At 45.7% G+C, this 144,179-nt stretch overlaps 2 protein-coding genes across 5 annotated transcripts in view; both read right to left on the bottom strand.

The window, feature by feature from the left end:
* Positions 1 to 47,910, bottom strand: part of PPIE (peptidylprolyl isomerase E) — a 50,434-nt gene extending 2,524 nt beyond the window's left edge. The window contains exons 1-9 of the mRNA XM_068120504.2: positions 47,830 to 47,910; positions 45,377 to 45,475; positions 43,321 to 43,364; positions 24,058 to 24,084; positions 23,797 to 23,878; positions 23,459 to 23,565; positions 17,864 to 17,987; positions 7,915 to 8,100; positions 6,435 to 6,577 (exon numbers count right to left, since the gene is read on the bottom strand). Of these exons, the coding sequence (XP_067976605.1) occupies positions 6,435 to 6,577; positions 7,915 to 8,100; positions 17,864 to 17,987; positions 23,459 to 23,565; positions 23,797 to 23,878; positions 24,058 to 24,084; positions 43,321 to 43,364; positions 45,377 to 45,475; positions 47,830 to 47,860 (843 nt within the window). The 5' untranslated portion in view covers positions 47,861 to 47,910. The remainder of the gene's footprint in view (positions 1 to 6,434; positions 6,578 to 7,914; positions 8,101 to 17,863; positions 17,988 to 23,458; positions 23,566 to 23,796; positions 23,879 to 24,057; positions 24,085 to 43,320; positions 43,365 to 45,376; positions 45,476 to 47,829) is intronic.
* Positions 47,911 to 59,867: 11,957 nt separating this feature from the next.
* On the bottom strand, positions 59,868 to 128,336 carry ATP6V1C1 (ATPase H+ transporting V1 subunit C1). 4 transcript variants are annotated; one of them, XM_078780057.1, is made up of 13 exons: positions 127,966 to 128,336; positions 127,140 to 127,237; positions 121,226 to 121,293; positions 99,259 to 99,344; positions 91,946 to 92,040; positions 91,140 to 91,231; positions 90,774 to 90,872; positions 90,472 to 90,540; positions 86,842 to 86,934; positions 80,844 to 80,937; positions 63,532 to 63,629; positions 62,938 to 63,064; positions 59,868 to 60,348 (listed from the first exon to the last, which is right to left on the bottom strand). In XM_078780057.1, the coding sequence occupies exons 1-13, from the start codon at positions 128,024 to 128,026 to the stop codon at positions 60,253 to 60,255; spliced, it is 1,176 nt and encodes a 391-aa protein (XP_078636183.1). In that variant the 5' UTR covers positions 128,027 to 128,336; the 3' UTR covers positions 59,868 to 60,252. The 4 variants fall into 4 exon arrangements, with proteins under 4 accessions (XP_078636183.1, XP_078636184.1, XP_078636185.1 ...); XM_078780058.1 differs by having other exon boundaries at positions 128,212 to 128,336; XM_078780059.1 differs by lacking the exon at positions 127,966 to 128,336 and adding an exon at positions 127,377 to 127,496.
* Positions 128,337 to 144,179: the final 15,843 nt, after the last annotated feature.

The raw sequence follows: 144,179 nt of genomic DNA, 5'->3' as shown, positions 1-144,179 counted from the left end.
TGCGCCACGAGACCGGGCCGTTGGCCATTTTGAATCGCGCAGGACGTGCACTTCGCTCACGGTTTCGTGTCGTTTCGACCATTTTCACCGCCTTCAGACGTCGATCTGGGGTGTGTGTGTGTGACGTGGCTTTTGAGTGGAAAGTCTGCGTGTCGCCGACTGAGCTGTGGAACGTCCATACCCGAGGGTGTGATCTCTCAGTCGCCTGGAGGGCGCCTTTGGACTTCCCAGTCGTCTTGAGGGCACCTTTGCCCCGCTTTGGCAGCGGGACTGCTCTTGCCATCCGAACGGGATTCTGGTCTCGATTGGACATCGTTCTGGCGATCGCTGGAGCGAACAACTTTGTCTTGAAGCCGGGAATAAGAGGCATTGGGGATGTTCTTGTTTCACTCACTTGGAGCACAGTGAGTTACATATTACAAAACTGATGGTACCATCATAGGACATATTGATTGTACTTTTGAATACTATTATTGTTGTACTGTTATTCTTGTGTGATCTTAATACAATATTTGTTTGTGAGTAAGAATTGGGGTGGCTTCTCCATTGATCTTTGACATATAGAATAACACATTTTTCTGCCGTGACTCCTCTCGGGGCTCGGAGGTACACCGTGACCAGGGTGTCGGGGAGGAGCACGGAACAATACTCACTTATGAGCTGTCGAGCCTGGGTTTGAGTCTCGGTCCAGCTAAAAACTGTCATGCTGGTGCTTTTCATGCAGGGTGAGATATGAATGTATGCGATGCGACGTCCCTCTGAGACGTTCAGCGAGGTGTCCCGCGAGGTGTCCCGTCTACTGACATTAGTTAGTGGACGATAAAGATGCCATCGTGTCTTTTAAGAAGAGGCAGGTTATCGCTGGCACGGTATTTTTTTTATATATACAAGATCAAGGCTCGTGTAAGAGCTAACATTAATGACAAAAATAAAACAAACGAACACATCAGACAGAACAAAGGGAGAGGGAGACAAGATGGGGAGAGAGGGGGAAGCACAAAAGTACAACATTTGAGAGCAGGGACATCGGGAGATCTGTGGGAGGGAGAGGGCTTGGGTGAAGGAGGCGTGGGAAGGGGGTTGGGGGGGACGGGAGAGGTAAAAAACACATGGACACAGCTAGGACTTCCAGGAAAGAAGTCGGTATTTCAGAAAAGTGGATCTGGGGTGAATTAATGGGGGGTATAAAAGATCAAGGTTTTGGATGGAGGAAGATAAGAGATGGTGGTTACCAGCTGTTTTAAAGACGTGGAGGGAGGAGTGGGACTGAAGAGCGTGAGGGAGTTTGTTCCAGAGGCGGGAGTAAAGAGAAATGAAAGAGTGAAGGTGAACAGAGAGTGTTGATTTTGGCAGTTTCACCAGGAGAGGGTTGCTGGTAGATCTTGTGCGACCTGTAGGAGTATTTGCGGGACAGAGCACCGACAGGGCTGGGGGGGCTAGGCTGGATAGGAGTCGGTAGAAGACAGAAAGACCACCAACCTGCCTGCGGTGAGTGAGTGAAAGGCCCTCTGAGTTAGCTTCATCGCGGGAGATTCCAATGATTCTGGAAGCTTTGGTTTCAACAGCGCGAAGTCGAGCTAGGTGTGAGACAGGAGCACCAGCCCAGAGGGGAGAACTGTATTCCATTGAGCTGCGGATGAAAGCCTTGTATGTGGTGAGGAGCTCAGGTGTGCCAAGGAAGGACTTCGCACAACGAAGGATGCCCAGTCGGCGACTGGCTTTGGAGGCCAGCTTGGAAATGTGGTTTTCCCAGGAAAGATCATGGCAGATTGTGAGACCCAAGCGCTTGAGTGACAGAACTTCTTGGAGAAGATTGTTGAGAAAGTAGATGGGAGGGTTGTCCAGACGGTCTTTGCGGAGAGACATCGTGATCGTGTGAGATTTGTCAGGATTGAAAGACATGTTCCACTTGTTTTACCAGGCTGTGATTTTGTCCAGGTCTGCAGAGAGTGAGGAGGCTGAAGACTGCCGATCTGCGGGATGAGGAATGGAGCGGCAGAGAGTGGAGTAATCAGCAAAGAGACAGAGAGGATTTTCCAGGGAGTCGGAGAGATCATTGATGTAGACCAGAAAAAGCACAGGGCCCAGAACACTTCCTTGGGAAACTCCAGCCTGAACAGAAAGGGGAGATGAGAGAAATCCATTCAGGGCCACACGATGACTACAACCAGAGATGAAGTCCGCAAGCCATGCGTGGAGATTTCCATGGATACCATAGGAGGAGAGTTGGGTGACCAGAGCGGGGTGACAGACCGTGTCGAAGGCACGTGATATGTCAAGGGAGACAGCTCTAATTTCCTGTTTGGCATTAAGGACCTCCATCCATTGTTGAGACAGCAGAAGCAGCATGTCCAGAGTAGGGTGACCTGGTCTGAATCCAAATTGATGATCAGAGATCAAGCCATTGGAGAAGAGGAAGGATTTGATATCTGAAGCAATGATGGATTCCATGACTTTGCTGACAATTGGGAGCAGGCTGATTGGTCTGTAGTTACAAAGATCTGTTTTTGAAGCTTTTTGAGTGAAGCGGTAATGTTGGCTGATTTCCAAGCTGATGGCAGATGACCTTGAGCAAAAGAGAGGGTGAAGAGAACAGAGAGAGGGTGTGAAAGATCGGCAGAGCAGGATTCTAGGACCCGTGGGCTGATGCCGTCTGGTCCAGTTGCAGAATCAGAGTCGAGGATGGACAGAAGCTTCTCCACCTTGTCAGGAGAGAAGGACACAGAGTCCAGGAGCAGCTGGGTACGACTGGGTACGGTGGGTATGGAGAGATACGGGTTTGGGACACAAGATTTTGAAGCAAACACAGAGCTGAGCGATTCAGCTTTTCACGTGCGGAGTCAGCTGTGCAGCCGTTTGAGGTAAGGGAGGGATGGAGGGGGAACAAACACCAGAAACAGATTTGACAAGACGCCACCAGGATTTGGAAGAGGGAGACAGGTTTGCAAGTTCACTCTTGACAGGAGAGATATTGTTTCCTATCTCTCCTGAGCGTAGACACACACTTGTTCCAGGCTTTGTGAAAGGAAATGAGATTGCCTTCCGTTGGATTTGCCTTCCAGAAGGCGAAGGCAATTTGTTCCAGGGCAACTACCTCACCACGAGATTCCGTGTACCATGGACGGGAGGAAGGGTATGACAAATGAAGACGGGATGGGATAAATCTGTGCATGGGAGAGAGCAATTTACTTTGGAAGAATTCCCAGGATGAGTTGATGTCAGAGGCAGTAGAGATGGGAGACCAGTCCAGATGATTTATGGCTGCTTGAAGACCGTGCGAGTTGGCCCGAGTGAAATTCCAGACTCATCGACGCTGAGGAGGCTCTCTGAGAATGGCCAGAGAGATGTCACTTTAACAAGCACATGATCAGATGAGCCGATTGGAGCAAAAGAAGAGCAGCAGACATTTGCAGGCAAGTTTGTCATAACCAAGTCTAGAAGAGAAGATGCTCCGTTGACTGATATCCGGGTCGGGAAATTGACAGATTGTGTCAGTCCCATTTGGTCGCAGAAGTCCTTTGCTGAGGTGCCATGGCTGGTGAGAGAGGTACCCACACCCAGCCAGCTGGCATGATGACAGTTAAAATCACCACCTATGAGGAAGAGAGAGTTGGGATGAGTAGATGGAAGTTGGTCCATGCTATCAGACAGCGAGATGTTGATGGAGTCATCACTGTTTGGTGGATGGTACAACACACATATGATCAAAAGGTGGGAGCGAAAGGGAAGCCGTGGCCAGCGGTACTTCTGGGAGTGAGGTGGAGAGAGGGCAGTGCAGGGAGAGTGAGGAAGAGAGTTTTTTTATAAAGATAGCAACCCCATCTCCAGGAATAGGCTCAGGTCTATCATACCGGGGGAGGGAGTAACCAGGGGGTAATATTAAGGAATCAGAGACATCTTGAAGGAGGAAAGTTTCTGTTAAGCAGATTAAGTCTGGTTTGTCAGAAACAACCTGTATGGAGAGATCAATCAGGTTTGAGCAAAGGCCCCGGATGTTTGAGGTCCATACCGTTAAGGAAGAGGAAGGGGGAGCATCGGATACAGGACAGGGGAGGGGTAGGGTAAGATGAGGAAGAGGAGGAGGAGATAGGGAGAGCTGTTGATAGTGTGTCAGAGATTTCAGAAGAGATAGGAGAAAGGGAAGGATGAGGAGGACAAAAGGATTGATGGTGATTGGATGAGGCACAGTGTGGTGTTGTTTGAGGGGGGTGGGGGGAGCAGAGCGAGGAAGAAGGTTGGAGGAGATGGAGGTAAGAGTTGGAAGGGAGTGGAAGCGGGGAGGACGCTTTGAGGAGGAGGGATGAGAGGGGAGAATTGGAGAAAAAAGGAGGGTGGGGAGATTTGCAGGGGAGGTGCGAGGAGGGAGTTTAGATGGGGAGGTGCGAGGTGGAGTTTAGGAGGGGATGGGAAAGGGGGGAGATTTGAAAGGGATGGGTGAGAGGGGAGTTTAGGAGGGGGGGGGGGGTGAGTTTGGATTTTAGAAAGTGTTGGACGATGAATGGAAAACGAACATTTATTGCAAAATGAGTGTCTTGTGATTTTCAAGTCAGAGATCTGTTTTAAAACGTTGGAGGAGGGGTGGAATGCAGGTGAGTTTAGGGAATGTAGGAAGGAAGAACTCTAAGAGATTGAATTTTTTTTTGAAATGAAGAGATTTGGTGAGCAAATCGAAAACAACCTTTTAAAGAAGAAGAAGAAAAGTGTGTCATAATATACAACAGAATACAACACTTCAGGGGAAAGTTTAAACATTTTTAACTTTCTGACTTTTTACTTTCTTTCTGACTTTCTTTTCTTTTCTTTGACTTTCTGACATTTTAACTGAGTCCATCTCCACCGCCACCCACTCTATCCTGACAAACTGCATCACTGAAATAAAATCCTGGCTTCAAATCAACTTCCTCAAACTTAACTGTGATAAATCTGAAATAATCATCATTGGCCCAAAAACACTCACCAAGTCCACCCATAACTTTGCCCTCAACATCGACGGTTTCCCAGTATCCACCTCCCCTCACATCCGGAATCTTGGCATCATCTTTGACCAAACCCTCTCCTTCGACAAATACACTAAACAGATCACAAAGACAGCCTTCTTTCACCTGAAAAACATCGCCCGTCTCCGTCCATCCCTCTCCTCCGTGGCTGCAGAAACCCTCATCCACGCCTTCATCACTTCCCGTCTGGACTACTGCAATAGCCTCCTTTATGGTTCACCCTCAACAATCACCAATAAACTCCAATACATTCAGAACTCCGCTGCCCGTCTACTCACCCATTCCCGGACCCGTGACCACATCACCCCCGTCCTTTACAAGCTTCACTGGCTCCCCATCTCCCAGAGAATCCAGTACAAAATCCTCCTCTTGACCTACAAAGCCCTCCATAACCTGGCCCCATCCTACCTGGCTGACCTCCTCTCCAGACACACTCCCACCTGCAACCTCCGCTCTGCTGGTACCAACCTCCTGACCCCCCCCCCCCCCCATCCGGACCAAATTTAGATCCTGGGGGGACAGGGCCTTCTCCATCGCTGCTCCCACCCTCTGGAACTCGCTACCTCACACCATCAGAGACTCCTCCTCACTCACCACATTCAAAACATCACTCAAGACCCACCTGTTCAACACTGCATTCAACATTTAACCCACAGCATCTAACCCCTGACTATCTCCTCTCCTTCTCCCTCCTTTGTGCTTTGAATATTTCCCTATTGATTCTTCTTTTTTTGCAATTGTTTTTATGTTTTGCTATGCATTATGTTTTGCACTCTGTCAAAGCGTCTTTGGGCTTCCTGAAAAGCGCTATATAAAATAAATGCATTATTATTATTTTTAAACTAAACCATGAAAACTATCTGGGGAAATTCCCTAAATGAGGACATGAAGGATTCCTAAGGGGGATTAAGGATTCCAGCAAGGGTTCAGAAGCAGGAAAAGAAGAATAGGAGATTGACAGCCAGGAGAGCAGAGAGCGAAGGAACCGGGAGGTGTATAGCAAATGTGTTAGTACGTGAGGAGAGGCCTACTTTTTAAATTATTCGTTAATATGTTTTTTTGAAGGTTCGGTGAAAGTGGATCAGAGGAAGAAGGATAAAGTTGAAGAAGTATGGTGAGAACTAGAATTGAAAAGGTGTCGGCTAGAGAGGATTGAGTTATGAAGGAAGGAGAGAAAAAAAAGACAGGGGAAACACATGGTCGAAGAACGAACGAACACGGGGAGAGAAGGAAACTTTTTCTTTTTTTTTGAATTAAGTATCATGACCCATTTACAGAATTTTGGTCTCAGTGGATATATTTATTTGTTTCAAAATGAAATTAAGAAGAAAAAAAAACAGTAAATCATTTTTTAACTGCTTTAGTGGTGTGTACAGCTGAACATGCATCTGAAGATCAAAAGGAAAAGGATGCACCACAAAGCGAGGGGATAATCACCTCCATTTGTGTGACGACCTCCATGCCTTCGATGACTTCACCAAAAACCACATGCTTCCCATCAAGCCAGTCGGTCTTGTCACACGTGATGAAGAACTGAGAACCATTTGTGTTTGGGCCCGAGTTGGCCATGGACAAGACGCCTGCCATCAGCACAGACAAGTGCAACAAGATTGCTCAGGTTAGCAGAAAGAAAATCACGTGATGAAGTAGAAAGTGCAACGCCATAGAGCGTGATTGCAATGCAGTAGAATCTCATTGGAATGAAAAGATACATTAGGCGGACTGGACGTGTGTGCAAAGGAACACACTGCAAACTGTGTGCGATATATAATAGTGCTGCCATGCTGCTTACATTGCCAGATTCCTAAACGTACATATACTCCAGGAAGCAAGCAGCATGATGCCCAGCGTACGTGCCACGGCAGTGCCATCTCGGTACAGCGCAAACTAGAATGCACTCAATGGAGGTGTTGACTCATGCCATTGTTTTATTTTAGTGCAAAACCACCATAAAGACCCCGGATTGGATCACTATAGTCCTGTACTAATTATCGTTTTATTTTTTCCACTTGCGAGCTTAAAGTTGAACTCGCTGGATGCATTCAAAATATGAAGATCTGTGCCGAATTGGCGATTCTAACTGCCCTTGTTGTTTAGTTATTCTGCCATGAAGCAAAACAAAAACAAACACATGCATGGACTGGATCATCACATTACTCACGTGCTCGGCCTACGGTCACGGTGTGAGTAAAAATGAGCGCAACAAACAATGCAGCCCAAGCCTCCAATTAAAGGTTATTTTTCTCTGTGCAGGACTTACATTAAACCAGCATTGGCAAGATTGAACTACAACAAGAAATATTTTGGAAGTAATAAAAATGGATTAAAATCCAACATTTATGAAGTTATAGAACCTCTGAAATCAGCCAGCTAGACTGGATTCCAAAACACATCAACACACAGGAATCTGAACAGCAAGCTGTGAAACTCAGGCTCGTTCAAGTTGGCAGTTGGAAAAGACATATTTTGTTCAGACGTTGTTCTTTATCCCATTAATGTGCATGTACCAATTCCCTAAAAAACCTGACTTGTGACAGTGCGTCCCCCCCTCCTGCACACTATGGGGAAGAGGAAGAAGCTCCGGCCCACTCATTCTGGTTCATTTATTGAAAGCCTTATCATTTGCACGAAAAGTACATCAGATCGTGCTTTGCATTTTCAAGAGTCGAGTTCAAAATCTTTGCATCAAGTTGCAGTACATATTTCCTTTACATTAAATGATCAAAAACAAAATTGGTGCACAAATTTTCCACTGCCTTCTTTCCGGTCTCACACCCACTCCAATTCCCGTGATGGGTCAACCTGCCCCCCCCCCCACCCCTCTCCACCACTTTGTCATCCAACTCTCACCCCCACACCAACCACCTCTACACACAACCACCATTCCCTCACCCCACCCATACCCGGGCAAGCATACCTGGCCCAGTGTGTTTCAAAATGAAATTTTCATCTTCAAACTTCTTGCCATAAATCGACTTTCCACCGGTGCCATTGTGGTTTGTGAAATCTCCTCCCTGGCACATAAACTGTGGAATGATGCGATGGATGCTGCTTCCCTTGTAGCCAAAGCCTTTCTCATGCGTGCACAGACAACGAAAATTTTCTGGGTGGGTTGGGGGAATGTGGGAAAGAGGGGACGAATTAGTAATCAAAACCAGGATTGAGGAATTGCTCATTCATCAGTCACATTTTCTTATTTGTTCATGTTGACAAACATTTTAGAACATCAGAAAAGAATGAGCATCACCAACCAGAACGGTCAGATTCATACAAGGAAGCATTTGAATGGTGTAAGGCGGATCTTGCACAAATGTATTTGCAAATAAACCATAACTCATGGCAAAATTGTGTTATGTGTATGGGGAAAGGAGAGGAGGGATGGGTCTGGAGTTCGTTTAAGGCCTTAACACAATATGTTTGGCATAGTTTTAGTACATTTTGAACACTGCATCAAGGTGAATGGCCCTTTTAGGGTGAATGGGGCAAGTCAGGTTATCATAGCTAGAGTAAATTTGTTTCATCCTGAGTCCCCAGCATCTGATTGGGTAGAAGAGAAAGGTTCCAGGCATCCCCTGTATAGACGCGACCGGCCAGCGGCTCATGTAATGTGCAACGGTACGCAACACCCTCCTCCACACAATTGGGAAGAGGAAGCTCCAGCCCCCTCACATTGATCAGGTGAACAGAGTACCCTGCAGAATGGCAGCAAACAAGGCAACACCCCCATTGGCATGGCTGCCTGGCGGACATCAATTGGCTGGGTCTGTTGTTATGAGCCAATGCGGAACGCCATTTGGCAGGCGCCGGCCAGGAGTTGGGATCAATGCCTTGAGGGCAGATAAGGGAGGCGACCAAGGTGGGTGTACTGCGACCACAATTTCTATACTTCACTTGCCCGCCAATCGCTGACATGGAGGTACGACAAGCCCCAAAGCTGTCCCATCGTGACCTTTGACACGTTCAGCATCATTCTCGGACAAGATCCCCCCCTTAAATAATCTCGCCCAGTTCAGTGCAAGTGTGTGTCTGTGTGTCTGTGTCTGTGTGTGTGTGTGTGTGTGTGTGTGTGTGTGTGTGTGTGTGTGTGTGTGTGTGTGTATGTATGTAATCTACAGAATATTTGGCAGCAGTATTTATCAACTAATTGGCATAGCTGTAACACTGCCAGCCATTCCAGTGCCATAGCCCTGGTAGACACAATTAACCTCAACATCTTCCAGGGACTTAGCATTATTTGGTCTGCCCTCTCTGAGATTGACGACGAATACCCTTCGTGGTGGCCGGAGGCATACTGTTTTCGGGTTGTCCGTCTGTCCGTACAGTTGCTAAACCTCGTTTTTCTCAGCAACCATATGTCCGATTGAGACTAAACTTTCAGGGCAGGAGTGACACACATGCAGAATGTTTCTATGATAATTGTGATGTCATTGGTCTCGTGGTATGGCAGCCACCTATAATTAAACGCAAATAATTAAAATATATATTTCTCAGAAACCGCTGAATGGAAAAATTTGAAACTTGGCACATTCTCAAGTACTCCCAATGGGGAACAAAAGCATGATAATGATGACATCATCGGTGAAGTGGTATACCAACCAAAAATGTTTTAATCGAATTCCTTATCCTAAAAATATGAAATTGCATGCACATGATATATGACCCATTTGTATTGAAATATTAAATTTATGACATCATAGGTCACATGCCATATGGTCATAGCCATATTGGATTTAACCTAAAACCATTTTTTTAAATCTCCAAAACCACCAAATTGATTGACTCGAAACTTTGTGCGTCATTGACTCGGCATGGTGATTAAAAGATGATCATGAAAACATCATTGGTCACATGGTGTGGCAGTCATATTGGATTGAAGGAAAATATTAAATAATTATATCTCTGAAACTACTTACCCTATTGATGTGAAATCTTACAAATATAATCTAACAGCACTGTTGCATATAGTTTGAAAATGATGATGCCGTAGGTCACATGGCTTGGCAGCCATATTGGATATAAAAACGAATCATATCCGATCAACACAAAACTTCACAAACGTGATCCCATACCCATACATATACATATGCAGAGTGTACATTTTTTAAGGTCATATGTCATGTGGTATGTATGGCAGCCATGTTAGCCTGAAAGCCGATTTTAAAAAATTACCTTCTCTGAAACTGCTTCACCGATCGATGTGAAACCTGTTATGGCTGGTAAAAATGGGATACTTGAAAACAGCTGAATGGATTTAAATCAAACTAGTCTATTTTTAGGACAGTGACAGAGGGCATCTACCCATTGTGGGACTTTGTGGAGTCATATTGGTGACACAGTTGCATTGTTCTCGTTCTATGTCTACAATTCTGGCCTAATCCATTCCTTACCGAATCACATCCATCTCAGCAGGAGCTGTGATTGATGTACAGTCACGTGAAAAAGTAAGTACACCCTATGTAAAGTTTTGACTTTTTCAACATATTTCAACATACAGCTATTTGATCTTCATTTCAACAATATTGATAGATAAAGGTGATATAATATAACAAATATCATGAAACATTTACATTTTGTAGTCCATTGTATAATTTAAATAAACATAAATGCAAATTTCACAAGTGGAAAAAGTAAGTACACCCCTACATTTATCACGACTTCAAATACCTAAAATTACAATCAGGTGCACCAGCTCAGGTGCAAATGATTAGAACATCGTTAGAGAGGATCTTGGAGGAACCTGTCTTATTTAAACCTCAGACATTTAGTTTGGTTTGCTCTTTGTTGTTGAAGTGTGCGGCGTCACCATGCCTAGATCAAAAGAGCTCTCTGAGGCCTTCAGAAAGAAGGTTATAGATGCCTATGAGTCTGGGAAGGGGTTTAAAAAGATCTCCAAACAATTTGAAATCAATAATTCGACTGTCCAGAAGATCATCGACAAGTGGAAAAGATTCCAAACAACTGCCAACTTGTTCAGTCCAGGCCGCCCCAGCAGGTTCAGCCCGAGAGCAGACCGCAAGATGCTGAAAGAAGTCTCTAAGGACCCCAGAATGTCATCACGTGACCTACAGGTATCTCTTGCCACTGTTGATGTCAAAGTGAACGAGTCTACCATTAGAAAGCGGTTGCACAAATTTGATCTACATGGGAGGTGTGCCAGGAGGAAACCTTTGCTGTCCAGAAAGAACATCAGGGCAAGACTAAAGTTTGCCAGTGAACACCTCGGCAAAGACCAGCACTTCTGGAACAATGTGCTCTGGACAGATAAGTCAAAGGTAGAGCTATTTGGCCACAGTACCAGAAGACATGTTTGGCGAAAACCAAAGACAGCATTTGACCACAAGAACCTGATACCAACTGGAAAGCATGGTGGTGGAAATATTATGGTTTGGGGCAGCTTTGCTGCATCAGGGCCTGGGCAGCTCACCATCATAGAATCCACTATGAATTCTTCATTGTACCAGAGGGTGCTTGAGGATAATGTGAGGCCATCTGTCGGAAAGTTGAAGCTCAACCGAAGGTGGACCTTGCAACATGACAATGACCCTAAACATACCAGTAAATCCACCAAGGCATGGCTGAAAAGAAAGAAATTGAGGGTTCTGGAATGGCCAAGTCAAAGCCCGGATCTAAATCCCATTGAGATGTTGTGGGGGTATTTTAAACGAGCTGTGCATGCAAGAAACCCCTCAAACATCGCACAGCTGAAAGAATTCTGCATGGAGGAGTGGGCAAAAATTTCTCCCAGTCGATGTCAGAGACTGGTAGACAGTTATAAGAAACGCCTACTTGAGGTTGTTTCTGCCAAAGGGGGCAATACCACCCAGTGGAGCCAAGGGTGTACTTACTTTTTCCACATGCGAAATTTGCATTTATGTTTATTTAAATTTTACAATGGACTACAAAATGTAAATGTTTCATGATATTTGTTATATTATATCACCTTCATCTATCAATATTGTTGAAATGAAGATCAAATAGCTGTATGTTGAAATATGTTGAAAAAGTCAAAACTTTACATGGGGTGTACTTACTTTTTCACGTGACTGTAGAAGAGTGCCACTAATCTTTCTTGTGCCAGTGCAAATGGCCCTTCCCATTCCACGTCTAGACCTGCATTAACTTTCATCACGTGCACTAGGCTTCACCATTGTATTTTCCTTCCTCATCTTCTTTCTACAAATGCTTTTTCTTCAGTCATGACATTTTGTATCGTTACCAAAACGGTTTATTTGAGTATTAATGCAACAGACAACACATTACTGAAAGGTTTGAGAAAGTGAGTGGAGGCAAAAAGTGAGGAAATAGTTGGAGGGTGTGAATATATATGGCCCTGCCATAATACTTGAGGCACCCTTAATGATCCGACAGGATGATGCAGTGCAAGTGCTATTACTTCTGAACTACATTGTCGGAGTTTGATTCTTGATCCAACTATGAGACTGTCAAACTGGTGTTTCGCATAAAAGCAGGGCATTGCATCTGAGTGCGTACTCCCTCTGCTAATCTGGGGACCTGGCTGCCTGTATCAATTGCTACTGGTGGATGGTAAATGTCACACAGTCTGTCGATAAGAATATGCATTGTCAACGACACCCGGAACAAATTGCAAATTCCTACCCTGATGAGGTTTGGTACTGCTAGGAATACAATGACAAACCACCCCAGCATAACCCTAGACCATGACATTTGGTCGGCAGTACAGACATTCTGTCAGATAGATGGATCTGAAGAATAACTTCAGCTTATTGACTGCCTGATTCAATTGCCATTATATGGGATCATCATTCATCATTTGGAAACGATCAATCATCGATGTAGCTAGGTGGCTAACACAAAAAACGTTCACATTGTGACACAAGCATGAAACTTGGCATTGATGTTCTTACGTAAAAAAAAAACCACCGTTTAGAGGCCATTTTTTCTTACGTAGATACTCTTAAATAGATATTTATCTTCATTAAGTAAAATGAAATTTTTTACTACCTCTTATAGATAATATGTAGTTCTGTGATTTTTTGTATTGATACTCGGACATCCTAAATTCAATATTAAACTTTGTGGCACATTTTTGCAATTTTGGCAGACATTTTTGAAAACAAAAAGAGGTTAACAAGGGTAGAAAAGATCATGGCTCTGGATTGGGGATGATCTGAGATGGTGGTGAGTGGCTGTCTTGAAGATCTGGAGGGAAGAATGAGATCGAAGAGAACATGGACGTTGGTTCCACAGGTGGGGGAAAAAAGAGAGGAACAAATGAGTGGAAATGAGCCATGATCATGGATTAAGGTAGTTACAGAAAGCGGGAGGGTTGAGCGTGGACCGTGTGTGCACTGCATAAAACTAGTGGGAGGGGGAGATAAAGCACAGAAAGAGCTGAGGCTGCAAGACCAGAAAGGATGCAATAGACGAATGAGAGACCACGGACTTGTCTGCAATGGGGAAGTGATAGGCCCATAGACTCAGCTTCATCGTGCTGGACATTCCAATGATCTTGAAGGCCTTGGTTTAAATGGCATCACGCTGAGCAAGATGCGAGGCAGGGGAGCCAGCCCAGAGAGGAGAGGAATACTCCATCAAGCTACAGATGAAAGCCTTGTAGCTGGATAGGAATTCAGGTTTGCCAAGGAAGGACTTTGAACGACGGAGGATGCACAGTCAGCAACTGGCTTTGGAGGCCAAATTTGAAATGAGGTTTGCCCAAGAAAGATCATGGCTGAGAGTGAGACCCAGCAGTCCGTTGAGTGCCACATGTTGGATACAAGAGTAGAGGAAGTCAATAAGCCACATGTGACATTGGCCTTGGATGCCATAGGCAGAGAGTTTGGAGAATAAGGCACGAAGCCAGACTATAAAAAGCATGAGAGATGGCTCTGATTTCATGTCTGACATTAAGGGCCTCCGTCCATTGTTGGGTGAGTATAAGCAGCATGCCCAAGGTGGAGTGACCAAGTGATTCAGGTATGAAACCAATTTGCTGATCTGAGATGAGGTTGATGGAGAAAAGGAAGGATCTGGTTGTGATGGCGGAAAGTGTGATGTAGGAAAGTGCGATGCAGGAAAGTGGGAGATACATGAATGGAACTGGCTAACATTTATATATTTCATGAGGTTTTCATGTGGAGTAAAAAGTCGACCACTGTATCAAAGTTATCAGCTAAGGTTCCTGCAATCTGGTGGTAACTGCCATTTATTAGAATGCAGTGTCTATTGTTGATAGGCAACACTACATCCATCGTAAGCAATTGTTCTTCACAAACTGTTCAATGAAGTGTTTTTTCCCATACCCCTGATGCAAGGAAGTGAGTGTTGTGTTACTAACACATTACAACAACAGGCATTTTAAGGCCATTTTCCCCACGAGAGCAGTTACTAACACATTATTAAATGCTATTGGCTGGCAGGGTAGCTTAGAGATATGTGCATTCGTCTTTGAGCTGTCTGGCTTGGGTTTGAATCTCGTCCCTGCTACAAAATGTCTCGCTGATGTTTCACATGTAGGGAGATGCACCAATAGACTTGGCTTGGAATCAAAGTTCATACATATGTGTACATATACATCTTGTCATGTCTGAGGCTCGCAAATGTGGTATGTCTGCACCGGGATATTTTGTCCCACGAATGGCTGAATGGTGTCTTGCTACTGCGTTCAATCAAATATCTCTAACTTTACCGTTCCCCAAAGTCGCCGAAAATAACCAAATTTGGCAGCGTATCACACAAAAAGCAAACAGTCGTGGCCAAAAATATTGGCATCCACGAACCTTTTTCAAATAATGCTCCATTTCTTCCAGAAAATTGTTGAAATTAAAAAAATGTTTCAGTATCCACATTTGTATTTCTTTGGTTTGCAGTGGAACAAAACAAAAAAAGCTGAAAAAAATTACCAGATCTTAGCTTATTCCACACAGAAATCCTAAATGAAGTTGTTAGAAATAATTAGATTTCAAGTAGGTGATTCGCCTTTACTTTGGAATGACCTGGTCATTGCTGTGCCTGCAATATATAAATCTCTGGTGCCTGCAATATAAAAATCACTCATTCAACCAGTTTGAATGGAGAAAAGGAGTCATTCTACTGTTTTGTGTCACTGTGTGTACTGCAGTGAGCATGGAGAAAAGAAAGAAAACCAGAGAATTGCCTGAGGAGGTCAGACACAAGATTGTAGCTAAGCATGGACAATCTCAAGGCTACAAAAGTCCATCTCCAGAGACCTTGATGTTCCTGTGTCCACTGTACACAATGTTATAAGGAAGTTTAAGGCCCATGACACTGTAGCCAACCTCCCTGGACGTAGCCGCAAGAGAAGACTTGATCGAAGATTGCAGCGAATGATTGTTTGAATGGTGGAGAAAGCATCTCGATAAACTGCCAAACAGATTCAAGCTGACCTTCAGACACAAGGTATGACAGTTTCAACTCGCACCATCCGTTGCCATCTCAATGAAAGGGGGTTCTATGGAGGACCCCCCACTGCTGAGAGAGAGACATAAGAAAGCCCGACTGGAATTTGCCAAAACACACCTGAACAAGGCAAAATCCTTCTGGGAGAATGTCCTGTGGACAGATGAGACCAAATTAGAGCTTTTTGGTAAAGCACATCATCTCTATGTTTACAGAAAACAAAATGAAGCCTTCAAAGAAAAAAACACATTCCCTACAGTCAAACATGGAAGAGGTTCAGTGATGTTTTCAGGTTGCTGTGCTGCCTCTGGCACTTGGTACCTTGAATGTGTGCATGGCATCATGAAATCAGGAGATTACCACAGGCATTTTGGAGCGCAATGTTCAACCCCAGTGTAAGAAAGCTGGGTCTCCGTCGAAGGTCACGGGTCTTGCAGCAGGACAATGACCCCAAACACACTTCAAAAAGTACCCATGAATGGTTCAAGACAAAATGCTGGACTGTTCTGAAGTGGCCAGCAATGAGTCCAGATCTAAATCCCATTGAACACCTGTGGGCAGATCTGAAAACAGCAGTTGAGAGAAGGTACCCTACAAATCTGGGAGAAGTGGAGCAGTTTGCACAAGAAGAGTGGGCCAAACTGCCAGTAGAGAGGTGTAGGAAGCTCATTCATGGCTATAGGAAGCTCTTGACTGCAGTTATTTTGTCCAAAGGTTGTGCTACCAAATATTAAGTCTCGGGTGTGAATAATTTTGTCAATGCCATTTCTTTTTATTTTCTGATTTAAAAGGATCTATTGAGTTCTGAATCAAAAACAAAGGTTCTGTAATATTAACAGTGAAATAAAGAATTGTGGAGACCAAATCCTGTTGTAAATTTCAACGTATTTTTAGAGAAAATGGTGTTGTTTAAAAAAAGTGCAAGGGTGTCAATATTTTTGTTCACGTCTGCATGACGTTTTCTTACCTTTTAGGGTTTATTTATAATGAACATGGGGAGAAAAGTGGACAGGACATGCAATTCAGAACAAACCATGCGAATCAACAGACCCAAAAAGGGACAAGGGAATATGCAACATTTGTACAGTGTTTAATTAAGAACAATTCCTCACCTAAAGCATCACAGTAAATTGAATCACTACAACGATGGTAATATGCAGGCGAGGGCTTCATTTTTTATGTGATAAGTTGTGTGTATGGTTATGATGCACCCCGTTATGGATGCAGGAGTGAAACAAAGATTGTAAGGCAGTGTCCATGTTTTCAGAGAGCCGTCCTCCCTGAGTAGTGATTCAGTTTTCCATGATCGAAACAGAGTGGGAGATGAAGAAAGCCAGTGATGAAGGGAGTCAGCAATGAATGTAGCCAAAGACGAGGAGCGCCAAAGATGAAGCCATAGAGGAAACGTGGAGGAGAGTGATCTTTGTCCCAAGGTTTCATTCTAACTCTGTACGTGCATGTGATACCCAGCTCTTGTGAATCTCTGTACTCTTACACAGACCGTCACATGACCCACCCTCCGTACTCCGAGACCACTTTTTCCAGCAGCGGACCCTGTCATAGGTTGCCTGCTGCTCGTGGTAGGTCCCATTCTCCGGGCCATCCCACCAACTGCACCCATATGAAAATAAAGTCTAAAACTCTTCCGGGGCTCCACAGCACACTATGCCACCATGACTTGTATACACCGGCCAGACAGATCGTGGCAGTCCTTTTGAAGCATGAAGCACTTTCCCATCCTCCGTGTGGATGTGTTTTGGCACTGAGGACAAGGGCAAGCAGGTCAACTCGTTCATCTCTCCTCTCACCATGCTCAGAGCGGGAAAGATGGTGTCGTGTGTTTCATTTATTTATTTCTTTATCCCATTTTTGTCAAACCACGGGATTGCTTGGCATTTATTATTTGCGAAGTTCCACATCAAAGGCGTTATTTTAAATGCCTGAAGATAATCATGTATTACTTTCTTTCCAAATGTCCCAATTAGCAAGCACCTTAACAGTGCCAGTAAGATGGAAAACACAGAATTGGTAATGAAGAATTAAACTCTTCATCCTCCCTGTTACACATATACATCACACACAGACACGCATGTTCCCTTTGAAAAACTAACAAATGGCATGAAAGCACGACCAGGATTGAAACCCTGTGTACAATGTGCTGTTAGACGGTTTGTGTAATGCTGGTGAATAGGTGTTAGGATGAAATTTGAGATAGCGTTGTGTGCAAGTTCAATGGCCATCCGTTCTGTACACCACAAGTTATATTTATTGTGACTGGGATCCAACCTTCCCTATTTTTGCATGTCTTTTTTAAATTTCCTCAACACAAACTCAACAATTTCATTTCATTTATTTTGCTTCATCAAAGGCATCGCATTAAAATTTCCTACCGACTAGATTTTTTCCTAATCCGTTATTGAACAAACAGTTTTTTTTGTAAGCATGTGCTACATTAAGGGAGGTACCTGCGGTCATAGGTACCACGTCTGCTCGAAGTAGGATTCGCAGGCGGCCCGCCAGCTTGTTACCAACTTTCACATCCATGTACACCTGAGGATTTCCACGGCTGCGTTTTGCTGGGGGTTGGCCCTGTGGTGCGGTGCATACATGTTAGACAGAGTGATAAAATAGTCAGTGCCAGAAATAATGTTTAAAAAATGGCGAAAAAGATCAGGCCCAGCAAGTTGAGAAATATGAACAATGCCAAGGAACACAATCTCCAACTACTAACTACAGATAGCCCACTGCATGCTAATACAACAACCATGGTATAATTTGAGGTGCGTGTGCAGTGTGCACGTGCATGTTTGCGTTCGATGCACTCTTGAAGTACTGGAGGGAATAAGTAGAAAACTTCTGGTTGTACTCGGGATGTGCACAGGAGGATTTCGAGTCATAAAATAAAATAAAAATTCAGTCGTGAGGTTCAGGGTGGGGAGAGGACCCCAATTCTCTAACTGTAAATATGTGTGGCATAGCACCCACCATAGGTTAGCCCAGGAGAGGCCGAGAAGTTCAAGGGACTGAACATGTTTCATTGGCTGACCAAGGAAATAAAGAGGAAGATTTGTTTGAAGATCCTGCTGAAAAAGCAGGGTGAGACTGAGATTTGCAAGTTTATTTAAGTTTATTCGAATTCACATTTAAATTTATTCTAATTCATATTTAAATTCAGCAAAAGAAGTTCCAATGCTTCAAAACGGATCCATAATGACTGTTGAGGCCCCCTGAGCTGCCTGTATCATGTGGTTCGGTACTGAAGTTATGCCTCTGAGGCCTACATGGTTCTGCCATGACCGACCTTCAGATAGTTTCAGTGCTGGCGATTTGCACCCTCTCTCCCCTGCCAGCATGGACTGCGTGCCCCTGTTCGTGAATGTGGTGGTCTCAGTGATGTCCGGGTTTGTGAACTTCCGCTCCTGCAGTGGCCAGGAGGTTTCTGGCGGTGGGTTTGATCGGCAGAGTTTTGAGCAAGGATTGTGATGGAAGAATGCCTGAAGACTTTGGAGTCGTGAGTGTGGCCATAGTGTCTTCTGGAGTGAGTGGTGAGTGGCTGTGCATTTTGCCCTCGTGCCCCTGCTCTCCTTGGACTGCTGGTTAGATGGAAACTCTTCTGGATTTTTTAAATATAGAGTCAAGACTTGTGTAAGAGCTAGCACATTACACACGAAAACATGCATGGACCCATAAAACATACAATAAATAAAGGAAGTGGAAGACAAGAGGGGGAGAGAGAGGAAAACATACAAGCACAACAACAGGAGAGAACAGGGACGTCGGTAGATCTGTGGAAGGGTGAGGTCCGGTGGGGGGGGGGGGGGCGGTGAGGAGCGGGGGAGGAAAGGGGTACACGGTATAAAGCAAATGAATATTACCAGGAATTTCAGGAAAGAAGTTGAAGAGTGAAGGACGTGGATTTGAGATGTTTTAATGGGGGTAGAAAAGATCAAGGTTTTGGATGGGGGGACATAAGAGATGGTGGTGAACAGCTGTTTTAAAGAGCTGGAGGGAGGAGAGGGATTTAAGAGAGTGTGGGAGTTTGTTCCAGAGGTGGGAGAAAAGAGGAATGAAAGAGTGAAGGTGAGCAGAGAGTCTTGATTTTGGCAGTTTCACCAGAAGAGGTTTACTGGCAGATCTTGTGCGTCCTGCAGGAATATTTGGGGGACAGAGCACAGAGAGAGCAGGGGGAGCTAGGCCGGAGAGGAGTCAGTAGAAGACAGAAAGCCCAACAAAAAAATATTTTATATGGACTTTGCTCTTGGCTGCACTTCTGGCTCTGTGATGCATGCTTCTCCTTGGGTTTGCAGATGACATTTGGGCCTGCCTTGGCGTCGCAGACTGGCAGTCCCTTCCTGCTATGGCTGCTTTCCCTCTGCTCATGACTTGATCTCCTCATCATCGGGCCCACCACCGTGCACGTTCCTGTGCCTTTCTGCCCTCTCTGCCCTCTGATTGTTTTGTGTGTGGACATTGGTGTTCTCTCTCCACCCTCATATTATTGTATTGATCCATATTTTTCATGTTATACAGGCCTGCATATGCACTTGTACTTTTTTTTAAAAAATAAGTGGTACTTTTAAATTCATTTGATTTATTTGTCCATGTTTTTACAGTCATTGCAATTTTTTTCATTATCTTGATTTTCATTGTACGTATATTATAAATCATTCACAATTCAGCTTCTGTCTGTGATGAATTGATGATAAAACCATGAATTGATTTGAATTGAATTGCAAGGATTGAAAGGCATGTTCCATTTATCAGACCAGCATTTAATCAATTCCAGATCAGCATTCAGCAGAAAGTGACAACAGCTGCTGTCTGCCCGTCAGGAAAAACAAAACAAAAAAAAACTCACGGCACGACTAACACTCAAGCTATGCCCCTTGATTCTGACACTGTTCATTCTGCTAAAAAAAAATATTCTGCACTTATTGTGTCGATGCCCTTCAATACCTCTTTCAAATCCCCTCAAAAGTCACCTACTTTATCATGTCAACTTGCTGTCTCCTTCGGCCATTCCTCATAACTTTGTCTAGCTAACTCGGGAATCAACAGAGTCTCTCTATGCTGAACTCTCTCAATGGCAGCTGTATGTCATTCCTTAGATGCCGTGAATAAAGTTGTACACTATGCTAGACGAGGTCTCACCAAATTCCTGTAGTGTTAACACTACCCGTTTTGATCGATTTATAATTTATCCCCTTACGAATACAACCTAAAACCCTATTAGCTTCACCAAAAGCCTGCCTGGCACTGTGCTGTCTCCTTACCTAACCCCTCTCCCCTCCCTCCCTCGTATATATATATATATATATATATATATATCTATATATATAAAGTAGAGTTGGCCTCTGTGTCTGTATCCTGATCTATGTATGATCTCTAAGATCTCGAGAACCCGTGGACGGATTTGCGAGCGGAAAGTACTGTTCGACTCGGGATGGTCCCAGGAATGTCACGGAGACATAAACATTTATAATCACTTGCTAGCGAATAAATAATAACGCATAAATACCTTTCAGCAGCGCGTAAAATAATCTTTCGTTTCAAGTCACTCTCACAAATAGCTTTCCGGAAATGACGGGTCGAAGTGGTCGAGCTGTTAGCATGACGCCTTATCTTTTCAGAGTCCGGGGTTCGAATCACCCCTCTGACATTTATTTTTCGCTTTTATCACGTCCTTTCCCGCACAATTTTTGGGACAGATCCCGTTGAGTGTTTTATTAAAGTTATTGTTTTGTCATTTTCTTATTGTTTTCATGTTTATTTGGCTTGAAACAAAAAAATTATGCCGCCGTTAGGCGTTATGACATCCGATCATAATGCAGCTAATTAGCTTCTAAAAACCAAGAGTCTGCCGTCTATCTATATATATAAAGTAGAGTTGGCCTCTGTGTCTGTATCCTGATCTATGTATGATCTCTAAGATCTCGAGAACCCGTGGACGGATTTGCGAGCGGAAAGTACTGTTCGACTCGGGATGGTCCCAGGAATGTCACGGAGACATAAACATTTAAAAAATTTCGGGTTTTAAAATTAGCGTATTATTAGCACTAGCAGAAGAGAGAGGGATTCGAAGGGAGGGAGCGCAGCGCTTCTAGCGCTTCTGACTACAGCACACCTTAAAATTAAAAAAACTTCGGGTCTACAATCTCTAAGATCTCGAGAACCCGTGGACGGATTTGCGAGCGGAAAGTACTGTTCGACTCGGGATGGTCCCAGGAATGTCACGGAGACATAAACATTTATAATCACTTGCTAGCGAATAAATAATAACGCATAAATACCTTTCAGCAGCGCGTAAAATAATCTTTCGTTTCAAGTCACTCTCACAAATAGCTTTCCGGAAATGACGGGTCGAAGTGGTCGAGCTGTTAGCATGACGCCTTATCTTTTCAGAGTCCGGGGTTCGAATCACCCCTCTGACATTTATTTTTCGCTTTTATCACGTCCTTTCCCGCACAATTTTTGGGACAGATCCCGTTGAGTGTTTTATTAAAGTTATTGTTTTGTCATTTTCTTATTGTTTTCATGTTTATTTGGCTTGAAACAAAAAAATTATGCCGCCGTTAGGCGTTATGACATCCGATCATAATGCAGCTAATTAGCTTCTAAAAACCAAGAGTCTGCCGTCTATCTATATATATAAAGTAGAGTTGGTCCTGATCTATGTATCTATGATCTCTAAGATCTCGAGAACCCGTGGACGGATTTGCGAGCGGAAAGTACTGTTCGACTCGGGATGGTCCCAGGAATGTCACGGAGACATAAACATTTAAAAAATTTCGGGTTTTAAAATTAGCGTATTATTAGCACTAGCAGAAGAGAGAGGGATTCGAAGGGAGGGAGCGCAGCGCTTCTAGCGCTTCTGACTACAGCACACCTTAAAATTAAAAAAAGTTCGGGTTTTAAAATTAGTGTGTTACGCGTAATTAGCGCTAGCAGAAGAGGGAGGGAATCTAAGGGAGGGAGCGCAGTGCTCCCTCCAGCGCTTCTGTTAGCGTAATTAGCGTATTTCGGAACGTTAATTTTTCAACTTCATTATTCGGAATCAGTACGTCCCAGAGAACCTTCGTAACGTTAATTTTTCAACTTCATCCGATTGACATGGGACCAACGGCATGTGACAAAGAGTGAAACATACAGGCTACATTTATTTGACGACAATGAGTTCCGACTTCCGACCTCGGTGGGATGACAGGCTGAGTCAACCCCCCTGGTGTGAAGGGGGAGGAGGAGGGGAGGGGGAGGAGGAGGGGAGGGGGAAGAGAAGGGGAGGGGAACGAGGGGGAAGGGGATGGGAGGGGGGGAGGGGGAGGGGGAAGGGGGAGGGGGAGGGGGAAGGGGGAGGGAAGGGGGGGAGGGGGGAAAGGGGGGGGAGGGGGAGGGGAGGGGCCCTTCTTCCCCTGGGCACCCCCGCACCCTTCCCTCCCCCCTTCCCCTCCCCCCCCTCCCCCCCTTCCCCCTCATTCCCCTCCCCTCCTCTTCCCCCTCCCCTCCTCCCCCGCTTCCCCCTCCCCCCTCCCCCCCCCCGCTTCCCCCTCCCCCCTCCCCCCCCGTTCCCCTCCCCTCCTCTTCCCCCTCCCCTCCTCCTCCCACTCCCGTGCAAAGCCGGGTACCTCTGCTAGTATATATATATATATATATATATATATATATACGTGTGTGTGTGTGTGTGTGTGTATATATATATATATATATGTATGTATATATATATATATATATATATATATATATATATATATATATATATATATATATATATATATATATCAACCCCCAAATCCTTCCTGTGTAACATGCTCCATGACTTCCCATTGCATAATTTAATGATCATGGTGTTACTTTCGATAACAGTTCAATCACATATTAAGTAAGACGATAAATTTTGTTTATCCACTTTCTACAACAAATGAAAGGCACATCTGACATCAAATATTTCCCATGGATACAGGAAATGTAATCACCAATATCATCATATACACAAAATAATCATTTCCTATTTTGAAATTTAAATGAAAGGAAAATAAGCAAAACAAGATTAAAGTGGAACTTGCTTCTTCTGTCGCTTCATCTTTGTTGCCAGTCGTCTCTGTCTGCCCTTCAGCTTGATTCTCTGTTGTCTTTCCAGCAAACTCCTTTAACCAGTTATCATCAGACCAGACTAGCGTTTGAAGGAAGAATAAGGGAGAGGAAGGGGTGGGGAGGGAGGGGGAGAAAGAGAGTAAATTAAACAAATTGGCTGAAATAAATGTTAAGAGGTAAACATTTAGGACACGGAAAACCATTTTGCATAATGGCCTCCATTCCTGGTAAATTGTGTTGACAATGGAAGTAACATCCAAGTAACAATAATGTCAACAATTTCCATCCCACGTGACAGTCCACCACGTACCTGGCCGCATTGAGCCTTCTTTAATCTTGAGTGGCTTTGCAAGGTTGACACGAATCGTTCGCCCAAACAGCTCGGACTCATTCTATGGATCAGAAACATGATCAAGAACCTTTGCCTTCGAGTCAGATGCTGTTTAGAAAACTTTGATATTCTTTATTATGATTAACATGTACACGCATGTCAGCAAAAGTCCTTCCTTGGTAGAATTTTGGTTTTCATTTCAAAAACAACACATGCAATCTTGACAATGAGAAACCGTACCATGTTATCAATTGCTGCTGCAGCATCCTGCAAAAGAAACAAAGAAGAAATAAATTAACCCTACTTTTCGCTTTGCGTGCGTGGGGTAAAATTGCTGTGGAAGAGCTTGAAGAAAATGGGAACATTTTATACATGACGAGTACATGGGTACTCGGCATTGCCGGTGTTGTTCTAATCCTGTTGGCATTTTGAAATACAGTCACGTGAAAAAGTAAGTACACCCCATGTAAAGTTTTGACTTTTTCAACATATTTCAACACACAGCTATTTGATCTTCATTTCAACAACATTGATAGATAAAGGTGATATAACATAACAAATATCATGAAACATTTACATTTTGTGGTCCATTGTATAATTTAAATGAACATAAATGCAAATTTCACATGTGGAAAAAGTAAGTACACCCCTACATTTATCACTACTTCAAATACCTAAAATTAGAATCAAGTGCACTAGTTAAGGTGCAAATGATTAGAACATCGTTAGAGAGGATCTTGGAGAAACCTGTCTTATTTAAACCTCAGACATTTCGTTTGGTTTGCTCTTTGTTGTTGAAGTGTGCGGCTTCACCATGCCTCGATCAAAAGAGCTCTCTGAGGCCTTCAGAAAGAAGGTTATAGATGCCTATGAGTCTGGGAAGGGATTTAAAAAGATCTCCAAACAATTTGAAATCAATCATTCTACTGTCCGGAAGATCATCTACAAGTGGAGAAGATTCCAAACAACTGCCAACTTGTTCAGGCCAGGCCGCCCCAGCAAGTTCAGCCCGAGAGCAGACCGCAAGATGCTGAAAGAAGTCTCTAAGAACCCCAGAATGTCATAATGGGACCTACAGGTAGCTCTTGCCACTGCTGATGTCAAAATGCACAAGTTTACCATAAGAAAGTGGCTGCACAAATTTTATCTACATGGGAGGTGTGCCAGGAGGAAACCTTTGCTGTCCAGAAAGAACATCAGGGCAAGGCTAAAGTTTGCCAATGAACACCGCGGCAAAGACCAGCACTTCTGGAACAATGTGCTCTGGACAGATGAGTCAAAGGTAGAGCTATTGGGCCACAGTACCAGAAGACATGTTTGGCAAAAACCAAAGACAGCATTTGACCACAATAACCTGATACCAACTGTAAAGCATGGTGGTGGAAATATTATGGTTTGGGGCAGCTTTGCTGCATCAGGTCCTGGGCAGCTCACCATCACCTAATACACTATGAATTCTTCATTGTACCAGAGGGTGCTTGAGGATAATGTGAGGCCATCTGTCAGAAAGTTGAAGCTCAACTGAAGGTGGACCTTGCAACATTACAATGAGCCTAAACATACTAGTAAATCCACCAAGGAATGGCTGAAAAGAAAGAAATTGAGGGTTCTGGAATGGCCAAGTCAAAGCCCGGATCTAAATTCCATCGAGATGTTGTGGGGGGATTTGAAATGAGCTGGGCATGAAAGAAACCCCTCAAACATCAACAACAACAACAACAACATGCATTTTAAGGCCATGTTCCCTGCTAGAGCGGGGGTTAGCCTTGCGGTCCCCATGACAATCTTCTCCATTTTGCCCTATTTTCTGCATCTCTCCTTGTTAACCCCCTTGCCCGCATTTCTTCTTCCACCATCTTTAGCCAAGTCTTTCTCGGTCTTCCCCGTCCTCTACTTCCTTCTACATTAACTTCCATCACTCTTCTCAACCAGTCACTTTCATCCTTCCTCAATACATGACCAAACCATCTCAACCTGTTCCTCTTCACAGCATCAATCACAGGCAATATTCCCATCATCTTTCGCAATTCATCATTTGTCTTCCTCTCTCTCAACGATACTCCGCACATCCATCGAACCATTCGCATTTCCACCCTTTCCAGCCTTCGTTGCTGCTCTACGTTCATTACCCATGTCTCGCTCCCATAAATCATAACACTTCTCACACATGCAGCATACACCTTTCCCTTCAGCTTCAGCGACACTCTCCTCCTCATCAGCATGCCACTCAGTTCCCGAAACTTCTTCCATGCACATCTCACTCGAGCAACCGTTGCCGAGTCTGATCCACCTTCTCCATTCAGCATGTCTCCGAGGTAGCAAAATGTTTTCACACCTTCCAGCTTCACGCCGTCTCCAAGATCCAACTCAACATTTCCTCCATCTGCAGCTCCCTCTGTGCACACCTTACATTTGAATGTAGCTGCCACACTGGTTAATGACCCTCTCAGACCACTACATTTTTGATGAACCCACTCAGCACACATTGTACATTGAATGGAGTTCACTCCGACACCCTTCCTGCACACAGCACACGGCCACTTCCCAGTTCTTTCCACCTCACCACATGCTTTACCACTTGCCATCACCTTTGTCTTTCCGATATTCACCTTCAGACCTTTTGTCTCCATACATTCCTTCCACTTGTTCATCTTTTCCTTCAGTCCATCCATACTTTCCGCAATCAACACCAGATCATCTGCATACAACAACTCCCACGGTAAACCCTCCTTTACGGTCTGAGCCAGCACCTCCATCACAGCTACAAATAGTAGTGGACTTAGTACCGACCCCTGATGCACTCCCACCTTCACCTCAAACTCACCACTGTTCCCGTCCTTCGTCCTTACAGCTGTGCGTGCTCTTTTGTACATTGCCATCACTACTCTGATCAACCATTCCTCCACTCCTAACTTCCTCAATGCCCATGTCAATACTTTGCGTGGAACCCTATCGAATGCTTTCTCCAGATCAACAAACCCAAAAAACAACTTCTTCCTCTTATCCATGTACTTCTCCTGCAACTGCCTCACAATGAAAAGCGCATCTGTCGTTCCTCTTCCTGGCATAAATCCAAACTGCATTTCGTCGATCTTCACTTTCTTCCTTATCCTCCTCTCCAACACCCTTTCCAATACCTTCATTCCATGCTCCAATAACTTTATCGCTCGGTACGAGCCACACTCCAGAGGGTCACCTTTCCCCTTGTATAGAGGGACGAGGGTACTCAGTTCCCAATCCACTGGAATGCGGCCTTCTTTCACCACCAGATTACAGATCTCTGTCATTCTCTTCACACCCCAACTTCCTGCTGCCTTCAACATATCTCCCACAACTCCCGTCGGCCCTCCCGCTTTTCCACTCTTCATTGCTTTTATCGCTTCCTCAACTTCCTTCTCAGTTATCTTCTCTGCCGGTCCTAAAACTGGGTTACTCTCTATTGTTGCGGATATGGGATTTGGCCTCCATCCATATCCGCTTGTAAATATTCCCCTATTTCCCCAATACTCCCCAATCCCCCATTCCCTAGTCCCATTGTCTGTAAACAACACTCTGTAGCCCCGACCTTCCCCTTTTTCCCCCATTAAATGTCGCACCCAGGTTCACCGCATCTCACGTAGACAACTATAGGACATCTTGCTAGTTATTCTTAGTCTATGTCAGTTAAGGACTCGTTTCCATTAATTCTGACTCTTCGTTGCACCAGAATGTGATTGTATGGCACCATTAGTAAGTTTAGGACCTCCCAATACCTCCCCGCATCTCTTCCTCATGGAACAACAACACCAACAACAACAGCGGCGGCGGCGGCGGCGCGGGGAGTGCGCGTCCTCACTCCGGCTTGGTTAGCCGCCATTGAACATGTGCTCCGACGGGGTTACCACGCAGGGGCTCACTGTCAGCTCCTCGTCAAGGGCGGAGCCCGGTAACCCCCCGCACCCAATAAGAAGCGGCGGACCGATTCCATCTGGGGCGGAGCTAACGATCCGAGGGCGTGTCACTCCCCGCTGGACATGCGCAGGAAGACGGAGGTGACGTCAGATGCGCCTCAGCTTGGAGAGAAAAGGACGCCACCTCCAGCGCGACGATACCTCCCCGTATCTCTGGACCGGACCGGGTCGATTCTGCCCCTGAGCCAAGGTGCACCTTGAGCTATCGACTGCCTGCCCTTCCTTGCCATCAATCCCTGTGTGAGTCAGTCTTGTCCCGTTTGTCTGTGGTCTGTCGGGATTAAGATAAGACTGTGTCTAAGTGCCCATCTTGCTGTGCTTTACCTCTTGCCGTGTAATCTAACCGTTCTGCATAACCAATAGTATATCCTCCTCCGGAGGTCTTGAGAACTGTACCCCTTGTGTCGTTGCCTTAATCCCAGCCGTTGTGTCCTTTCCTTCATTGATTTAGCATAGCGCGATTCGGCCAACGTTCGAGTGTAATCGGGTAACTTGTGCGAACACGGCGGCCATTCCGCTCGGTCAAGCAACATCTAAGTCGTGTCCGTAACAATTCATGCCTTCAACATATCTCCCACAACTCCCGTCGGCCCTCCCGCTTTTCCACTCTTCATTGCTTTTATCGCTTCCTCAACTTCCTTCTCAGTTATCTTCTCTGCCGGTCCTAAAACTGGGTTACTCTCTATGTTGCCATCCCATTCATTCTCTGTATTCAACAGCATTTCCATATATACACAAAGAATTAAGTTAAGCACCCCTACACAACGAATTAAGGTAAGCACCCCCTAATATATATTCTTTGTGTATATGTATACATTGGCATATATTCTAAGGTATGTGAGATCAAATAATGATTGGTATGACAATAACCTGCCACAGCAACGCATACGACGGCTTACAGGGTCTATGAGACGTAGGGTTGAGTCAGTGATCCGATCACGTGGGTCCTACACACGTTATTGACGCAAAGATCGCTAGAGGTCTTCTCAGAACAATGACTGTACGTTAGAAAACATAAACGTCATCCACACTGTCCGTGATGGACCTATAGCTCCATACTTAAATTGAGGTGAAAATATGCCTAAAATTCCCAAAAAATTTCACCTTAAATTATTCAGAATAAAATATTGAAAACGGCATGATTGTTATGTTTTTATGTGACCATAATATCACTTCTCCAGAAAATATAGCAATATCATGGGTATATTACACTGTTTTGACGACAACAAACTTGTAATGTGCGAGGTTGTAAAAAAACGGGGGGGTGCTTAACTTAATTCTTTGTGTATATCTTTTCCATCTTCCTTTAATTCCATCTGGGTCGACAACGATTTGTCCCACTTCATCCTTCAAGCAACTCACCCCCATCACATCACACCTCTCTTTCGCTATCTGCTTTGCAATCCTGAATACTGCTTTCTGACCCTCTTCCGAATCCAAGCGTTCTCCGAACATTTTCCTACATGCCTCCTGCGCCTCTGCTACCTCTTTCTTTGCAGCCTTCCTGGCTGCCTTATAACTTTCATGCTCTGCTGTTTCTGCTCCCGTACCCTTTGCCTTCTGCCACTCTTTGAACTTCTTCCTCTTCTCGTCAATCCTCTTTCCAACCTCAACATCCCACCACCATGTTTCCGAGTGCCTCGGTGGTCCTTTTGTCCATCCACATACCTCACCAACGGCTCCCAACAGACTAGCTTTCATTGACATCCAACCACTTTCAAGCTCAACCACATCATCCTCTACCCTACTCAGCCTCTCTTTTAATGCCTCCCTTACTGTCACCTCTTTCAACCTCCACACCTTCATTCTCGGTTGGTACTTCACCCGCCGAGCTCTCCTCGCACCTTTCACCCTTATGTCGCAGACAACCAAGTGGTGCTGTGAAACAGTCTCCTCCCCCGGGATCACCTTTGTGTCCCGGAGGTGCCCCCTATCTCGCCGACGCACCATCAGGTAGTCAACGGTTGTCGTCGACCCACCTGGCGTGTATGTAACAAGCTTATTGTCCTCTTTCTGGAACTGAGTATTACAAATCAACAAATCAGCTCCATCAGCAAACTCCAAAATCCTTTCACCTTCTCCATTTCTCACACCATATCCGTAACCCCCATGAACTCCCTCAAAACCATCCATACTCCTTCCCACATGTCCATTCAGGTCTCCTCCCACCACAACAACTTCCTCATCTTTCACGTTTTCCATCAGCTTCTCTATCGCACACCAGAACTTGTCCTTCTCTTCATCGCTTCGACCAACCTGCGGAGCATATCCCGAGATGACGTTCACCAAGAGCTTTCCAATCATCATTTTCACCATCATCAACCTATCACTCACTCTAGTCACACTCACCACACTGTCTACAAACTCCTCAGAAAACAGGACACCAACACCATTCACGCCCTCCGGGCACCCTTGCCACACAAACTTGTATTTCTGTCCCTGCCTACCCTTCACCATTCTCACACCACTTCCCTTCCATCTCGTCTCTTGCACACAACATATGTCCACTCTTCTTCTGACCAATACTTCCACCACTTCTCCTGATCTCCCTGTCATTGTCCCCACATTCCATGTCCCAAACCTCAGAAACCGATCTCCACTTCGGGCTGCACCCTGCCCATATGTACTTGTGATTGTCATGGTTCTCATCCCCCTCAAACCCCTCAAACATCGCACAGCTGAAATAATTCTGCATGGAGGAGTGGGCAAAAATTTCTCCCAGTCGATGTCAGAGACTGGTAGACAGTTATAAGAAACGCCTACTTGAGGTTGTTTCTGCCAAAGGGGGCAATACCACATATTGGAGCCAAGGGTGTCCTTACTTTTTCCACATGCGAAATTTGCATTTATGTTTATTTAAATTATACAATGGACTACAAAATGTAAATGTTTCTTGATATTTGTTATATTATATCACCTTTATCTATCAATATTGTTGAAATGAAGATCCAATAGCTGTATGTTGAAATATGTTGAAAAAGTCAAAACTTTACTTGGGGTGTACTTACTTTTTCACGTGACTGTAGAACAATGTGACAGTGTCGCCAATATTCCTCCGCAAAGTCCCACAACAGGTAGATGCCCTTGTTCACTGTCCTAAAAATAAACAAGTTTGATTTAAATCCCTTCGGATGTTTTCAAGTATCACATTTTCACCAGCCATGACAGGTTTCACATCGATCGGTGAAGCAGTTTCATAGAAGTTAATTTTTTATTATATTGGCTTTCAAGCTAATATGCCTGCCATACCACATGACATATGACCTTAAAAATGTGCACTCTGCATATGTATGGGTAGGGGATCACGTTTGTGAAGTTTTGTGTTGATCGGATAAGGTTCGTTTTTCTATCCAAGATGGCTGACAAACCACGTGACCTACGACATCATCATTTTCAAACTATATGCAACAGTGCTGTTAGATGATATTTGTAAAATTTCGCATCGATAAGGTGTACGGTTTCAGAGATATAATTATTTAATATTTTCCTTCAATCCAATATGGCTGCCACACCATGTGACCAATGATGTTTTCGTGAACATCTTTTAATCGCCATGCCGAGTCAATGACACACGTAAAGTTTCGAGTGAATAGATTTGGTGGTTTGGGAGAAGGTGTTTTTTTTTAGTTTTCGGTTTAATCCAATATGGCTGCCAAACCATGTGACCGATGATGTCATAGATCATGTGCATGCAATTTTAGAATTTTAGGATAAGGAATTTGATGAAAACATTTTTGGCTGGTATACCACTTCACCCATGATGTCATCATTATCATGATTTTGTTCCCCATTGAGAGTACTTGACAATATGCCAAGTTTCAAAATTTTCCATTCAGCGGTTTACAAGAAATATTTTTTAAATTATTTGCGTTTAATCCAAGATGGCTGCCATACCACATGACCTATGACATCACAATTATCATAGAAACATTCTGCATGTGTGTCACTCCCACCCTCAAAGTTTTGTCTCAATCAGACATATGATTGCTGAGAAAAATGAGGTTTAGCTCGTACGGACAGACGGACAACGCAAAAACATAATGCCTCCAGCCACCTTCGGGGGCGGAGGCATAAAAATCTAATTTTGTTTTTAATACCTCTGCCGAAGAAGGAGCTGGAGGCATTATGTTTGAGGGCTGTTTGTCCCTCCGTCCGTACAGGTTATACCTCGTTTTTCTCAGCAACCACATGTCCGATTGAGACTAAACTTTCAGGGTAGGAGTGACACACATGCAGAATGATTTTATGATAATTGTGATGTCAAAGGTCACGTGGTATGGCAGCCATCTTGGATTATAAGCAAATAATTAGGTTTACTCTCCATGAAATGAAATGGAGAGTAACCTATTATTAGTTCGATTTTTTCTTATTAGTCCCCTACCGGTGTACACCGGAGGGGACTATAGGTTTGCACGCCGTCCCTCCATCTGTCCGTCCATCCATCCATCAGTACATCACGCAAAGTACTGTTTTCCGGACCTTTTTTCTAAACTCCTAATGCTCATGATTTCAAACTTGGTACATGGTTTCCTCATGATAAGTTACAGATCAAGTTCGAACTTCACGACGTTTCGATCATTTTTGACAAAGTTATGGCACTTTGAACTTTGGGAATTCTGATCATTCTGATGATCCTTAACTCAGTGCCATTTTAAGTTATAATTTCCTTTAAAAAAGATTTTCTCTGCAACAATAAGACCGATTGAGATCAAATTTTCACCGTAGGGGGGACTCGGTCTGAAGAATATTTTAATGGTAATTATGACGTCACAGGTCACGTGGTTTGGCCGCCATATTGTTTTTCGTGAAAACACGAAAACCCCTTTTTCTCTGCAACGGCTGAACAGATCGAGGCCAAACCGCATACCCATAAAAAAAAAAAAAAGTCAGGGAGCATGACGTCATGTGTCGCATGGTTTCAGAATTATGACGTTTTTAAGCATGAACCTTTAAAACTGGGGTGGGGAACCTCCGGCCTCCGGGCCGTATACGGCCCGCGAGACCGTTTAATCCGGCCCGCGAGGCAATTCATCTATCTATAAATAAATAAAAAAAATTTTTTTTTTTTTTTTTTTTTGTATACAAGATCGAGGCTTGTGAAAGAGCGAACATTAATCACACAGAAAGACAAACCGACACATAAAACATATAACATCGGGAGCAGTAGACAAGATGGGGAGAGGGGGAAGGACACAAACACAACATTTGAGAGCAGGGACCGAGAGACATGGAGACATCGAGAGATCTGTGAGAGGGAAAGGGCGTTGGGGGGGGGGGGGGCATGGGAAGGGGGGGCATGGGAAGGGGGGTGGGAGAGGTATAAAACATATGGACACTGCCAGGACTTCCAGGAAAGAAGTTGGAATTTCAAACAAGGTGGATCTGGGGTGAATTAGCGGGGGTAGAAAAGATCAAGGTTTTGGATGGGGGAAGATAAGAGATGGTGGTGAACAACTGTTTTAAAGACCTGGAGGGAGGAGTGGGATTGAAGGGAGTGAGGGAGTTTGTTCCAGAGGTGGGGGAAAAGAGGAATGAAAGAGTGAAGGTGAGCAGACAGCCGAGATTTCGGCAGTTTAACCATCAGAGGGTTGCTGGCAGATCTTGTGCGACCTGTAGGAATATTTGGGGGACAGAGCACAGAGAGAGCTGGGGGTGCAAGGCCGGAGAGGAGTCGGAAGAAGACAGAAAGACCACCTACCTGCCTGCGGTGAGTGAGTGAAAGGCCCTCAGAGATAGCTTCATCGCGGGAGATTCCAATAATTCTGAAAGCTTTGGTTTCAACAGCGTGAAGCCGAGCTAGGTGTGAGGCAGGAGCACCGGCCCATAGGGGAGAGCAGTATTCCATTGAGCTGCGGATGAAAGCCTTGTATGTGGTGAGGAGCTCAGGTGTGCCGAGGAAGGACTTCGCACGACGGAGGATGCCCAGTCGGCGACTGGCTTTGGAGGCCAGCTTGGAAATGTGGTTTTCCCAAGAAAGATCATGGCAGATAGTGAGACCCAAAAGCTTGAGCGACAGAACTTCTTGGAGAGGATTGTTGAGAAAGTAGATGGGAGGGTTGTCCAGTCGATCTTTTCGGAGAGACATAGTAAGAGTGTGAGATTTGTCCTCCCTTTGCTCGAGTTCTACAAACTGTATGTACGTGCTGAGGATTTTCCCATTCTGAGGAGACATGCACTGAAGTTTGCATCACTGTTTGGGACGACCTACAGCTGTGAGCAGTTCTTTTCAAAACTGACTCTTGCAAAGACTCGGTTTCGCTCAAGACTGACTGACCCAAACCTGCAAAACCAGCTGCGAGTAGCATCATCATCACTACCACCTGACACCAAACGCCTCGCCAAAGAGAAACAGTTCCAGCCATCGCATTAGGTGAGTCCGATATATGTATTCAATAATTTAGCATGGCCCTCGAAGGATGTTCTAAAAATCGAAATGGCCCTCGACAGGAAAAAGGTTCCCCACCCCTGCTTTAAAACCTAGCTCCTCCCTCATTTTTGATCCAATCGAGGGGAAACTTCACAGATCTGTTCAGCATGTCAGTCTACTAAAATGTCATTTTGGAATTTGCGATAGGTCACGTGGTTTGGCAGATATCGTTAATTAAACGAAAATATTTTAAAAATGGATATCTCGAATCGCTTTATTGATCGACGTGAAACTTCATATTATAGTCGAAGTCATGAAGAGTAACAAGTATGCAAAATTTCAAGATGATTGGATGTACAGTCTGGAAGCTAGAAGTTGTTATTGCGTGAAGAAGAAGAGGCTTCGCGTCTGCAGATTTAATTGTTCATCACATGCACAGACTGAAGGGATCGTTGGGCACGATCTCTCGCGGTCATTTTAACCTCAAATAAAATTCTAATTGAAGATTTGTCAATAGCTGAGGTATATTAACAAACGATTAAAACAGATTTGGTCAAATTCTGACTTTTTTAAACTCGATCGCATTTGACACAGAGTTGTGAGAAGCTGAAGAAGAAGAAACCTCGCTTAGCTTCTCAGATAAAATAAATAATTCTGGCTCTGCAATTTCACGTTTATTTTCTTTTAAAAATCGCTTTTTCTGCAATCATTGCACGGATTGACATGAAATTTTCACCACAGGTGCGCCATATGATGTGTTTGTGTGTGTGTGTGTGTGTGTGTGTGTGTGTGTGTGTGTGTGTGTGTGTGTGTGTGTGTGTGTGTGTGTGTGTGTGTGTGTGTGTGTGTGTTTGTGTGTGTGTGTGAGTTTGTGTGTGTGTGTGTGTGTGTGTGTGTATCGGGGTTGTATCCAAGGGGGTTGTGTCAAAGCATGTCCAATGAAAGTGGGGTTGTATCAAAAGTGGGGTTGTATCAAAAGTGGGTGCGAGTAAACCGGTCATCACTGCCAGCAGTTTTAAAGTGGCAGTTCTAGTTAAAATATTATTTCTCGGAAACCGCTGAAAGGAAAAATTTTAAACTTGGCACATTGTCAGGTACTCCCAATGGGGAACAAAAGCATGATAATGATGACATCATCGGTGAAGTGGTATACCAGCCAAAAATGTTTTAATCAAATTCCTTATCCTAAAATTCTAAAATTGCATGCACATGATCTATGTCCCATTTGTATTGAAATATTAAATTTATGACATCATCGGTCACATGGTTTGGCAGTCATATTGGATAGAAAAACGAACCTTATCCGATAAACACGAAACGTCACAAACGTTATCCTCTACCCATACATATGCAGAGTGTATATTCGTTAAGGTCATATGTCATGAGGTCCAGCAGCCATATTAGCTTGAAAGCAGATAAAATAAAATAAAAACCACCTTTAGAGGCCATTTTTTCCCCGCAAGCGGGGGTTGGCCTTTTTCAGGAACTGTGGTTGTTGTTGTTTTTCGGTCCCCTTTTTGAAGCAATGTTTTACGGCCGGATGCCCTTCCTGACGCCAACCCTTTTTGCCGCCTTTAACGACAAGCAGGGAATTACCAGTGAACTGGTACTCAATTAGTCGACCTCGGAAGGATGACAGGCTGAGTCAACCCCCCTGGCGTTAATTCAGCGATTGACCGGGATTCGAACCCAGGATCCTAGGATCCTAAGCCGGCACCCTAGCCGCTAGCCCAACACCAGGGACTAAAAGCACTTGAAAGTCTTGAAAAGCACTTGAAAGCAGATAGTTAAAGAAAAAATCCTCCTCTGAAACTGCTTCATCGATCGATGTGAAACCTGGCATGGCTGGTAAAAATGTGATAATTGAAAACAGCTGAAGGGATTTAAATTCAAACTTGTTTATTTTTAGGACAGTGAACGATGGCATCTACCCATTGTGGGACTATGTGGAGGCATATTGGCGACAGTCGCATTGTAGTTTAGTTTATATTATTTTGTCGCAATGTAGTTTAGTTTATATTATTTTGCCTAAAACACTCCCCGACATTCACTGATGAACCTCAAAGTTTGACAAAGATTTATTTCGACATCTCTGACAAAAAATGGCAACACAGACCGACAGATAGGCAGACAAACAAACATCTCTCTTATTGTATAGATAAGACCAACGAGTGAAGGCACGCAGTGAAATGGCAGCAATTATTAAATAATTATGAATGTGATTATTTGTTAATACATTCCAGGTTTTTAATGTTGACATATTACTGACCCTGTTTTGCCTCAGTCAGGATGGAAGTTTCCTTGGGCCTTATTTGTTGTCATGGCAAACACTGGTTAACTTGGGAACTGCTGACGATGTAGTCAAAATGGTATTGTCATAATTTTTTGAAACAACTTAGATTATGTAATTACACAACAAATGGATCGTCAAAATAAACTTACCAAAAAAGACATCCACTTAATGAACGCCCAACGTATGGTTTAAAGTGTGAAGAAATTTGTGCCGACGCAGCAAGATGGCACAGAGCAGGACAACTCGATTTTAATGATGATGATGATAGTGACATTGTAACATAGAAAGTAGGCGTTGCCGGGCGGCGGGGGGGGGGGGGAGGGCGGAGGAGTAGGTGGAGGCAGGAGGGGGAGGGGAGGGGGAGGAGGAGTGGGAGGTGAGGGGAGAGGGAGGGGAAAAATATACTACATGTACATCTATTGGGGGGGGGGGGGGGGGTAGCTTTGACAGGCCCCTCCGTTTTGGTAGGGGGGAGGGGGGCAGAAGGGAAAGTGGAAAAATTTACCCGTGCAAAGAGTGCTTTTAACCCCTCAGCCAAAATTGGGCTAAGGGGTATTGTCGTCACGGGCGTCGTCCGGGCGTCCGTGAACTTTTGGTTTTCGTCAATTTCAAGGAGATCGGCTTGTCCGATTAAATCCATTTTTGCAGTGTGTGTTGGGGTTGAGTAGAGGAAGGTTCCTTTCGAAAATGGGCGCGCTGCGATTTTCAATATGGCCGCCACGACAGCCATCCGGGTGTCCGTCAACTTTTGGTTTCCATCAATTTCGAGCAGAACGGCTTCTTTTTTTTTTTGTATACAAGATCGAGGCTCGTGAGAGAGCTAACATGAATCACACAAAAAGTCAAACCGACACAAACCAACACATAAAACACAAAATAAGGGGAGCGGTAGACAAGATGGGGAGAGAGGGCGAAGGACACAAACACAACATTTGAGAGCAGGGACATCGAGAGAACTGTGGGAGGGAGAGGGCTTGGGGGGAGGTGGGAGAGGTATAAAACACATGGACACTGCAAGGACTTCCAGGAAAGAAGTTGGAATTTCGAAATAGTGTATCTGGGGTGAATTAGCGGGGGTAGAAAAGATCAAGGTTTTGGATATGGGAAGATAAGATATGGTGGTGAACAGCTGTTTTGAAGACCTGGAGGGAGGAGTGGGATTGAAGGGAGTGGGGGAGTTTGTTCCAGAGGAGGGGGAAAAGGGGAATAAAAGAGTGAAGGTGAGCAGAGAGCCTAGATTTTCGCAGTTTAACCATAACAGGGTTACTGGCAGATCTTGTGCGACCTGTAGGAATATTTGGAGGACAGAGCACAGAGAGAGCTGGGTGAGCAAGGCCGGAGAGGAGTCGGTAGAAGACAGAAAGACCACCAACCTGCCTGCGGTGAGTGAGTGAAAGGCCCTCGGAGTTAGCTTCATCGCAGGAGATTCCAATGATTCTGAAAGCTTTGGTTTCAACAGCGTGGAGTCGAGCTAGGTCTGAGGCAGGAGCACCGGCCCAGAGTATTCCATCGAGCTGCGGATGAAAGCCTTGTATGTGGTGAGGAGCTCAGGTGTGCCAAGGAAGGACTTCGCACGACGGAGGATGCCCAGTCGGCGACTGGCTTTGGAGGCCAGCTTGGAAATGTGGTTTTCCCAAGAAAGATCATGGCAGATAGTGAGACCCAAAAGCTTGAGCGACAGAACTTCTTGGAGAGGATTGTTGAGGAAGTAGATGGGAGGGTTTTCCATTCGGTCTTTTTGGAGAGACTTAGTAAGAGTGTGAGATTTGTCAGGATTGAAAGACATGTTCCACTTGTTTGACCAGTCTGTGATTTTGTCCAGGTCTGCAGAGAGTGAGGACTCGGAGGCTGCAGACTGCCGATCTGAGGGATGAGGAATGGAGCGGCAGAGAGTGGAGTCATCAGCAAAGAGACAGAGAGGCCTTTCCAGAGTCGGAGAGATCATTGATTAAAAAAACCACCTTTAGAGGCCATTTTTCCCCGCAAAGCGGGGGTTGGCCATTTTCGGGAACCGTGGTTGTTGTTGTTTTTTGGTCCCCTTTTTGAAGCAATGTTTTACGGCCGGATACCCTTCCTGACGCCAACCCTTTTTGCCGCCTTTAATGACAAACAGGGAATTACCAGTGAACTGGTACTCAATTAGCCAACCTCGGAAGGATGACAGGCTGAGTCAACCCCCCTGGCGTTAATTCAGCGATCGACCAGGATTCAAACCCAGGATCCTAGGATCCTAAGCTGGCACCCTAGCCCCTAGCCCAACACCAGGGGAGAGATCATTGATGAAGACCAGAAAAAGCACAGGGCCCAGAACACTACTTTGGGGAACTCCAGCCAGAACAGGCAGGGGCGATGAGAGAAATCTATTCAGGGCCGCACGTCGACTCGACCAGAGAAGAAGTCTGCAAGCCAAGCATGGAGATTTCCATGGATACCATAGGAGGAGAGTTTGTTAAGCAGAACTAGGTGCCAGACCATATCAAAGGCACGAAATATGTCAAGGGAGACAGCTCTGACTTCCTGTTTGGCATTTAGGAACTCCATCCATTGTTGAGACAGCAGAAGCAACATGTCCAGAGTAGAATGACCTGGTCCGAATCCAAATTGATGATCGGAGATCAATCCATTGGAGAAGAGGAAGGATTTGATATGCGAAGCAATGATGGATTCCATGACTTTGCTGATAATTGGGATCAGGCTGATTGGTCTGTAGTTGCTAGGATCTGTTTTTGCACCTTTTTTGTGTAAAGCGGTAATGTTTGCTGATTTCCAAGATGCTGGCAGATGACCTTGAGCAAAAGAGAGGGTGAAAAGAACAGAGAGGGTGAGATAGAGTGGCAGAGCAGGATTTTAGGACCCGTGGGATGATGCCGTCTGGTCCAGTTGAAGAATCAGAGTTGAGGTTTGACAAAAACTTCTCCACCTTGTCAGAAGAGAAGGACACAGAGTCCAGGAGCAGTTGGGTTCGACTGGGTGAGGTGGGAACAGAGAGAGATGGGTTTGGGAAACAAGTTTTGAGGCAAACACAGAGTTGAGGCATTCGGCTTTGTCACGTGCGGTGTCAACTGTGTAGCCATTTGAGGTGAGGGAGGGGATGGAGGGGGAACAAACACCAGAAACGGATTTGACCATACGCCACCAGGATTTGGAGGCAGGAGATAGGTTTGAGAGTTCATTCTTGCGTGTGGAGAGATAATGCTTCCTGGCACCCCTGAGGGTAGACACACACTTGTTCCGAGCTTGGTGGAAGGAACAGAGCTTGCCTTCAGTTGGATTTGCCTTCCAAGAGGCAAAGGCAAGTTGTTTCAGGGCAACTGCCTCACCACAAGATTCAGTGTACCATGGACGGGAGGAAGGGTAAGAACCTTCCTCTACCATGGACGGGAGGAATGGCTTGTCCGATTAAATCCATTTTTGCAGTGTGTGTTGGGGTTGAGTAGAGGAAGGTGCCTTTCTAAAATGGGCACGCTGCGGTTTTCAATAAGGCCGCCACGGCAGCCATCTTTAAATTGGTTTCCATCAATTTCGAGCAGAACGGCTTGTCCGATTAAATTCATTTTTTCAGTGTGTGTTGGGGTTGAGTCGAGGAAGGTTCATGGGCGAGCTGCGATTTTCAATATGGCCACCATGGCAGCAATCTTGAAATTGGTTTCCGTCAATTTCAAGCAGAACGGCTTGTCCGATTAAATCCATTTTTGCAGTGTGTGTTGGGGTTGAGTAGAGGAAGGTTCCTTTCGAAAATGGGCGCGCTGCGATTTTCAATATGGCCGCCACGGCAGCCATCTTGAAATTGGTTTCCACCATGCATGGGCTGAGGGGTTACGCCCGCTTTGCGGTGCTATTTATTAACCTCAGTGTTGTTGCCCAGGTAAAAAAGGAAAATGTTACACCTTTTGCTACCAATAGCAGATGGCGCTACACAGTACACATTTGCAGAGAATTTACGCCCCTCCCTGGCCCCCCCACACCCCTGCATGAGGCTGCAGCCACATAGCCTACGTTACCCCCTCCCCCCACATAAAGAAGAAATACTGTGAATAATAATAAATACCATAAATACTGTGCTTGTATTTTGACATTCTCCGTGTGGCAAATACTGTACTGTTGTCACCTTAGAAGTGGAATAAAATGCTTTTCGTTGAATATATGCTGGTGAATGTGCCGTTGATCACGTTTCTGAGTTAAGTTTGATGACGTTCAGGAAGAAGAAGACGTACCACCAACTTTGACCGCGTCCAGAATTGTTTGATTAAATCTGATTTGTTTGATCATTTGTGTTCACATGTTTGGTAATTGTTTTGTATTTTTTTTATGCGTATGTGTACTTGTATATTACTGTAATTAAAATATATAAGGTTTTGGCAATACAGAACGACCGCGACACACACACACACACACACACACACACACACACACACACACACACACACACACACACACACACACACACACACACACACACACACACACACACACACACACCTCTTATAGTATAGCTGTACCGTATATACTTTGGTGCTCCAAGATTATTATTATTACGAAATTAGTTGCTTCCAATACAGAGTTTTTGTGCAGCATTTACATGATGGATTTACATCACAAATTGCATGTTCCACATGACACACATGTGTCATATGTCACGGTACCGACTCAGCCTGCTGTAAGTGACCGAATTTCATCTTTTTATATAAATTTTATTTGACAACTAGAAGTTTTTGTTGTGATGTTACTTGTCGACCTTGATCATGTGAAAATAACTTTGCGTGTGCAAATGCAATGGGGTTAGTCAACATCGGCCGAATTTCTAAAATCCTCAATTTTCATCCGATTGACTTGAAATTTGAAGAGGATTTGCATATCTGGTCACTAAATTCAACCCCCCAACTATTTTGAGGTCAACATAGGCCAGATTTATAATATCTTTAATTTTCATCCAATTGACTTAAATTTTAAGAAGATTTGCATATCTGGACACTGAATTCAACCATCAAGTATTTTTGAGGTCAACATAGGCCAAAAGGTCAACATGAGCCAAATTTCTAAAATCTTAAATTTTCATCCAATTAACTTGAAATTTAAGAGGATTTGCATATCTGGACAGTAAATTCAACCACCAAGTATTTTTGAGGTCATAACAGACCAACAACTTATTTTAGGGATTTCACAAGTATTGTGCTATGCACGACATATTTCTTGTTTGTTTGATTTTTAATCGAGCTGTGACGTAACAAGTTGTTTGAGAATCAATATGCTACCATTGTTCATACGATTGTCAAATCTTTTTTTAACCTTTCAATATCAATCACCATCCTCCTCAAAAGCCGATAGTATATTGTTAAGTAAAATTATTGTGAAATCCAGTGCTCGTGTTACACTCAAAAGCATGCGATACAATAATGGCTGCTGATACACTGCACATTTTTATTTAATGAGTGTCAATTGCAATTTCTTGGGGAGACAGTATATGCCATGCTAGACATAATGAAAAAATGTCGAACTGTTGTGCCTGTCTTACAGACCGTATTATCTGCCAAGAGAGTTTAACCAAGTACACGTTTTCCTTGTGTATATTGCTCCAGATACGAATGTGAACGAGGCTGCTAGTTCGGTTTATGACGCAGTACAAACAATCGAGACTTCATTTCCAGACTCACCAAAAAATAATTACCAGAGATTTCAATCAATGCAGATTGGAAGATGTTCTACCCAATTACTCTAAGTGGGTTGATAGCGCCATCGAGGAAAGGAACATTTTGGACCGGTGTTATTGCTCTGTGAACTCGAGAGTTCAAAGAACACGATACTCCACACAATGTTCAAACACAGTATATGGAGTACTGTAATGTAGTTCAGTTTTAATAAAACAATGATTTTAACGATCGTAAGAAACAAAATCCAGAAGTTTTTTTTTTAACATTGGAGTACCGTAGTCTGGAAGCAATCCAGAAAACCACCCAAATAAACCTTATTTTAAAAATTGAAGCATAGTACTACAAAACTTGAGGTTATTCGAAGTATTATAACAGACAATTTGTGTTGTACAGTGTTCAAATATATAATTAAATTTGAATAAAATAAGGGTTTTTAAAATCGAATGAACAAAATAATTCTGGGTTTTACTGCCATTTTCTGCCTTGTCTATTAAATCACCTTATCTCACACATTACATTAGCTATTCGTGCCTGCTGGTTGTGTCCTTTATTCAGTGCCTTAAGAAAGTATTGACACCCCTTGACTTTTTTAACATTTCGTTGTTACAACCCGAATTTAAAATGGGTTAAATTGATATATTTTTTTCTCACTGATCTACACACAATGTCTGTATTAGCTTTGCACATCTGGATTTGGAGAGTTTCTCCCATTCTTCGTTGCAGATTTGCTCAAGCTCTGTCAAGTTGGATACACTGTACCAAATGCAACCATTGCAAGCGCTTTGAACGGCAATTCATTTAAAGAAAAAAGAACAAACGAGCATGTAGTGCATCAGCCATGCTAAAACTCCTCCTCATTTTGCTTCTTATGATCTACTCTGCAACAAGCTTCACATTATACAGGAGAAAATAGTTATTCTTAATAAATACATTTGGTGGACCAACCACGTCATATCAAAAATACATTCTGTTGGAATGGAATTCAAAAACGCCGCCCTCCCCCATCTCATCCCTCCATAACCACCAAATAAAATAAATGCCACCCAATGTGTTCAGAGCAATGTGAGCACGACATCAACTATATCACAATTCCTTCGTGGAAAAGCTGCAGGTGTGTGTGTGTGTGTGTGTGTGTGTGTGTGTGTGTGTGTGTGTGTGTGTGTGTGTGTGTGTGTTGAATTTGCATTTCATGTGCTCCAGGAATAGAGCAACAAAGCTCTAGCTATGTTCCGCAAAATGTCTTACCTCCGCACTTTCAAACTCGACAAATGCAAAACCCCGGTGTTTCTCTGAGGGACAGGGTGAAGCAGAAGAAGAAGAGGAAGAGGAAGAGGAAGAGGAAGAAAAAAAAAAGCAGGGTTGAAATGTATGATAACGTTAATTCGTAGAGAATCATCCTCACTCCCACGTGACACCATAGGAACAACATGCTGCATAAAAGTGAGATTGTACTTCAGTTTATGTGGAGAAGAGTCGATTGAGAAATACCGCAAAAGCTCAGATAACCACACAACAATTCACTGGATAAATTAATAAAGGAGCACAAGAAATCAGCAGAGGCATAAAAAAAAAAGCTATCAAGTGATGTTTATCCAAAATTAATGAATTCATGATAATAATAAGATATTATAACCGAATCATGACCAATATAAAACGCATGAAAAGAACAGCGATTAGAGCTCATTTGAGATAAAGTGGAACAACGGATTATTACGAAATTTATTGCAAACCAAAACATCAGAACTAGCTGAAATTTACACACGATTGGGTTCACAGTATAACGACGATTACAGTCAGGGCCATGTATACACTTGGTCCTCGATTCACACTTGTTCTATTTCCTTTCTTTGACTTAACACGTCAGACAAAGTACTGAACAATTTTCTATTTACGCCTCGTAATTTTTGATTCAATGGTTTTTTCACACAATTTTTTTTTGAATGGAGGCACAACGTACAGCACACCATTTCTCTTGCCCTCAGTCGCACGGTCTATACTGCACTCATGAGAGGTATTGCTGACCTTCATTCATAGTATTTTGTGCCAAACTCTCCCAAACCCCTTCATCATGAGTGGTAAATGACCTGTCAAGCGTGGGAAGTGTTTGGTGGACACCGTCCACACGCTCAGCCTTCCTCCCTCGTCTCCGAGGACAATTACTAGTCACGTCACCAAAATAAAGTTGAGTGCTTCATCATCTCAGGAGCCGCTCCACCCCACCTGCACCTCCCAGGCCTGGACACTCGCTTTGTGCCACAGGTTTTGGTGAGTACCGGATGGATTTACTTAAAACCGTCCATAATTTATTCATTTAAACATTTATTTACCTTCTTTATTAATTTAGTTATTAGGTATTTAGCATGTATTTGCAGGAACTGCATTTATACATATTTACTGTCTTTACTTGATAGGTTAAAGTTAGGTTAGGACCGGAAATTTCCCCACCAGCAAAACATCTTCAATCTATAACATTATGCCTTTGGGAAAACAGTCTCCTATCTACATTTTTTCGTTTTGCATTCAATTTTTTTTGCCTGGTGTTGGGCTAGCGGCTGGGGTGCCAGCTTAGGATCCTAGGATCCTGGGTTCGAATCCCGGTCGATCGCTGAATTAACGCCAGGGGGGTTGACTCAGCCTGTCATCCTTCCGAGGTCGGCAAATTGAGTACCAGTTCACTGGTAATTCCCTGTTTGTCGTAAAAGGCGACAAAAAGGGTTGGCGGCAGGAAGGGCATCCGGCCGTAAAACATTGCTTCAAAAAGGGGACCAACAAAAACAACAACAACCACGGTGCCCGAAAAAGGCCAACCCCCCGCTTTGCGGGGAAAAATGGCCTCTAAAGGTGTTTTTTTGTTTGTTTGTTTGTTTTTTTCAATTTTTTTAAGAACACATCTCGAGCATAAATAGAGTTATTTAAGGACGGACGTAAAAGTGTACAGAATTAATCACAAGCTGCATGCACAGGCCACCTTGATCAACGATACAAACACAACCTGTTCCACATGACTCTAGCCAAAATGACGTCATCAACTTTTATAATAACTTTCATCCAGAATCGATGTGGCAGGCAAAACTAAGTAGTTCTAAAACAAATAAGTTTTTAAAACACAAAAAAGGAGGTGGAGTCAAACGTAAGATGACGAAGCACAGGTGTCAACGACCTCCTCCTCCAAACAAGCACTCCACTGTTAACTCGTTAAAAAACTACATTCACCTCATAATGAGTTGAAAGGGAAAGGAGAGGACTGGTGAGCACCACCTCATCTGACGTGCGAGCGAGTTATATCACAAAGAAGAGTTACCTGTCTCATAATCAAGAGGTATCTGGATATCGACAACGTCTCCAAATGGGATGAATGCTGCATGCAAGACTTTCTCGTCGACCTCCTCTGCCAACCCTCCTGTGGCATAAAGCCAGTTTCATCAATAAACACGAAAAATGAAAACAGAGAAAACTTCATTGTGCCTTATTAAGTAATGTCTGTAAAGAACATAAAATAGAAGTGCACTTTACTCGATACAAGTGCTGAGCTATGGGGGAATAACCGATATATAGAGTACGCCATTGAAAAAGAGGGGAAGGTGTGACAAGAAAACATACAGTGGTTAAGAAAAAAAGGGAAGGGAATTGCTGAGGAGGGAATGGAAGAAAAGGGAAGACACTTTGTTGGAGATGAGGTAGGGAAGGGCAATGCAATGTAGGGGAAGGAGAAAGCCCCAGGGGTTAGTGGGGGCTTCCAGGGTGAATGTTGAATGATCCAATTTTATGCATACATCATTTATAGATATCAATGAGCGCAAAAATGATAGCCATCGCGTTTATGCTTTATTATTATTATCGCGGTTATGCCTGAAGGTGAACTCTCGGTAAAGGCATTATTATTATAAATTGTCTCATGTATTCCAGCGAACTCACATACTTTAGTGGGCTGACAGGATGGACTCGTGGTACCCACACTCGCTTCTAGGCTGTCTAACCTTGGTTCGAATCCCGCCCCAGCTACAAACTGTCACCCTGGCATTTCATAGGCACGGTGGTCATTCATCAATGTGTGCCTTCCTTCAGATGGACGTCAAACTGGCGTCCCATGTGCCAGTGTTTGGTGGTGGACGTTAAAGATGCCACGGTGTCCTTCGCAAAGTGTAGGCGAGCTATCACCAGCACCATTAACAAATTACAACTTCCTGCACAAACCAGCAGAAAGGAATGAATGGCAAAGGGGAAAGGATGAAGGAAGAGGAAAGGAGGAAAGAAGAAATTAAGGGAAGCGGACGAAGGAGGGAATAAAGGGGAAAGGAGGAAGAAAGCAATGAAGGGGGAAGAAGGAAGGAATCATGAGGGGAAAGACCGAAGGAAGCAATGAAGGGGAAGGAACGAAAGAGCCAATGAAGGGGAAAGAAGCATTGAAGGGGAAATAAGGAAGGCATCAATGAGGGGAAAGAACGAAGGAAACATTGAAGGGGAAAGAAAGAAGAAATAATGAGCAAGAACGAAGGAAGCAATGAAGGAGAAAAAGGAAGGAATCATGAGGGGAAAGAACGAAGGAATCAATGAAGGGGAAAAAAAGGAAGGAATCAATGAGGGGAAAGAACGAATGAAGCAATGAAGGGTAGAAGCATTGAAGGGGAAATAAGGAAGGCATCAATGAGGGGAAAGAACGAAGGAAACAATGAAGGGGAAAGAAGGAAGGAATAATGAGGAGCAAGAACGAAGGAAGCAATGAAGGAGAAAAAAGGAAGGAATAATGAGGGGAAAGAACGAAGGAAGCAATGAAGGGAAAGAAGCATTTAGGAGGAAATAAGGAAGGCATCAATGAGGGGAAAGAACGAATGAAGCAATGAAGGGTAGAAGCATTGAAGGGGAAATAAGGAAGGCATCAATGGGGGGAAAGAACGAAGGAAAGAACGAAGGAAACAATGAAGGGGAAAGAAGGAAGGAATAATGAGGAGCAAGAACGAAGGAAGCAATGAAGGAGAAAAAAGGAAGGAATCATGAGGGGAAAGAACGAAGGAAGCAATGAAGGGGCAAAAAGGAAGAAATCATGAGGGGAAAGAACGAAGGAAGCAATGAAGAGTAACTAAGGAAGGCATCAATGAGGGGAAAGAACGAAGGAAGCAATGAAGGGGAAAGAAGCAATGAAGGGGAAATAAGGAAGGAATCATTGAGGGGTAAAAACGAAGGAAGCAATAAAGGGGGGAAAAGGAAGGAAGCAATCAAGGGGAAATAAGGAAGGAATCAATGACAATGAGGGGTAAGAACGAAGGAAGCAATGAAAGGAAAAGAACAAAGGTAGCAATGAAGGGGAAAAAAGGAAGGATACAATGAAGGGGAAAAAAGGAAGGATACAATGAAGGGGAAAAAAGGAAGGACGAAGGATACAATGAAGGAAAAGGAAACAATGAAGGGAAAGATGGAATGCAGGAGGAAAGAAGAAAGGGGGGTAAAGGAAGAAGGAAGGTATTTGAAGGGACGGAATAATAAATGAATAAAAAGAGTTCATCTAGCCTTTATAAATGCATATTCGTGATTGCGGGCTAAAGGCCGATCATTTTATCAAAATTGGAATGGAATCTTCTACAACTGCATCTGATTCTGAAGAAAACTTGCATGTGGAACAAGTGAACTCTCCGCTAAAGAGAAAGGCACAGCCAGGGGACTCATTCGGAGACACAACATCATTAATCACACAAACGTTTTCTTGTTCATGCGTCAACAGAACGAGACCAAACCGGGTAAATGAACAATCCCGCTTACCAACGTAAACGACACGCTTGGGGACCGCCATGATGTCAAGCTTTGTGAGGCATGAAAATTGAAATTAAAAGAACATACACCGCCCAAAAATAGCTTTTCGGAATATTGCCATTAACTGCAATCCTATTAAAATATTTTAAATCCCCCTATTTATAACTGCTAATCTATTTTGGTTAAAGAATATTTAATGATAAAGGCCTTTTGACGCGATTACATCCGGGTAAGGTTTTTATTTTGGAACGTGCGAGTTCACTCGTGAAACATGATTTGTTGACATGTCCAGCGAATAAATTTTAAACGACGCCGTAATATTTAATGAATTTAGAATATAAATTAGCTGTGGCCTGTGCGGTGCTACGTCATCGTAAATTCCGGTTGTTGTTTTAGAGTTTAGACCGATGAGAACTGTTTACGTCATGCTACGTGCACTGCTAGGTGGCGCTGTTGGCTATTCCTCACCGGCGTGCCACACTGCCACTTGTCTTACAAGGAACTTTGGCGCAAGAAGAGGCCAATCGGCCCAACATGCATGTGCTGCACTCATCCTAATAATAATATCGTCACCCATGTGGATGCCATCCACAAACAAGCTCCTACCAACTACCATCCACATACAAGATCCTACCAACTACCATCCACATACAAGATCCTACCAACTACCATCCACATACAAGCTCCTACCAACTACCATCCACATACAAGATCCTACCAACTACCATCCACATACAAGATCCTACCAACTACCATCCACATACAAGCTCCTACCAACTACCATCCACATACAAGCTCCGACCAACTACCATCCACATACAAGATCCTACCAACTACCATCCACATACAAGATCCTACCAACTACCATCCACATACAAGATCCTACCAACTACCATCCACATACAAGCTCTTACCAACTATCATCCACATACAAGATCCTACCAACTACCATCCACATACAAGCTCTTACCAACTACCATCCACATACAAGATCCTACCAACTACCATCCACATACAAGCTCTTACCAACTACCATCCACATACAAGATCCTACCAACTACCATCCACATACAAGCTCCTCCAAACTACCATCCACATACAAGCTCCTCCCAACTACCATCCACATACAAGCTCCTACCAACTACCATCCACATACAAGATCCTACCAACTACCATCCACATACAAGATCCTACCAACTACCATCCACCATCCACATACAAGATCCTACCAACTACCATCCACATACAAGATCCTACCAACTACCATCCATATACAAGCTCTTACCAACTACCATCCACATACAAGCTCCTACCAACTACCATCCACATACAAGATCCTACCAACTACCATCCACATACAAGATCCTACCAACTACCATCCGCATACAAGATCCTACCAACTACCATCCGTATACAAGCTCCTACCAACTACCATCCACATACAAGCTCCTACCAACTACCATCCATATACAAGATCCTACCAACTACCATCCACATACAAGCTCTTACCAACTTCCATCCACATACAATCTCCTACCAACTACCATCCACATACAAGCTCTTACCAACTACCATCCACATACAAGCTCTTACCAACTACCATCCACATACAAGCTCCGACCAACTACCATCCACATACAAGCTCCGACCAACTACCATCCACATACAAGCTCTTACCAACTACCATCCACATACAAGCTCCGACCAACTACCATCCACATACAAGCTCCTACCAACTACCATCCACATACAAGATCTTACCAACTACCATCCACATACAAGCTCTTACCAACTACCATCCACATACAAGCTCTTACCAACTACCATCCACATACAAGCTCTTACCAACTACCATCCACATACAAGCTCCGACCAACTACCATCCACATACAAGCTCTTACCAACTACCATCCACATACAAGCTCCGACCAACTACCATCCACATACAAGCTCCTACCAACTACCATCCACAAAAGCCAATATCCAGACCCCATGTCCCTCTATACCAAATGCATCCAAGTATACCTATCTAAATCCGATTTAAACGTTTCTACCACGAGCTTTCCTGGGAGACCATTGCATGCATTGACTAAAACCACTCGGTAGAGAGCATACCTCCACCAGGCTGAACACCACGTTTTGTATCCCACTGATAGGTCGGATCTGCTGACCTGAACCAAAATCCAATCTCATAAAATCATCCACCAAGTTTTGTCGTCATCCACAACTTTTTGAAATATCATCCTCAATATCGTTTTTGGTCCCATTTCTCAAGTCTGATCGCTGTGAATCGCTTTTAAAAAGAAGAAAAAAAAAAAACTTGCATCCAGATCCAGATCTTCCCCAAAATCGAATCATTTCGTCCTTGTCACATACCCAACGTCTCCACAAAATGTAGTCCGAATCCGGCCACAACGTTTTGCGATATTCTGTTCACATAGACAGACAGACAAACAGACAAAGACAGACAGAGACAAAGACACAGACAGAGACAAAGACAAACAGACAGACAAGGGTGAAAACATAACCTCCATCCACCTTCGGTGATGGAAGTAATAACCACGATCCAACTGAAATACCCCTTGCCTTAAAACTGTCCAAACTCTCATCTTCTCCACCCTCAATCTATGGTCCCTTGTCGTAACACTGTCCACTCTGCTGAAAAACACAACTTCACACATCTTGTGCACCGCCTTCATTATTGCAAACATCTCTATCAGATCTCCTGGCAATCACCTCCTTTGCATTGCATAGGTCCTGCCTCCCTCAAACTCCCTCATAGCTTAGTCTACCGAAAGCCCTGGAATCAATCAGGTTGACCTACACTGTAACCTCTCTATGGCCGCTATATCCTTCCTCAGATGTGGGGACCATAACCGTGCCTGTACACAATATTCTAGTCTCTAGATGAGGACGCACATAATTCCTAGTGTTAACACTATACCTTTTGATTCACAATTTATCCCCCAACAAATAGGCTACAACCTAAAACCCTGTTAGCTTTACCTATAACTGCCTGGCATTGTCCTGACTCCTTACCCCAACATCTATTACCACCTACAGATCCTTCTGTGTGACGCACTCCAGGTCTGCCCCTCACATCATGTAATCTCTATTTCCATTGTTCTTACCCATCCCCAGCACCCTCCATTTCCTTCAATTAAATTGCATCTGCCAATCTTTTGCCCAATCTATTGAAGTATTATGTTTGTGGGGGGTAGGCAATACCTTAGTCCAGGTAGAATTGTATAGGTAGTGTGTGTGCTCTGACTGTCGTGAAGAAGAAGAAACCACATGTATCATAAGTAGGAAATTCGTTCAGACCGGATGTCGTGTAAGCGCGTAGTTTCGTTCCCATCACGAGGGGTGGGTTTATGTTAATTAGTTAGGGATTATGGGTAATTAATCGCCTGTATGTAATGGCCTCTGTTATTTTTCCTCTGTTCCTTATGACACCAGCAGCACATACACAAAGCAAGAAATCGCGCATTTATAGCACTAAATAAAAGCGACCGGAACCGGGACATTCAACTACCGCTGGCACTGCCAGCCACGACATCGCCACATCAAGCAGGCAGGGCCGTAAGGCCATGCTCCGAAGAAGAGTGATTGGTCCGGGATTGATTGGAGCAAGGACTGCTAAGATGGGACTATTGGATTGGTGGAGCAGGCACGGATGACGTCAGAGCCTTGAGTATAAAAGAATGCTCTCCACGACATTTTCTCCTCTTGGCTTGCTCTGATTTTCGGGATTCGACAACGAACAGTCGAAGTTCACGAGTATTCTTGCCCTCTTGGCTGTCTCTCATCTTCTGGCTTTGGTGGTGAGCGGTGACGATTTCATATCTCACTCTGCTTAGGGATTTCACGGCGAACGGTCGGAGTTCATAGTGCTCCTGTGTGAGGGGGATTCATTGACGAGCACGTGAACATTTTGTAGCGCTCTTGCGCCGGGAACATTGGAAATCTGGACAATCGGGAGGACGAGCGCTGCTGAGCGAACTAGGGCGCGCGGAGGCGTTTTTCCCGCCAAGGCCGGTGCAGCATCCGGATTGCGTGCTCGGGGCCTGGATGACTCCCGATGAGGTTCAAGAGCAGCGCGGAGCTAAGTGCCCACAAAAATAACATGCATTTATTTTCACCTTTATTTTTCCCATTGTGTGTATTCGAGTCTGTATGGGGACGTCCCATTTAGTAATCTTATTTTGCCGTGTTTTATTTTGTTACCGGCATTCTTTAATAACGCCGGTATTTTTGTACATTTTAATTCTGTGTCGGCTTGGAATTGATTATCCAGGTGCGAAGATGGCCAGTGGACCCGTGCAGGTAAGCGCTCGCGGCTCTTCCCCCACGCGTATAATGAAGGTCCGCCATTGGATTGAACGCGTCGGAGTTAAAGCACGTTTGGTCATAGGCTTACCTGCAGGTGTTCACTACAGGGTAGACACAACAGTATCAATACTATCCTGAATCTGATCACCTCCTTTTTCTGCTATCGACCTTACCTCCAAACTTTGTCTCATCTGAAAATTTAGAAAGCCGACTCTTAACCCAACCGCAAGGTAGTGGGGTAACATCGTTGGATTGTGACTGGGCTGCTCATCATTCTTTGAATCGTGTGCACAATGTGTGCAAAGTAAGAGAACCATACCATGGCTGCCCATCTCCCAGTGCACGGCATGTGTCAAACAATTCCATTAAATAGCAACTCTACAACAACATAAAACTGGAAACTTTTCAAACAAAAGTGGCAAGATTATGCAGTTATTACTCACCTCACACTCTCTCGGTGAAAACGGACTAAAGTCTTCTATTTTGATACCCCAGATGTTGAGAAAACTACAGTTTGAAATTTTTGGGCGTGTTTGCAATCACTGAGGTCATTGAGACTGACAAACCTTATCAATGCAACGAGAGCCCAAAAGATTCACACTGCTGCTAATCCCGAGTCAATACACGCAACTACTATGACAACTGTGTCGTCGCCATTCTGCGGGGAAGCATTGTTTTTGGCATTCCTTACTCCAACTACGAATCCGTGTTACTGAAAGAGCGACATCTTGTACTTAAAAAGTAAATAATCTGTAAAATTGGCGGAAAACATGGGTGTGTAGGAGCTGTGCTCCCACGTCAATCGGAAGAATGAACGCGACAAAAAGCTGGAATTCGTCCGAGTTTCTTTATTGTCACAAAACAACTCGGGTACTCTGAAAAGCCCGTTTATCGGGCGGCAATATATATACACACATTATCCTGGAGCGTTTGCCCGGGAAAGGCGAGAGGGGGCGTGGCCGGGCGTCCCGGCCGAGGCCTGGCAAGTTGAGCGTGGGCCTGCCCGGGCGTCCTGGACGAGCCCGGCATGGTGATCGCTCCTCGTCCTTGGTAGCTGCAAGGCGATTGTGTAAACCCAGCGGTAGCCGCTACACACGTCCCCCCAGAATCGACTTGCACCGGCAAGGTCAATTTGAGGGGGGTCCTGATGACCCAGCCGAAGCGACCCCTGGCAGGTCGGTCGTGGGGGCGGGGGGGGTCCGGTGTGGTGGTGGGCGGTCGAGTGGGTGGCACCGTGGACGGGGGACGATGTCCGGCTTGAGGCGGTCCACCGCAATCCGGTCCGACCTGCCGCCGATGTCGATGACGAACGACTTGTCGTCCCGTCACAGGACCCGGAAGGGCCCGTCGTACGGCGGCCGGAGTGGCCCCCGATGTGCGTCATGACGCACAAAAACGTACTCCGCTGTGCGAAGCGCTGGGGGGACGTAGGACTGGGGGGTCACCGTGGTGGGATGTTGGCACGGGGGCAAACCGTCGGGCGGCCTCCTGGAGGTCCGAGCGCTGGTGAGCTGCGGACCAGGGACTGGTAGCGTCGGGCACGAATTCGCCCGGGACGCGTAGCGCCTGGCCGTAGACAAGCTCGGCGGTGGATGCCCGGAGGTCCTCCTTGGGGGCCGTGCGGAGGCCCAAAAGGACCCACGGCAGCCGGTCGGCCCAACCGCCGTCTTGAAGGCCGGCCATGAGCGCGGCCTTCATGGAGCGGTGGAATCGCTCGCACAACCCGTTGGCTTGGGGGTGGTAGGCCGTAGTACGGTGGAGCTTGACCCCCAGGTTGCGGGCGACCGCGCCCCACAGCTCGGAGGTGAACTGCGGTCCGCGGTCTGACGAGATGTCCGCCGGTGCGCCGAAGCGGGCGACCCAGGTAGCGATGAAAGCCTGCGCCACGTCGGCGGTGGTGGTGGAGACGAGGGGAACGGCCTCCGGCCACCTGGTGGTCCTCTCCACCATGGTGAGCAGGTGTGTGAACCCCCGTGATGGGGGGAGGGGGCCCACCAGATCCACGTTGACGTGGTCGAAACGTCGTTCGGGCACGGTGAAAGGCGCCAGCGGGGCCTGGGTGTGTCGGTGGACCTTGGCCTGTTGGCAGGCTGTGCAGGTGCTGGTCCAATCGCAGACGTCCCGTCGAAGGCCGTGCCAGACGAATCGCGCCGACACCAGCTTCTGGGAAGCTTTCCGGCCTGGGTGGGAAAGGCCGTGGAGGGAGGCTAAAATGCGGCGTTGCCAGGTAATGGGCACGATGGGGCGAGGCTGGCCTTGGGAGACGTCGCAGAGCAGGACAGTGTCCGCGAAGGGGATGTCGGCCAGGCGGAGGCCCGTGTCCGCTGCCCGGAGGGCTTGCACTGTGGTGTCGGTGGTTTGGTCTGCCGCCATAAGCGCGAAGTCCACGCCGAGATGGACCGCGTTCGCGCTGGCCCGAGAAAGACAGTCGGCCACGGCGTTGTTTTTGCCGGCGACGTGCCGGATGTCCGTGGTAAACTCCGACACGGCGGAGAGGTGGCGCTGTTGGCGGGCCGACCACGGCTCCGTGACCTTGGCCATTGCGTAAACCAACGGCTTGTGGTCGACGAACGCCGTGAAGGGTCGGCCCTCCAGGAGGTGGCGGAAATGGTGAACGGCCAGGTGTAGACCGAGGAGCTCACGGTCAAACGTGCTGTATTTGAGCTCGTTCGGCCGGAGCTGCCGGCTGAAAAAAGCGAGTGGCTGCCAAACCCCGTTCACCCATTGCTCATGTACGGCGCCCACCGTGTAGTCGGAGGCATCCGTGGTGAGGGCGATGGGAGCGTTGAGCACCGGGTGAGCGAGCAGTGTTGCGTCGGCGACGGCCCGCTTTGAGCTTTGGAAGGCCGCGTCCATTGCTGCGGACCAGACGATGTCGTGCTTGGCCGGCTTGCCCCAGAGGGCTTCGTAGAGGTGCCGCATGAGTTGAGCAGCGCGGGGCACGAAGCGGTGATAGAAATTCACCATTCCCAGGAATTCCTGCAGGGCCTTTATGGAGCGGGGACGCGGAAACGTGGTGATGGCCTCGACCTTGGTTGGCAGCGGCACGGCCCCGTTCTTGGTGATGTGGTGGCCCAAAAAATCAACGGCCGTCGTGCCGAAGTGGCATTTCGCCGGGTTGACGATGAGGCCGTGCTCGCTGAGGCGCCCGAACAGTGTTCGGAGGTGGAGGAGGTGCTCGGCCCGGGACGTGCTGGCGACGAGGATGTCGTCCAGGTAAACGAAGAGGAACGGCAGGTCACGCAGCACGCCGTCCATCAAGCGCTGGAACGCCTGAGCCGCGTTCTTGAGGCCAAACGGCATCCGTAGGAATTCAAATAATCCGAACGGCGTGATGACAGCCGTTTTAGGGACGTCGGCCGCCCTGACAGGTACCTGGTGATATCCCCGTATGAGATCGATTTTTGAAAAAATGACCCGTCCTGCCAGACGGGCGGAGAAGTCTTGGATGTGCGGGATCGGATACCTGTCGGGGGTGGTAGCGTCGTTAAGGCGGCGGTAGTCGCCACATGGGCGCCAGCCGCCCCCTGGCTTTGGGACAATGTGTAGTGGCGAAGCCCACACGCTATCGGAGCGCCGCACGATGCCGAGGTGTTCCAAAGCGTCGAACCCGGCTTTGGCCACGGCGAGCTTGGCTGGGTCGAGGCGGCGGGCTCTGGCGTAGACCGGCGGGCCCGTGGTTGGTATGTGGTGCTCGATCCCATGTCGTACTGCGACGGCCGAAAACGTCGGCCGCCTGAGGGCCGGGAACTCCGTGAGCAGGCGAGCAAACTCGTTCGCCGCCGGGAGGGCGCATGCCAGCTCGGTCAGAGCGGAGCTGCTCAATGTGCCTACCAGGGAGCTGAAGGTCTCGGCGTTGATGAGGCGACGCCATTGGACGTCCACCAGCAGTCCGTGTGCGCAGAGGAAGTCGGCGCCTAGCAGAGCCATGGGCACGTTTGCGGTTACAAACGTCCAAGTAAAGTGTTGGCCGCCGAAGCAGAGGGTGACGTTGCGCGGGCCGAAGGTGCGGATGGCCGATCCGTTGGCCGCAACCAAGGAGGGGCCACAAACCGCGGACTGCCTGTCCTGATCAGAGGCGGGTATGACGCTCAGTTGGGCGCCGGTGTCGCACAGGAAGCGCCGTCCGGACGCTTTGTCCATGATGAAAAGTAAGTTGCCCGTGTGGCCGGCGCTCATGGCTGGTAATGAACGCCGGCCCGGCCGTTTCCCGGCCTGCCGAAGGTGCACGGGGGTCGGCACGTCCGGGCCTTCTGTCCGAACCTGGGATGATAGTAACACCACGCTTGGTCAGGTGGAGGACCCGGTCGTCGTGCTGGAGGTGGTCGGCTCGGCGTAGTGGCCGCCAATTGCGTCGGCAGTTCGGTCGTCGACCGTGCCGGGTGCTCGGGCGCCATGGGCGTTGCGTCGGACGGCGGAGGGCCCCAGGTCGCTGCTGCAATGCGTTGGCCTGCCGCGGAGATCTTGTCGGCTTCCCTGGCGAGGGCGCGGGGATCCGTGATCGTCGTGCTTGCCAGGGCGAGGCGTACCGGGCTAGGCAGCTGACGGAGGAGCAGCTCCCGGAACAGGAATGCCGGAGAGTGCTCGCCGAGCAGCGAAAGCATGTAGTCCATTCGCTCGGACGGGCGCGTGTCGCCGAGCTCGGGCAGGTCGAGCAGGCGCCGTGCGCGTTCCGCCGATGGGAGGGCGAAAGCGTCGAGGAGGAGCTTTTTAATCGCGCCGTATTTGTCAGCGGCTGGCGGGCTCTCGAGGAGGCTCAGGGCGCAGGCCGCGGTGGCTGAACCGAGCGCTGCTACCACATGGTGGAAGCGGGTGTCGTCAGCCGTGATGCCTCGCAGGGCGAACAGGGAGTCCGCCTGGGCGAACCAAACCGCCGCGTGAGCCTCCCAGAAGGTAGGCAGTTTAAGGGCAACTGCCGTGTCCATGTCGGTAGGTCACCAATGTAGGAGCTGTGCTCCCACGTCAATCGGAAGAATGGACGCGACAAAAAGCTGGAATTCGTCCGAGTTTCTTTATCGTCACAAAACAACTCGGGTACTCTGAAAAGCCCGTTTATCGGGCAGCAATATATATATACACACATTATCCCGGAGTGTTTGCCCGGGAAAGGCGAGAGGGGGCGTGGCCGGGCGTCCCGGACGCAGCCTGGCAAGTCGAGCGGGTGTGGCCGGGCGTGCCCAGGCGTCCCGGCCGAGGCCTGGCAAGTTGAGCGCGGGCCTGCCCGGGCGTCCTGGACGAGCCCGGCATGGTGATCGCTCCGCGTCCTTGGTCGGTGCAAGGCGATTGTGTAAACCCAACGGTAGCCGCTACAGGTGCACATTGCTATGATGGAAGACCCGATGTTCACTTAAGTAGTTAATGTCCGTATGCAGATCTGGCGTATCAGTGGGATACAAAATGTGAACTGTTCAGTCTGGCGGAGGTATTCACCAAATCTACCAAATACCGTCTTATAGTTATTGTTATGAATATACAGGTAGTGGACAAAGAATGGAAAAACCAATATAAAGTCACTTAATAGAGTGTTGGGCCACCACGTGCAGCCAGTATGGCAAAATCGATTCAATTAAATTAGGCCCATCAAAGCCCAACTTATGATTGATTGTCCTTGCTCTATCCTCCCATCCACTTTCTGAATAGTCCTCTCCAAGAAGTTCTGTCACTCAAGCTTTTGGGTCTCACTATCTGCCATGATCTTTCCTGGGAAAACCACATTTCAAATCTGGCCTCCAAAGCCAGTGGCCGACTGGGCATCCTCCGTCGTGCGAAGTCCTTCCTTGGCACACCTGAGCTCCTCACCACATACAAGGCTTTCATCCACAGCTCAATGGAATACTGCTCTCCCCTCTGGGTTGGTGCTCCTGCCTCACACCTAGCTTGTCTTCACGCTGTTGAAACCAAAGCATTCAGAATCATTGGAATCTCCCGCGATGAAGCTAACTCCAAGGGCCTCTCACTCACTCACCGCAGGCAGGTTGGTGGTCTTTCCGTCTTCCACCGACTCCTCTCTGGCCTTGCCCCCCCCCCCCCCCCCAGCTCTCTCTGGGCTCTGTCCCGCAAATATTCCTAAAGGTCGCACAAGATCTGCCTGCAACCCTGTTATGGTTAAACTGCCAAAATCAAGACTCTCTGCTCACCTTCACTCCTTCATTCCTCTTTTCTCCCAACTCTGGAACAAACTCCCTCACTCTCTTCAATCCCACTCCACCCTCCAGGTCTTTAAAACAGCTGTTCACCACCATCTCTTATCTTCCCCCATCCAAAACCTTGATCTTTTCTACCCCCGCTAATTTCACCACAATTCCACTTTTTTGAAATACCAACTTCTGTCCTGGAAGTCCTTGGTGTCCTTGTGTTTTCTACTTCTCCCACCCCCCCCCCCCTTCCCACACCTCATCCCCCCACACATCTCCCTGCTCTCAAATGTTGTGTGCTCTCAAGTGTTTGTGTGCTTCCCCTTCTCTCCCCATCTTGTCTTCCGCTCCCTCTTTTTATATATTTTGCTTGTCTGGTTGATTTGTTTGTGAAGTAAATGTCAGCTCTTTCACGAGCCTCGATTCAGTATACAAAAAAAAAAAAAAAATCCTTTTAAATGCTGAGGGTCAAGCAAGGAAGTAACACGCACCATATTTAGCTCAACTGGAATGAAGTTCAGGGGAGCTTATGCGATGGCACATTGTCTGTCTGTCAGACCGTCCGTCAGTCCGTAAACACTTGAAACTTCTTCTTCGAAACCACTGAAGGGAGTGTGACCAAACTTGGCACAAATTATATTTGTTGTGTTGTGACTAAAGTTTGTTCACGGCATTAAAAAGAATATCGGGGTCTAACGGGGCTTACCGGGGGTCAAAGTGGATCTAGGTTTGACCCCACCCCCCACCCCCCAAATGGCAATTTGCTTTTTCTTCTGAAACTACACACACTATTTCGATGAAACTTGACCACAACCTTCATCACCCGTGATGTACCGAAGAATGTTCACGGCATTAAGAAAATCGAAGTCTAAGGGGATTTACAGGGGGTCAAAGTGGTTCCAGGTTTGACTATCCAAAATAGGTATTTGCTTTCTTCTCTGAAACTACACATACAATTCCGATGAAACTTCACCACAACATTCTCCACCCGTGATGTACCAAAGTTTGTCCACAGCATAAAAAAAGAAAAATCTGACCCACTGGGCGCCTACGGGGGGGAGGGAAGGGGGGGTTGCCCCCCAAGCTACGCACGCAATTTCGATGAAACTTCCTCACAACCTTCATCACCCATGATGTACCAATGTTTGTTCAAGGCATTAGAAAAATTAGGGTCTAAGGAGGTATACGGGTTGGGTGATGGGGGGGGGGGGGTAGGGGGGAGGGAGGTTGCCCCCCAAAATACGTATTTTTTTTGGCTTTTTTTGTTTGTTTGTTTGAAGTCTTATGATTATGTTAGTATGATTCTACATGCTGCCCTGTCTTCTGGCTACCATTGAAATTGGTTTAAAATACCTTTAGTCAGTGCAGTATACTGTTTATTCTACCAGGTGAGCACCAGGGGTATTGCCCCTATGTTTAAAGTCTATGATATGACTTGTCAGGGTTTGAACCGCCGAACTTCCAGACTCAGAGTGGACAATTACGCCACAGAGGCTGGTTGTACAACTTACAAGCATGACAATATAACGTCTCCCACCACTTCAGGATGGGCAACGTTAATGAACAATATTGGAAACGAGATCATTTGTCTAGTGCAGTTTAATCAACATTAGCAGCACATAGACCAGGTGCAATACGGTTTCGTTACAGAGGGGAATGTTGAGAAATGATCACATCACCAATTGTACATCACACGAATCAGAGCATCTCCTCTAACCCTTACATCAAGAGGAACAATCACAGGCTTACACTGGACAGCACATTTACATCGAAAATACAAATAGGAATAGGATCAGCGAGGATCATACTTTGTTGGAGAGTAAAATTACATTTCAGGAAGATAGATGTTCAACCCATTAGAAGTTGGGAATTAACAGAGAAAATTATACAATGGTTTTGGGACAAGGGTGTGTGTGGAGCATCAAAAACAAAGGGGCCTTAATGTGACAGGGAGGTATGAATAGAATCACTTGTGTTCCAGCAGATTTAAATCAACTTTGTAAAATACATATGGGTAGTACTCCTGCTGGCTGAGGTTCAGTCCCGGGATGTCCATACTTGGCTGCACGCAGACACACACACATATTGTCTCTCCACATATTTAGTTCCCCCAAGAATTGTCCTTAATCATATATGCAGCTCTTTCATCAACTTTGTTTTTCATTTTACTTGAGTAAAAACTGAACCAACCATCCTTTTGGCCTTCAAAACAAATCCTGATTTACTTACAGTCACGTGAAAAAGTAAGTACACCCCATGTAAAGTTTTGACTTTTTCAACATATTTCAACATACAGCTATTTGATCTTCATTTTAACAATATTGAAAGATAAAGGTGATATAATATAACAAATATCATGAAACATTTACATTTTGTAGTCCATTGTATAATTTAAATAAACATAAATGCAAATTTCGCATGTGGAAAAAGTAAGTACACTAGGGTGGTCCAAAAAACATCGATCTCTCCGATTTTGATGCTCTACTGGATTATTGTTAGAAATGGTCTAAAACATTCACCCACCAAATATTTTCGCTCAATTCCATCTAGAAACTCATACACACTTCAATTGAAATATGGCGTTTTTCACCAAATTTGGCTAAATGAGAACAATCCAATATCAACCTAGGTGGAAAACGTACATGCACTATTGTACGAAGCCATTTTGTGGTTCATGACTTTTTGCATGCGCTTGCGCCTGTGAGTGTGAAATCATCATGGTCGAAACATGTTTGACAATGCTTGAAACATGTTTGAAACATGTTCATACATGTCTGACTCATGTTTCGACCATGAGGACTTCACAGGGGTATGTACCATCAATGACATTATTTAGGAAAAAAATATTTCTAAAGTCTTTGTAAGCCTCTCAACATGGACGATTTTCATTAAAATTGACCAAAATGACAAATTTATATGTTGAGTGTGTATGAGTTTATAGATGACTCAAATGCAAAATATTTTTTGGGTGAATGATTTAGACCATTTCTAACAATAATCCAATAGAGCATCAAAATCCAGATAAAAAAGTGATTTTTTTGCATTTTTGGACCACCCTAAAGTACACCCTTGGCTCTAATAGGTGGTATTGCCCCCTTTGCCAGAAACAACCTCAAGTAGGCGTTTCTTATAACTGTCTACCAGTCTCTGACATCGACTGGGAGAAAGTTTTGCCCACTCCTCCATGCAGAATTCTTTCAGCTGTGTGATGTTTGAGGGTTTTCTTGCAAGCACAGCTCGTTTCAAATCCCCCCACAACATCTCAATGGGATTTAGATCCGGGCTTTGACTTGGCCATTCCAGAACCCTCCATTTCTTTCTTTTCAGCCATTCCTTGGTGGATTTACTGGTATGTTTAGGTTCATTGTCATATTGCAAGGTCCACCTTCGGTTGAGCTTCAACTTTCCGACACATGGCCTCACATTATCCTCAAGCACCCTCTGGTTCAATGAAGAATTCAAAGTGGATTCTATGATGGTGAGATGCCCAGGCCCTGATGCAGCAAAGCTGCCCCAAACCATAATATTTCCACCACCATGCTTTACAGTTGGTATCAGGTTATTGTGGTCAAATGCTGTCTTTGGTTTTCGCCAAACATGTCTTCTGGTACTGTGGCCAAATAGCTCTACCTTTGACTCATCTGTCCAGAGCACCTTGTTCCAGAAGTGCTGGTCTTTGCCTAGGTGTTCATTGGCAAACTTTAGTCTTGCCCTGATGTTCTTTCTGGACAGCAATGGTTTCCTCCTGGCACACCTCCCATGTAGATCAAATTTGTGCAGCCTCTTTCTTATGGTAGACTCATGCACTTTGACATCAACAGTGGCAAGAGCTACATGTAGGTCCCGTGATGACATTCTGGGGTTCTTCGAGACTTCTTTCAGCATCTTGTGGTGTGCTCTCGGGCTGAACTTGCTGGGGCGGCCTGGCCTGAACAAGTTGGCAGTTGTTTGGAATCTTCGCCACTTGTAGATGATCTTCCGGACAGTTGAATGATTGATTTCAAATTGTTTGGAAATCTTTTTAAATCCCTTCCCAGACTCATAGGCATCTATAACCTTCTTTCTGAAGGCCTCAGAGAGCTCTTTTGATCTAGGCATGGTGACGCCGCACACTTCAACAACAAAGAGCAAACCAAACGAAATGTCTGAGGTTTAGATAAGACTGGTTCCTCCAAGATCCTCTCTTATGATGTTCTAATCATTTGACACCTGAGCTGGTGCACCTGATTCTAAATTTAGGTATTTGAAGTAGTGATAAATGTAGGGGTGTACTTACTTTTTCCACATGCGAAATTTGCATTTATGTTTATTTAAATTATACAATGGACGACAAAATGTAAATGTTTCATGATATTTGTTATATTATATCACCTTTATCTATCAATATTGTTGAAATGAAGATCAAATAGCTGCATGTTGAAATATGTTGAAAAAGTCAAAACTTTACATGGGGTGTACTTACTTTTTCAAGTGACTGTAGATGCAAAAATGTATCCTTCTCATCCAACACTACCAACACCATGGGTCATCAGGTAACCACCATAGACACCACGATGAGTGCCAAGCTCATGACTTCATCAGAACTATTAAACAAAATCGCAAAACAACAACATGTGTGCAATTGCGGAGAAGAGCAAGGAGAGCTATTTACATCAATGACGGCAGCGGCGCTGCTATCCAGGTGCCGATACAGAGAGTGAAGAACTTCCCGAAGCCGCTTCATGGATTTGCGGTTGGGCTGTAGCAGCATTGCCTGGAAATTTACGGGAAGTCCGTACCTTTAAATGGGGTGAGAAAGGATTTTTGCAGTGGTCAAACATTTCATTCCCTGCACGTATAATAGTTAGCGTTTCTCAAATAAACAGAACACGCTCAATAACGATCGGTATAAAAAGCCATACATCGGACAGGAATGTGCAGAAACATCTCACAGTATTTACCTCTGGACTGTCTAATGTGGTTTTGATTCGCAACCAAATTATAAATTGTCAGATTGGTACTTCACAGGAAAGATATTGCAACAATGAATGCACCATCCCTCCAATAGACGTTAAGCTGGGGACCATTTGCTAGCAGTAGTTGTTGGAGTCTTTTGACATAGATTCGGTGAATTGTCACCGACAGCAAGAACAAATTACAAATTCCTTCCTCGACTCATAGTTCTGGGAATCAGCAAAATGAAAGAAGGCAAAACATTATAAAGGTCATACAGGTAACAAAAATATCAGAAAGAATTCAGGACTACCTGAGTACAGACTCCACAAACACCCGCAGAGCCTTTACGTGCATCCAGGCAATGAAAGCCTCGCTGAAGTTCACCTTGAGCCAACGAACCAGAGGGCCCTGAGAGGTGGCAAATCAGACCATCAACAACCTGTTTATCATTTCAACAACTATAATGTCTGTTGTTATCATAATGACAATTACACAATGTCAAACAGAGCACGCAAGGAGGCAGTTCTCATATAATCTTCAATGCAACCAATTCTAAATTATGAACTTCCAGACAATAAAGACTCCTCGGCATAGTGACATGCTCTGTACAAAGGAAACTAGAAAGCATCTGAAAATGCAAAGCCCGTCCACATCTGCATTGTATTCAGACTTGTTCTTCTTCCGTATGCTGAACATGAAGAAAACAGGGAAAAAAAAAAAACACACATTTTCAGACGACCATGACCTTTTGACCTCAAACGCAATAGGCTTCTTTTTTTTTTCTTCTTTTTTTTGTACACAAGATCGAGGCTCGTGTAAGAGCTTACATTGATCACAAAAAGACAAACCGACACATAAAACATATGATAAATGGAGTGGGAGAACAAGATGGAGAGCAGGGACATCAGGAGATCTGTGGGAGGGAGAGGGCTTGGGGGGAGGGGCCATGGGAATGGATGGGTGGGGCCCAAATATGCAAGCCCTGCTCAAATTTCAAATCAATCAGATAGAAATTGAGGATTTTGTGACCCTGACCTTTGACCTAAAAACAATCGGCTTTAGCATTTTATTGGTGAACCACTTTAATGACCCAATATGCAAACCCTGTTCAATTTTCAAGTCAATCGGATGAAAATTTATGATTTTATGCGACCTTGACCTTTTGAGCTAAAAACCAATCGACTTCTAGCTTTTTCATTGGGGAACCAATTCAGTGACCCAATATGAAAATTATTTAATTTCAGATCAATTGGATGGAAATTTATGATTTGATGTGATGTTGATATTTGATCTTATTAATTTTGCTTCACCATGTTCTCATAAAAGCAGAGTTGCTTAGGTCCAATTTTCATTAAGTTCGTGTACTTTGTGACAAAAGCACCAAACTTGGCACAAACCTTCTTTGGGATGTGTAGAACAATTTCAGAAGGGGTGCCAAAAAATCCGACTAGCTTAATGACGTCATAGGCCACGCCCTCTTTTTAAACATATTTTGCCATATCGTCCATTTTTTTCTTCAAGTAAACATGAGTGCATTTTTGGGTTGCCGCAAAAACGTGTTTAGTTGCTAAATTAAATGCAAATAGAGCAAAAATGTCAGTACCAAGAGTGGATCACGGGTACGGATAGGCGCGAACAAATCTGAGATTGATTTCAATGATTGTGAAGATAGTTTTGACAATGCTGACTTGGTATTTTGGTGATTCAGGTGACATTACACGTAGTAAATAATAATGAGCGTAATCTGTTAAAATGAGAGATTTTCTGTCTGGTTTGCAAGACGAATGTGAGGCCTAAAAAACAAAACTCAGGCAGGCTACCAAATGCATTTTAGGGGTTTTTTTTTTTGGTTTTTTGTTTGTTTTTTGTGAAGAACATTAACAACATATATTATATTTATTAACTAAATTTTCGAAATTGCCACCTTTGGCCCGAGTAAACCAGATCATATCACATTTGAAATAATCAATACACTCTTTTCTACCCAGTACAAAATGGACTGGGAATCCTGTGTGATCTGCCAAGAAGGTACAGGCCCTTTGAAATGCCCTGCAGACAGCCTTCCAAGTAATGTCCAACTTCCAACAAGTCTACTCAACTTTTTAAAAGTTTGTTGAAGACTTCAGAGAAATTCAAGCCCTGCCTGTGGAGATTGATTTCAAGGGAGAAGGAACAGCTGAACAATTCTTTCAACCTATAGATACCCTCTGAAGAAAAAGAATACATTTTAAGTATCTTCATGGCAATGTACATGTCATGAGCTTTAATTTGATACCAAACTTGACATGTTTATATGAAATTATTATGATGACATAGTTACGTAATATACGAACTGGGAATCCTGTGTGATGTGATGGCAAAAAAGGGGCATGGTCTAAGTGACGTCATTAACATGTTCGGATTTTTGGGCACCCCTTCTAGGATTGTTAGTTTGACCACAAGGAAGGTTTGTGCCAAGTTTCATGCTTTTGTCAGAAAGTGCACAATAATTTTGCTTAGCCACCCTGCTATAATAAAGCTTTGTTGAAAATTTTATGACAAAAGCTGAAACAAGTACAGATACATTCAAAGTACACTGCCCCCATGCCAAATAATTAAATATCCTACAGCGCGGCATTGCCGGGGCGCCTCTGGCGCCCGGCAATACCGCAGTTCAGCTCATAGAGGCTGCATTGGGAGGGAGAGGTGTACGCTAATTGATTGATTAATTGTATCATTAAAATCAATAAAAGATGGTCACAAAATATTTTCTTAATCAATTGGCTAATAGCATAACTAAACCACTAGTGCTTCATCCGAAGATGTATCTTTTAGAAATTTAATTAAATATGTCATTAATAAAAAATTAAATAATTAATTGATTAATCAATAAATAACTAATCGATTAATCAATAAATAATTAATCGATTAAATGATTAATCAATAAATCAAAAATATTCTTGATAGCCACATCACTTGGTCACTGTCATGTCCAAATATTAGCTTCGCAGCTCAAAAGGTGCCTGAGATATTGGCCAAATGAGAAATAAAATAAATAAATGATTAATGAAAATAAATAAATAATAATCATTAAAAAATTAAATTATTAATCAATTCGGTCACAGAACACATAAACCACCACCATTTCATCAGAATCTGTAACTGAAAAAATAAAAATAATTTTAGTAATTAATCGAATAATTAAATAATTAATCGATTAATTGATTAATTCATCAATCAATAAATCAAAAATATCCTTGATAGCCACATCACTTGGTCACTCATGTCCAAATATTAGCTTCCGAGCTCAAAAGGTGCCTGATAGTGGGGCAACTTAGTATAACAATTGTGCATTTTGTGAGGAAAGCACCAAATTTGGCACACGAGTAGACTATCATATTATAAAAATATCTGGATATTGGGCCATCTCAGATTCAGAGATTCGATTTTTGCAAGATTTCGATTCGATTGGGATCAAAGAGAACACCTTCTTCGTCTTCTGTACAGTGAAGTTGCCAGCCCTGAATTCTCTGGCTACATCTGGGTGCTTCATTGGGAGTGCAACCATGTCCCTCAGGTGAACAGGGACCCACCTGGCATAGTGTGTGTGGTCTAAGGCATGGAACCATGGGACCAGTTCCGTCAGCGCATCAAGGTACATCGTGAATGAAGCCTGCCTCAGAGAACGCACGTAGACCAGTACCAACATCTCTAGTTCCAGCACAGTTGCCCAGTACTGAAATTGGGAATGTCTTCTCCTCTCTGGTGACACCAGTCTTCGAACTCAGGCAGGTCTTCTGCATCATCAGCATATGTCATACTGTGGCGTTCATACGCACGGTGTTGCAGGATGTGCAGTGCCGCTGCAGTGATTTGATGAGCTCTTCTTGTGCGGGTAACGTGGGCAGCTCGCAGGAAGGAGTCGGCCGTCCCTGGCGTTGCAATCTCAGCTTGCAAGTCTGCAAAATCTGCAAATCTTGCAAAAATCAAATCTCTGAATCTGAGATGGCCCAATATCCAGATCTTTTCATAATATGATAGTCTACGAGTGTGCCAAATTTGGTGCTTTCCTCACAAAATGCACAATTGTTATGCTTTATTTAGCTTAGCTGCCAGACTATGAGATATTGGCCAAATGAGAAAGAAAATAAATAAATGATTAATAATGAAAATAAAGAAATAATAATCATAAAAAAATTAAATTATTAATCAATTCGGTCAGAGAACACATAAACTTCCACCATTTCATCAGAATCTGTAACTTTAAAAAAAATAAATTTTTAGTCATTAATCAAATAATTAAATAATTAATCGATTAATTGATTAATTAATAAATCAAAAATAGCCTTTGCAGCCAAATCACCTGGTCATTGGCATGTTCAAATATCAGCTTCCTAACTCAAAAGGTGCCTGAGTTAATGGTCAGAGGAGAAATGAAATTTAATTAATTAAATAAGTACTTAATTAAACGCTAATAATTAAATAACTCCTCAATTTATTGATTATTCAAAAAACAAAAAATACAGTTTTTGACAAAGGACTTGCTCACTACTGTGCCGAAATTTCAGCTTCCTAGCTCAAAGGATGGCTGAGACATCGTCCGGACAAACAAACAAGAAAACAAGAAGAAAAAAACAAAAAAAACAAAACAAGTACAGATACATTCAAAGTACACCGCCCCGATGCCAAATAATTAAATATCCTACAGCGCGGCATTGCCGGGGCACCTCCGGCACCCGGCAATACCGCAGTGCACCTCATAGAGGCTGCATTGGGAGGGAGAGGTGGACGCTAATTGATTGATTAATTGTATAATTAAAATCAATAAAAGATTATCACAAAATATTTTCTTAATCAATTGGCTAATAGCATAACTAAACCACAAGTGCTTCATCCGAAGATGTATCTTTTAGGAATTTAATTAAATAAGTCATTAATAAAAAATTAAATAATTAATTAGTTAATCAATAATTAATCAATTAATCAATAAATAATTAATCGATTAAATGATTAATCAATAAATCAAAAATATCCTTGATAGCCACATCACTTGGTCACTGTCAGGTCCAAATATTAGCTTCCCAGCTCAAAAGGCACCTGAGATATTGGCCAAATGAGAAAGAAAATAAATAAATGATTAATAATGAAAATAAATAAATAATAATCATTAAAAAATAAAATTATTAATCAATTCGGTCACAGAACACATAAACCACCACCATTTCATCAGAATCTGCAACTGAATTTTTTTTTTTTTTTTAGTACTTGATTGAATAATTAAATAATTAATCGATTAATTGATTAATTGATTAATCAATAAATCAAAAATATCCTTGATAGCCACATCACTTGGTCACTCATGTCCAAATGTTAGCTTCCGAGCTCAAAAGGTGCCTGAGATATTGGCCAAGTGAGAAAGAAAATAAATAAATGATTAATAATAAATAAATAAAAATAATAATCATAAAAAATTAAATTATTAATCAATTCGGTCAGAGAACACATAAACCACCACCATTTCATCAGATTCTGTAACTAAAAAACAAAACAAAATTTTTTAGTCATTAATCGAATAATTAAATAATTAATCGATTAATTGATGAATTAATAAATCAAAAATAGCCTTTGCAGCCAAATCACCTGGTCATTGGCATGTCCAAATATCAGCTTCCTCACTCAAAATGTGCCTGAGTTAATGGTCAGAAGAGAAAGGAAATTTGATTAATTAAATAAGGACTTAATTAATCGCTAATAATTAAATAACTCCTCAATTAATTGATTAATCAACAAACAAAAAATACAGTTTTTGACAAAGCAATTGCTCACTATTGTGCCGAAATTTCAGCTTCCTTGCTCAAAGGATGGCTGAGATATCGCCCAGACAACCAAGAAAGCAAGAAAACAAACAAACAAACAACCAGGGTGAAAACTGAGTACTCCCTTTCAGCGTGCGTCACTGCCGAGCCCCCTTCGGTGCCCGGCAATGACGATTTGCAATGCCTGGAGATGGCATAGGAAAGGAGCGGTGTACAACAACCAGAGTGAAAACTGAGTACTCTCTTTCAGCGTGCGTGACTGCAGAGCCCCCTTCGGTGCCCGGCAATGACGATTTGCAATGCCTGGAGATGGCATAGGAAAGGTGCGGTGTACAACAAGAAAGAAAGAAAACAAACAAACAAACAGAGTGAAAACTGAGTACTCTCTTTCAGCGTGCGTCACTGCCGAGCCCCCTCCGGTGCCCAGCAATGACGATTTGCAATGCCTGGAGATGGCATAGGAAAGGTGCGGTGTACAACAGTAAAAACAAGACCAAAAGCCTAACATCGGCGTAGCCGGGCTTGTTTGATACTTTAGAGCCGTGGTTCTTAACGTGGTTTCGACCGAACCCCAGGGGTTCAGTGAGCCAGTCTCAGGGGTTCGGCGGAGGTCCTCCGAAACGCATTGCAATTTTTTTTTTGGTTGTTTTAAGTTTTGTATCAATTTTGAATCTATGTGTAATTACGCTTATCATTAATATTATTATTATTTTGCTATGTACGTTACGAACGAACGGAAATGTTATTTGTAATTGTATTCCCATCCCATTCATGGTTTCTCTGGTCTGTGTTTATGATAAGTTGTTTCACACTGACTGTAGTAAGTTGAATCAATGAGCAACTTCCTAATTATTCTGTTGATGGTGCTTACTTGCTTACTTACTTACTGGATTTTGGACTTTGCAGGTGTTCGGAAATTCCAGTGAATAGCCTTGATTAGCTTGCCGTGTGCCGTGTGTCATTGGTCGCACCTCACTTTGGAGTTACTGATTAATTGAAAAGTAAGTTGGAAATGTTTGTGGATATGCAGGGCGGGTTCAGAGTTATATCAAAGTCAAAAGTGGATGGTGATTATAAAATATGATTGAATTACTCAGACAATTAGGTGGAGGTGATATAACTCCTTTGGTCGCAATTCAAAACTAACACTTCGCAGTTTTCTATGTAATATTCTAATGGGATTTGAGGTGACAGAGTTGAGTAGATAATAAATCCCGTCATCGTAACTATAAGTTATGTTTTCTTCGTTAAAATTTCTCAGTTTTCAGAGGGGTACTGATTATATTTAAGCATGTTCCTGTTTTAATTTTTGACATATAATTATTAGCCCGAACTCAATTAAGGCCTCCAACCATTTGCCCGAACTGCTACAGGTACACCATTGTGCGCAAGATGTGGTAGTGCTTGGATGCCGGCCCTGTAGGAATATTTTGGATTGGTATGCAACCAATGCAGGATGTGTTTTTACATCTTCACAATTCATAATCTTTATGCCACTCAAATGCCCTTTGACTGGTACAAAGAGAAGAAAATCACAAATTGAAGAGTCTGGACTCCATATGGGATGGCTTAGAACTCTAATAAAATAGCAGGGGTCACTTTTGCCTACATGAGGGCAAGTGATACCGTGCAATGAAGTCTCCCTCGGGCTCTCCCCTCTCCCCTCTGGGCTGGTGCTCCTGCCTCACACCTAGCTCGTCTTCACGCTGTTGAAACCAAAGCATTCAGAATCATTGGAATCTCCCGTGATGAAGCTAACTCCAAGGGCCTCTCACTCACTCACCGCAGGCAGGTTGGTGGTCTTTCCGTCTTCTACCGCCTCCTCTCTGGCCTTGCCCCCCCTGCTCTCTCTGGGCTCTGTCCCGCAAATATTCCTACAGGTCGCACAAGATCTGCCTGCAACCCTCTTATGGTTAAACTGTCAAAATCAAGACTCTCTGCTCACCTTCACTCCTTCATTCCTCTTTTCTCCCGCCTCTGGAACAAACTCCCTCACTCTCTTCAATCCCACTCCACCCTCCAGGTCTTTAAAACAGCTGTTCACCACCATCTCTTATCTTCCCCCATCCAAAACCTTGATCTTTTCTACCCCCGCTAATTTCACCCCAATTCCACTTTTTTGAAATACCAACTTCTGTCCTGGAAGTCCTTGGTGTCCTTGGTGTCCTTGTGTTTTATACTTCTCCCACCCCCCCCCCCCCCCCTTCCCACGCCTCCTCCCTCCCACACATCTCCCTGCTCTCAAATGTTGTGTTTGTGTGCTTCCCCTTCTCTCCCCATCTTGTCTTCCGCTCCCTCTTTTTGTACACCACTCCTTTCCTCTGCCATCTCCAGGCATTGCAAAACGTCATTGCCGGGCACCGAAGGGGGCTCGGCAGTGACGCACGCTGAAAGGGAGTACTCAGTTTTCACTCTGGTTGTTTGTTGTACACCGCACCTTTCCTATGCCATCTCCAGGCATTGCAAATCGTCATTGCTGGGCACCGAAGGGGGCTCGGCAGTGACGCACGCTGAAAGGGAGTACTCAGTTTTCACTCTGTTTGTTTTCTTGGTTGTCCGGACGATATCTCAGCCATCCTTTGAGCTAGGAAGCTGAAATTTCGGCACAATAGTGAGCAAGTCCTTTGTCAAAAACGGTATTTTTTGTTTTTTGATTAATCAATAAATTGAGGAGTTATTTAATTATTAGCGATTAATGAAGTACTTATTTAATTAATCAAATTTCCTTTCTCTTCTGACCATTAACTCAGGCACCTTTTGAGTTAGGTAGCTGATATTTGGACATGCCAATGACCAGGTGATTTGGCTGCAAAGGATATTTTTGATTTATTAATTAATCAATTAATCGATTAATTATTTAATTATTCGATTAATGACAAAAAAAAATTATTTTTTTTTAGTTACAGATTCTGATGAAATAGTGGTAGTTTTTGTGTTCTCTGACCAAATTGATTAATAATTTAATTTTTTTATGATTATTATTTATTTATTTTCATTATTAATCATTTATTTCTCTTCTTTCTCATTTGGCCAATATCTCAGGCACCTTTTGAGCTGGGAAGCTAATATTTGGACATGAGTGACCAAGTGATGTGGCTATCAAGGATATTTTTGATTTATTGATCAATCAATTAATCGATTAATTATTTAATTATTCGATTAATTACTACAAAAAAAAAAATTCAGTTACAGATTCTGATGAAATGGTGGTGGTTTCTGTGTTCTGTGACCGAATTGATTAATAATTTAATTTTTTTATGATTATTATTTATTTATTTTCATTATTAATCATTTATTTATTTTCTTTCTCATTTGGCCAATATCTCAGGCACCTTTTGAGCTGGGAAGCTAATATTTGGACATGAGTGACCAAGTGATGTAGCTATCAAGGATATTTTTGATTTATTGATTAATCATTTCATCTATTAATTATTTATTGATTAATCGATTAATTATCGATTAATCAATCGATTAATTGACCTCACCCCTCCCCGCCAAGACGCCCCCTCGCCCCTCCCCTTCCAAATCCTGGCGAGATCTCGCGAGATCTTGGAGACGGCGGCAGGGATTTTCGAAGCTCCACACGGTCTCCACGTTTTTCGAAGTTAAGTCTGTTCACAATTGTATTTTGTCGAAACTGTATTTATCTTTCGGTGTGTGAAGTTATTGTGTGCAACTTTGGTTGTTTCTCGGTGTTTATCTTTCATAAATTGATCGTCTGTTTGCCGTGTCGCGAGCAAGGCCTTGAACAGTGTGCACTGTACAACCTTGAGGCTTTGTTTTTCTCTCAGTGGTCCGTCGTTTGTGATCCAATAACTTTCGTTCTCTGTATTCCCAGTCTTTTCACCCATAGCCTACTTCCTTGTGTAAATCTCAACTCAAAAAAAAAAAAAAAAAAAAAAAAAAAAAAAAAAATTTCCTTCTCTGTTCTCATTCGTTTATTCATTCTTATTCGTTGTTTCGTTCTTCGACCACGTGTTTCTCCCCCATTTCCCCAGATAGTTTTCACTCATTAACCTTCAATGTTTACACTTTCCCCTCAAGTTATGTATTCCGTCATATTTGATAACACCTTTTTCTTCTTCTTCTTTAAAAGGCTGCTTTCGACTTGCTCACCAAATCAATTCATCCCAAAAAAAATATCCATCTCCTATAGTGCCTTTTTTCTACATTCCCTAAACTCTCCTGCACTCCATCCTCCATCCAGCGTCCTTAAACGTATTTTTAACTCGAAGGTCACAAGAAACTCATTTTGCAATAAATGTTCGTTTCCCATAAATCGTACACTTTCAAAAATCCAATCTCACCCCTCCCCTCCAAATCTTCCCCATAACCCCTCCCCTCCAAATCTTCCCCATCACCCCTCCCCTCCAAATCTTCCCCATCACCCATCCCTTTCAAATCTCCCCCCTTGCCCCCTCCCTCCTAAACTACCCCCTCACCCCTCCCCGCCAAGACGCCCCCTCGCCCCTCCCCTCCTAGACTCCTGCCTCACCCCTCCCCTCCAAATCTCCCCCATATCCCATCCCTTTCAAATCCCTCCCCTTGTCCCTTCCCTCCCAAACTCCCCCTTCACCCCTCCCCTTCAAATCTCCCCACCCTCATTGCTTCTCAATTTCCCCCCGCTCACTCCCCCTCCTCAAAGCGTCCTCCCCGCTTCTTCCCCCTTCAAACTCTCACCTCCATCTCCCCCAACCTTCTGCCTCGCTCTTCCCCCTCCTCAAATAACACCTCATTGTGGCTCACCCAATCACCATCAAACCTTTTGTCCGCCCCATCCTTCCCTTTCTCCGAGCTATTCTGAAATCTCTGACACACCTTCAACAGCTCTCCCTACCTCTTCCACCTCTTCCACATCTTACCCTACCCCTCCTCCCCCCTGTTCTGTATCTGATGCTCCCCCTTCCTCTTCATTAACGGTATGGACCTCAAACATCCGGGGCCTTCGTTCAAACTTAACTGATCTCTCCATACAGGTTGCTTCTGTCAAACCAGACGTGATCTGCTTAACAGAAACTTTCCTCCTTTATGATGTCTCTGATTCCATAGTATCTCTCCCGGGCTACTCCCTCCTCCGGTATGATAGACCTGAGCCTCGTCCTGGAGGCGGGGTTGCTATCTTTATCAAAAACTCTCTTCCTCACTCGCCCTGCACTGCACTCTCTCCACCTCACCCCCAGGAATACCTCTGGCTACGGCTTCCCCTTCGCTCCCACCTCTTGTTCATATGTGTGTTGTACCGTCCACCAAACAGTGATGACTCCATCTACATCTCGCTGTCTGATGATATGGACCAACTTCTATCTACTCATCCCAACTCTCTCTTCCTCATATGTGGTGATTTCAACTGTCATCATGCCAGTTGGCTGGGTGTGGGTACCTCTCTCACCAGCCATGGCTCCTCAGCAAAGGACTTCTGCGACTCACTGGGACTGACACAATCTGTCAATTTCCCGACCCGGATCTCAGTCAACGGAGCATCTTCTCTTCTGGACTTGGTTATGACTAACTTCCCTGAAAATGTCTGCTGCTCTTCTTCTGCTCCGATCGGATCATCTGATCATGTCCTTGTTAAAGTGGACATCTCTCTGACCATCCTCAGGGAGCCTGCTCAGCATCGACGAGTCTGGCATTTCACTCAGGCCAACTGGCACGGTCTTCAAGCAGCCATCAATCATCTGGACTGGTCTCCCATCTCTACCACCTCTGACATCAACTCATCCTGGGAATTCTTCCAAAGTAAATTGCTCTCTCTCATGCACAGATTTATCCCATCTCGTCTTCAGTTGTCATACCCTTCCTCCCGTCCATGGTACACGGAATCTTGTGGTGAGGCTGTTGCCCAGAAACAACTTGCCTTCGTCTCCTGGAAAGCAAATCCAACGGAAGGAAATCTCATTTCCTTTCACAAAGCCCGAAACAAGTGTGTGTCCACCCTCAGGAGAGCCAGGAAACAATATCTCTCCGTTCTCAAGACCGAACTCTCTTATCTGTCTCCCTCTTCCAAATCCTGGTGGCGTCTGGTCAAATCCGTTTCTGGTGTCTGTTCCCCCTCCATCCCCTCCCTTACCTCAAACGGCTACACAGCTGACTCCGCACGTGAAAAAGCTGAATGCCTCAACTCTGTGTTTGCCTCTAAATCTTGTGTCCCAAACCCATCCCTCTCTGTACCCACCATACCCAGTCGTACCCTGCTGCTCCTGGACTCCGTGTCCTTTCCTCCTGACAAGGTGGAAAAGTTTCTGTCAACCCTCGACTCTGATTCTGCAACTGGACCCGACGGCATCAGCCCACGGGTCCTAAAATCCTGCTCTGCTGCTCTATCTCACCCTCTCTCTGTTCTCTTCACCTTCTCTTTTGCTCAAGGTCAACTGCCATCTGCTTGGAAATCAGCCAACATCACCGCTTTGCACAAAAAAGGTGCAAAAACAGATCCTAGCAACTACAGACCAATCAGCCTTCTCCCAATTATCAGCAAAGTCATGGAATCCATCATTGCTTCTGATATGAAATCTTTCCTCTTCTCCAATGGCTTGATCTCTGATCATCAATTTGGTTTCAGACCAGGTCACTCTACTCTGGACATGCTGCTTCTGCTGTCTCAACAATGGATGGAGGTCCTCAATGCCAAACAGGAAATTAGAGCTGTCTCCCTCGACATATCACGTGCCTTCGACACGGTCTGGCACCCCGCTCTGCTCACCAAACTCTCCTCCTTTGGTATCCATGGAAATCTCCACGCATGGCTGGTGGACTTCCTCTCTAGTCGTCGTCAACGTGTGGCCCTGAATGGGTTTCTCTCATCTCCTCTTCCTGTTCAGGCTGGAGTTCCCCAAGGCAGTGTTCTGGGCCCCGTGCTTTTTCTGGTCTTCATCAATGATCTCTCTGACTCTCTCGAAAATCCTCTCTATCTCTTTGCTGATGACTCCACTCTCTGCCGCTCCATTCCTCTTCCCTCAGATCGGCAGTCTGCTGCCTCCTCACTCTCTGAAGACCTGGACAAAATCACAGACTGGTCAAACAAGTGGAACATGTCTTTCAATCCTGACAAATCTCACACTCTTACTATGTCTCTCCGAAAAGATCGACTGGACAACCCTCCCATCTACTTTCTCAACAATCCTCTCCAAGAAGTTCTGTCGCTCAAGATTTTGGGTCTCACTATCTGCCATGATCTTTCTTGGGAAAACCACATTTCCAAGCTGGCCTCCAAAGCCAGTCGCCGACTGGGCATCCTCCGTCGTGCAAAGTCCTTCCTCGGCACACCTGAGCTCCTCACCACATACAAGGCTTTCATCCGCAGCTCAATGGAATACTGTTCTCCCCTATGGGCCGGTGCTCCTGCCTCACACCTAGCTCGGCTTCACGCTGTTGAAACCAAAGCTTTCAGAATTATTGGAATCTCCCGCGATGAAGCTATCTCTGAGGGCCTTTCACTCACTCACCGCAGGCAGGTAGGTGGTCTTTCTGTCTTCTACCGACTCCTCTCCGGCCTTGCACCCCCAGCTCTCTCTGTGCTCTGTCCCCCAAATATTCCTACAGGTCGCACAAGATCTGCCAGCAACCCTCTGATGGTTAAACTGCCGAAATCTCGGCTCTCCGCTCACCTTCACTCTTTCATTCCTCTTTTCTCCCGCCTCTGGAACAAACTCCCTCACTCCCTTCAATCCCACTCCTCCCTCCAGGTCTTTAAAACAGCTGTTCACCACCATCTCTTATCTTCCCCCATCCAAAACCTTGATCTTTTCTACCCCCGCTAATTCACCCCAGATCCACCTTGTTTGAAATTCCAACTTCTTTCCTGGAAGTCCTGGCAGTGTCCATATGTTTTATACCTCTCCCACTGCCCCCTTCCCACGCCCCCCCCCCCCCCCAAAGCCCTCGCCCTCTCTCAGATCTCTCGATGTCTCCATGTCTCTCGGTCCCTGCTCTCAAATGTTGTGTTTGTGTCCTTCCCCCTCTCTCCCCATCTTGTCTACCGCTCCCTATGTTATATGTTTTATGTGTCGGTTTGTCTTTCTGTGTGATTAATGTTCGCTCTTTCACGAGCCTCGATCTTGTATACAAAAATAAAATAAAAAAATAAAAAAAAAATTTTATTTATTGAGTAATCAATTAATTATTTAATTTTTTATAAATGACTTATTTAATTAAATTTCTAAAAGATACATCTTCGGATGAAGCACTAGTGGTTTAGTTATGCGATTAGCCAATTGATTATGAAAATATTTTGTGATAATCTTTTATTGATTTTAATTATACAATTAATCAATCAATTAGTGTACACCTCTCCCTCCCAATGCAGCCTCAATGAGCTGCACTGCGGTATTGCCGGGCGCCGGAGGCGCCCCTGCAATGCCGCGCTGCAGCATATTTAATTATTTGGCATGGGGCGGTGTACTTTGAATGTATTTGTACTTGTTTGTTTTCTTGTTTGTTTGTTTGTCTGGGCGATATCTCAGCCATCCTTTGAGCTAGGAAGCTGAAATTTCGGCACAACAGTGAGCAAGTCCTTTGTCAAAAACAGTATTTTTTGTTTTTTGATTAATCAATTAATTGAGGAGTTATTTAATTATGAGCGATTAATTAAGTACTTATTTAATTAATCAAATTTCCTTTCTCTTCTGACCATTAACTCAGGCACCTTTTGCGTTAGGAAGCTGATATTTGGACATGCCAATGACCAGGTGATTTGGCCGCAAAGGCTATTTTTGATTTATTAATTAATCAATTAATCGATTAATTATTTAATTATTCGATTAATGACTAAAAAAAATTTTTTTTTTTAGTTACACATTCTGATGAAATGGTGGTGGTTTATGTGTTCTCTGACCGAATTGATTAATAATTTAATTTTTTATGATTATTATTTATTTATTTTCATTATTAATCATTTATTTATTTTCTTTCTCATTTGGCCAATATCTCAGGCACCTTTTGAGCTGCGAAGCTAATATTTGGACATGACAGTGACCAAGTGATGTGGCTATCAAGGATATTTTTGATTTATTGATTAATCATTTAATCGATTAATTATTTATTGATTAATCGATTAACTATTTATTGATTAATCAATTAATTATTTAATTTTTATTAATGACTTATTTAATTAAATTTCTAAAAGATACATCTTCGGATGAAGCACTAGTGGTTTAGTTATGCTATTAGCCAATTGATTAAGAAAATATTTTGTGACAATCTTTTATTGATTTTAATGATACAATTAATCAATCAATTAGTGTACACCTCTCCCTCCCAATGCAGCCTCTATGAGCTGAACTGCGGTATTGCCGGGCGCCAGAGGCGCCCCGGCAATGCCACGCTGTAGGATATTTAATGATTTGGCATGGGGGCGGTGTACTTTGAATGTATCTGTACTTGTTATATATTTTGTTTGTCTGGTTGATTTGTTTGTGAAGTAAATGTTAGCTCTTTCACGAGCCTCGATTCAGTATACAAAAAAGTCACCCCCTGATTCAGAATCCCTGCCGATTGTCTGCAAATTTCTCATCTCAATTTGTTGTGCAATCAGTCACTGTATTTCTGTGCTCTAATGGTTTCCCCACAATCAAGAAGCTCCACATAAATTAAAACGTTAAAGTGTTAAGGTAATACAGTATTGCTAGAAGCTTTCCGGGTGATGGCTTAACCTCATCTTTTTGGTTGTTGGCCCCAATAATTTCTCATCTCCGTGCTGGCTTGCTTTGACACCGGCATGAAAACATGGACCTGGATCTCATCAACTTGTCACAATTTTCTTCGAGATATCATATCCTCCGTGTAGGTAGTGCTCTGCAAGTGCAGGAGCTCTGGTGCAAAGACCACTCAAGTTGCCCTTTGACGAAACAAGGTCCTTTAGGAACCACTTTATACCAACGGAACCTTGATTATTGTCGAGAGTGAATGCTTGTTTCGTCAATTCCAACACTGTCATTCAGTTTTTTTTTGTTTTGTTTTTTTGGTAGAGAGTCGAGGCTTGTGGAGGACCTAGAACATAGAAAGGAACAGAGAGATATTTGGAGGGATTAAGGGACATTGGCAAAAATAAGAGCAATGTGAGGAGATGGGGTGAACAAAATGAGTACACCTCCAAACTCTAAATCACAAAAGTGGAAGAAAAACTGGAAACCCGGAATGAGGAGGACTTGGTGGGGGTGGGGGGGGTGACCTGAGATGATGGTGAATAGCCATCTAGAAGCCCTGGAGGGAAGAATGAGATTGAAGAAACTGAGAAAGTTGGTTCCACAAGTGAGGGGAGGGGGCAGAGAAAGTAACAAACGAGTGGAGGTGAGCAGAGTCTGGATTTTGTGAGTTTCACCAGAAGGGAATTACAGGATGACTGTGTGCTCGGCAGAAGCCTTGGGAGGGGGTGGAAAGGGCAGAGTGTGCAAGACCAGAAAGGAGACAGTAGAAGACAGAGACCAACCACCTCACCTGTATGTGATGTGAAAGTGATAGGGCGAGAGAATCAGAAAGATCATTGATGAAGATTAGGAATAGGACAAGACCTAAAACATGGCATTGGGGCACTCCAGTTTTGACAGGAATTAGAGGACGTCAGTAAGCAAGGAGAGGAGGTGAACTTGGATGTCATAGGCAGAGAGCTTGGAGAGCAAGGCAGGGTGCCATACCATCACGAATACTCGAGATATATCCAGAGAGACGGCCCTTATCTCGTCTGAGATCGAGGGCCTCCAACCATTGTTGGGAGATCAGAATCAGCATATTCAGGGTTGAGTGATGAGGTCTGAATCCGAATTGATGATCTGAGATCAGGCCGTTTGAGAAAAGGAAGGATTTTATGTCAACTGTCATTCACCGCAATGACCTTGCTGATGATTGGAAGTAAGCAGATAGTAAGCTTATTGTTCATCTGCTTGAAAGTAATATGATTCCATAATCCTGCTGATGATAGGAAGCAAACTGATAGGTCTGCATTTAAGGGGATCGGGTTTTTCACATTGTTCATGAAATGCAATTATGTTTTCTGACTTCCAAGCAGATGGACAATACCTTGGGCAAATATTGGGGGACACAGAGCAGAAAGAGGATACGCAAGAGTAGCAGAATGGTTTTTAAACCACATGTCCTGATGCCATCCAGGCCATAACTCTTCTGCAATTTGAATATAGTAATCCACTATTTCTCCACATTTATCCATTTAGCAAGTTTAATGATTGCTTGAATGACAACATTTAGTTGGATGTGAGAATTATCAAGATCTCTCACCAATTAACTGGCTCTTTATTTTGCACTCACTTCATCACAAACTCAACTATGTGAAAAACGTCTGTGCCGACAGTCTTTTGTAAATTAATCACTACTTTGATGGTAATGATGCGTCATTACGATCCTTCACAAGCACCGTAATGACGCACCTCTGTTCCACAGCTCACATGACTGTGTCTGCTGCCATCTTTGTTTCACTCAGATTGCTTTGAACAGCGTCAATGCCACTTCAAGGGACATCAACATTACTTAGGGTAGACTGCCATGTCACAAAATCTCAGCATTGCACTGTTATTTTAACATGCTCACCAGCAAGAGGTTCATGCGAAATTTCAATTCACCTTTAGGATTCTTTTCTATTAATCGCTCTATCATGGGTGTGCGGAAGTGTGTCGGGACACCATTCCTTAGTGGGTGAGGGGGGAAAGTATTTTAGGCCCCCACAAAAAAAAATAGACCAGGCAATGCTGGGCACCCCTGCAAGTGGAAATATAATATGTACCGTAATATATAATCCACCCTCCTTTTAAAAAACAATTGCCCACAAACATTTCCAATTCAACCCCAAAACAACCGAGCATGCCCATCCCACACATACAAACTGCTTCTTCTTGTCAGACGCCAATCGGGATTTTGCGTCTTTGTCGGCTCTGAGCTCTTCCTCGTTGTAAAGGAAATCTCTCACCATAAACCTGGATGACAGATACAAAGTTGGTAGAAACTAAAGGGAAGGCCTGAGCACAAATAGATCAGAATATTTGAATTTATCCATCGAGTCAGCAATTGAACGCCTGAAATGTAAGCTGGGCTATGCTACATCTAGGCACCAATGAGAGAGGAGTGCACCAAAGCAATCTTTGATGGTCAAAACCTATTTGGTATTAATAGTAGTTCTGAACTAATTTCCTGAATGTGAGACCAATCCTGGTTATTCAGGAATTCAATGGGAACAATAACTTCAGGAAGCATTTTGCAATAACATGGATCAACCCAGTTAACTATACTCAGTCACAATTAATTAGTGAAGATGCAAATCAAACATCTTGCTATTCCATGCCAAATCACAATCAATGCTGCCGAAGAAGTTCCTGGGTTAGGGTTATACTGGGTGGTTTACATTGCTTTCCCAGCAGTAAGGGCAGGATGACCGAAAGGTACTCACACTCACCTCTAAGCTGTCTAGCCTGGGTTTGAATGGTTTTCAAAATATTCGGTCCAATAGCACCAAGTTCCTACCCTGCCTTGACCACAATACTCCTCCACTACCCTTTGTTCTCAGCCAACTATCTCCAATCTCCAACCAACCCCCCCCCCCCCCCATCCCCTCCACCCACTCCCCCCTCCTACACTACTTACTGATATCTCTCTTCACACACAATCCTCTAAAGGCTCCATGCGCGCACGCTTTCGAAGTTAAGTAACTTTTCACAATTGTGTTTTTGTCGAAACTGTATTTCTTTCAGTGTGTGTAACTATTGGTGTGTCTTTAATAGTATTCTTGGTGTTGGTTTTTCATACCTGTGTACAGAATCGTCGGTTAGTTCGTGTCGCGTATTCTGACACCGAGTGAAGTACTAGTAGGCTACCGTGTCTGACCTTGGCTGAGGCTTTGTTTCTGTCTCAGCGGTTTCTTCGCTTGCGCTCGCAATTACTTTCGGGCTCTATTTTTCACGTTTCACGTTCGGTCTCTGTCTCTGTTTTCATCTCAACTCAAAAAAATAATAATAATAAAAATTCCCTTCTCTGTTCTTATCCGTTGTTTGTTCTTATTTGTTCGTTCGTTCTTCGACCACGTTGTTCGTGATCACGTGTTCACGTCGTTAAAAAATGTTTCAACTGTCCCCTGAAGAACTGTATTCTGTCATATACTATAACACCTTTTTCTTCTTCTTCTATAAAAGGATGCTTTCGACTTGCTCACCAAATCTATTCATTCCAAAAAAAAATTTCTTCTCTTACAGTTACAGTACCTCTTTCATACATTCCCTAAACTCTCCAGAACTCCACCCATCCTTCAGCGTCCTCAAACGTATTTTTGACTCGAAGGTCTCAAGAAACTCATTTTGCAATAAACGTTCGTTTCCCATAAATCGTACATTTTTCAAAATCCAATCTCACCCCTCCCCTCCAAATCTTCCCCATCACCCCTTCCCTCCAAAACTTCCCCATCACCCCTCCCCTTCAAAACTTCCCTATCACCCCTCCCCTCCAAATCCACCCCATTGCCCCTCCCCTCCAAATCTTCCCCATCACCCATCTCTTTCAAATATTCCCCCTTGCCCCTCCCCTCCAAATATTCCCCATCACCCATCCCTTTCGAATCTTCCCCCTTGCCCCTCCCCTCCAAATCTTCCCCATCACCCCTTCCCTCCAAAACTTCCCCATCACCCCTCCCCTCTAAATCTACCCCCCTTGCCCCTCCCCTCCAAATCATCCCCATCACCCATCTCTTTCAAATCTTCCCCCTTGCCCCTCCCCTCCAAATCTTCCCCATCACCCATCCCTTTCAGATCTCCCCCCTTTCCCCTTCCCTCCGAAACTCCCCCCACACCCCTCCCCTCCGAGACTCTCCATCACTCCTCCCCTCCTAGACTCCCCTCTCACCCCTCCTCCTCAAAGCGTCCTCCCCGCTTCTTCCCCTTCCAACTTTCACCTTCATCTCCCTCAACCTTCTGCCTCACTCTTCCCCCTCCTCAAATAACACCTCACTGCGCCTCACCCAATCACCATCAAACCTTTTGTCCGCCCCATTCTTCCCTTTCTCCAAGCTATTCTGAAATCTCTGACACACCTTTAACAGCTCTCCCGACATCTTCCTCCTCTTCCACATCTTACCCAACCGCTCCCCCCCCCCCCCCCCCTGTTCTGTATCCGATGCTCCCCCTTCCTCTTCTTTAACAGTATGGACCTCAAACATCCGGGGCCTTCGCTCAAACTTGACTGATCTCTCCATACAGGTTGCTTCTGACAAACCAGACGTGATCTGCTTAACAGAAACTTTCCTCCTTCATGATGTCTCTGATTCCTTGGTATCTCTCCCAGGTTACACCCTCCTCCGGTATGATAGACCTGAGCCTCGTCCTGGAGGGGGGGTTGCTATCTTTATAAAAAACTCTCTTCCTCACTCGCCCTGCACTGCCCTCTCTCCACCTCACCCCCAGGAATACCTTTGGCTACGGCTTCCCCTTCGCTCCCACCTTTTGTTCATATGTGTGTTGTACCGTCCACCAAACAGTGATGACCATCTACATCTCGCTGTCTGATAATATGGACCAACTTCTATCTACCCATCCCAACTCTCTCTTCCTCATATGTGGTGATTTCAATTGTCACCATGCCAGTTGGCTGGGTGTGGGTACCTCTCTCACCAGCCATGGCTCTTCAGCAAAGGACTTCTGTGACTCACTGGGACTGACACAATCTGTCAATTTCCCGACCCGGATCTCAGTCAACGGAGCATCTTCTCTTCTGGACCTGGTTATGACTAACTTCCCTGAAAATGCCTGCTGCTCTTCTTCTGCTCCAATCGGCTCATCTGATCATGTGCTTGTTAAAGTGGACATCTCTCTGACCATTCTCAGAGCCTACTCAGCGTTGACGAGTCTGGCATTTCACTCAGGCCAACTGGCACGGTCTTCAAGCAGCCATCAATCATTTGGACTGGTCTGTGGTCTCCCATCTCTACCGCCTCTGACATCAACTCATCCTGGGAATTCTTCCAAAGTAAATTGCTCTCTCTCATGCACAGATTTATCCTATCTCGTCTTCAGTTGTCATACCCTTCCTCCCATCCATGGTACATGGAATCTTGTGGTGATGCTATTGCCCAGAAACAACTTGCTTTAGTCTCCTGGAAAGCAAATCCAATGGAAGGAAATCTCATTTCCTTCCAGAAAGCCCGAAACAAGTGTGTGCCCACCCTCAGGAGAGCCAGGAAACAATATCTCTCCGTTCTCAGGACAGAAATCTCTTATCTGTCTCCCTCTTCCAAATCCTGGTGGCGTCTGGTCAAATCTGTTTCTGGTGTTTGTTCCGTCTCCATCCCCTCCCTCACATCAAACGGCCACACGGCCGACTCCGCACGTGAAAAAGCTGAATGCCTCAACTCTGTGTTTGCCTCTAAATCTTGTGTCCAAAACCCATCCCTCTCTGTACCCACCGTACCCAGTCGTACCCAGCTGCTCCTGGACTCTGTGTCCTTTCCTCCTGACAAGGTGGAAAAGTTTCTGTCAACCCTCGACTCTGATTCTGCAACTGAACCTGACGGCATCAGCCCACGGGTCCTAAAATCCTGTTCTTCCGCTCTTTCACTCCCTCTCTCTGTTCTCTTCACCCTCTCTTTTGCTGAAGGTCATCTGCCATCTGCTTGGAAATCTGAAAACATCACCGCTTTGCACAAAAAAGGTGCAAAAACAGATCCCAGCAACTACAGACCAATCAGCCTTCTCCCAATTATCAGCAAAGTCATGGCATCCATCATTGCTTCAGATATGAAATCTTTCCTCTTCTCCAATGGCTTGATCTCTGATCATCAATTTGGTTTCAGACCTGGTCACTCTACTCTGGACATGCTGCTTCTGCTTTCTCAACAATGGATGGAGGTCCTCAATGCCAAACAGGAAATTAGAGCCGTCTCCCTTGACATATCACGTGCCTTCGATACGGTCTGGCACCCCCCTCTGGTCTCCAAACTCTCCTCTTTTGGTATCCATGGAAATCTCCACGCATGGATGGCGGACTTCCTCTCTAGTCGTAGTCAACGTGTGGCCCTGAATGTGTTTCCCTCATCTCCTCTTCCTGTTCAGGCTGGAGTTCCCCAAGGTAGTGTTCTGGGCCCTATGCTTTTTCTGGTCTTCATCAATGATCTCTCTGACTCTCTTGAAAATACTCTCTATCTCTTTGCTGATGACTACTCTCTGTCGCTCCATTCTTCATCCCTCAGATCGGCAGTCTGCAGCCTCCTCACTCTCTGCAGACCTGGACAAAATCATAGACTGGGCAAACAAGTGGAACATGTCTTTCAATCCTGACAAATCTCACACTCTTACGATGTCTCTCCGAAAAGACCGACTGGACAACCCTCCCATCCACTTTCTGAATCATCCTCTCCAAGAAGTTCTGTCACTCAAGCCTTTGGGTCTCACTATCTGCCATGATCTTTCCTGGGAAAACCACAATTCAAATCTGGCCTCCAAAGCCAGTCGCCGACTGGGCATCCTCCGTCGTGCGAAGTCCTTCCTTGGCACACCTGAGCTCCTCACCACATACAAGGCTTTCATCCGCAGCTCAATGGAATACTGCTCTCCCCTCTGGGCTGGTGCTCCTGCCTCACACCTAGCTCGTCTTCACACTGTTGAAACGAAAGCATTCAGAATCATTGGAATCTCCCGCGATGAAGCTAACTCCAAGGGCCTCTCACTCACTCACCGCAGGCAGGTTGGTGGTCTTTCCGTCTTCTACCGACTCCTCTCTGGCCTTGCCCCCCCCAGCTCTCTCTGGGCTCTGTCCCGCAAATATTCCTACAGGTCGCACAAGATCTGCCTGCAACCCTCTTATGGTTAAACTGCCAAAATCAAGACTCTCTGCTCACCTTCACTCCTTCATTCCTCTTTTCTCCCGCCTCTGGAACAAACTCCCTCACTCTCTTCAATCCCACTCCACCCTCCAGGTCTTTAAAACAGCTGTTCACCACCATCTCTTATCTTCCCCCATCCAAAACCTTGATCTTTTCTACCCCGCTAATTTCACCCCAATTCCACTTTTTTGAAATACCAACTTCTGTCCTGGAAGTCCTTGGTGTCCTTGTGTTTTATACTTCCCACCCCCCCCCCCCCCCTTCCCACGCCTCCTCCCCCCAAGCCCTCTCCCTCCCACACATCTCCCTGCTCTCAAATGTTGTGTGCTCTCAAGTGTTTGTGTGCTTCCCCTTCTCTCCCCATCTTGTATTCCGCTCCCTCTTTTCATATATTTTGTTTGTCTGGTTGATTTGTTTGTGAAGTAAATGTCAGCTCTTTCACGAGCCTCGATTCAGTGTACAAAAAAAAAAGAAAAAAAAAAGCCCACTATTGCCGCACCCTTTGATTGCTGAACTTCCTAGCTTGAATCATCGGTCTTGTTTTTGTTTTTTTTCACCTTTTCTGCCATTTTTTCACAAGGTTATTTGCCGTGTAATGTAAACATAAAGGTAAGGCGAATATGGTTCATTTAATTCCCACCCTCCCTCCCACAGTTTGAACTAAATTGGGTCAAACACACTTCCACTGTAAACATGGCACTAATAATCAAACTCTTAGATATCCCAAAACTGTTTGATCGAACAGGTTAACAAACTTAAATCCTTTAGCATTTTAAAAATGTAAAAAAACAAATACAGAAGGAAGCATTAGAGTAAAGATTTGCTGAAGAACAATTATTTACTATCCTTTAAGTTGTAAGATGTGACAATGAACAGGAAAAGAAAGTACACTGTTATTATTGTGAATGGAATAAAAATAAAAGGAATCCTCAAAAAAGACACGATTAGGAGTTTTCTAAAAATATTACTTCCCCAAACTCAACCCCTTAACCCATCACCTTTCTTTCATAGTTCTTCCTACCTGAGCTGTCTTGCGTTGTGTTTGAAGTCATCGACAGCACGGTGGAACAGCGTCACAGTGAACAGACCGGCCTCCTGGTCCTCAAATATTTTCCTGCAATAGGTCAAGAAAAATAAAAAGTTTCAATGAGAAGTGTGGAAGAAGGACAATGTGTGAACAAAATGTGCTGAAAGAAGGATAGGGCAGCGATAAACAAGAAGGAAATACGAGAAAGAAAGATCGATTATATATCGACATATTTGACAAAAAATATCATCCCCAAGGAGTAGTGTGCAGGTCAGCATTTGAAAGTTAGTATGTTGTGGAGGTGTATTTTGATTATTTAGTTCATCGTAAAAATAAGTGACATATGTTCACCATTGTTCTTGCCAAATTATGCTACTATTATTGTTGTTATTAATATTATTAATACTAATGAATATATGTTTTTTTTTTTTTTTTTTTTTTGTTTTTTTTTTTTTTTTTTTTTTTTTTTTTTTTTTTTTTTTTTTTTTTTTTTTTTTTTTTTTTTTTTTTTTTTTTTTTTGTTGTTGTTGTATACAATATCGAGGCTCGTGAAAGAGCGAACATTAATCACACAGAAAGACAAACCGACACATAAAACATATAACATAGGGAGCGGTAGACAAGATGGGGAGAGAGGGGGAAGGACACAAACACAACATTTGAGAGCAGGGACCGAGAGACATGGAGACATCGAGAGATCTGAGAGAGGGCGAGGGCTTTGGGGGGGGGGGGGCGTGGGAAGGGGGCAGTGGGAGAGGTATAAAACATATGGACACTGCCAGGACTTCCAGGAAAGAAGTTGGAATTTCAAACAAGGTGGATCTGGGGTGAATTAGCGGGGGTAGAAAAGATCAAGGTTTTGGATGGGGGAAGATAAGAAATGGTGGTGAACAGCTGTTTTAAAGACCTGGAGGGAGGAGTGGGATTGAAGGGAGTGAGGGAGTTTGTTCCAGAGGCGGGAGAAAAGAGGAATGAAAGAGTGAAGGTGAGCGGAGAGCCGAGATTTCGGCAGTTTAACCATCAGAGGGTTGCTGGCAGATCTTGTGCGACCTGTAGGAATATTTGGGGGACAGAGCACAGAGAGAGCTGGGGGTGCAAGGCCGGAGAGGAGTCGGTAGAAGACAGAAAGACCACCTACCTGCCTGCGGTGAGTGAGTGAAAGGCCCTCAGAGATAGCTTCATCGCGGGAGATTCCAATAATTCTGAAAGCTTTGGTTTCAACAGCGTGAAGCCGAGCTAGGTGTGAGGCAGGAGCACCGGCCCATAGGGGAGAACAGTATTCCATTGAGCTGCGGATGAAAGCCTTGTATGTGGTGAGGAGCTCAGGTGTGCCGAGGAAGGACTTCGCACGACGGAGGATGCCCAGTCGGCGACTGGCTTTGGAGGACGGTCTTTTTGTTATTTATTTATTTTATAATTGGAATGCCATGCTGGGGAAGGACCTATTAAGCAGCTCTATACACCTTATCATGGCGTGTGTTTAAAACATCAGAATTCTTCTGGATTCTTTGTCGATAATTAGCCTAATCAACTCAGGAGATCATGATGGCCATCTCAGTATATCACATTCCACATCAGAGAGCTCCAGTAGAACTCCACAAACATAGCGGCAATACCCCTGGTGCTCACCTGGTAGAATAAACCATATACTGCACTGACTAAAGGTATTTTAAACCAATTTCAAACATTGCTGGAAGACAGGGCAGCATGTAGAATCATACTAACATAATTGTAAGACTTTAAACAAACAAGCAAAAAATTCCTATTTTGGGGGGCAAACCCCGCCCTCCTCCACTCCCCCCTTGTGTACCTGCTCAGACCGCAATTTTTCCAATGCCTTAAACAAACATTGGTACATCACGGATGATGATTGTGGTGAAGTTTCATCGAAATTGTGTGTGTAGGTTCTGAGATTGTAGGTCCCTCCCCCACCCCCACCCCCTATAGATCCCAAAAGAGGCAGATTTTTTTATGCTCTCCTTCCTCTAAAAACGCTCTTTTACTGCTCTCCCCTCTCGGCTGGTGCTCCTGCCGCACACCTAGCCCGGCTTCACGCTGCTGAAACCAAAGCTTTCAGAATCATTGGAATCTCCCACGATGAAGCCGATTGTGAGAGCCTTTCACTCACTCACCGCAGGCCGGTAGGCGGTCTTTCTGTCTTCTATCGACTCCCCTCCGGCCTAGCTCCCCCAGTTCCATCTGTGCTCTGTCCCCCAAATATTCCTGCAGGTCGCACAAGATCTGCCAGCAACCCTCTTCTGGTGACATTGCCAAAATCAAGACTCTCTGCTCACCTTCACTCCTCTTTTCTCCCACCTCTGGAACAAACTCCCTCACACTCTTCAATCCCACTCCTCCCTCCAGGTCTTTAAAACGGCTCTTCACCACCATCTCTTATATTCCCCAATCCAAAGCCTTGATCTTTTCTACCCCTGTTAATTCACCCCCAGATCCACTTTTTGTGAAATACAAACTTCTTTCCTGGAAGTCCTAGTAGTGTCTGTGTTTTATACTTCTCCCACCTCCCCTCAAGCCCTCTCCCTTACACAGATCTCCCGATGTCCCTGTGCTTTACTGTTGTACTTGTGTGCTTCCCTCTCTCTCCCTATCTCGTCTCCCGCTCCCTTTATTGTATGCTTGTGTGTTTTTTTTGTGATTGCTGTTAGCTCTTACACGAGCCTCGATCTTGTATACAAAAACAAAACAAAAAAAACGTCGTTACATCACGGGTGATGAAGGTTGTGGTAAAGTTTCATCGAAATATGTGTGTAGTTTCAGAGAAGAAAGCAAATATCTAATTTTTTTTTGGGGGGGGGGGGGGGGGGGGATCAAACCTGGACCCACTTTGACCCCTGGTAGACCCCCTTCGACCTCGATTTTTTTTATGCCGTGAACAAACTTTAGTCAAAACACAACATATATCATTTGTGCCTAATTTGGTCACAATCCCATCAGCGGTTTCGGAGATGAAGTTTCAAGTGTTTACGGACTGACTATAGTAGATAAATAAATAACACCAAGAGGAGTGAAACAACAAATACAGTACGGGCAGTGTGCAGACCTTTTAGCTGTGGTCACTCCTCCCGCCTCGACTTAAATCCATTGCTTCATGATTCTTGGTGATTCGGAAAGTCAAATATAATAAATGTTTCACAAATTCTACAAATTGGACCAATTGATCATGCAAGGATTTGGAATTGGAACAGACAGAGTCAACTGCATAAAGTTGCATTCGATTATCAATTATACCCAAAATAGATTTCAGATTCAAACAGGAGATACAACTTCAAGAAGTCGAAAATGTTCCAGGGATGCTAAGTTGAATAACTTGACTGCACCTCATTCATATGACATTTACAGAGACCTCCTTTTCTATAAATGATGTTACCACCTCAAGCTACATTTTAGGACCATTGCGAACTCGAGCATACCTTTTACAAGAAAAATGTGCACTTTGCTCATGTCATGGTTGTGTGAACTAATAAATAGTCAAAGATGACAATAAATACGAGTATCACACAACTTTTCCATTATGTACTGATATAATCGGTTTAGAGTTTAAAACTTTGAGCCACTTTAAATGCATGTGCCAGATGCTGACATGTTTCATGGTGGGGGTTGTACTTGCTGGATCTTGGTACCACCATGTCCGATAAGGTCTCATAAGATTTCTCCCAGTCGGAATAACTTGCTCTACAAGGTGACAAAGTTCAACAAAACGGAAACGCAAGGCTCAGAATGGGTTGGTAAGAGATGAACAGTGCATTTACATAGGAAAGATGAGATAGATATCAGGAATGGAGAATCCACAAAATAAAGTCTCAAATTGAGGCACATTGCCACAAAGATGTCACTGTAACCACACAACACCAGCGTAATATTGCACAGGAAATCATATCGCACCACTGGATGTGCATAAAGCTCACTTTGGGATGACAATGAGCAATGTAACAAGGTATTCAGAGTCGAGGATGAAGTGCTCTTTCTTTACCACATCAGCCAGGCTCCTGGTCAAAAGGCTGCCGCTGAAGGAAGGAGCAACAGGTATCAAGAACAATGTTGGCCCACAGCACCTTGTTGTTGTAATCAGAACAAGGCCAGGCTGTGCTGAAATGCCAAAAAATATCTATTTCCTTTTTTTACAGTCCAACTGTATAACCCATACCCGAGAGATTTATTAAACAATATCTGCTCTTGCATCCATATTTCTCAACCAAATTGTACTGCCCCATCCATAGCCATCCATCCCTTCCACAAATTTAACATCACCCACACCCAGTCCAAATGCTCACGTGTTCTTTCTCTCCAGGCTCTGCAGGCTACCCTTTAGGTTGTTGTAAACAGAGGCCCGAGCTTTAAGATCGTTGTCAATTTGTGCAACTTGCTGTAAAGATTCATAAAGGTGTGGGAGGAGAAGGAAACAAAGAATGAAGAGGATTATAAGAAGCGAGCAAAAATTAAACCACTGAATTTAACCAACAAGTCTCAGGATAAGACGTTTAAAGAAGGGATGTTCCAGCATGCTCAACACTAACCAGGAAGAACCAACTGTGCAGACATTCTAACCTAAACACCACCTTAAGTGAGGCCCACAACAGACTGCAATGTGATTGTGACATTTGCTGTCACATCGACATAATTCAAGTCTCAGATACAAAAACAAATGTTACCAGGCACAATGTGACAGCACAACAGTTTGTGTGAAAATGGCGTTCGTATCGGCTATCGGCAAAAGTCTGTTCAAACTAAATCCCAAGTGAAAGTCACCAGTCTACAAACATCTATCCTCACACCGTGCACGTGTATCATTTCAGCTTCTGTTCTCACAAAAGTTCCCTTGCAGAGCAACACAGTCAACGATACACTCGTAGGTGGCCTATTGTTGGACACATCCGGCGTCACCGTGTCAAGGGAAACAGACATGCAAATGCATTATTCAAAGTATGAAGACAAATAAAACAATGACATTTCTATTGTTTGGTCTGTGCAATTCATGCATGTAGCACTGAACTCATTTTGACCAATGGTCACAGATACTACATCGAAAGTCGGGCAGGTGAACGAAAACAAGACAGAATAGCAAGAAAAAAGAAAGTACCTTTGAAATGATGTCTGAGATGTTTTTCAGTGACTGTTTGATGGGATACTTCGCCATGTCCCACTGATACCGAGTAACATAGGTCACTAGGTCAACTGAAGGATCAGTCACAAGGGTCAAGGATCAGATTAACATCAAGCTATATCATTCAAAATCGATTTGTTAGTCGTTTCACAAAGCAAGAGCAGCTGTGCAAGCCATCCTATGTAGCAATGCAAAAGGCTGGTTCATGTAACATATACAGGTGAGTCATGTCCTTCACTGCACCTAAGCTCCATCCTATATCCCCCAACCCTAAAGTAAAAATAATCCCCCATTACTAGCCCTTCATTAATATCACCTCAAATTACTAACTCTCATCAGCTCCCACTCCACCCCACATCACCATCCCGTCAAATCCGCAAACCAATTCAGCCACGCCAAAATCACCGGCCTTTCACTTAGTAATTTCAAGCCAATTCTATGATAAATCGGGGATCACGTTCACAATTGGTTGAGTTATTGTGCTTTGTGTGTACATGGCTAAATTATTGAGGTCAAAGCTTATCCTGAAGGTTGAATATGTCAATACGATGGACACTTTTAGTCTGGTCGTTTGATTGATGTACCGGGAAAAAATTGTTACCAAAGCATATATGGTATCAATCAAAGCGTATTTTTGTGCTCTTTAACATGGTGAAAACTCCTCTTCAATCCTCCTTGGGGAAAAAAAGTTATAGTCGTTTTAGTGAAGGACCCTTTTTCAGTCAAATTTCAATGGCTTCCCATGTCAGAAACCACAGACACGATATAAGTATACATGATTTGTGCCTAGATGCATTATCAAAGTTCTTTAATCCAACGCCTTTCATATATTTTAACAGTAGGTCATGTCATAACAGTAGGTCTCCCAGCGAAGAAAGCCTCGTCTTCAATGAAAACAGCTGTGTTATATGTCAAAATGGCTTCCAGGCACCGGGTGATCCGGTACAGGTCACTAGGGGTCTGCCAAATATGATCATCTTCAGTGAGGTACGTGGCCAACTTGATCTTCACGATTATCTTCACCAGCGAAGTAGCACTACACCTTGTGGAAAAGTTCTTGTTCATGGGGAATGCCAACACACCTTTGTTGACAAAAAGAGGTTGAAGCGCCCAAGTGAGGAAAAGGAAACATCGAGTCCAAAGAAACAAAACTTGCGATCCGGCAGAGAACCATTCCAGTGGAGGGAGAACTGTTTCTTTTGCAACAGTGAAGTGAAAGTTGATAAATGACACCCAGACCACGATGAATCTAGAGTTGTGCGCACGATTCCTTTTCGTGAAGAAATGCTTGCAAAATGTCAGAAAAGGCAAGACACTTGGGCTAAGGATGTGCGCATGCGCCTTCAGGACTGCATTGACCTTGTTGCAGCTGAGGCAGTGTATCACAAATCTTGCTACTCTCGATTTTACTCTGACAAAGACCAAGCCTCTCCCAAAGGAGCTTCGAAAGCTGCTGGCCGCCCTGAAAGCCAATACATGTTTGAGCAATTCAACAAGTTGTGTGAATGGCTTGAGAGAGAAGCTGAATTGTATACTCTTCCAGAACTGTATTCAAAAATGATCGAGATTGCTGGTGGCAGTGATGTGTATTCTGTAAAGAGAATAAAACAGAAATTGCAGGATCGATACAAGGACTTCATTTTCTTTGCTGAAGTTGATGGAAGAAAAAACGTTGTGTGCTTCCGGAATATGGCCAACTTCATCATTAACGAGAAGTGGTACAAAGAAAAAAGACTGAACATCGAGGACGAAGCAGACAGGATCGTTCTCGCTGCGGCAAAGATAATCAAGGCCCAAATCCGGGCAATGTCGTATTCCAAGGATAAGTATCCAACTACTGACGATATTCGAAACGGCCTAGAGTGGCTGCCACAAAGCCTGCGGATTTTTATGGAGAAAATTTTTTCTTCCGACACCAAGCAAGCTTCAATAGGACAGTGTATCGTCCATGTGGCAAGACCTCGCTCTATCATCCCCCCTTTGGTATTTGGCTTGGGTGTTGAGCTTGACCATGCATATGGTTCCAAATGGCTCATCAATGAACTAGCCAGATTAGGGTATTCAATATCCTATGATGAGGTGACGAGATTCAAGCAGTCAGTGGTTCATACTGAGAACTTCGATGATCTAATTCCTGCTTATCCTGGAAGTTTTACCCAGTGGGTTGGTGATAATATTGACCACAACGTTGCAATTCTGGACGGTCGTGGAACATTTCATGGAATGGGTGTGATTGCAGTGTCGACGTTTGACAGACCTGTTCCTCAAGTGACACCTCAGGCTATCGAGCGACGCAAGATAATGCAAGTTAAGACAGTTGTGGCAAACAAGGGAATTCCCATCCAATCGTATGATGAGCCAGACACTCCTGGCCTCTCTTCAACTGTCTACAAGCCTCTCATTGAGCTGCAATTCCCTTACGTTCTGCCACCTTCTGTAAACTCAGAATTGCTTTGGCACTCCGGTTGGTACTTTAGCAACTCCACAAGCCCACGGCCTAACTGGTCAGGATTCATGCAGGATGTCTCAACTGGTAGACATCCACCACAATCTCGTGTGCAGATGTTGCCAATAATCGACTTAAACCCTGCTGATGAAACCTGTATCTATTCTACATTGCTGTACATGCAGAGCCAAGCTGAGAAGTTGAACATTCCTACACCGTGCATCACGTTTGACCAGCCACTCTGGAGAAAAGCTGTCGAAATCAGATGCCAAGTCACTTTTTTTTTTCTTTTCTTTTTTTTGTATACAAGATCGAGGCTCGTGAAAGGAACATAGTCTGCAGGTTAGGAGGCTTTCATACCATGATGAGCTTTCTCGGCAGCATCGGCAACTTGATGGAAGGTTCAGGATTGTCGGACTTGCATGAAACTGTTTATGGTGTGAATGCTGTGACACACATGATGTCGGGGAAGGCTGTTTCAAGAGCTCTAAGAGGACACTTTTTAGTTGAAGCAGCACTTTTGGCCAGACTCATAGAAGCGGTGCTTCCGAGGAAATCATGCCAGGACAACGACGGACACTTTTTTGCAATGTTGCTTGGTAATGGCCTGACTATACGCCGGACGCATAATATTTTTTCCCCATGATGGTACAGGGCAATTATACTATACTATACTATACTATACTATATTTTAATGACAATTGCCCTGTACCATCATGGGGAAAAAATTCTCACCCCGGACACAAGGCTGTTACCATGCTGGATAAATCGTGCTGTAAAAAGTTTTCCCCAAAGAGGATAAAAGAGGAGTTTTCACCATCTTGTAGAGCATAAAATTGAGCTTCTTTTGATGCCATATATGCTTTGGTAACAATTTTTTCCCGGGACATCAATCAAACGACCAGACTATTCTGACATGGGAAGCCATTGAAATTTGACTGAAAAAGGGTCCTTCACTAAAACGACAATAACTTTTTTTTCCCCCAAGGAGGATTGAAGAGGAGTTTTCACCATGTTAAAGAGCACAAAAATACGCTTTGATTGATACCATATATGCTTTGGTAACAATTTTTTCCCGGTAGCCCATGATTTTGACTTCAAACGACCATACTATTTGTCTAGGGAGCGATATAATAACAATACAAGTTATAGGAACACATAGGCCCATATGAATTGCCGAATACAGCAAGGTCCAGAAGTGAGACAAACCTTCAACCATTGTAGATCCAGATTTAGTGAATTATCTTATGTTTACTAAAGTATATACAACCTGGAAAACATGAAAAACTGTGGATGCCGACAACTAGTTGAAGTCTGGGTGGATCAATGATGTGGCTGTTCTTGTGAAGAAGGCTATAACATTGTATGAGCAAAGGTAGGTCATATACAGTCACGTGAAAACAGTAAGTACACCCCATGTAAAGTTTTGACTTTTTCAACATATTTCAACATACAGCTATTTGATCTTCATTTCAACAATATTGATAGATAAAGGTGATATAATATAACAAATATCATGAAACATTTACATTTTGTAGTCCATTGTATAATTTAAATAAACATAAATGCAAATTTCGCATGTGGAAAAAGTAAGTACACACCCACATTTATCACTCCTTCAAATACCTAAAATTAGAATCAGGTACACCAGCTCAGGTGCAAATGATTAGAACATCGTTAGAGAGGATCTTGGAGGAACCTGTCTTATTTAAACCTCAGACATTTAGTTTGGTTTGCTCTTTGTTGTTGAAGTGTGCGGCGTCACCATGCCGAGATCAAAAGAGCTCTCTGAGGCCTTCAGAAAGAAGGTTATAGATGCGTACGAGTCTGGGAAGGGAATTAAAAAGATCTCCAAACAATTTGAAATCAATCATTCGACTGTCCGGAAGATCATCTACAAGTGGAGAAGATTCCAAACAACTGCCAACTTGTTCAGGCCAGGCCGCCCCAGCAAGTTCAACCTGAGAGCAGATCGCAAGATGCTGAAAGAAGTCTCTAAGAACCCCAGAATGTCATCACGGGACCTACAGGTAGCTCTTGCCACTGTTGATGTCAAAGTGCCCGAGTCTACCATTAGAAAGGGCTGCACAAATTTGATCTACATGGGAGGTGTGCCAGGAAGAAACCTTTGCTGTCCAGAAAGAACATCAGGGCAAGACTAAAGTTTGACCACAAAACCTAGGCAAAGACCAGCACTTCTGGAACAATGTGCTCTGGACAGATGAGTCAAAGGTAGAGCTATTTGGCCACAGTTCCAGAAGACATGTTTGGCGAAAACCAAAGACAGCATTTGACCACAAGAACCTGATACCAACTGTAAAGCATAGTGGTGGAAATATTATGGTTTGGGGCAGCTTTGCTGCATCAGGGCTTGGGCATCTCACCATCATAGAACCCAATATGAATTCTTCATTGTACCAGAGGGTGCTTGAGGATAATGTGAGGCCATCTGTCGGAAAGTTGATGCTCAAGCGAAGGTAGACCTTGCAACATGACAATGACCCTAAACATACCAGTAAATCCACCAAGGAATGGCTGAAAAGAAAGAAATGGAGGTTCTGGAATGGCCAAGTCAAAGCCCGGATCTAAATCCCATCAGGATATTGTGGGGGGAATTGAAACGAGCTGTGCATGCAAGAAACCCCTCAAACATCACACAGCTGAAAGAATTCTGCATGGAGGAGTGGGCAAAAATTTCTCCCAGTCGATGTCAGAGACTGGTAGACAGTTATAAGAAATGCCTACTTGAGGTTGTTTCTGCCAAAGGGGGCAATACCACCTATTAGAGCTAGGGGTGTACTTACTTTTTTCACATGCGAAATTTGCATTTATGTTTATTTAAATTATACAATTGAATACAAAATGTAAATACAACAAACAACAACAACAGGCATTTTAAGGCCATTTTCCCTGCAAGAGCGGGGGTTAGCCTTGCGGACCCCATGACAATGTTCTCCATTTTGCCCTATTTTCCGCATCTCCCCTTGTTAACACCCTTGCCCGCATTTCTTCTTTGACCATCTTTAGCCAAGTCTTTCTCGGTCTTCCCCATCCTCTACTTCCTTCTACATTCATTTCCATCACTCTTTTCAACCAGTCACTTTCATCCTTCCTCAACACATGACCAAACCATCTTAACCTCTTTCTCTTCACAGCATCCATCACAGGCTCTATTCCCATCATCTTTCGCAATTCATCATTTGTCTTCCTCTCTCTCAACGATACTCCACACATCCACCGAACCATTCGCATTTCCACCCTTTCCAGCCTTCTTTGCTGCTCTACGTTCATTACCCATGTCTCACTCCCATAAATCATAACACTTCTCACACATGCAGCATACGCCTTTCCCTTCAGCTTCAATGACACTCCCCTCCTCGTCAGCACGCCACTCAGTTCCCGAAACTTCTTCCATGCACATCTCACTCGAGCAACTGTTGCCGAGTCTGATCCACCTTCTCCATTCAGCATGTCTCCAAGGTAACAAAATGTTTTCACACCTTCCAGCTTCACGCCGTCTCCAAGATCCAACTCAACATTTCCTCCATCTGCAGCTCCCTCTGTGCACACCTTACACTTGAATGTAGCTGCCACACTGGTTAATGACCCTCTCAGACCACTACATTTTTGATGAACCCACTCAGCGCACATTGTACATTGAATGGAATTCACTCCGACACCCTTCCTGCACACAGCATATGGCCACTTCCCAGTTCTTTCCACCTCACCACATGCTTTACCACTTGCCATCACCTTCGTTTTTCCGATATTCACCTTCAGACCTTTTGTCTCCATACATTCCTTCCACTTGTTCATCTTCTCCTTCAGTCCATCCATACTTTCTGCAATCAACACCAGATCATCTGCATACAACAACTCCCACGGTAAACCCTCCTTTACGTTCTGAGCCAGCACCTCCATCACAGCTACAAATAGTAGTGGACTTAGTACCGACCCCTGATGCACTCCCACCTTCACCTCAAACTAAAAATGTAAATGTTTCATGATATTTGTTATATTATATCACTTTTATCTATCAATATTGTTGAAATGAAGATCAAATAGCTGTATGTTGAAATATGTTGAAAAAGTCAAAACTTTACATGGGGTGTACTTACTTTTTCACGTGACTAATACATCAATGACAAGGACTCGTGTTAGCAGAGTATATAAGCATGACATTATATATGTTAATATCACGCCTATCTGCTCTGCTATCTCCTTCAATACGATTGGATTTTATCCCTTCCCAAAGCTATATCTTCATTCGTCAACTCCAAGAAAGCCAATAAATGACAAACTAATGTCGGCAGACAAGATTCCCAGTTCAATGTCCATCCGAGAGACGACACAGACGTTGATGAACCACTCTGCCTGGTAAACACCGGGATGACAGATTATAGCTGGGTCAGGATTCAAATCCAGGCTTTACAGTTTAGCGGCAAGTGTGCGTACCTCCAGGCCATCCTGTCAACCCTTATCACATGGTGCTATATAAAATAAAATAAAATTAAACTTTATTATTTCTTAAAATACATAGTTTTGTCAAAAAATGGTGGTTGGTGACTAACCGATTTGACTTTTTATTGAAAGGGGATTCTGTTTTCTGACATTAAGTTTGTGTTTGAGTGTATTTAACTTTTTTATCATGGTAAAATGTGCGTATTTCATTTGTCACTCATTTTTTGGATTACAATGATTAGTGTCATGTTAAAACTTGTGATGTTAGATATGGCAATGACATCACAGCCGACATTTTTACAGGGCTCCGCCACCTCAAATATTGGCACTACACCGCTGGATATATCATATCATATTCTGTTTTTGATTGATCAACACTCACATCCATTTGCGAGCAGATTCTCTTGAACACGGTCCCGTGTATCTTCAAGCACATCTGCCATGTAGTGAGCAACCTTCTTCACCACTCTGGAAAATATAAACAACATTGATTTTCGTGACAAAACAAAACATTCCATCATCTTAGCATCCCGTTATAATAAGTGCTGCTGGACAGAGAGGTGGAATCTCAGAAAGCCAAAGGAAGCCAACAAAAGGTACAATAATCCAACAAATTCTCGCTTCAAAATAATACCGACCCAAAAGACATCTTCACAAGCACACTGTTGTGATAAAAAAAATGCGCTCAACCATGTTTTAGGATTTCAAAGAACATTTGACAATCTTGTTGCTTATTTCACGGACCTACTACCGGGGTGAAATAATTCACAGAAGTGGGTCACTTAATCAACGCAAGGTAGTCTTCCATTTGCACCCCAAAGTTATGAATGGTGTTGTGGGGTTTTCACTGCAACGTAAGTTACGCTATCACCAATATATATATATATATATATATATATATATATATATATATATACACATATCAAAAGTTTTTATACACACACACACACACACACACACACACACACACACACACACACACACACACACACACACACACACACACACACACACACACACACACACACACACACACACACACACACACACACACACACACACACACACACACACACACACACACACACACACACACAAAGGTTTTAGAACACCTCAATTTTTCCAGTTTTTATTGAAATTTCCGCAGTTTAATGTCTCAATGTACTCTGAAATTAAGCAGAGAAAAAATAAACAATTGGAGATAAAAAGAAATCATAGAATCATTTTGTTTAACAAAATTTAATTTAAATTTTTGACTCAGCAAAGTAGCCATCTTTTGCAGATCTCACCGCCGAACACACTCGTGGCATTCTTTCTACAATGGAAATCAAATATTGTTCGGGAAGTTCTTCCCAACACTGTTGCAGAAGTTCCCACAAATGTGTTGCACTTGTAGGTTTGCTTTGCTTTCACCCTTCTGTCCAGTTCATCCCAAACCAGCTCGATGGGGTTTAAGTCTGAAGACTGTGCTGGCCATTCCATGATTTGAAGCCTACCGTCTTGTTCTTTTCCTCGAAGGTAGTTTTGACATAGCCTGGAGGTGTGTTTAGGGTCATTATCTTGCTGTAGTATGGACCCCTGCCCAAACTAGGCGTATACCAGAGGGTATTGCATGGCGCTGCAAAATGCTGTAGTCGCCCTTTTGGTTCAGGGTGCCAGTCACTCTGTGCAAGTCGCCGACTCTGGGTCCAGCAAAAGAGCCCCAGACCATCACGCTTCCTCCTCCATGTTTGACAGTTGGTGTCACACACTGAGGAACCATCCTTTCGCCTCAGTTAGGGCATTTTATAATTTGTTTGAAAAATCTGTGAAAAAATTGCTTACCAATAGCTTTCTTCACCAATGTGTTCATGTAGGTGTCTACAAACACCTCTCAATTTATTCCTTCCCAAATCCTTGGGGAAAAGTCAAAATTCAAAATGGCATCCAAAATGGAAAAATTGTGGATAAAGTCATAGTTTGGCCAGAAATTTAATACTTAATATGGGGAAGAAACCACAAAAATATTGTTCTAGGACAATTGTGAACTCTTGCTAAGCATATTTGTATTATTATCTTGCTTTATATCCAAGATGGTGGCCAAAATGATGTCCAAAATGGCCGCTAAAATGTGAAAATTGTGGATAAAGTCATAGCTTTATATAGAAATAGAAATGTATCTCAATTGAAACCTCGGTTAGTCAGTTCTCTAGTTCACCCTACTCATCCTAATCCCCAGCATATCCCACACTCCTCTCGTCATCTGGCTGGTTGATGTTCTGGCAAGAGTTACCATGACAGTTGCCGCAAGCAGAAATACACTTGACTCCTTGCTTTTTACAGCAGCACCTGAGTGTGCTACATTCCCCCTCACAGTTGCAGCAGACAAACTTTAGAAGATAGTCCGGTGCGATAGGGTCTGTTGTAGGGACCGGCGCATAACCTTGGTCACCGAGTTTGCATCCGTAGTCCAGGACATCCAATGATGGAGTTTGCAGCAGCAGCCAATCTCTAGTCTGGAGATAAGCCCGGAGAGAGTGCTGTGCTGCAGCTTCTGTTGTCGGGGGCAGTTTCTCAGGTTTGATGCTCCCAGCAGCGGCCCGCTTGCTGAAGATGTCAAATCTCAAGTCCCCCAAGTCTTTGGATGGGTTCCCGCGGAACATGAGCTTGAATAGTTCACAGCCGGCTTTGATGATGTCATCTTTCTTGGCTCGGATGTCCAGAAACACGTCCATGGCCCTCTCTGCTTTGTCAGTCTTGCAGAGCTTGGTTAGCAAAGTTGATTTGCTAAACCCAGAAATCGCGGACACTGTATCGCAGCCGGAGAAGCTGTGCAAGAAGATCAGATACTTCCGGTATCTCTCTGGGAGGGCCTCCCGGATCTTTCCGACATCGTAAGATGTGTCTTTGGCTGTTGTGAGGAAGATCGGGTGGTCTGCAGCATGATGAATCAGCAAAACCATGATGTCGGTGTCCTCAGCCCTCACCTCAACAGGGGACTCTCTTGCCTCATCTAGAGCTGCCCGGACGATAGAGGTGTCTGCATCATCGGGGCATTCCTGTACACTGATCCCATTTCTACCGAATGTCTCAGCAAGTAGCCGAATGAGCTGGGTCTTGTTGCTCTTGTTGTCGAGGAACTTTTCTCTTGGAACGAGGCTTTTGATGTCTGGGCGAATCAGAATGTCGCAGCATGCGTTCTTTGTTCGTCTCAGGTGATCATGGTCCTTGGTGGAGCTGCCGTATCCATCAAAGACCACAGTGATCCTGAGGCAATGGCTCCCCATGGACTTCACAAACTGGAGGTAGCTCTCAGTGATGTCCTTCCAGGTTAGCTTAGCCTCCCATCTGACGTTGTGCAGGAGCCACCCACCATCAATCACCAGGCTCGTGCAGGGGTGTTGTTCAACGGGTTCCACAAATGCTTTCAGGACCCTTGCTAGGGCAGCCTTGTCTGGCTTTTGCAACTTCTGGTCTTTATCAAATAGAGACATCGGTGTTGGCGTCAACTCAAATCGCAGGGCTTGTTTGGTCTTGACTTCACGCTCACTGATGATGATGAGGCGGTTGAAGAGCTTGAGCGAGTCAATAACCAGCTTCTTCCCATTGACTTTGGGTCCACTTCTGAAGCTCTCTAATGATTTGACCTTGTGCTTAGTTTCCATTGTATCCAAAAAAGTTTTTCCATCCATCTTGGCCTGCATGGCTCTGCCAACCTCCTCTGCCTGATCAGCATTGACTGGGTCCTCGGGAGTGCTACTGAACCCCGTGGAGAAGGATACCAGGGTCTTCGAGTCCCGTGTTGCATCGAAGGGGTTAACCTCCTCCAACCATCCAACAATGGCGTTGACAGCATCATCGTCTTTCTTCATCTGGGCTCTTGTGACGTCTGTGTGGACAAGTACTCCACGTGTGTTCATACCTCCTTCCAGCTCCTGGTGAATGAACGAGAAGTGGTTTAGCGTCTGAACCCAAGACTTGTAAGCAGATTCATTCCGGAAACGTCCTCTGTTTAGACCGCCTGAGGACTTGGCATCACACATGAGTGTGGTTTCTATCGTGATGTCGGTCCATGTGCCTGACCACTCATGGTCTGATAACCTGACTGCATGGTTGCCATACACGGTGAATTTGGTTAAAGTTTCCTGGAACGCCGGACTGTCCTGTCGCTGCTGCATCAGCTGTACGTACAACCTTGCACCCTTCGCATACTGATGGTGGCCCGCTGCTGCGAAGGTGTTCAGCATTGCAATGATGCAGCTGAGGTGACCTGTGTGATCCGGGATACGCTCACACCTGATGAACACCTTGATGAGGTCGATTCTGCCGTGGTACCAGACCCAGAGTGCAGGTGTCCTTCCTCCCTCAGCCAAGGGCTTCAAACTCTCCTCCATCCTCTCCTTGAACACAGTGACTATCCTTGCTGCGTACGTTGTACCTGTTGAAAAATAAAAGTATGAAATTGATATTAATTATATAATATGAGAAATTTCATTTGGCACGGCAATTTGAGTATTCAGAGATAGTTGGAGATTTACAGATTGGGGAGATTGCAATTACCTGTTTTCTCATCTTTTGCATTCTTGATGAAGTCCTCCATGTCTTTGAACTCCTGCTCACTGAACACAACATCTCTCAACACGAACTTGGTAATTCCCACAGATGCAAGAAGGTGAAACCGGATGGACTTGGCATAAGCACCACCTGAGAGGATGTGTTCTGCAGTGCTGCTGCCTGGGTAAACCAGCTGTATCAGCTCTTGCAGTCCCGAGTCTGCCATGATTGCCCCGATGGACCCCAGGAAGCTTTTCAGGAGGTGAAACCCGCCTAATCTTGTGATGATGGGCAACTCAGACTGGAGGACTATCTGAGTTGCTTTCAACCATATTGGCAGGTCGAACGTGATGACAGCAGGAGACTGACTGCTGCGTAGGCACTCCATTAGAGTAGTGTAGATTGTGCTGTAGTTGTTCGGATCACCCTCGATGATTGGAAGAAACTCAATGAGAGACTTCTCCTTGCATTCAGATAGGTGTATTGACTTCATGAAACCATTCCAGTTGTGATGTTCAAACGCGGGGTTGTGATTCTTGATAGCCCATCCTGCCGCCCAAGCGATGTCCCCTGGTAGCAAAGCTGGAGGGTCTTGGCGGAGATCTGCTACCGGAACAAACTGAAAGTCTGCCAATCCTACTTTCTTTTTTGGCACAAAGGACAGAATTTTCACCTCTGCTGCATGGAGAGTTGCAGCAAGATAATAATACAAATATGCTTAGCAAGAGTTCATAATTGTCCTAGAACAATATTTTTGTGGTTTCTTCCCCATATTAAGTATTAAATTTCTGGCCAAACTATGACTTTATCCACAATTTTTCCATTTTGGATACCATTTTGAATTTTGACTTTTCCCCAAGGATTTGGGAAGAAATAAATTGAGAGGTGTTTGTAGACACCTACATGAACACATTGGTGAAGAAAGCTATTGGTAAGCAATTTTTTCACAGATTTTTCAAAAGAATTATAAAATGCCCGAACTGCTACTCGATGGCGTACAAAAACCCTGCGTGATGAAAAAGATTTCAAATTTTGATTCATCGGTCCATAAGACCTTCTTCCAGTCTTCAGTAGTCCACTGGCGGTGCTTCATGGCCCAGGCAAGCCTCTTTTTCTTATTTTGCCAGCTTAGCAATGGCTTTCTTACTGCCACTCGACCTGTTAAACCTGCAGCTCGAAGTCTTCTCACCACCGTTGAAACTGAGACTTGCTTACTTCGACCAGTGTTAAGCTGAGCTGAAATTTGTTGTCCTGTGAGCCGCCTATCACGCAAGCTGGTGACTCTCAGAAACTTGTCTTCTGATTCTGTTGTGGTTTTGGGTCTGCCAGACCTCTTCCTGTCAGAGTTTCCTCCAGTTTCCAATATACTACTTCCTGCAGTGCAATATTGTCCAAATAATGCTTCAGAGGGTGTAATAACAGTCTGTTCCAATACTGCTTTTATACAGACAGGGGGTTTGTAATCAAGTAATCAGCAGAGGTTGGGACACCTGTAAGAATTGTTTGCATCAACTTTCAAGGCTTAATTTACTTGCATTACTGCAGAACAGCTGTAAGTTGTTGACCCATTACTTGTTTCCTGAAGAAGGCCCTTTTTTACAATATAACTGTGCAATTTACATTATTTTCCCGTTTTTGCTAACCTAAACGTTTTTTTAACCTCGATCAGTTTACTGCTTACCTTTGTACCATTTCAGGTTATTCACTGGACATTAAACTGCATAAATTTCAATAAAAACTGGAAAAATTGAGGTGTTCTAAAACTTTTGACCGGTCGTGTATATAACTATATATATATATATATATATATATATATATATATATATATATATATATTGCTGCGGTTTTGAGATTTGCACATCGAAGGCATTAAAGGTAAAGGTTTGCCCCCCATAGTTAGTCACACGAGCAACATATAGGCCCATTTGTAGTATAGTTATGTCTTAGTATGTGTAAGAATAGGCCATTTCCCCTCTTAGTACCTGCGTTGTGTAAAGACAGGAGAATAGGCCCCAGGAGAATAGGCCCCTTGTAGTCCCCCTGTGCTGTCTTTCCCTCGTGGTCCCCCTGTACTGTCTTTCCCTCGCGGTCCCCCTGTGCTGTCTTTCCCTCGCGGTCCCCATGTACTGTCTTTCCCTCGTGGTCCCCCTGTACTGTCTTTCCCTCGTGGTCCCCCTGTACTGTCTTTCCCTCGCGGTCCCCCTGTGCTGTCTTTCCCTCGCGGTCCCCCTGTACTGTCTTTCCCTCGCAGTCCCCCTGTGCTGTCTTTCCCTCGCGGTCCCCCTGTACTGTCTTTCCCTCGTGGTCCCCCTGTGCTGTCTTTCCCTCGCGGTCCCCGTGTGCTGTCTTTCCCTCGTGGTCCCCCTGTGCTGTCTTTCCCTCGTGGTCCCCCTTTACTGTCTTTCCCTCGTGGTCCCCCTGTACTGTCTTTCCCTCGCGGTCCCCCTGTACTGTCTTTCCCTCAAGGTCCCCCTGTGCTGTCTTTCCCTCGTGGTCCCCCTGTGCTGTCTTTCCCTCGCGGTTGTCAGCTCTTTCACGAGCCTCGATTCAGTATACAAAAAAAATAAATATCATTTTGCGTCCACCCTCCAATTCTACCTCTATGGGCGTAATCCATCCTGTGCCCCCATTTGGCTGTCCCCTAGTCACGCTAACACGAGGTAGGCCTAAAAAGGTGGGGGCGGCGTTGAGGTCGGGAGCGGCAGAGGCGATGACAGTAAGAGCCACCAGCGAATCAGAGCTCTGGCGGCATGGCGTGAGAGGGCGTGGTGAAGCGCGTCTGGTGAGTTCCAGAAGGTTCGTGGGGCGGGTCTATATAAGCCCATATGAAAAGCCCTCGAAAGGACTTACAAGCAAGACTTGCGGAGAGGGAGCTTGATAAGAGGACTCGCGTGCACACGGCAGTGGCAAAAGGACTCGCGTGCATACGGCAGTGGCAAAAGGATTTGTTTGAGGACTTGCAGAGAGGGAGCTTGATAAGGAGAACTCGCATCACTCGCCATTGTTGAGCTTTGAACCGTACAAAGTACGCGGGCGCAGCCAGACGCGCCAGTAACACATATAGCGCTTTTCAGCCACGCGAGTAAGCGCGGCCATAGCCGCAAGTGAATAACCGCCAGCCGCGCCAAAGTCTGCTCCCTACCATTCGCCCCGTGATAACCCGCTCCGTTCAGACGACACGCGGCGAGCTCCTGCTTTCACCTACTTCCATCTCCGAGGGACGTGCCGGGGGCCGGAGAGAGCTGCACGGGAGCCATCCCTGGACGCGCTGGTGAACATCAACCTGCCCATCAGCAATCCCCATGTGAGTGTGTGTGTGTGAGACGGGCCCGTTTGTCCTGGGTATTAAGTATAAGACTGTTTTAAGGACTGCTCTGTGTCTTTGCTTCTTTTACCATTGTACATTGAAAATAATAATCATTAAACCTGTTATTCCTTTGCTTTCCAATTTGATCGCCTTTGTGATTTCTCCATTGACTAAGCGTGGTACGAATAAGAACCGCTTGAATCGGGTTCCACCATCTATAACGGCGCGGATCGCGTGTACGCAACCGCTTGGCGTATCACCAACACACGTGGTTCGTGCGGGGCTTATTTCCTCGCTTCCAGGGCAGCGCTAGTACTTAGGTAACAGCGAATTTGGTCCTGAAACCCTATTTATCGCTGTCCGGAAGGGACGTAATAGGTCCCGGGTCGCGCCAGGTCAGTCAAAGACAAGGAGACCTTGGTAAGGGGAGAAGGCCGGCGGCAGATCCACAACAACATATATATTGTTACAGATACGACTTTGATGGTATGGTGGGCCGAGCGGGATGGCCGCCGTATCCGTACAAGTTACCCCGATTGCACCCGGGGTTGACTAATCGCGCTATGCTGGCTCAATAAGAAAAAGAAGACACCCGGCTGGATTACAATCACACAATACGACACCAAGGGTTCAGTTCTCAAGACCTCCGGAGGAGATTATATTCGTACGGAAAGGTCAGATTACAGGGGCTAGAGTTATAATCACAGAAAGACAGGCACTTAGACACACTCTTATATTAACCCCGGACAGACTACAGACAAACGGGACAAAATGCTGACTCACACGGGGGTTGATGAAAAGGGGAGGCAGGTCGCGATGGCTCAGGTGCACCTGGCTCAGGGACAGAATCACGTACGGTGGTGTCCAGAGATGCGTGAAGGTATCACAGCGCTTGTGGGTCGCGACTTTGGTCTCAAGCTGGGGAGGTCGCTCAGCGCTCGGGAGGGTGGCGTCTTGTCCTTCCAAGCTCGGGGCGCATCTGACGTCACGTCCGGCGCGGGGCCGCGTATATCCGGCGGGGAGTCACGCCCTCGCTCGTTAGCTCCGCCCCATATGGCATCGGCCCATGGCTTCTCATTGGGTGCGGGGGTTACCGGCTCCGCCCTTGACGAGGGGCCGACAGGGAGCCCCCTTCTGGGTAACCCCGTCGAGCACATGTTCAATGGCGGCCAACCGAGCCGGAGTGAGGACGCAAAGCCGCTGTTGTTGTGGTTGTTGTTGGAGCTTGAGATGATGGGAAGAGATGCGGGGAGGTATGGGAAGGTCCTAAACTCCTACTGGTGCCATATCATCACATTCTGGTGCAACGAAGAGTCATAATTAATGGAAACAAGTCCTTAACTGACATAGATTAAGAATAACTAGCAAGATGTCCTATAATTGTCTACGTGTGGTGCGGGGGACCTGGGCACGACATTTAATGGGGGAATGAAGGGGAAGATCGGCTCTAATGGGTGTTGTTTACAGACAATGGGACTAGGGAATGGGGTAAGGGGAGAGTTGGGGAGTATCGGAGAAGATAGGGGAATATTTACAAGCGGATATGGAGGTCAAATTCCATATTCGCAACATTGCACCCTTCTCTACCCTCGGGGCGTCCCGACCCGATAAATTTTTACCTACTTTAGTGTGGCACGCAATGTAGTTCCCTCTACTATTAACTCTACCCTGAGTGCGACAGTTTTATAGATATTCACAAATGAGTAAATATGTCCCCCTGCGACGTTGCACCCTTCTCCTCTCAGAAACACACCCACAGGATAACCGAATCCGGAAAGAATCCTCAAACTAAACATACAGCCGGTAGGGAGCATTATTTACAAGACTACGCTGATATTTACACTACGATCCAGGACCTGTCTTTGGAGGAACACATGCAGATGTTATGCATAGAGAGAGCGCGCTTGCCAACATCGATACACCAACCCACGAGTGCTCTGTGGCCGACGGCCTTTAATAACGTGCAGAGCACCCTTTCCGAGCATCAACAGCACCACCCCACCACCAATCGGTGCAGTCACCATTGTTCAATGAAATAAAAATAAATTCGACAACCCCTAACCCTGCAGGTGTCTCTTGCTCTTCTTGTGGTGCACTTGGTGTTAATTATTAGTGGTTCACCTGTATGGCATAGGTGCCCCGTTGACCCATAGGTCCATCCCCGGGTGGTGCTTGGCCGCAAAAGAACTACGGTCCATTGTGGGTGGCCACCAACATTGCGGTCCATATGGTGTATCGATCCAGGCAACAAGCAGCGAAAGTGCAGGCCCACAACTGCGTAGCCAGCACCTCTCTCTCCTCTCTCTCTACCCCAAAGCCAGATCCTCGGAGGTGGGAGACAAAAGAAGCAGACAAGTGAGTAAGGTGGTAAGGGCGCAAAAGTGCACGCAATGTAAGGTAATGCACACTGGGGGCACATGGGAACCAGGTGAGACAGGTACGTTCCTATCGTACGCCCCCCCCCCACCAGGTAACCTACATGGCCCCTCCCTTACCCCTTACTGCATCCACACAACACAACACTACTCATAAACATCTACTTTACAAATCAACAAACATCCCTACTGTCTTCCCCGTTCCTCCCATATACCAAATTCGTCTTCTCTCCCTCCTAACCAATCAAATTTGCCATTTTCAACTCTCATCAAAATTTGCCATTTTCAACTCAACATCAAAATTTGCCATCACCAATTCATCATCAGTCCCTCCTAAGGAGGGAGAGATGGAATCACCCCAATGTCTCATCCACGTCGTGATGCGTCTCACCAATCCACACAGCAATTCTCATTTCCTGCAACAAAACAAAGAAAACACAGGTGTGGAGTCATCATCATCACCACAGGTAAGTGGCTGCGTATGGTGCGACAGGTTCATCAATCCTAACTATCTCCTAAATGACTTTAACAACTTTACACTACCCGGGGGCTTTCTCCGGCCAAACCATTGGCCCTCTTACACTATGGGTTCTAAAAACCAATTCCCATTGGCCAAACTGTGGTGCTCTTCAATTTGGGGTCTCACTCCCCCGATTCATCTCCCGGTGCCCTCGCACAATTTCTGGGCTGCGGCGTGTACCTCTCCCAGTGGGTCTACCCACCTGCACACCTCCACCACTGCAGTTGCCTCCGAGCTTACCTGCTCCTCACCCTAACCTAACTACCTGGGGAAGGCCCTCTGGCTCTCTCCCCACTCCGTGCCCTCTCTGGCACTGGGCTGCCCGATCCACACCCGGGATCCTCAGGCACCCACTCACAACTACCGGCTCCCAGAGCCCACCTGCGGCCTCACCTGGCCGACATCCTCACAGTGGTGGAGTGCCCAACCAACTACACACACTAACAGGCTACACGCCCAGCCATTTCCACAACACTAATGCACCCATTCACAACACCATTCTGCAACCGCACCACAAATGCCAATATCCAACCACAATTTACCTGCACCCTCTACCTAACACTTACACTACCCGCCCCGGGTGCTCGTGAAAGGGGTCCACTCTTCCCCCATCCACACCTTCGCACCATGCACACCACTCCATACCACTTACTCCAACTCTCTCCACACACCTGTACTTGCACCCTGTGCTCTCACACCTGGTGCCACCTGCACCCTTCTCTCCCCAAGCGCATTCGCGCTGATCCACAACACTCACTACTCATACACTGCTCCACACACCTGTCCAGTTGCACACCTGTGCAATCACACCTGTTCAATTCTCACAAACACGGCATCATCTCAGCTAACTACTCCCTTCTGAAACTTGCGCTTCCCAGTCGTCCCTTTAAACTATTGCGCTCCCTCGTCATTATCATCCATACTAATCTACCTGCGTCCCCACTACAGGTATCAGTCACTAACTAATCTTAACGTCACCTAATGTCATCTCCGCTAGATCCCTACAATATAACCTAACCCACCCGGGCTAGTTTTCACTGCCATACACCCCATAATCTAGTGCTCCTTTGCCCCCCACCTGTGAGGGATGGTGGATTTGCCATCCCACCACATCGGGGGTCTCTCACTACCAATTTTGCACATCAAATTTCAACAAATCAAAAATTTGCCAATCACTGCCCATCATCTGCCAATCACTACTGCCAATCCCTTGCCAATCATCAAATTTTGTTTTTCTCTAATTTTGGGTCCAAAACACTAACCTCATCACCCAGTCGACTCACTAATACCTCTCGGTGCGCCAATCCCTGTCCAAAGCCCGGCTTCGTAAAGCCAAGCAATGGGTGCTGGTTGTTTTGTGCCTGCGGCTGGATGCGTCCGGCATTCGGGGCAGGGACGGGGGCGTACCCGGGCCGAGATCCCACGCATCACCTCGGCGTGGAGCCATCCAATGTCCCGATCTCGACCTGCCGGCACGTCTCAACAAAACGTGGTCGCCATAACGACCCTTCCTATCGGGCTGCCAGCTCCGCCTAGTGGAGCCTGGACGCGGCCGTTCAAAGCGAGGCCCAGCACGCACCGAGGGCCCGATTCGACTATAAGTCGTTCTAAACTCTATCCCGTCTAACGTCGATGCTTCACCTGGACGCTTACACCCCGCAGCCCGTTCCTTGCTCACACATCCAGCCGTCTCCATGCTCCTCGTCGTACCTTTCCTTACACACCAAGGTACTCTCATTCCACTCACAGACTTGGTCACACACCTGACCACCGAACACTTTGGCACACATTCGTTCGTAGCACACCTCACCAAAACACCTCTTCGCGCCCCCTCCTCGGTCACCTCCTCTGTGACAATCACAGGTGTGCTCTCATTCGCACACCCAACCACGTGCCTCACCACCAACTCCAGCGTGCATTCCCACTCACGCTCTACCATTCCAGGTGTGCATCCTTCCATCCCAGGTGTACATCCTCGCTCACCTGTCACAACTAACTCACGCTCCATGTCACTCTCACTACTTTCACCTCCACTCGTGACAACGCACTCACCCTTACTCTTGACAGCGCACTCTTTCCTCATGCACCTGTCCGTCACACACCTTTCTCGCGCACACTCTCCCGTTACACCCTCTGTAACACTCAGCACAGGTGGACACTCTTCCTTACTTCTGACAGCGCACTCTTTCCTCATGCACCTGTCCGTCACACACCTTTCTCGCGCACACTCCTGCGCACACTCTCCCGTCACACCCTCTGCAACACTCACCACACCGCGCTTCCACGTGCTCCCTCGCACACACGCTACGACCGACTCACTCTCGCCAGCACACTCACTCCTTGGCACGCACTTTTTCCTCACACACCCCAGAGTCGGACTTTCTTGCACACCTCCTCTTTCGCACACCAGACCTGTCGCACACTTCACCAACGGCCTCTCACGAACACCCGGGTCTATCTCGACCTCCAAGCTTCTTAAATCCCCTGGCGCATCATACGCACGACCATATTGGTCACCACTTACACCGGGTCCTCTTCCTCTTCGCTTCTCCTCCATCACCTGCGAATCCCTCATCCGGTTAATGAGCACATCATCACGATCCAAACACAGACTTTGGACCAATTCTTTTATCTCCTCTTTTATCTCTTTCTTATCCCCTCTCCGTCGCTTCTTAATTTCGCTCATCCCTTCTTCCACTTCTTCTAATTTGTGCTTCACCTCTTTTATTCCCCGGTACGTCTCCTCAAGCTCATCCTCTAAGGCTACCTTGACCGTTTCCATGTGCGTCCTCACCTGCCGGTCCTTCGTCTCCATAACCTCTATCACCTCGTCCAGCCTCGTTGTCAGTCCCTCACGTACCATCTGACATTCCCTCTTCGTCGCTATCAAGTCGTTTTTTATGTCGTTTTGTGTCGCTTTTAAACCTCCTAATACCGCAGTGTTCCTTTGAACCTGCTCCACTAACTCCGTTTGTCCCACCGTCAGCTGCTCCACCTCCTGCGTCAGGTCCTCTATGCCCCCTTGTAACTTTACAGTCCCCTTTCTCACCTCCTTCTCCATGTGCTCCTTACAGTGCCTCACCTCCTCGCGCACTCCTCCGACCTCCTCACTCACTCCTCTTCTGATCTCCTCTCCCATCACTTGCATCTCCTGCCCAGATGCCACCCTCATCTGCTCCATTTCCTCCCTGTGAGCATCCAGTTTGGTTTCTACCCCCATTCTGACCCCCTCTATCTGCTGCTCCATTTGTTTAACTTCCCTTTCCGCTTGGTCCCTCATGTCCCTCAATTTGCCTTCCATCCTGTTTTCTAACCCCTCTAACCCTTTTTGCATCCCTTCCATTTGATTCTCTTGAGCGGCCATTCTGTTTTCTACCCCCATTAACCCATTTCTCACCTCTTTTATCCCGTTGTCTAACCCCTCAAAATTATTGTCTAACTTCCCAAATTTCTTGTCTAACTCCTCAAAATTATTGTCTAACTTCCCAAATTTCTTGTCTAACTCCTCAAAATTATTGTCTAACTTCCCAAATTTCTTGTCTAACCCCTCACCAGTACCCCTCGCTTCGTCCCTCATTACCCCCATTTGGCCCTCTAATCGCTCACCCTGAGCATCCATCCGGTTCCCCATTACCCCCATTTGGCCCTCTATTCGTTCCATAAGGGCCCTCATTTGCAACATAAAAAGGTTCGGATCCACCAGGGGCGCTGCCACGGTCACGGGCGCGGTGACCAGCGAGGCGCCATTTTGCGCGTCTGCTACCCTCGCTGCTTCGCTCTCCTCACGTCCCTCAATTTGGTCCTGGACCGACCCTGCCTCACTCTCCCCTACCGGACCCCAGCCGTCTTGATCCGCCATAGCGCGACTTGCAAAATTCGAGTTTCGTAAAACAAAACAAATTTCGGCCGCTCCAAATTTTGACCAAATTTTTTTTTTCCTCTATTCGTTTTTTTTTTTCAAAATTTGGTCGGGCCTCGAATCCCACTCCCGACACCAATTGTTACAGATACGACTTTGATGGTATGGTGGGCCGAGCGGGATGGCCGCCGTATCCGTACAAGTTACCCCGATTGCACCCGGGGTTGACTAATCGCGCTATGCTGGCTCAATAAGAAAAAGAAGACACCCGGCTGGATTACAATCACACAATACGACACCAAGGGTTCAGTTCTCAAGACCTCCGGAGGAGATTATATTCGTACGGAAAGGTCAGATTACAGGGGCTAGAGTTATAATCACAGAAAGACAGGCACTTAGACACACTCTTATATTAACCCCGGACAGACTACAGACAAACGGGACAAAATGCTGACTCACACGGGGGTTGATGAAAAGGGGAGGCAGGTCGCGATGGCTCAGGTGCACCTGGCTCAGGGACAGAATCACGTACGGTGGTGTCCAGAGATGCGTGAAGGTATCACAGCGCTTGTGGGTCGCGACTTTGGTCTCAAGCTGGGGAGGTCGCTCAGCGCTCGGGAGGGTGGCGTCTTGTCCTTCCAAGCTCGGGGCGCATCTGACGTCACGTCCGGCGCGGGGCCGCGTATATCCGGCGGGGAGTCACGCCCTCGCTCGTTAGCTCCGCCCCATATGGCATCGGCCCATGGCTTCTCATTGGGTGCGGGGGTTACCGGCTCCGCCCTTGACGAGGGGCCGACAGGGAGCCCCCTTCTGGGTAACCCCGTCGAGCACATGTTCAATGGCGGCCAACCGAGCCGGAGTGAGGACGCAAAGCCGCTGTTGTTGTGGTTGTTGTTGGAGCTTGAGATGATGGGAAGAGATGCGGGGAGGTATGGGAAGGTCCTAAACTCCTACTGGTGCCATATCATCACATTCTGGTGCAACGAAGAGTCATAATTAATGGAAACAAGTCCTTAACTGACATAGATTAAGAATAACTAGCAAGATGTCCTATAATTGTCTACGTGTGGTGCGGGGGACCTGGGCACGACATTTAATGGGGGAATGAAGGGGAAGATCGGCTCTAATGGGTGTTGTTTACAGACAATGGGACTAGGGAATGGGGTAAGGGGAGAGTTGGGGAGTATCGGAGAAGATAGGGGAATATTTACAAGCGGATATGGAGGTCAAATTCCATATTCGCAACAATATATATAATGTTGTCAGTAACAAAATATCATCATCGCATCATTCACTTGTACGTTTCAATGGAAGCAAAACAAAATGACGGATCTGGGGCAAACTTTTTTTGATTCGATTACCTCTGTTACACAATACCTTTGTCCATAGCTCAATGTAGTACTGCTCTGCTCTAGGCTGCTGTATCTGTTGCAGACCATTCACACCTGCCTACAGCAGGATCCATAATTCCTGGCATCATTAGCATCTCTCACATGGAAGCATGAGGAACTAGAACGACACTCAGTGGAGAGCATACTTCCGGCTGGTTGGCCATATCACTCAATGGTGAAGAATCACTTAAAAAATTATACTAGCCGGATCCAGGTCCACATCTTCACCAAAATTTAAGATTCTTCCTTGCCACACACACAACCTGTCCACAAAGTTTCGTCCATATCCGTCCATCACTTTTTGAGATATCCTGCTACGTATCGTTTTTAGCCCTATCTCTCAATGGTGAAGAATAACTTAAAAAATTATACTAACCTGATCTGAATCCGGATCTTCACCAAAATCTAATCATTTCGTCCATTCACATACGCTACATCTCTGCCAAATTTCGTCCGAATCCGTCCACAACTTTTTCAGATATTTTGTTCACAAACGGACAAACAGACAGGGGTGAAAACATAACCTCCATCCACCTTTGGTGGCGGAGATAACAAGGAGCAGGTTGCTCCCTCATTGTGGACAGCTTGGTTGCCTCAATTTTCTTTCAGCCGTCTTTTCATAACCTCTTATTAGTAATTCCATCAAATCCAGGTTTACTGCTCACCTTTACTTCCTTGCACCTTTTCCTATATGTGGAAATACCTGCCTGAATCGATACAATCAGATTTTTGCTTTTAGGGCTTCAAGATAGCAGTAAACCTCCATTGCATAATACCATGCATCCCTAAACCACAGTGAGTTTGGAAAAGGCCGACAACCCTCCCAAAACCTTGATCTTTCTCACTCTTTTCTCGTCTATAAATTATTTCTTCATTCACGTGCTTGCTGGTGTCAGGTTATTCCCACACTACTATGTTATCTCCCTTTCCTCCATCGGTTTGATTTTACTAGAGCCTGATTATAAAAAGAATTCAGATTGATCGTCCATATTTGACCTTCCATCTCTAATCCGATGTACCATACCCTAATACAAAGCATTGGTCCTTCTTCTTCTTCTTCTTATTTTGTGTGGTCCGATCGTCAGCCATTTAGTCCAGCGGATTAGCTCAACATATCAAACCAATTGCTCATTTTTTGATAAAAGCACCAAAATTGGCACAAGCATCGAATATTATATCTATCTATAATTCCATTAATCTCTGTGTGTATGTGTGTTTGTATGTATGTTTGTTTGTGACCGCTGTTTCTCGACAACCACGGGTCCGATATACTTTAAACTTGCCAGGTATATTGCTGGGGACCCGAGGATGTGCCTTTTCAAGGTTTCATATTAATCGGACAAGTACTTACCGAGCTATGTCCAAAAAACGATTCAACCAATCAGAGAGCAGCGAGCTATCGCGTGTGCCGAACGTGGCGAACACACTCTGCCTCGGACGGCACATTTGAGAGCGTATTCATTTATTTCACGTTGGCAAACTATGTTGCCGCTATGTTGGCGTTAAACTATGTTTTAAAACTAATTAAAACCATTTCATGTAAATAGAGGGGGGGGGGGGGGATTGTCACTGTACTCGCAAGCCGTTCGCCGTTCGCTTTGGCGTTGCGAATGAACCAAAACATTTCATGGACCAAACCATTTCATGTAAATAGAGGGGGGGGGGGATTGTCACCGTACTCGCACCCACGTACCCACGTACGGGCATTGCACCCACGTACGGGCATGCCCTAGTACTAAACAATTTCAGATATGGAGGCACTTGAAATTTTACCTCTTCGACACCAGAAACACTGGCTATTGCCCAGCTTCTGAAATATAACTGTGTCAAGCACAGGCGAACCCAGAAAAACACTACTCCATCAGTCAGACATGATACCTCCCAGGAAACACCTCTTCCAACATACATTGGGCTAATGCTGCATGCAAAAACCCGTAAGAAAGAACTGGTAGACAGGCTATTCAATCTCGGCCTCAGCATCTCATATGACCGCGTGCTGTGCCTCTCTGCTGAGATGGGGAACAATGTCTGCCAACGCTTTCGCATGGAGCAAGTGGTTTGTCCAACCACCATGTGTGGCAACATATTCACAACTGCTGCTGTGGACAATATTGACCACAATCCGAGTGCAACCACAGCCAAAGACTTATTCCATGGACCAGGAATCTCATTGCTGCAACATCCCACTTACGCAGATGCTGGAGTAGACCGCGGTATTGTCATAATTGGAGGCAATGTTGGCTCGAAGACGGTTGGTGATCTACCACATTTCTATGCTGATGTACAGCCTGTTACATCCAGCATCAAGGAATCTACTGTTCCGGCTACCCATGTCACCTCCCTGCGAAGGAGTAATTTCAAAACCCATACCGAACAACAGTACAGGTGGTTGGAAAACACGAGACATGTCCTTGATGATGACGAAGAGAAGGACTTTGAGAACATATCAAGGGCTGCATACCATGCAAGCCATCAAACCCCTGGTGATCGAATCATCACACCCACTGCCTTACTCCCCCTTTTCCAGGAGTGTGCCCACATTGTGGCTATGATTAAACACTTAATGGATGTAGTGAAGAATGCTATCGAACATCTGAACAGAGGCCAAACACCAGTGCTGACATTTGACCAGCCGCTATATGCTCTCGCCAAACAGATCCAGTGGAAGTGGCCTGAGAAATATGGAGAAGATCAATTTGTGGTGATGTTCGGTGGTCTCCACATCGAGATGGCAGCTCTGAAGACTGTGGGTGACTGGCTACGTGGAAGTGGATGGGTACAAGCACTGGTACAAGCAGAGATTACGACAGCAGGAACAGCAGACTCCTTGCTCCAGGCAGCACATGTTGCACGTACAAGAAGGGCACACCAAATCACAGCTGCTGCCTTATACATTCTGCAACATCGAGCCTATAACCACTATAGTGTTGCCAATACAGAAGATGGAGAGACCCCAGTGGACTTTGATGCCTGGTGTAATGACAAACAACAGAATTGCCCACAGTTTCAGTACTGGGCAACAACAATGGCACTGGAAATTTGCATTCTAATCTATGTGCACTCCATACGAGAAGCCAATTTTACTAAGTATCTGGATGCACTGACAGAACTGACTCTATGGTTCCTATGCACTATATCACACAAACTATGCACGCTGGATACCAGTGCATCTGAGAGATATGGCTCAACTGTAAGGCTAACCCTCGCTCTAGCAGGGAAAAATGGCCTTAAAACGTTCATTCATAAATATTCATTCATTTTGTCAAAGCAACACCCAGACGTTTACAGAGAATTTAGTGCTGGTCACTTTATGGTGCAGAAGACCAAACGGGTATTCTCAGCCATCACTATTGATCAAGCACATGAACAGAATAATGCTTGCATCAAGGGTGACGGAGGGGCAATTGGCCTCACAGAGAACCCAAGTGCTCTGCGGCGGTGGATGATTGCTGGCCCAGAGGTTGCCAGAGTTATTCAGGAATTCAAGAATGTGGAGCTTCACTGGGAAAAACGAGTAGGCTTATGTCACCATGATCAAACATCGAGTGTACAGAAATCCTTTGCAAAAGATGTTTGTTCACTTGTGAGTGTAATCGAGGAACTGGGCAACCCTTTTGATGAGGAGAGCCAAGACTTACTTGTCCTTGATACCAAAGAAATTGCAGACCCTTCAGTATTGAAGACAGTCCGTACTGCCAAGAACCTAGGCCAAGAACAGTTTGATCAATTCACAAAGGAACATCTCCTATACAGGACCAAGTCAATCGATGATGTACTTCACCGTAATAAGCTACCACTTTTAGGCACCCCTATAGACAAAGCACTTAAGGGAAAGCAACAGTTTCCCTCCCTGAAGAGTGACATGGAATTATTTTCTCGGTTGTATATCGGCTGTCAGACTCGGGATGGAAATCTTGATGAATTATTTTGACACGAGAACCAAGGATGCCCAACAGCACTCTCTGAGGCAGGGAGACTTCACCTAGGCACCAAGAGTGACTTGTTGACGTGTCTGGAAGGCCTTTCCAATGCGCAATCAGAAGCTCCTAGTATCACCAATATAGTATTAGATGGAGCAGCCATCATTCAAATGCTGAAGCCAGGAACTGCAAAGACATTTCTTGAATATGCCAGTCAGGTGTTCATCCCATACCTCTTAAGACAGCTTCAACATGCATCACGTCTAGATCTGGTCTGGGACAGCTATGTAATTCATTCTCCAAAAGCAACAGCCAGGGCAAAACGTGGAAAGGGGGTTCGCAGACGTGTTGATGAGTCTGCACCCATACCAAAAAACTGGCGTGACTTCTTGCGTGTGGATATCAATAAGACAGAACTGTTCAGTTTCCTGTCAAAAGTACTCATCCATTCATTCGATACTGAAAACAAGGAGCTGGTAATCACAGATGGGGACCGGGTACTCTGTGTGCCACCACAACAGGACATTGACTCACTTGCACCAAGAAACCATGAAGAGGCAGACAGTCGAATGTTGCTGCATGTAGCACATGCTGCAAAGCACGGACATCACCAGATACTAGTACGTACTGTTGACACCGATGTTGTGGTGTTGGCTGTGATGGTAGCTCATACACTACCAGATAAAGATGAACTGTGGCTAACTTTTAGAACAGGAAAGAGTTTTTGCTACATACCAACCCACAAAATTGCAGCCTGTCTGGGTCCAGAGAAATCACGTGCGCTTCCAATGTTTCATGCCCTAACAGGGTGTGATACGGTGTCAGCCTTTGTTGGACATGGACATGGAAAGAAAACTGCATTGACTACTTGGAACTCACTGCCGGAGCTCACTGATGCACTTTTGCGACTGGCACGTGCTCCCAGCGGGATCTCGGAACAAAGCATGAGTGTCATTGAGAGGTTCGTCATACTCCTCTTTGATCGAACAAGTACTTGCACTGATGTTAACAAGGCTAGGAAGAAGCTGTTTGCAAAGAATAACTCTATTAAGCGAATTCCACCAACACAGGCTGCTCTAGAACAACATGTCAAGAGGGCTGTTTTCCAGGGTGGCCATACCTGGAGCCAGACACTGCTTCCACAGCCTGCACTTCCTTCTCCATGTAGCTGGGGTTGGATAAAGACTGATGATGGCTTTATCAACCAAATTGGACGACACTTCCTGAAGCATCCAAGACCTGCTATGAGTTGATCTCCTGTGGCTGCAAAAGAGGATGCCGTAACTGCTGCAAGTGCAAAAAGGCTGCACTTAAATGCACAGCTCTCTGCTGGTGTGAAGGAGAATGTCCAAGAAACTAATATACCTAGCAGTACGTCAATTTTTACATAAGCTGAACTGTTTTAAAGCAATATGCTCAGATATGATCCCATTTTGTGAACATGGCGGCCATTTTGAAAAATGGCGCCCATAAATATTCAGGCCAGCACCTGGTTAATATTCTGGCATAAGATCATGAGCAATTGGCAGCTCTAAAACTGTGGCTATTAGACACAAAGACATCTGGTAGGCATTATCTATATCGCTAATGCAGCATGGTGGCCATATTGGAAAATGGCCGCTCTGGCCAACATCGGTACAATTTCAAGTGCCTCCATATCTGAAGTTGTTTACTATGTAATTATCTATGTCTGTGCCAATTTTGATGCTTTTATCAAAAAATGAACAATTGGTTTGCTAATCCGCTGGACTAATTCAAGATGTAAAACCAGTAGATCTCAACCAATCTCAGGCCTGCTGATCAAGTGTGAGTTCTGCTAAAGCAGTTTCTAGGCCAGGATCATGCTGCTTAGTTTACTATCCCTCTGCCAGCAGTAGTTAGAGCAGGTATTTGCAATTTGGTCAGGGTACTGGCGATAGCTCGCCTCCTCTTGGTCAAGGGAACCGTGGGCTCTTTATCATCCACCGATTAATTCCGGCAGACGGGACACCCAATTAACGTCCCTCCGAGGGATAGCACACACGTTAATGCCTGTGAAACACCGTGATCAAGTTTATGGCTGGGCCGGGATCCAAATCCAGGCTAGACGGCTCAGATGTGAGTGTGCGTACATCAAGGGATATCCTGCCAACCTGACCTTCCGTCTATCTCTCTCAATATATATTTTTAGAATTTGTCTGACAACTTAAGGTGTTGATCAAACATCAAGCTCGCTTTCAATGTCGGCGAGACAGCAATCACCACAACTGTAAGTGCCGACAGTGTTGTCACGAAACCACAAGGTTGTTTATCAAGGCAAGGCCGCAAGGCTAACCCCCGCTTTAGGGGGGGGAAATGGCCTCAAAACGATCATTCATTCATTCATTCAAACCAAATCCATTGCAGGTGAAAATGGCTGTTAGGACGATGCTAAGAAATAAAGAAAAAAAATACATTGCACTTACACTTCCACAAAGGTGTCCAGTTTTGCTAGCTCGTCGGAGAGACCCACAAGTACATCGAGTGTTCCTACCTGGGAAGCAAAAGCACACAATCATTAACACCACGTTTACAAAGCAAGTTTCATTGAGAAACCATCATTGACGTCGCACTTCACAGCTATCTTGAACAAATCAAATTTAAATCGAGTCGCTTTAGAACTAACTCAACGATGTGTCTAAACTTATTTTTTGCACATCATAGGATTTTTTTTAAAGATGTATACTCCGAAACGATGGTTATGGTTCCTCTTTGCAGCCGAACACGGCCCTTCACATATGACAGGTGGGCATCTGGGCACGTCAATTTGTTTATAGTGCAGAAACTCCTGCAGCAGGAATTTGTGATGTGTTCAGTGCCAGTGATAACTCGTTGAAATGTGCCGTGAGATTTTCAACATCCACCAGCTAACTATAAAAGACAGGACACCCAGCTCAAAGTCCGTCCAAGGGACGACGCAACACGTGGTGCAGCACTGCACGTGGTGCAGCACTGCACGCAACGCACCACTCCAACAGTTTAGCGTCGCGTAGGGAATCAAACCCAGTCTAGACAGCTAAAAGGTAGACGTGCCACCTCAGCGCCATCCTGTCCGATTCAAAACACTCATATTTGTAGATTAAACTGTTCTAACTGGAACGCTGGAATCTTCATTTCAAGTGAACATTCAACCAATGAGATCACAGTGCGACAGTATGGTGTGGTTGTAGTTTTCTGTTTATGAGCGCTGGTGTCATCGTACTGTGACCTCAGGTTCAGATTACAGAGATTGTCCATTTACGACAAGTGTCCTCGATGTTATTTTTATAATTATGTCCTTGGGGTTCATGAAGAAAACAAAAAGTACAGTAGGGCTGTCTCCTGGAGAAGTTCTCCTGTTCACCTCAGATGGTGTACAAAGAAAAAATAAAATACAAACAGATATGGAGGCAGACAGAAAGTGAAAGGGGAAGAAACTGAGGGAGTGGGTTGTAAAGAGGGAAAAGGAGCAAACAAATACATCGAGTTAGAAATATGTTATGTAAGCAGATGAGACAGACAGGTGAACAGGAGATAGGCACACAGGTGAACAGAAGATAGGCAGACAGGTGAACAGAAGATAGGCAGACAGGTGAACAGAAGATAGGCAGACAGGTGAACAGAAGATAGGCAGACAGGTGAACAGAAGTTAGGCAGACAGGTGAACAGGAGATAGACAGACAGGTGAACAGAAGATATACAGACAGGTGAACAGAAGATAGGCAGACAGGTGAACAGAAGTTAGGCAGACAGGTGAACAGGAGATAGACAGACAGGTGAACAGAAGATATACAGACAGGTGAACAGAAGTTAGGCAGACAGGTGAACAGGAGATAGACAGACAGGTGAACAGAAGATAGGCAGACAGGTGAACAGAAGATAGGCAGACAGGTGAACAGAAGATAGACAGACAGGTGATCAGAAGATAGGCAGACAGGTGATCAGAAGATAGGCAGACAGGTGAACAGAAGATAGGCAGACAGGTGAACAGAAGATAGGCAGACAGGTGAACAGAAGATAGGCAGACAGGTGAACAGAAGATAGACAGACAGCTGAACAGAAGATAGGCAGACAGGTGAACAGAAGATAGGCAGACAGGTGAACAGGAGATAGACAGACAGGTGAACAGAAGATAGGCAGACAGGTGAACAGAAGATAGGCCGACAGGTGAACAGAAGATAGACAGACAGGTGATCAGAAGATAGGCAGACAGCTGAACAGAAGATAGGCAGATAGGTGAACAGAAGATAGGCAGACAGGTGAACAGAAGATAGGCAGATAGGTGATCAGAAGATAGGCAGACAGGTGAACAGAAGATAGACAGACAGGTTAACAGAAGATAGGCAGACAGGTGAACAGAAGATAGGCACACAGGTGAACAAGAGAAAGGCAGACAGGTGAACAGAAGATAGGCAGACAGGTGAACAGAAGATAGGCAGACAGGTGAACAGAAGATAGGCAGACAGGTGAACAGAAGATAGGCACACAGGTGAACAGAAGATAGGCAGACAGGTGAACAGAAGATAGGCAGACAGGTGAACAGAAGATAGGCAGACAGGTGAACAGAAGATAGGCAGACAGGTGAACAGAAGATAGGCAGACAGGTGAACAGAAGATAGACAGACAGGTGAACAGAAGATAGGCAGACAGGTGAACAGAAGATAGGCAGACAGGTGAACAGAAGATAGACAGACAGGTGAACAGAAGATAGACAGACAGGTGAACAGAAGATAGACAGACAGACAGACAGACAGGTGAAGAGAAGAAAGCCAGAGAGATGAACATAAGATAGACAGGAAATGCTGTGCAGACAGAATTGCTGCGCAGACTAACACTAACAGACAGGTTAACAGAAGGCAGATAGACAGGTGAACAGAAGATAGACAGACAAGTGAACAGAAGATAGGCAGATAGGTGAACAGAAGATAGGCAGACAGGTGAACAGGAGATAGGCAGACAGGTGAACAGGAGATAGGCAGACAGGTGAACAGAAGATAGACAGACAGGTGAACAGAAGATAGACAGGTGAACAGAAGATAGACAGACAGACAGGTGAAGAGAAGAAAGCCAGAGAGATTAACATAAGATAGACAGATAGACAGGAAATGCTGTGCAGACAGAAATGCTGCACAGACTAACACTAACAGACAGGTTAACAGAAGGCAGATAGACAGGTGAACAGAAGATAGACAGACGAGTGAACAGAAGATAGGCAGATAGGTGAACAGAAGATAGGCAGACAGGTGAACAGAAGATAGGCAGACAGGTGAACAGAAGATAGGCAGACAGGTGAACAGAAGATAGGCAGACAGGTGAACAGAAGATAGGCAGACAGGTGAACAGAAGATAGGCAGACAGGTGAACAGAAGATAGGCAGACAGGTGAACAGAAGATAGACAGACAGGTGAACAGAAGATAGACAGACAGGTGAACAGAAGATAGACAGACAGGTGAACAGGAGATAGGCAGACAGGTGAACAGAAGATAGGCCGACAGGTGAACAGGAGATAGACAGACAGGTGATCAGAAGATAGGCAGACAGCTGAACAGAAGATAGGCAGATAGGTGAACAGAAGATAGGCAGACAGGTGAACAGAAGATAGGCAGATAGGTGATCAGAAGATAGGCAGACAGGTGAACAGAAGATAGACAGACAGGTTAACAGAAGATAGGCAGACAGGTGAACAGAAGATAGGCACACAGGTGAACAAGAGAAAGGCAGACAGGTGAACAGAAGATAGGCAGACAGGTGAACAGAAGATAGGCAGACAGGTGAACAGAAGATAGGCAGACAGGTGAACAGAAGATAGGCACACAGGTGAACAGAAGATAGGCAGACAGGTGAACAGAAGATAGGCAGACAGGTGAACAGAAGATAGGCAGACAGGTGAACAGAAGATAGGCAGACAGGTGAACAGAAGATAGGCAGACAGGTGAACAGAAGATAGACAGACAGGTGAACAGAAGATAGGCAGACAGGTGAACAGAAGATAGGCAGACAGGTGAACAGAAGATAGACAGACAGGTGAACAGAAGATAGACAGACAGGTGAACAGAAGATAGACAGACAGACAGACAGACAGGTGAAGAGAAGAAAGCCAGAGAGATGAACATAAGATAGACAGGAAATGCTGTGCAGACAGAATTGCTGCGCAGACTAACACTAACAGACAGGTTAACAGAAGGCAGATAGACAGGTGAACAGAAGATAGACAGACAAGTGAACAGAAGATAGGCAGATAGGTGAACAGAAGATAGGCAGACAGGTGAACAGGAGATAGGCAGACAGGTGAACAGGAGATAGGCAGACAGGTGAACAGAAGATAGACAGACAGGTGAACAGAAGATAGACAGGTGAACAGAAGATAGACAGACAGACAGGTGAAGAGAAGAAAGCCAGAGAGATTAACATAAGATAGACAGATAGACAGGAAATGCTGTGCAGACAGAAATGCTGCACAGACTAACACTAACAGACAGGTTAACAGAAGGCAGATAGACAGGTGAACAGAAGATAGACAGACGAGTGAACAGAAGATAGGCAGATAGGTGAACAGAAGATAGGCAGACAGGTGAACAGAAGATAGGCAGACAGGTGAACAGAAGATAGGCAGACAGGTGAACAGAAGATAGGCAGACAGGTGAACAGAAGATAGGCAGACAGGTGAACAGAAGATAGGCAGACAGGTGAACAGAAGATAGGCAGACAGGTGAACAGAAGATAGACAGACAGGTGAACAGAAGATAGACAGACAGGTGAACAGAAGATAGACAGACAGGTGAACAGGAGATAGGCAGACAGGTGAACAGAAGATAGGCAGACAGGTGAACAGAAGATAGGCAGATAGGTGAACAGAAAATAGGCAGACAGGTGAACAGAAGATAGACAGACAGGTGAACAGGAGATAGGCAGACAGGTGAACAGAAGATAGGCAGACAGGTGAACAGAAGATAGACAGACAGGTGAACAGAAGATGGGCAGACAGGTGAACAGAAGATAGGCAGAGAGGTGAACAGAAGATAGGCAGACAGGTGAACAGAAGATAGACAGACAGGTGAACAGAAGATAGACAGACAGGTGAACAGAAGATAGGCAGACAGGTGAACAGAAGATAGGCAGACAGGTGAACAGAAGATAGGCAGACAGGTGAGCAGAAGATAGGCAGACAGGTGAGCAGAAGATAGGCAGACAGGTGAACAGAAGATAGGCAGACAGGTGAACAGAAGATAGACAGACAGGTGAACAGAAGATAGACAGATAGGTGAACAGAAGATGGACAGGTGAACAGAAGATAGGCAGACAGGTGAACAGAAGATAGACAGACAGGTGAACAGAAGATAGACAGATAGGTGAACAGAAGATAGGCAGACAGGTGAACAGAAGATAGGCAGAGAGGTGAACAGAAGATAGGCAGACAGGTGAACAGAAGATAGACAGACAGGTGAACAGAAGATAGACAGACAGGTGAACAGAAGATAGGCAGACAGGTGAACAGAAGATAGGCAGACAGGTGAACAGAAGATAGGCAGACAGGTGAGCAGAAGATAGGCAGACAGGTGAGCAGAAGATAGGCAGACAGGTGAACAGAAGATAGGCAGACAGGTGAACAGAAGATAGACAGACAGGTGAACAGAAGATAGACAGATAGGTGAACAGAAGATAGGCAGACAGGTGAACAGAAGATAGGCAGACAGGTGAACAGAAGATAGACAGACAGGTGAACAGAAGATAGACAGATAGGTGAACAGAAGATAGGCAGACAGGTGAACAGAAGATAGGCAGACAGGTGAACAGAAGATAGACAGACACACACATGAACAGTAGACAGATAGACTGGAAATGCTGCGCAGACAGGTGAACATAAGCTACACAGACAGGCAAGTGAAAAGAAGAAAGACAGACAAGTGAACGGAAGATAGACATACAGGTGAACAGAAGATAGACAGCCAGGTGAACAGAAGATGGACAGCCAGGTGAACAGAAGAAAGACAGAGAGATGAACAGAAGACAGGCAGACAGGTGAACAGAAGAAAGACAGAGGGATGCACAGAAGATAGACAGACAGGTGAACAGAAGAAAGACAGAGGGATGCACAGAAGATAGACAGACAAAGAGACCGACAGACAGGTGAACAGAAGAAAGACAGAAAGATGAACATAAGATAGACAGAGAGACAGGAAATACTGTGCAGACAGAAACGCTGCGCAGACTAACACTAACGGACAGGATAACAGAAGGCAGATAGACAGGTGAACAGGTGAACAGAAAATAGACAGACACACAGGTGAACAGAAGATAGACAGATAGACAGGTAAATAGAAGACAGAATTTGAAATGCTGTGCAGATAAGACCAAGAGACCTTGAGGTCGGGAATATGAAATTTGTAGTTGGTCGACAGAGATGCCCGGGAGGTCTCGGCGTTCAGGTTTTCCCACGTTTGTTGGCAGGTCTTGTCCCCTGGGGCAGATACAAGCCAGAACTCAGACATGGCGACGACGGATATTGCATAAGACCTAGGCCACTGTACAAGCTGGAGATCGGATGACCTCGTCAGGCGTGAGACGTCCCACGTAGAGTCCCCCACACAGCCACCCACCCAGTAACGACCTTCGCCCGTTTGGGTGGTACTTTCAGGCCCTGGACTTGAAAAGACACCCACACCGTGACGTCACACGATTCAATAATTCAAGTGATTTCTCTTGTTGTTGTTGGTTATAGGTAACGTGGGTTCTCAGATCGCCGATCACATTTGTATTTCATAGATCGAGTTTGTTATGAAAGGCATTTATGAGCAGGATTTATGTTAGTACGGTACTTGGACATAATCCCATTTTATCACGATGCAGAGGCATTAAACGTGAACAAGACAATGCAAATAATACAAATGTCCCGCAAAACGTCGATAGTATAATCGATACATGACGCACCTCGTTAGGGGTTTTGTAATTTGAAAATAACTAAAATCAGTCACGAAGAAAAAAAAAACTTACGTGGAGAAATGACATAACGAGCTCGAAAATACATCCTCAATGGGCCTTTCGAAGTAATACAATTATTGCAAGTTACTTGCTAACAGATATATTAATACTTTTAGAAAGGAAATACTGTTATAAATAAATAAAACCGCTTAAATGTTCATGTTATTAAAATATCAGTTAATGACATAGTGGTGTGGAGATGCTAACACATGGTGGTGTAGTTGGTGGGTGGCTGCGCTGAGTCCGGAGGGACCGGCCATCGGGTCATACCAGTCTTTAATAATGGTACCTGCTGCTGTTTCTTTGCTTAATGCCCAGATTTTAAAAAGACTTAAGCATGGACCAACGACCTAAGGTTGGGCACAGGTTTTGATGAGCTAATGCCCTCCTGCGTTGAAGTTCCTTGTAAGGGAACAAATTATACGAGCAGAAGCTTACCCTTGTAGTGGTTACCTTATTCACTTTTCCGCATGTGACGGTTACCATTACGATGGGTTTGGTATAACCCACGCACACGGGCGTTTGGTTGTGCCGTCGTGACGCACGCGCGGCTGTTGGAGCCACGCCCTCCGAAGAGTGCTTGTTTTATATAAGCCGTTACGACTTCCCTTCGCTTTCGCTAGCAGTTGCTGGAGATTTCTGTACAATAAACTACCTTTTGTACCCAACGAAATGGCCTCTTATCGTCTTCGGCAACCGCTAAACCCTCCCCTTCGGTTGTATTTTGTTTGTGAATTTGCTGAATAAAGCAATAAAACCTGATGTATGTTTTTGTGGTGAGTGTTCTCGTGTGGCAAACCCTCTAGAGTCATCGAATAACATTGTTGAAATATCCATAATGCAAGGATGAGCACGGAAAGCGTAATCATCGTGTTTCTCCACAGTAACTTGTAATACCATTTCCGATCACCACCTGGCACCTGGTGGCGTAAATACGGTACTGTGGTGCTGCGCACACACGACTCGATTGCCAGAGAGGTAGGCCACAACGCGTTGGTATAACAAAGAGTCTTTATTCCAAGCTCGCACTTCAGCATTCGGCGGGCTCGAACTTAGAGCCCGCATATATATCCCGAGGCCACGCCTAGTCCCCGGGCGTGGCCGATCGGTCGATAGGCGGGGCATGCCCTACAGTTCCCCGCCTGGACGTTTGCGCCACCTGCTGGTGCGCTGAATTATTGTCCCTTGTGTCCGCCACACGCGCCCCCCCAGAATTCCCGCGCACCTGAAGGGTGAGTTTGCGGGGAAGCCGGATGACCCGGCCGAAGCGCCCCCTGGCGATGGGTGCCGGGCTGGGGGGTGGCGGGACGGCGGGGCTGGGGGGGTGCCGGGGGTCTGACCACCGGGGGGCGGCCTCGACGCGGAGGCAGAGCTGCTTGCGGCGGGTGGTCCGGACCGAGGTGGGCCGGCTTGAGGCGGTCCACGGAGATGCGATCCGGGGCACCGCCGATGTCGATAGTGAAATACTTGGCCCCGGTCTCCAGCACGTGGAAGGGCCCGTCGTACGGGGGCCATAGCGGTGCCCGGGGGGCGTCGTGCCGGACGAAGTCGTACTTCGCCGTGCGAAGCTCCGGGGCGACGTGGGAAGGCAGGCAACCGTGGTGTGCCGTCGGCACCGGGGCGAACCTCCGGGCGGTCTCCTGAAGGGCGGAGCGCTATTGCGCCGCGGACCAAGGAGCCGTGGAGTCGGGATAAATTCACCCGGTACCCGCAGTGGTTGCCCGAAGACCAGCTCTGCCAAGGACGTGCGCAAGTCGCCCTTGGGCGCCATCCTGAGGCCCAGCAGGACCCAGGGGAGTCTGGCGACCCAGCCGCCGTCGCGGAGCCTGGCCCGGAGCGTGGCCTTCATTGAGCGATGAAAGCGCTCGCACAGGCCATTGGCCTGTGGGTGGTAGGCCGTGGTGCGGTGTAGTTTCACCCCGAGCCCTTGCGCCACCACGGCCCAGAGCTCCGAGGTGAACTGGGGGCCGCGGTCGGACGAGATGTCCGAGGGGGCACCGAACCGGGCAACCCAAGTGGCGATGAAGGCTTGCGCCACATCAGCCGCAGACGTCGCCGCCAATGGGACGGCCTCCGGCCACCGTGTGGTGCGGTCCACCATGGTGAGGAGGTGGGTGAACCCCCACGAGGGGGGCAGAGGTCCCACCAGGTCGACGTGCACGTGGTCGAACCGACGCTCGGGCACCGCAAACGGGGCCAACGGGGCCTGGGTGTGGCGGTGGACCTTTGCGCGCTGATACGCGAGGCACGTCCTAGCCCAGTCGCGGACGTCCTTCCGGAGGCCATGCCAGACGAACTTCGCCGCGACGAGCTTCTGGGATGCCTTAGTGCCCGGGTGGGACAGGCCGTGGATGGCGTCGAAAACTGGGCGCCGCCAGCCAGCGGGCACGATGGGGCGAGGCCGGCCGAGGGAGACGTCGCATAGGAGGGCCGCGCCCACGGCGTCGAACGGCACCTCGGTGATGCGGAGGCCCATGACGGCGGTCCGCAAGGCCTGGTCGCCGGGGTCGGCGATCTGGTCCTCCGCCATCCGGGTATCGTCGACCCCGAGGTGGACCCCGTGCACGACGGACCGGGAAAGGCAATCCGCCACCGGGTTGTCTTTACCCGCCACGTGACGGATGTCCGTCATGTACTCGGGCACGGCAGAGAGGTGACGCTGCTGCCGTGCCGACCATGGCTCGGCGACCTTGGCCATCGCGAACACAAGGGGCTTGTGGTCGACGAAAGCCGTGAACGGGCGGCCCTCCAGCAGATGACGGAAGTGTCGGACTGCCAGGTGGAGCCCAAGCAGCTCGTGGTCGAAGGTGCTATAGCGGCGTTCGTGCGGGCGAAGCTGCCGGCTAAAAAACGCCAGCGTGTGCCAAGCAACACGCACCCACTGCTCGTGCACCGCGCCCACCGCGTAGTCCGACGCGTCGGTGGTGAGGGCGATCGGTGCATGTGGCGTCGGCTAGGGTCAGCTTTGCGCCCGCAAACGCCGCGGCCATCGGCTCCGACCAGGCGATGTCACCTTTGCTCGGCTTGCCCCGGAGGGCCTCGTGCAAGGGGCGGAGGAGCTGGGCGACGTGGGGCACGAAGCGGTGGTAAAAATTTACCATGCCCAGGAACTCCTGGAGCCCCTTGATCGTGCGGGGCCGCGGGAAATCCCTGACCGCCTCCACCTTGGCCGGTAAAGGGACGGCCCCGTGCCTGGTGATGCGGTGCCCCAAGAAGTCGATGGTGGCGACGCCGAAACTGCACTTGGCGGGGTTGATGATTAGGCCATGCTGGCCCAGGCGTTCAAAAAGCATGCGGAGGTGGAGCAGGTGCTCCTCCCGGGACGCGCTCGCGTCTCGGATGTCGTCCAGGTAGACAAAGAGGAAAGGTAAGTCGCGCAAGATGCTGTCCATAAGCCATTGGAACGCCTGGGCCGCATTCTTCAACCCGAAAGGCATTCTCAGGAACTCGAAGAGGCCGAAAGGGGTGATGACGGCCATCTTCGGGACATCGTCCGGTTGGACGGGGACGGATGAGGTCCACCTTGGAAAACACGGTCGTGTTTGCCAACCGGGCGGAAAAGTCCTGGATATGCGGGACCGGGTAGCGGTCGGGGGTGGTGGCATCATTGAGCCGGCGGTAGTCGCCGCACGGCCGCCATCTTCCGCCGGGCTTCGGCACAATGTGCAGAGGAGAAGCCCAAGCGCTGTTGGAGCGCCGTACGATCCCCAGCCGCTCCAGCGTGGCGAACTCCGCTTTCGCCACGGCGAGCTTCGTGGGTTCGAGTCAGCGTGCCCGGGCATAGACCGGCGGCCCGACCGTGGGTATATGGTGCTCCACCCCGTGTTTAACGGCCACCGCTGAGAAGGTGGGCCGCGTGAGGGCCGGGAAACTGGCGAGGAGGCGGGTAAAGTCGTCCGCTGCTGGAAGCGTGCAAACTAAATTCGCCGGGACGGAACCTTCCAGCAAGCCGCTTGGCAAGCCGCTCAGTGAGCCGCTCAACGAGCCGCTCAGCGAACAAGCGAGCGAGCTGAAGGTTTCGGCCTGGACGAGCCATCTGTGCTTCACGTCGACCAACAGCCCATTCGCACATAGGACGTCCGCACCGAGCAGTGGCATTGGCACGCTGGCGGTCACGAACGACCATTGAAAGCGCTGCCCTCCGAACCGCAGTGAGAGGCAACGCTTCCCGAATGTGCGGATGGGTGTACCGTTGGCGGCAAGCAAAGCGGGGCCCCGGCCCGCGGTTTGCTTGTCGGATGTGGAGGCGGGGAGGAGGCTTACCTGCGCTCCTGTGTCGCAAAGGAAACGGCGCCCGGACAAGGTGTCCGTGATGAAAAGGAGGCTGCCGGAATGGCCGACGCTCATGGCCGCAAGTGAGCGCCGGTCGTTTCCCGACCCGTCAAAAGAGCACAGCGGGCGAGACGTTTTAGCCTGCCGGCCGAACCTGGCATGGTAGTGGTGGTGGCGGCGGCGGTAGTGGACGGGGCGTAGCAGCGGCCACGAGGGAAGTCGGGAGCGCTGGAGACTCTGTGCTGGGATCCACTACGGTAGCACCGTACACCGACCGCGTGTCGCAGGCCGCAAAATACATGTCGGTCTCTCTAGCCAGGGCGCGGGGTTCCTTTATTTTGGAACCAGCCAGCGCGAGGCATACCTGTGCGGTTAGCTGGCGTAGGAAAAGCGCCCGGAATAAGAAACCCGGGGGCTGGTCTCCAAGCAGGGACAGCATGGAATCCATCTGGACGGATGGTCATGTGTCGCCGAGGGAGGGAAGGTCCAGGAGGCGGTCAGCCCGTTCGATCTCCGTGAGCCCGAACGTGGCAATGAGGAGACATTTGAGCGCCTCGTACTTGTTGTCGCCTGGCGGGCGCCGAAGGATGGACATGACTCGGGCGGCAGTGCCGGGCCCGAGGGCGGCGACCACGTGGTAGTACCGGGTCTCGTCCGCCGTTATGCCTCGGAGTTGGAATTGAGCTTCGGCTTGCAAAAACCAAACGTCGGCTTGCGCTTCGCAAAACTCCGGGAGTTTGACTGCGACGGCGTTGGTAGCCATGGCGCGTTCGGTGGTCAGCAACGGCTGAACCAATTGGGGTCACCAGTGTGGTGCTGCGCACACACGACTCGATTGCCAGAGAGTTAGGCCACAACGCGTTGGTATAACAAAGAATCTTTATTCCAAGCTCGCACTTCAGCACTCGGCGGGCTCGAGCTTAGAGCCCGCATATATATCCCGAGGCCACGCCTAATCCCCGGGCGTGGCCGATCGGTCGATAGGCAGGGCATGCCCTACAGTTCCCCGCCTGGACGTTCGCGCCACCTGCTGGTGCGCTGAATTCTTGTCCCTTGTGTCCGCCACAGTACACATCGCGGTTATGTTGAGGACAAACAGACAATGTGCTTCCATTTGACGGCTAGAAGACAAAGAGACCACCGACCTCTCCGCAATGGGGAAGACCGACGACAAATACTCAGCTTCATCGTATGAGATTCCCATAATCATGAAGGCCTTGGTTTCCATGGCATCAACCTGAGCACCATGTGAGGCAGAGGAGCTTTTTGTGTTGATGGAAGTTCAGGTGTGCCAAGGAAGGACTTTGTACGATGGATGATGCCCAGTCGGCGACTGGCTTTGGAGACCATCTTTGAAATGCTGTTTGCCCATGAAAGATTATGCCTGAAAGTGAGTTGCAGGAGTTTGAATGACTGAACTTCCTCAAGAGGATTGTCAAGAAAGTAGATAGGAGGGTTTCCCAGATGGTCCTTTCGGTTTGAGATAGTGAAAGTGTGAGATTTGTCACGATTGAAAGATACATTCCAAGTGTTTGACCAGATTGTGATTTTTGTCCCCCGTCGCACCGCGGAGCGAAAGGGGGACTATGGTTTTCCCCTCCATCCGCCCGTCCGTGCATGCGTGTGTGCGTGCGGACGTGCGTGCGTGCGTAAGCGAAGGATCGAATTCTAATTTGGTCTGTGGGTGCAACCAGGCATATGGAAGAACCCTATTGAAAATTGGGTCGCCACGTCAAAATCCAAGATGGCCGCCACCATATATATGTCTGAACCTTGTGAGCGAAATATCTTGGGAAAAAAACGAACTACTAACTTCTAATCTGGTGTGTGGGTGTATCTACGCATAAGGAAGACCGCTATTGCAAATTGGGGCGCCACGTCAAACTCCAAGATGGCCGCCTTGCGTCTTCCTTTTTGTCAAATCACTTCACCGACGGGGGACCTCGGCGTAACGCTTGTTTTTTCAAGGTCTGAAGAGAGGAAAGAGGCTGTAGCCTGCCTGAAGGATGATGGATGTCATGGCAGAGGGTGGAGTCATTAACAACGAGATAAAGAGGATTTTCCAGAGAGTCAGAGAGATCATTTTTGAAGATCAGAAATAGGATTGGGCCCAGAACACCACTTTGGGGCACTCCAGCCTTGACAGGTAGAGGAGATGAAATTATTCTGTTGAGAACCACTCGGTGGCTGCAAGAGCATAGGAAGTCAGTAAGCCATGCGTGGAATTGGCCTTTTTTTTTTTCTTTTCTTTTTTGTATACAAGATCGAGGCTCGTGAAAGAGCTAACATTAATCACACAAAAGACAAACCGACACACAAAACACAAAAAACAAGGGGAGCGGCAGACAAGATGGGGAGAGAGGGGGAAGGACACAAAAGAGAGGGGGAAGAGGGGGAAGGACACAAACACAACATTTGAGAGCAGGGACATCGGGAGGACTTGGGGGGAGGTGGGAGAGGAATAAAACATATGAACACTGCAAGGACTCTGGGGTGAATTACCGGGGGTAGAAAAGATCAAGGTTTTCGATGGGGGAAGATAAGAGATGGTGGTGAACAGCTGTTTTAAAGACCTGGAGGGAGGAGTGGGATTGAAGGGAGTGGGGGAGTTTGTTCCAGAGGCGGGAGAAAAGGGGAATGAAAGAGTGAAGGTGAGCAGAGAGCCTAGACTTTGGCAGTTTAACCATAAGAGGGTTGCAGGCAGATCTTGTGCGACCTGAAGGAATATTGGGGGGACAGAGCACAGAGAGAGCTGGGGGAGCAAGGCCGGAGAGGAGTCGGTAGAAGACAGAAAGACCACCAACCTGCCTGCGGTGAGTGAGTGAAAGGCCCTCGGTGTTGACTACATCGCAGGAGATTCCAATGATTCTGAAAGCTTTGGCCTCAACAGCGTGAAGCCGAGCAAGGTGTGAGGCAGGAGCACCAGCCCAGAGGGGGGAACAGTATTCCATTGAGCTGCGGATGAAAGCCTTGTATGTGGTGAGGAGCTCAGGTGTGCCAAGGAAGGACTTCGCACGATGGAGGATGCCCAGTCGGCGACTGGCTTTGGAGGCCAGCTTGGAAATGTGGTTTTCCCAAGAAAGATCATGGCAGATAGTGAGACCCAAAAGCTTGAGCGACAGAACTTCTTGGAGAGGATTGTTGAGAAAGTAGATGGGAGGGTTGTCCAGTCGGTCCTTTCGGAGAGACATTGTAAGAGTGTGAGATTTGTGAGACATGGCCTTGGATGCCATAGGCAGAGTTTGGAGATTAAGACACGATGCCAGATGGTATCAAAAGCATGATCTATGTCCAGAGAGACGGTGCTGATCCCATGTCTGATATTGAGGTCCTCCATCCATTAATTATTGGGTGAATACGAAGTAACATGTCCAATGTGGAGTGACCTGGTCTGAAACCAAATTGGTGATCTGAGATGAGGTTCGAAAAAAAGGAAATGATGCATATCAACTGCAATGATGGATTCCATGAGAGAATGCGATGAATAACCACCCCATTCTCTCTTTCTTTGTTCTAGCCAAGGGTAAAGCCCAAAACGTTAATTCTTCTTTTTATTCACGATGGATTATATGACCTTGCCGATGATTGGAAGTAAGCTGGTTTTTTTTGCAAGCAGGTTTTGCACCTTTTTGCAGTACAGTATTTAATGCAGTGATGTTGGTGGATTTCCAAGCAGATGGAGGATGACCGAGCACAAATGACCATGTGAAAAGGGCAGAGAGAGGATGTGGAAGAGCAGCTGAGCAGATTTTTGCAATGCACAGCATCGGGCAAGACCATCAATTCATTATGAGACGTGAGCTGATGCCGTCCAGTCCAGTAGCAGAGGCAGAGTCTAGGGTTGAAAGAAACTCATCCACCTTGTCAGGTCCAAAAGAAAAGAAACAGAGTCCAGGACCAGTTGGGAATTACAGCGAAGGATGTGAACTGAGAGTGAGGGTTGGAACACAAGATTTAAAAGCAAACACAGAATGAAGGCATTCAGCCTCTTCATGAGCGGATTTGGCTGTGAGGCCATTAAAGGGATGGAAGGGAGCATACCCCAGCGACAGACTTAACAAGATTCCACCAAGTTTTAGAGCAGGGAGATAAGTTTAAAAGTTCATTCTTGAGTTTGGACAGATGTTTTTTTCTGGCTTTCCTGAGAGGGACACAAACTTGTTGCGGACTTTTTGGAATGCACTGAGATTACCTTCCAGGAAGAGAAGGCAAGTTGTTTCAGAGCAACTGCTTCACCACAGCATTCAGTTTACCATGGAAGGGAAGAGGGTTAGGATGATTGAAGACGAGATGGGATGAATTTCTGCATGACAGAGCAGTTTTCTGTGGAAGAATTCCCAGGCTGAGTTAACATCAAGGGCAGTAGATATGGGACACGGGTCCTGAAGAGAGATGGCTGCTTACCTACCAATCTGCTTGAGTGAAATGCCAGATTCACCTGTGTCGTGAAAATCAAGCTCAGACACGACTTGACCTCTGGGTAGGTTTAATATCATTTAGATCTGAAGTACATCCTGTAAAAAATACATTCATGCAACAGGCATTAAAATCAGAGTATTTCATGAGCAATGGTCGATTCAATATGGCAATGGTCCAATAGAGAGGACAGTCAGCGCAGCATTTAGGGGCATACATACCATTCAAACTACAGGACTATGTCACAGTGAGTTCCGCTGGAGTGTCCGTGCGCCCCGGTTGTCCCGGGTCTTATAGACGCCCCTTTTGAAGCGAGCACACCCTGGGTTCACCTTGGTATAATTTCACTACAACCTGTATTGAAGCAGCATTCTGAGAAAAGCCTGAGTGATGTTGATTTTCACAAGTATATGATCAGATGAACCAATTGGAGCAGAGAAAGAGCAGGAGACATTTGTGGGAAAGTTGGTTATTACCAAGTCAGAAGGGAGGATTTGTCATTGGGAGAAATCCGGGTTGGAATGTTTACAGACTCAATCAGTTCCATGGAGTTACAGAAATCCTTTGCTGAAGTGCCTGGCTGGTGAGAGAGGTACCAATACGCTGCCAAGTTGCATTGTGACTATTGAAATCACTACATACGAGGAAGAGAGAGTTGAGATGAGTGATTAAAAGTTTGTCCATATTGTCTGAGAGAGATGTAGATGAAGTTATCACTGTTAGGAGGATCGTAGAACACACAGATGAACAAGTGGTGGGAGTGGAGGGGAAGTCACACCCAGAGGTACTCTTGGGGTTGGGAGGTGTCAGATCAGTACAAGGGCAATGAGAAATTGAGTTTGTGATGTAAAGTGCAACTCCTCCGCTGGGGTGTGGTTCAGGCCTATCAAATCGGAGGAGACAATAACCAAGGAAAGACACTATGGAGTCCTGTGGGAGGAAAGATTCTGTTAAACAAATGATGTCTTGTTTATTGGTAGCAGCCTGGGTGGAGAGATCCGTTAGATTAGAGTGGAGACCTCGGATGTTTGAGGTCCACACAGTTAGAGATAAGTGGAGGAAGCATTAGGAGGTGCAGGATGGGGCGGCTTTGTGGAGGAAAGGTGAGGCTTTGGGAGATGGGTGAGGTGCGGGGGTTGTTTGAGTGTGTGGGGTGCAGGGAAAAGCTTGAGGTCAGTGGCCTTTTTGTATTCTGCCACCTCCCTTTTGATCTTGCTCCATCTGCCCTCTCTTGGCACTGTCTCGCCAAGGTTTCTGCACATCACACATGACATGCCAGTAACCCTCTTCTGGTTAAACTCTCAAAATTCAGAATCAATGCTCACCTCCACTAATTTATTCCTCCATTTTCTTACCTGTGGAACCAACTTCCCCAATCTGTTCACTTCCATTCATTGCTCCAGGACTTCAAGAAAGATGTTCACCATACATCAGGGCATCCCCATCCATGCTCATGATCTCTTCAACCCAAAATGTCTCCAATCCCAAGCACTCCCTTTTTACATGCATTGTGATTTTCATGCCTTTCCGTCGCCTCTTTTCGTTAGTCATTTGTCGGTTAGTTTTTTCCTTTACTGTTTCATAGCCGCGCATTCCACTTCCTCTTCTTTCTATGTTTCATTATGCTTGTGTGTAGCTTGTTCTCCCCCATGTGCCCTTCTTTCCTTCCCCTTTTTTGAATACAAGATCGAGGCTCGTGAAAGAGCGAACATTAATCACATAAAAAAATCAAACACATACAAAACACATAATAAGGGGAGCAATAGACAAGATGGGGAGAGAGGGGGAAGCACACAAACACAACATTTGAGAGCAGGGACATCGGGAGATCTGTAGGAGTGAGAGGGCTTGGGGGGAGGAGGCATGGGAATGGGGGGAGGGGAGAAGTATAAAACACATGGACACTGCAAGGACTTCCAGGAAAGAAGTTGGTATTTAAAAAAAGTGGATCTGGGGTGAATTAGCGGGGGTAGAAAGATCAAGATTTTGGATGGGGGAAGACAAGAGATGGTGGTGAACAGCTGTTTTAAAGACCTGGAGGGAGGAGTGGGATCGAAGAGAGTGATCAGAGAGGGAGTTTGTTCCAGAAGTGGGAGAAAAGAGGAATGAAAGAGTGAAGGTGAGAAGAGAGCCGAGATTTCGGCAGTTTAACCATCAGAGGGTTGCTGGCAGATCTTGTGCAACCTGTAGGAATATTTGGGGGACAAAGCACAGAGAGAGCTGGGGGAGCAAGGCCGGAGAGAAGTCGGTCGAAGACAGAAAGACCACCTACCTGTCTGCGGTGAGTGAGTGAAAGGCCCTCGGAGCTAGCTTCTTCACGGGAGATTCCAATGATTCTGAAAGCTTTGGTTTCAACAGCGTGAAGCCGAGCTAGGTTTGAGGCAGGAGCACCGGCCCACTGTACCTGAGTTGCTGTTTTTCCATGGTTTACACCAATCATAATTCAAACAATCATAATGCACAAATGTATTTGTAATATACGTGATATCACATTTGATAAACAATTGAAGTTGAAAAATAAAATAATTCCCCAAAAACTTCCCCCCCAAAAAAATTTGAAAATTTTTCTTTAAAAAATACCCTTAGGATACACCGACGGGAGAGGTTGGTGCATACCAGAAGTTTGGTACGGTTTCACAAAAGTTTGAGGGAGTAGTTCAGTGACAAGACAACACAACAACACAGACACTGCACAGATATGTATATACAGTCCGTATCAAAAAAAAGGTAATCCGAATTCAAGGGGTTAATATGCAAAGGTTATTTAGTTTGACAATTTACATGTGGTTTACCAATGATGAGGAGATCCTCAGCTTTCCATTGATGCCTTTCATGCATCATTGCTGTCACGCATGACCGAGTACATGTTCATTGAAAATGACAAGTTCAAATCGCATTTTTACAAGTTTGGCTAATCGGTGCAAGACAGTTTGAAATGGACGCATTACTTGTCGACTGCCAAGTTGATTATGTAAAATTGTTAAGCTGGTCTGGTAATCGTCGGTTGCGTCATCCTTTGTTTAAGATGGGTATTTAAGATGGGCCTACATGTATGGGTTTAGAGACAGTCTGAGTCATTGAAAAGATGGTTCAACTTACAACTGAACAGCGGACCTTTGTGGTTACAACCTTTCACCAAACTGGAAGTTTGCAGCGAACTCGTGATGCGTTCAGGGAACGTTTCACAGACGGGAGCCTCCAGCAGCCAAAACCATCTGGGCGAATGTTAGAAAATACCAAGAGCATTGCACAAGCCTCAACCGCAACAGGGAGAATTCTGGTAGGAGGCGCACTGGGCGATCGGAAATGAACATTGCAGCAGTAAGGCAGCAAGTTTTGGAGCATCCTAGGGATACCAGCGCAAGACGAAATGGGACGGGATTTCTGTTACATGCTCCTCCCCAAACCCCCTGGTCACAGTCTACCTCCGAGCCCCGAGAGGAGTCACGGCAGAAAAATGTGTTATTCTGTATGTCAAAGATCAATGGTGAAGCCACACCAATTGTTACCAACAAACAAATATTGTATTAAGATCACACAAGAATAACAGTACAACAATAATAGTAATCAAAAGTACAATCAATATACGTATATCCGATGATGGTACCATCAGTTTCGTAATATATAACTCACTGTGCTCCAAGTGAGCGAAAAGAAGAACATTCCCCAATGTCTCTATTCCCGGCTTCAAGCCCAAGTCGATCCCGGCTTCAGGCCAAAGTCGATCCGCTCCAGCAATCGCCAGAACAATGTCCAATCGAGACCAGAATCCAGTTGGGTTGGCAGTTACAGTCCTGCTGCCAAAGCTGCGCAAAGGCGCCCTCAAGGCGACTGGGAAATCCAAAGGCGCCCTACAGGCAACTGGGAAATCACATCCTCAGGTATGGACGTTCCACAGCTCACAGTCGGCGAACCGCAAATTAACCTTCAAAAGCCACGTTGCACACACACACACACACACACACACACACACACACACACACACACACACACACACACACACACACACACACCAGATACGTCTGAATGCGGTGAAAACGGCTGAAGCGAAGCAAAGAGCTTGCGCGACGCGCAAAGCGCGCGAGTCAAAATGGCCGACGGCCTGTACTCGAGATGTAACGGCGCAACGATTCTCTTCGGAATCGACCACAAAACCTGACATGCAGGTTGATCTATCACAGCGATAACAACTCTGTCGCAAGAATCCCTTTCCTGGGAAACCCAAAGTTCACTCGTGACTATTGCTCGCCAACGTTTGCTCCATACCGCAAAGCAACTATGCTTCTTCTCCGACTCACTCGCTCCGCCTTCTTTTTCTCCTCTTCCTCTTCGTCGTCGTCCGGTTCCCGATCCGGTTTCCGGTTTCTTTTAACTCTAACTTTTTCACCTTTTGAAAACAGTTCATGAACAATAAACCTTTTGAAAACAATAATAGTACATGGAATCAAAAATGTTTACAGTGGATGAAAACCACAACAACGGAAGTGACGAATCCATAACACTTCCCCCCCTCAAGAAAGAAAGTTTGAACATAGTGAAAACTTTCATTGCAGGCAAAAACTCTTTTAACAAACAAAAGTAAAACTCACACCCAAATCCTCAATTCCCGTGAGCAACGATAATTAATATTTCCCAAAATAAAGCAACAAAACTTCCAAACAACCGACAGAAATTTCCATAAGTTAGTTCACTCTGGACAAAGCATCAGCAACGACATTGTCCCTGCCCTTTACATGCTCAATCTCCAAGTTGAACTCCTGCAAAGCCAAACTCCATCTCATCAACCTCTGGTTTTTATTTTTCATTTTTTCAATGAAGGTTAAGGGTTGTGATCAGAAATCCAAAGCAAAGCAAATCTACAGCACTTTTGGAAGGAGGCCGAGCTGAGAGCCAGGTTTCATGGTGGTTGGGTGGTGAGGCCTGGAAGTATTCACTACATGGAGGCCCTTAGGAACGTGGAGTTCATGGGTTAATCCGTGTAGGAATCTTGGCTCGGCTGCTCCTGAGCACTCAGTGCTTCCAACTCTTCTCTTGATCATAAAAATCATAATCAAGGTTGTAGAGTCGGGTGCTGTAGTCACATGAGTAGCGGTCCCCATCTCGGCTACCACCGTAATAGTCATCCCGTCGAGAGTTGCCAAAACTGCGCTGCTGCTGCTGGGAGCCTCTGTAGTAATCACGACTGCGGCTGCCACCAAAACTACTACTCCCACCCCGGGAGCCATAGCCACCCCTGAAACTACCTCCACGTTTTCCTCCTCTTTAGCCCCCTCGACGCCCATGGCCTGCCTTCTCTACGGTAATGGTCCGACAATCCAAATCCTTGCCATTCAAATCCTGTTCTGCATCTTTGGCATCCTTTGTGTTTTCAAACGTGACAAAGCCAAACCCTCTCGACTTTTGCGTCTCCCTGTCTTTTATCAGCAGCACTTCCAAGAGTGGTCCATATTTGCCAAAGATAGAGTCCAGAAAATCTTCACTTGTGTCCAAGTCCAGTCCACCTACAAAGAGCTTGCCAACATTGCCTCCACCCATGACTTGTGTGTGCTGACACTTAGTTTCAGGATACTTGACAATACGTGCCTGTGCAAAGCGTGACGTCAGTACCTTCTCCTTCTCTTCAGAGCGCTTCCTACCTAAAGCACGAGTCGCGGCACAGGATGGAAAGATACACGGAATCTTCCGCTCCAACCGTGCGGTGTTATTTTCCATACTAGGCTTTTCAACAAACATCAGATTACCAGAAACTCGACCACTGGCCAAATCATTCGCGATAACAAAAGAGATTCCCTCTACAGGAAGAGTGGCTTGTAAACCTACGGTGACCGGTCCTGACACCAAATCAGACTTCAAATGGATGACATGAAGTGGGGCTTTAACATAGCCACCAACCCCCTGTAAAAGAACACTAACACCAGTTGCCGTCTTCTCTGACAATGGCAAAATGCCCTCAAGCATCGAAGATTGATGTGCTCCTGTGTCCCTCAATACTCTAACAGGTCTCTGGTTAGTCATGTCTCCATCCAGAGACATAAACCCCTCTGAAATAAAAGGTTTGTAACCCTCTTGAACAAGGTCGTTCTGTGATGCCGTAACTTTGGCATGGGAACCTTCACAAGGCACTGTCCTCCAAGGACGATTTCTTGCATTTGCCAATGCATTCGGAGTTGTACTAGTCTGACTCCGCTCCTGAATTTTCCTTTTCAGGGCGTAACATTGGGACATCAAATGCCCAGGTTTCTTGCAAAAAGCGCAAGTAGGCCTGCAAGAAAAAATCGTGGTCTGCCTCGGGCCCCCCGGAAGATAAGTCTGTCTTGGAACTGCAGTCTTCTGATCCCTAAAAGTCGCGGTATCAGATTTGTCCTCATAGTCATCTCTAGGCCGCCTCCATGAATATTTGTTCTCCGCACCGGATTTACCATAACTCCCCTGGCCAACTCTAGGCGAGAAATTAGGTTTGTGGAACCCCATCCTGTGTGTCAAGGCATAGTCATCTGCCACGGTTGCTGCCTCATACAACTCTGGTACTTTCTTTTCATCCAGATGTACTTTAATGTCCGCGTGGACACACTGTTTGAATTCCTCCACCAAGATCAATTGTCGCAACAGTTTGAAGTCTTTCCCAATCCCCTTCGACTCACACCACCGATCAAACATGGTTTCCTTCATTCTGGCAAACTCCACATGGGTCTCACTCTCCCTCTTCCTGGCATTCCTGAATTTTTGCCGGTAAGCTTCAGGGACCAATTCATAGGCTTTGAGAATGGTTTTCTTCACTATCTCATAATCTGCACATTGGTCAATCGGTAAAGCCGAATAGATATCTTGAGCTTTACACACCAGAACACTTTGTACTAACATAGTCCAGGATCCCACAGGCCATTTTAGCATTTGAGCAACTTTCTCAAAGTGTAAAAAAAACTTGGCTACCTCCTTTTCATTGAAGGGTGGAACCAGCCTCACATGCCTACCAACATCCCAAGTGTTCTGACTAGTTGTCGAACTAGCCAGCATGGATACTACTTCTCTCCGTTCTCCCATTAATTCCAGCTCCTTGAGTTTAATCTCCTTCTGATACTCCTTGTCACGTTCCTTTAACTCCCTTTCGGCTCTCCTTTCCTCTGCTCTTTCCCCTGCTCTTCTTTCTTCTTCAGCTCTCCTCCCTCTGCTCTTCTCTCCGAGATTCTACCACCAATGTCTACATCTCTGCTTTCTTCATATGAGCTCGGACCTCCAAGTTAAAATATTTGGCCAATATCAAGAGTTCCGATCTTTTTAACGCTTGGAACTGTGCCTCATTAGGGGACGCTGCAAACTGTTCTGCGTCAAACACCATGGTGACTATTAGTTAACACCTGTTAACCTTCACACAAAAATTTCCAAAATTCTTTTTTTTTTGAAAAATTTGGGAATGTTAGAAAAATTCCAAATTTGGGAATTTTGGGAATGTTAGGGAATTTCTATCCCGAACGAGTGTTAGGGAATTCTATCAGCAAAGACGAGCCCCCAATTTCAATTTGGGTCAATCCTGGATGAATTTTCCCAATTTCTGTTACACGGACGAGCCACCAATTTCAATTCGGGCCAATTTTGGACGAGCCCTCAGTTTCTCGGACGAGCCCCCAATTTCTATTTCAATCCCGGCCGAGCCCCCAATTTCTGTTATGTGCTCCTCCCCAAACCCCCTGGTCACGGTGTACCTCCGAACCCCGAGAGGAGTCACGGCAGAAAAA

This window comes from Myxine glutinosa, chromosome 6, assembly GCF_964187855.1.
Source record: "Myxine glutinosa chromosome 6, kmMyxGlut1.1, whole genome shotgun sequence".
Taxonomy (NCBI): Eukaryota; Metazoa; Chordata; class Myxini; order Myxiniformes; family Myxinidae; genus Myxine; species Myxine glutinosa.
Note: the sequence above shows the minus strand (reverse complement) of the source record. Positions and strands in the feature narration are given on the sequence as shown.

Excerpts from the sequence above, each read along its gene's own strand:
- ATP6V1C1 (XM_078780057.1), bottom strand. The coding sequence starts at position 128,026 with ATGACCCGATGGCCGGTCCCTCCGGACTCAGCGCAGCCACCCACCAAC. Across the intron at positions 90,873-91,139 it reads AGCCTGGAGAGAAAGAACAC|CGGCAGCCTTTTGACCAGGA; the intron begins GTGAGCATTTGG and ends TCCTTCCTTCAG. Across the intron at positions 86,935-90,471 it reads GTGGTACCAAGATCCAGCAA|GAAAATATTTGAGGACCAGG; the intron begins GTACAACCCCCA and ends GACCTATTGCAG.